We start from the raw sequence: 143,803 nt of genomic DNA on the forward strand, positions 1-143,803 counted from the left end.
GCTAAGGTCTTAGACTCGTACTATGGCCTACAGGTTAAGGTCTTAACTCTTACTCTGGCCTACTGGTTAAGGTCTTAACTCTTACTCTGGCCTAATAGCTAAGGTCTTAACTCTTACTCTGGCCTAGTAGCTAAGGTCTTAGACTCATAGTATGGCCTACAGGTTTAGGTCTTAACTCCTACTCTGGCCTACAGGTTAAGGTCTTAACTCTTACTCTGGCCTACTGGTTAAGGTCTTAACTCGTACTCTGGCCTAATGGTTAAGGTCTTAACTCTTACTCTGGCCTAATAGCTAAGGTCTTAACTCTTACTCTGGCCTAATAGCTAAGGTCTTAAACTCGTACTATGGCCTACAGGTTAAGTTCTTAACTCTTACTCTGGCCTACTGGTTAATGTCTTAACTCTTACTCTGGCCTAATAGCTAAGGTCTTAGACTCGTACTCTGGCCTAATGGTTGAGGTCTTAACTCTTACTCTGGCCTAATAGCTAAGGTCTTAACTCTTACTCTGGCCTACTGGTTAAGGTCTTAACTCTTACTCTGGCCTAATAGCTAAGGTCTTAGACTCATACTCTGGCCTAATAGCTAAGGTCTTAACTCTTACTCTGGCCTAATAGCTAAGGTCTTAACTCTTACTCTGGCCTAATAGCTAAGGTCTTAGACTCGTACTCTGGCCTAATAGCTAAGGTCTTAGACTCGTACTCTGGCCTAATAGCTAAGGTCTTAACTCTTACTCTGGCCTAATAGCTAAGGTCTTAGACTCGTACTCTGGCCTAATAGCTAAGGTCTTAACTCTTACTCTGGCCTAATAGCCTAGGTCTTAACTCTTACTCTGGCCTAATAGCTAAGGTCTTAGACTCGTACTATGGCCTAATAGCTAAGGTCTTAGACTCGTACTCTGGCCTAATGGTTAAGGTCTTAACTCTTACACTGGCCTACTGGTTAAGGTCTTAACTCTTACTCTGGCCTAATAGCTAAGGTCTTAGACTCGTACTCTGGCCTAATAGCTAAGGTCTTAACTCTTACTCTGGCCTAATAGCTAAGGTCTTAGACTCGTACTCTGGCCTAATAGCTAAGGTCTTAGACTCGTACTCTGGCCTAATGGTTAAGGTCTTAACTCTTACACTGGCCTACTGGTTAAGGTCTTAACTCTTACTCTGGCCTAATAGCTAAGGTCTTAGACTCGTACTCTGGCCTAATGGTTAAGGTCTTAACTCTTACACTGGCCTACTGGTTAAGGTCTTAACTTTTACTCTGGCCTAATAGCTAAGGTCTTAGACTCGTACTCTGGCCTAATGGTTAAGGTCTTAACTCTTACTCTGGCCTACTGGTTAAGGTCTTAACTTTTACTCTGGCCTAATAGCTAAGGTCTTAACTCTTACTCTGGCCTAATAGCTAAGGTCTTAGACTCGTACTTTGGCCTAATGGTTAAGGTCTTAACTCTTACTCTGGCCTAATAGCTAAGGTCTTAACTCTTACTCTGGCCTAATAGCTAAGGTCTTAAACTCGTACTATGGCCTACAGGTTAAGTTCTTAACTCTTACTCTGGCCTACTGGTTAATGTCTTAACTCTTACTCTGGCCTAATAGCTAAGGTCTTAGACTCGTTCTGTGGCCTAATGGTTAAGGTCTTAACTCTTACTCTGGCCTAATAGCTAAGGTCTTAACTCTTACTCTGGCCTAATAGCTAAGGTCTTAGACTCATACTATGGCCTACAGGTTAAGTTCTTAACTCTTACTCTGGCCTACTGGTTAAGTTCTTAACTCTTACTCTGGCCTACTGGTTAAGGTCTTAACTTTTACTCTGGCCTAATAGCTAAGGTCTTAGACTCGTACTATGGCCTACAGGTTAAGGTCTTAACTCTTACTCTGGCCTACTGCTTAAGGTCTTAACTCTTACTCTGGCCTAATAGCTAAGGTCTTAACTCTTACTCTGGCCTAATAGCTAAGGTCTTAACTCTTACTCTGGCCTACTGGATAAGGTCTTAACTCTTACCCTGGCCTAATAGCTAAGGTCTTAGACTCGTACTCTGGCCTACAGGTTAAGGTCTTAACTCTTACTCTGGCCTACAGGTTAAGGTCTTAACTCTTACTCTGGCCTAATAGCTAAGGTCTTAGACTCGTACTATGGCCTACAGGTTAAGGTCTTAACTCTTACTCTGGCCTACTGGTTAAGGTCTTAACTCTTACTCTGGCCTAACAGCTAAGGTCTTAGACTCGTACTCTGGCCTACAGGTAAAGGTCTTAACTCTTACTCTGGCCTAATAGCTAAGGTCTTAGACTCATACTCTGGCCTTATGGTTAAGGTCTTAACTCTTACTCTGACCTAATGGTTAAGGTATTAACTCTTACTCTGGCCTACTGGTTAAGGTCTTAACTCTTACTCTGGCCTAATAGCCAAGGTCTTAACTCTTACTCTGGCCTAATAGCTAAGGTCTTAGACTCATACTATGGCCTACAGGTTAAGGTCTTAACTCTCACTCTCGCCTACTGGTTAAGGTCTTAACTCTTACTCTGGCCTAATAGCTAAGGTCTTAACTCTTACTCTGGCCTAATAGCTTAGGTCTTAGACTCATACTCTGGCCTAATGGTTAAGGTCTTAACTCTTACTCTGGCCTACTGGTTAAGGTCTTAACTCTTACTCTGGCCTAATAGCTAAGGTCTTAGACTCGTACTATGGCCTACAGGTTAAGGTCTTAACTCTTACTCTGGCCTACTGGTTAAGGTCTTAGCTCTTACTCTGGCCTAATAGCTAAGGTCTTAACTCTTACTCTGGCCTAGTAGCTAAGGTCTTAGACTCATAGTATGGCCTACAGGTTTAGGTCTTAACTCCTACTCTGGCCTACAGGTTAAGGTCTTAACTCTTACTCTGGCCCACTGGTTAAGGTCTTAACTCGTACTCTGGCCTAATAGCTAAGGTCTTAACTCTTACTCAGGCCTAATAGCTAAGGTCTTCATTCTTACTCTGGCCTAATAGCTAAGGTCTTAAACTCGTACTCTGGCCTAATGGTTAAGGTCTTAACTCTTACTCTGGCCTAATAGCTAAGGTCTTAGACTCGTACTCTGGCCTAATGGTTAAGGTCTTCACTCTTACTCTGGCCCAATAGCTAAGGTCTTAACTCTTTCTCTGGCCTAATAGCTAAGGTCTTAGACTCGTACTCTGGACTAATGGTTAAGGTCTTAACTCTTACTCTGGCCTACTGGTTAAGGTCTTAACTCTTACTCTAGCCTAATAGCTAAGGTCTTAGACTCATACTCTGGCCTAATGGTTAAGGTCTTAACTCTTACTCTGGCCTAATAGCTAAGGTCTTAACTTTTACTCTGGCCTAATAGCTAAGGTCTTAACTCTTACTCTGGCCTAATAGCTAAGGTCTTAGACTCGTACTTTGGCCTAATGGTTAAGGTCTTAACTCTTACTCTGGCCTAATAGCTAAGGTCTTAACTCTTACTCTGGCCTAATAGCTAAGGTCTTAAACTCGTACTATGGCATACAGGTTAAGTTCTTAACTCTTACTCTGGCCTACTGGTTAATGTCTTAACTCTTACTCTGGCCTAATAGCTAAGGTCTTAGACTCGTACTGTGGCCCAATGGTTAACGTCTTAACTCTTACTCTGGCCTAATAGCTAAGGTCTTAACTCTTACTCTGGCCTAAAAGCTAAGGTCTTAGACTCGTACTATGGCCTACAGGTTAAGTTCTTAACTCTTACTCTGGCCTACTGGTTAAGGTCTTAACTCTTACTCTGGCCTAATAGCTAAGGTCTTAGACTCGTACTCTGGCCTAATGGTTAAGGTCTTAACTCTTACTCTGGCCTAATAGCTAAGGTCTTAACTCTTACTCTGGCCTAATAGCTAAGGTCTTAGACTCGTACTCTGGCCTAATTGTGAAGGTCTTAACTCTTACTCTGGCCTATTGGTTAAGGTCTTAACTCTTACTCTGGCTTAGTAGCTAAGGTCTTAACTCTTACTCTGGCCTAATAGCTAAGGTCTTAGACTCGTACTCTTGCCTAATGGTTAAGGTCTTAACTCTTACTCTGGCCTAATGGTTAAGGTCTTAACTCTTACTTTGGCCTAATAGCTAAGGTCTTAGACTCGTATTCTGGCCTAATGGTTAAGGTCTTAACTCTTACTCTGGCCTAATAGCTATAGTGTAAGACTCGTACTATGGCCTGATAGCTAAGGTCTTAGACTCGTACTCTGGCCTAATAGCTAAGGTCTTAACTCTTACTCTGGCCTAATAGCTAAGGTCTTAGACTCGTACTATGGCCTAATAGCTAAGGTCTTATACTCGTACTCTGGCCTAATAGCTAAGGTCTTAACTCTTACTATGGCCTAATAGCTAAGGTCTTAACTCTTACTCTGGCCTAATAGCTAAGGTCTAAGACTCGTACTCTGGCCTAATAGCTAAGGTCTTAACTCTTACTCTGGCCTACTGGATAAGGTCTTAACTCTTACCCTGGCCTAATAGCTAAGGTCTTAGACTCGTATTCTGGCCTACAGGTTAAGGTCTTAACTCTTACTCTGGCCTACAGGTTAAGGTCTTAACTCTTACTCTGGCCTACTGGTTAAGGTCTTAACTCTTACTCTGGCCTAATAGCTAAGGTCTTAGACTCGTACTATGGCCTACAGGTTAAGGTCTTAACTCTTACTCTGGACTACTGGTTAAGGTCTTAACTCTTACTCTGGCGTAACAGCTAAGGTCTTAGACTCGTACTCTGGCCTACAGGTTAAGGTCTTAACTCTTACTCTGGCCTAATAGCTAAGGTCTTAGACTCATACTCTGGCCTTATGGTTATGGTCTTGACTCTTACTCTGGCCTAATGGTTAAGGTATTAACTCTTACTCTGGCCTACTGGTTAAGGTCTTAACTCTTACTCTGGCCTAATAGCCAAGGTCTTAACTCTTACTCTGGCCTAATAGCTAAGGTCTTAGACTCATACTATGGCCTACAGGTTAAGGTCTTAACTCTCACTCTCGCCTACTGGTTAAGGTCTTAACTCTTACTCTGGCCTAATAGCTAAGGTCTTAACTCTTACTCTGGCCTAATAGCTTAGGTCTTAGACTCGTACTCTGGCCTAATGGTTAAGGTCTTAACTCTTACTCTGGCCTAATAGCTAAGGTCTTAACTCTTACTCTGGCCTAATAGCTAAGGTCTTAACTCTTACTCTGGCCTAATAGCTAAGGTCTTATTCTCGTACTCTGGCCTACAGGTTAAGGTTTTAACTCTTACTCAGGCCTACTGGTTTAGGTCTTAACTCTTACTCTGGCCTAATAGCTAAGGTCTTAGACTCGTACTATGGCCTACAGGTTAAGGTCTTAACTCTTACTCTGGCCTACTGGTTAAGGTCTTAACTCTTACTCTGGCCTAATAGCTAAGGTCTTAACTCTTACTCTGGCCTAATAGCTAAGGTCTTAATTCTTACTCTGGCCTAATAGCTAAGGTCTTAGACTCGTACTCTGGCCTAATGGTTAAGGTCTTCACTCTTACTCTGGCCTAATAGCTAAGGTCTTAGACTCGTACTCTGGCCTAATGGTTAAGGTCTTCACTCTTACTCTGGCCCAATAGCTAAGGTCTTAACTCTTTCTCTGGCCTAATAGCTAAGGTCTTTGACTTGTACTCTGGACTAATGGTTAAGGTCTTAACTCTTACTCTGGCCTACTGATTAAGGTCTTAACTCTTACTCTGGCCTAATAGCTAAGGTCTTAGACTCATACTCTGGCCTAATGGTTAAGGTCTTAACTCTTACTCTGGCCTAATAGCTAAGGTCTTAGACTCGTACTCTGGCCTACTGGTTAAGGTCTTAACTCTTACTCTGGCCTACTGGTTAAGGTCTTAACTCTTACTCGGGTCTAATAGCTAAGGTCCTAGACTCGTACTCTGGTCTAATGGTTAAGGTCTTAACTCTTTCTCTGGCCTACTGGTTAAGGTCTTAACTCTTACTCTGGCCTAATAGCTAAGGTGTTAGACTCGTACTCTGGCCTACTGGTTAAGGTCTTAACTCTTACTCTGGCCGACTGGTTAAGGTCTTAACTCTTACTCTGGCCTAATAGCTAAGGTCTTAGACTCGTACTATGGCCTACAGGTTAAGGTCTTAACTCTAACTCTGGCCTACTGGTTAAGGTCTTAACTCTTACTCTGGCCAAATAGCTAAGGTCTTAGACTCGTACTCTGGCCTAATGGTTAAGGTCTTAACTCTTACTCTGGCCTACTGGTTAAGGTCTTAACTCTTACTCTGGCCTACTGATTAAGGTCTTAACTCTCAGTCTGGCATAATAGCTCAGGTCTTAACACTTGCTCTGGCCTAATAGCTAAGGTCTTAGACTCGTACTCTGGCGTAATGGTTAAGGTCTTAACTCTTACTCTGGCCTAATAGCTAAGGTCTTAACTCTTACTCTGGCTAAATAGCTAAGGTCTTAGACTCGTGCTCTGGCTTAATGGTTACGGTGTTAACTCTTACTCTGGCTTAATGGTTACGGTCTTAACTCATACTCTGGCCTAATAGCTATGGTCTTAGACTCGTACTCTGGCCTAATAGCTAAGGTCTTAGACTCGTACTCTGGCCTAATGGTTAAGGTCTTAACTCTTACTCTGGCCTACTGGTTAAGGTCTTAACTCTTACTCTGGCCTAATAGCTAAGGTCTAAGACTCCTACTATGGCCTACAGGTTAAGGTCTTAACTCTTACTCTGGCCTACAGGTTAAGGTCTTAACTCTTACACTGGCGTACTGGTTAAGGTCTTAACTCTTACTCTGGCCTAATAGCTAAGGTGTAAGACTCGTACTATGGCCTGCTAGCTAAGGTCTTAGACTCGTACTCTGGCCTAATAGCTAAGGTCTTAACTCTTACTCTGGCCTGATAGCTAAGGTCTTAACTCTTATTCTGGCCTAATAGCTAAGGTCTTAGACTCGTACTCTGGCCTAATAGCTAAGGTCTTAGACTCGTACTCTGGCCTAATAGCTAAGGTCTTAACTCTTACTCTGGCCTAATAGTTAAGGTCTTAACTCTTAGTCTGGCCTAATAGCTAAGGTCTTAGACTCGTACTCTGGCCTAATAGCTAAGGTCTTAGACTCGTACTCTGGCCTAATAGCTAAGGTCTTAACTCTTACTCTGGCCTAGTAGCTAAGGTCTTAGACTCATAGTATGGCCTACAGGTTTAGGTATTAACTCCTACTCTGGCCTACAGATTAAGGTCTTAACTCTTACTCTGGCCTACTGGTTAAGGTCTTAACTCGTACTCTGGCCTAATAGCTAAGGTCTTAACTCTTACTCAGGCCTAATAGCTAAGGTCTTAATTCTTACTCTGGCCTAATAGCTAAGGTCTTAGACTCGTACTCTGGCCTAATGGTTAAGGTCTTCACTCTTACTCTGGCCTAATAGCTAAGGTCTTAGACTCGTACTCTGGCCTAATGGTTAAGGTCTTCACTCTTACTCTGGCCCAATAGCTAAGGTCTTAACTCTTTCTCTGGCCTAATAGCTAAGGTCTTTGACTTGTACTCTGGACTAATGGTTAAGGTCTTAACTCTTACTCTGGCCTACTGATTAAGGTCTTAACTCTTACTCTGGCCTAATAGCTAAGGTCTTAGACTCATACTCTGGCCTAATGGTTAAGGTCTTAACTCTTACTCTGGCCTAATAGCTAAGGTCTTAGACTCGTACTCTGGCCTACTGGTTAAGGTCTTAACTCTTACTCTGGCCTACTGGTTAAGGTCTTAACTCTTACTCGGGTCTAATAGCTAAGGTCCTAGACTCGTACTCTGGTCTAATGGTTAAGGTCTTAACTCTTTCTCTGGCCTACTGGTTAAGGTCTTAACTCTTACTCTGGCCTAATAGCTAAGGTGTTAGACTCGTACTCTGGCCTACTGGTTAAGGTCTTAACTCTTACTCTGGCCGACTGGTTAAGGTCTTAACTCTTACTCTGGCCTAATAGCTAAGGTCTTAGACTCGTACTATGGCCTACAGGTTAAGGTCTTAACTCTAACTCTGGCCTACTGGTTAAGGTCTTAACTCTTACTCTGGCCAAATAGCTAAGGTCTTAGACTCGTACTCTGGCCTAATGGTTAAGGTCTTAACTCTTACTCTGGCCTACTGGTTAAGGTCTTAACTCTTACTCTGGCCTACTGATTAAGGTCTTAACTCTCAGTCTGGCATAATAGCTCAGGTCTTAACACTTACTCTGGCCTAATAGCTAAGGTCTTAGACTCGTACTCTGGCGTAATGGTTAAGGTCTTAACTCTTACTCTGGCCTAATAGCTAAGGTCTTAACTCTTACTCTGGCTAAATAGCTAAGGTCTTAGACTCGTGCTCTGGCTTAATGGTTACGGTGTTAACTCTTACTCTGGCTTAATGGTTACGGTCTTAACTCATACTCTGGCCTAATAGCTATGGTCTTAGACTCGTACTCTGGCCTAATAGCTAAGGTCTTAGACTCGTACTCTGGCCTAATGGTTAAGGTCTTAACTCTTACTCTGGCCTACTGGTTAAGGTCTTAACTCTTACTCTGGCCTAATAGCTAAGGTCTAAGACTCCTACTATGGCCTACAGGTTAAGGTCTTAACTCTTACTCTGGCCTACAGGTTAAGGTCTTAACTCTTACACTGGCGTACTGGTTAAGGTCTTAACTCTTACTCTGGCCTAATAGCTAAGGTGTAAGACTCGTACTATGGCCTGCTAGCTAAGGTCTTAGACTCGTACTCTGGCCTAATAGCTAAGGTCTTAACTCTTACTCTGGCCTGATAGCTAAGGTCTTAACTCTTATTCTGGCCTAATAGCTAAGGTCTTAGACTCGTACTCTGGCCTAATAGCTAAGGTCTTAGACTCGTACTCTGGCCTAATAGCTAAGGTCTTAACTCTTACTCTGGCCTAATAGTTAAGGTCTTAACTCTTAGTCTGGCCTAATAGCTAAGGTCTTAGACTCGTACTCTGGCCTAATAGCTAAGGTCTTAGACTCGTACTCTGGCCTAATGGTTAAGGTCTTAACTCTTACACTGGCCTACTGGTTAAGGTCTTAACTCTTACTCTGGCCTAATAGCTAAGGTCTTAGACTCATACTCTGGCCTAATAGCTAAGGTCTTAACTCTTACTCTGGCCTAATAGCTAAGGTCTTAACTCTTACTCTGGCCTAATAGCTAAGGTCTTAGACTCGTACTCTGGCCTAATAGCTAAGGTCTTAGACTCGTACTCTGGCCTAATAGCTAAGGTCTTAACTCTTACTCTGGCCTAATAGCTAAGGTCTTAGACTCGTACTCTGGCCTAATAGCTAAGGTCTTAACTCTTATTCTGGCCTAATAGCCTAGGTCTTAACTCTTACTCTGGCCTAATAGCTAAGGTCTTAGACTCGTACTATGGCCTAATAGCTAAGGTCTTAGACTCGTACTCTGGCCTAATGGTTAAGGTCTTAACTCTTACACTGGCCTACTGGTTAAGGTCTTAACTCTTACTCTGGCCTAATAGCTAAGGTCTTAGACTCGTACTCTGGCCTAATAGCTAAGGTCTTAACTCTTACTCTGGCCTAATAGCTAAGGTCTTAACTCTTACTCTGGCCTAATAGCTAAGCTCTTAGACTTGTACTCTGGCCTAATAGCTAAGGTCTTAGACTCGTACTCTGGCCTAATGGTTAAGGTCTTAACACTTACACTGGCCTACTGGTTAAGGTCTTAACTCTTACTCTGGCCTAATAGCTAAGGTCTTAGACTCGTACTCTGGCCTAATGCTTAAGGTCTTAACTCTTACACTGGCCTACTGGTTAAGGTCTTAACTTTTACTCTGGCCTAATAGCTAAGGTCTTAGACTCGTACTCTGGCCTAATGGTTAAGGTCTTAACTCTTACTCTGGCCTACTGGTTAAGGTCTTAACTTTTACTCTGGCCTAATAGCTAAGGTCTTAACTCTTACTCTGGCCTAATAGCTAAGGTCTTAGACTCGTACTTTGGCCTAATGGTTAAGGTCTTAACTCTTACTCTGGCCTAATAGCTAAGGTCTTAACTCTTACTCTGGCCTAATAGCTAAGGTCTTAAACTCGTACTATGGCCTACAGGTTAAGTTCTTAACTCTTACTCTGGCCTACTGGTTAATGTCTTAACTCTTACTCTGGCCTAATAGCTAAGGTCTTAGACTCGTTCTGTGGCCTAATGGTTAAGGTCTTAACTCTTACTCTGGCCTAATAGCTAAGGTCTTAACTCTTACTCTGGCCTAATAGCTAAGTTCTTAGACTCATACTATGGCCTACAGGTTAAGTTCTTAACTCTTACTCTGGCCTACTGGTTAAGTTCTTAACTCTTACTCTGGCCTACTGGTTAAGGTCTTAACTTTTACTCTGGCCTAATAGCTAAGGTCTTAGACTCGTACTATGGCCTACAGGTTAAGGTCTTAACTCTTACTCTGGCCTACTGCTTAAGGTCTTAACTCTTACCCTGGCCTAATAGCTAAGGTCTTAGACTCGTACTCTGGCCTACAGGTTAAGGTCTTAACTCTTACTCTGGCCTACAGGTTAAGGTCTTAACTCTTACTCTGGCCTAATAGCTAAGGTCTTAGACTCGTACTATGGCCTACAGGTTAAGGTCTTAACTCTTACTCTGGCCTACTGGTTAAGGTCTTAACTCTTACTCTGGCCTAACATATAAGGTCTTAGACTCATACTCTGGCCTACAGGTAAAGGTCTTAACTCTTACTCTGGCCTAATAGCTAAGGTCTTAGACTCATACTCTGGCCTTATGATTAAGGTCTTAACTCTTACTCTGGCCTAATGGTTAAGGTATTAACTCTTACTCTGGCCTACTGGTTAAGGTCTTAACTCTTACTCTGGTCTAATAGCCAAGGTCTTAACTCTTACTCTGGCCTAATAGCTAAGGTCTTAGACTCATACTATGGCCTACAGGTTAAGGTCTTAACTCTCACTCTCGCCTACTGGTTAAGGTCTTAACTCTTACTCTGGCCTAATAGCTAAGGTCTTAACTCTTACTCTGGCCTAATAGCTTAGGTCTTAACTCTTACTCTGGCCTAATAGCTTAGGTCTTAGACTCGTACTCTGGCCTAATGGTTAAGGTCTTAACTCTTACTCTGGCCTAATAGCTAAGGTCTTAACTCTTACTCTGGCCTAATAGCTAAGGTCTTAGACTCGTACTCTGGCCTACAGGTTAAGGTTTTAACTCTTACTCTGGCCTAATAGCTAAGGTCTTAGACTCGTACTCTGGCCTAATAGCTAAGGTCTTAACTCTTATTCTGGCCTAATAGCCTAGGTCTTAACTCTTACTCTGGCCTAATAGCTAAGGTCTTAGACTCGTACTATGGCCTAATAGCTAAGTTCTTAGACTCGTACTCTGGCCTAATGGTTAAGGTCTTAACTCTTACACTGGCCTACTGGTTAAGGTCTTAACTCTTACTCTGGCCTAATAGCTAAGGTCTTAGACTCGTACTCTGGCCTAATAGCTAAGGTCTTAACTCTTACTCTGGCCTAATAGCTAAGGTCTTAACTCTTACTCTGGCCTAATAGCTAAGGTCTTAGACTCGTACTCTGGCCTAATAGCTAAGGTCTTAGACTCGTACTCTGGCCTAATGGTTAAGGTCTTAACACTTACACTGGCCTACTGGTTAAGGTCTTAACTCTTACTCTGGCCTAATAGCTAAGGTCTTAGACTCGTACTCTGGCCTAATGGTTAAGGTCTTAACTCTTACACTGGCCTACTGGTTAAGGTCTTAACTTTTACTCTGGCCTAATAGCTAAGGTCTTAGACTCGTATTCTGGCCTAATGGTTAAGGTCTTAACTCTTACTCTGGCCTACTGGTTAAGGTCTTAACTTTTACTCTGGCCTAATAGCTAAGGTCTTAACTCTTACTCTGGCCTAATAGCTAAGGTCTTAGACTCGTACTTTGGCCTAATGGTTAAGGTCTTAACTCTTACTCTGGCCTAATAGCTAAGGTCTTAACTATTACTCTGGCCTAATAGCTAAGGTCTTAAACTCGTACTATGGCCTACAGGTTAAGTTCTTAACTCTTACTCTGGCCTACTGGTTAATGTCTTAACTCTTACTCTGGCCTAATAGCTAAGGTCTTAGACTCGTTCTGTGGCCTAATGGTTAAGGTCTTAACTCTTACTCTGGCCTAATAGCTAAGGTCTTAACTCTTACTCTGGCCTAATAGCTAAGGTCTTAGACTCATACTATGGCCTACAGGTTAAGTTCTTAACTCTTACTCTGGCCTACTGGTTAAGTTCTTAACTCTTACTCTGGCCTACTGGTTAAGGTCTTAACTTTTACTCTGGCCTAATAGCTAAGGTCTTAGACTCGTACTATGGCCTACAGGTTAAGGTCTTAACTCTTACTCTGGCCTACTGCTTAAGGTCTTAACTCTTACCCTGGCCTAATAGCTAAGGTCTTAGACTCGTACTCTGGCCTACAGGTTAAGGTCTTAACTCTTACTCTGGCCTACAGGTTAAGGTCTTAACTCTTACTCTGGCCTAATAGCTAAGGTCTTAGACTCGTACTATGGCCTACAGGTTAAGGTCTTAACTCTTACTCTGGCCTACTGGTTAAGGTCTTAACTCTTACTCTGGCCTAACATATAAGGTCTTAGACTCATACTCTGGCCTACAGGTAAAGGTCTTAACTCTTACTCTGGCCTAATAGCTAAGGTCTTAGACTCATACTCTGGCCTTATGGTTAAGGTCTTAACTCTTACTCTGGCCTAATGGTTAAGGTATTAACTCTTACTCTGGCCTACTGGTTAAGGTCTTAACTCTTACTCTGGTCTAATAGCCAAGGTCTTAACTCTTACTCTGGCCTAATAGCTAAGGTCTTAGACTCATACTATGGCCTACAGGTTAAGGTCTTAACTCTCACTCTCGCCTACTGGTTAAGGTCTTAACTCTTACTCTGGCCTAATAGCTAAGGTCTTAACTCTTACTCTGGCCTAATAGCTTAGGTCTTAACTCTTACTCTGGCCTAATAGCTTAGGTCTTAGACTCGTACTCTGGCCTAATGGTTAAGGTCTTAACTCTTACTCTGGCCTAATAGCTAAGGTCTTAACTCTTACTCTGGCCTAATAGCTAAGGTCTTAGACTCGTACTCTGGCCTACAGGTTAAGGTTTTAACTCTTACTCTGGCCTACTGGTTAAGGTCTTAACTCTTACTCTGGCCTAATAGCTAAGGTCTTAGACTCGTACTATGGCCTACAGGTTAAGGTCTTAACTCTTACTCTGGCCTACTGGTTAAGGTCTTAACTCTTACTCTGGCCTAATAGCTAAGGTCTTAACTCTTACTCTGGCCTATTAGCTAAGGTCTTAGACTCATAGTATGGCCTACAGGTTTAGGTCTTAACTCCTACTCTGGCCTACAGGTTAAGGTCTTAACTCTTACTCTGGCCTACTGGTTAAGGTCTTAACTCGTACTCTGGCCTAATGGTGAAGGTCTTAACTCTTACTCTGGCCTACTGGTTAAGGTCTTAACTCTTACTCTGGCCTAATAGCCTAGGTCTTAACTCTTACTCTGGCCTAATAGCTAAGGTCTTAGACTCGTACTATGGCCTAATAGCTAAGGTCTTAGACTCGTACTCTGGCCTAATGGTTAAGGTCTTAACTCTTACACTGGCCTACTGGTTAAGGTCTTAACTCTTACTCTGGCCTAATAGCTAAGGTCTTAGACTCGTACTCTGGCCTAATAGCTAAGGTCTTAACTCTTACTCTGGCCTAATAGCTAAGGTCTTAGACTCGTACTCTGGCCTAATAGCTAAGGTCTTAGACTCGTACTCTGGCCTAATGGTTAAGGTCTTAACTCTTACACTGGCCTACTGGTTAAGGTCTTAACTCTTACTCTGGCCTAATAGCTAAGGTCTTAGACTCGTACTCTGGCCTAATGGTTAAGGTCTTAACTCTTACACTGGCCTACTGGTTAAGGTCTTAACTTTTACTCTGGCCTAATAGCTAAGGTCTTAGACTCGTACTCTGGCCTAATGGTTAAGGTCTTAACTCTTACTCTGGCCTACTGGTTAAGGTCTTAACTTTTACTCTGGCCTAATAGCTAAGGTCTTAACTCTTACTCTGGCCTAATAGATAAGGTCTTAGACTCGTACTTTGGCCTAATGGTTAAGGTCTTAACTCTTACTCTGGCCTAATAGCTAAGGTCTTAACTCTTACTCTGGCCTAATAGCTAAGGTCTTAAACTCGTACTATGGCCTACAGGTTAAGTTCTTAACTCTTACTCTGGCCTACTGGTTAATGTCTTAACTCTTACTCTGGCCTAATAGCTAAGGTCTTAGACTCGTTCTGTGGCCTAATGGTTAAGGTCTTAACTCTTACTCTGGCCTAATAGCTAAGGTCTTAACTCTTACTCTGGCCTAATAGCTAAGGTCTTAGACTCATACTATGGCCTACAGGTTAAGTTCTTAACTCTTACTCTGGCCTACTGGTTAAGTTCTTAACTCTTACTCTGGCCTACTGGTTAAGGTCTTAACTTTTACTCTGGCCTAATAGCTAAGGTCTTAGACTCGTACTATGGCCTACAGGTTAAGGTCTTAACTCTTACTCTGGCCTACTGCTTAAGGTCTTAACTCTTACTCTGGCCTAATAGCTAAGGTCTTAACTCTTACTCTGGCCTAATAGCTAAGGTCTTAACTCTTACTCTGGCCTACTGGATAAGGTCTTAACTCTTACCCTGGCCTAATAGCTAAGGTCTTAGACTCGTACTCTGGCCTACAGGTTAAGGTCTTAACTCTTACTCTGGCCTACAGGTTAAGGTCTTAACTCTTACTCTGGCCTAATAGCTAAGGTCTTAGACTCGTACTATGGCCTACAGGTTAAGGTCTTAACTCTTACTCTGGCCTACTGGTTAAGGTCTTAACTCTTACTCTGGCCTAACAGCTAAGGTCTTAGACTCGTACTCTGGCCTACAGGTAAAGGTCTTAACTCTTACTCTGGCCTAATAGCTAAGGTCTTAGACTCATACTCTGGCCTTATGGTTAAGGTCTTAACTCTTACTCTGGCCTAATGGTTAAGGTATTAACTCTTACTCTGGCCTACTGGTTAAGGTCTTAACTCTTACTCTGGCCTAATAGCCAAGGTCTTAACTCTTACTCTGGCCTAATAGCTAAGGTCTTAGACTCATACTATGGCCTACAGGTTAAGGTCTTAACTCTCACTCTCGCCTACTGGTTAAGGTCTTAACTCTTACTCTGGCCTAATAGCTAAGGTCTTAACTCTTACTCTGGCCTAATAGCTTAGGTCTTAGACTCATACTCTGGCCTAATGGTTAAGGTCTTAACTCTTACTCTGGCCTACTGGTTAAGGTCTTAACTCTTACTCTGGCCTAATAGCTAAGGTCTTAGACTCGTACTATGGCCTACAGGTTAAGGTCTTAACTCTTACTCTGGCCTACTGGTTAAGGTCTTAGCTCTTACTCTGGCCTAATAGCTAAGGTCTTAACTCTTACTCTGGCCTAGTAGCTAAGGTCTTGAACTCATAGTATGGCCTACAGGTTTAGGTCTTAACTCCTACTCTGGCCTACAGGTTAAGGTCTTAACTCTTACTCTGGCCCACTGGTTAAGGTCTTAACTCGTACTCTGGCCTAATAGCTAAGGTCTTAACTCTTACTCAGGCCTAATAGCTAAGGTCTTCATTCTTACTCTGGCCTAATAGCTAAGGTCTTAAACTCGTACTCTGGCCTAATGGTTAAGGTCTTAACTCTTACTCTGGCCTAATAGCTAAGGTCTTAGACTCGTACTCTGGCCTAATGGTTAAGGTCTTCACTCTTACTCTGGCCCAATAGCTAAGGTCTTAACTCTTTCTCTGGCCTAATAGCTAAGGTCTTAGACTCGTACTCTGGACTAATGGTTAAGGTCTTAACTCTTACTCTGGCCTACTGGTTAAGGTCTTAACTCTTACTCTAGCCTAATAGCTAAGGTCTTAGACTCATACTCTGGCCTAATGGTTAAGGTCTTAACTCTTACTCTGGCCTAATAGCTAAGGTCTTAACTTTTACTCTGGCCTAATAGCTAAGGTCTTAACTCTTACTCTGGCCTAATAGCTAAGGTCTTAGACTCGTACTTTGGCCTAATGGTTAAGGTCTTAACTCTTACTCTGGCCTAATAGCTAAGGTCTTAACTCTTACTCTGGCCTAATAGCTAAGGTCTTAAACTCGTACTATGGCATACAGGTTAAGTTCTTAACTCTTACTCTGGCCTACTGGTTAATGTCTTAACTCTTACTCTGGCCTAATAGCTAAGGTCTTAGACTTGTACTGTGGCCTAATGGTTAACGTCTTAACTCTTACTCTGGCCTAATAGCTAAGGTCTTAACTCTTACTCTGGCCTAAAAGCTAAGGTCTTAGACTCGTACTATGGCCTACAGGTTAAGTTCTTAACTCTTACTCTGGCCTACTGGTTAAGGTCTTAACTCTTACTCTGGCCTAATAGCTAAGGTCTTAGACTCGTACTCTGGCCTAATGGTTAAGGTCTTAACTCTTACTCTGGCCTAATAGCTAAGGTCTTAACTCTTACTCTGGCCTAATAGCTAAGGTCTTAGACTCGTACTCTGGCCTAATTGTGAAGGTCTTAACTCTTACTCTGGCCTATTGGTTAAGGTCTTAACTCTTACTCTGGCTTAGTAGCTAAGGTCTTAACTCTTACTCTGGCCTAATAGCTAAGGTCTTAGACTCGTACTCTTGCCTAATGGTTAATGTCTTAACTCTTACTCTGGCCTAATGGTTAAGGTCTTAACTCTTACTTTGGCCTAATAGCTAAGGTCTTAGACTCGTATTCTGGCCTAATGGTTAAGGTCTTAACTCTTACTCTGGCCTAATAGCTATAGTGTAAGACTCGTACTATGGCCTGATAGCTAAGGTCTTAGACTCGTACTCTGGCCTAATAGCTAAGGTCTTAACTCTTACTCTGGCCTAATAGCTAAGGTCTTAGACTCGTACTATGGCCTAATAGCTAAGGTCTTATACTCGTACTCTGGCCTAATAGCTATGGTCTTAACTCTTACTATGGCCTAATAGCTAAGGTCTTAACTTTTACTCTGGCCTAATAGCTAAGGTCTTAGACTCGTACTCTGGCCTAATAGCTAAGGTCTTAACTCTTACTCTGGCCTACTGGATAAGGTCTTAACTCTTACCCTGGCCTAATAGCTAAGGTCTTAGACTCGTACTCTGGCCTACAGGTTAAGGTCTTAACTCTTTCTCTGGCCTACAGGTTAAGGTCTTAACTCTTACTCTGGCCTACTGGTTAAGGTCTTAACTCTTACTCTGGCCTAATAGCTAAGGTCTTAGACTCGTACTATGGCCTACAGGTTAAGGTCTTAACTCTTACTCTGGACTACTGGTTAAGGTCTTAACTCTTACTCTGGCCTAACAGCTAAGGTCTTAGACTCGTACTCTGGCCTACAGGTTAAGGTCTTAACTCTTACTCTGGCCTAATAGCTAAGGTCTTAGACTCATACTCTGGCCTTATGGTTAAGGTCTTTACTCTTACTCTGGCCTAATGGTTAAGGTATTAACTCTTACTCTGGCCTACTGGTTAAGGTCTTAACTCTTACTCTGGCCTAATAGCCAAGGTCTTAACTCTTACTCTGGCCTAATAGCTAAGGTCTTAGACTCATACTATGGCCTACAGGTTAAGGTCTTAACTCTCACTCTCGCCTACTGGTTAAGGTCTTAACTCTTACTCTGGCCTAATAGCTAAGGTCTTAACTCTTACTCTGGCCTAATAGCTTAGGTCTTAGACTCGTACTCTGGCCTAATGGTTAAGGTCTTAACTCTTACTCTGGCCTAATAGCTAAGGTCTTAACTCTTACTCTGGCCTAATAGCTAAGGACTTATTCTCGTACTCTGGCCTACAGGTTAAGGTTTTAACTCTTACTCAGGCCTACTGGTTTAGGTCTTAACTCTTACTCTGGCCTAATAGCTAAGGTCTTAGACTCGTACTATGGCCTACAGGTTAAGGTCTTAACTCTTACTCTGGCCTACTGGTTAAGGTCTTAACTCTTACTCTGGCCTAATAGCTAAGGTCTTAACTCTTACTCTGGCCTAGTAGCTAAGGTCTTAGACTCATAGTATGGCCTACAGGTTTAGGTCTTAACTCCTACTCTGGCCTACAGATTAAGGTCTTAACTCTTACTCTGGCCTACTGGTTAAGGTCTTAACTCGTACTCTGGCCTAATAGCTAAGGTCTTAACTCTTACTCAGGCCTAATAGCTAAGGTCTTAATTCTTACTCTGGCCTAATAGCTAAGGTCTTAGACTCGTACTCTGGCCTAATGGTTAAGGTCTTCACTCTTACTCTGGCCTAATAGCTAAGGTCTTAGACTCGTACTCTGGCCTAATGGTTAAGGTCTTCACTCTTACTCTGGCCCAATAGCTAAGGTCTTAACTCTTTCTCTGGCCTAATAGCTAAGGTCTTAGACTTGTACTCTGGACTAATGGTTAAGGTCTTAACTCTTACTCTGGCCTACTGATTAAGGTCTTAACTCTTACTCTGGCCTAATAGCTAAGGTCTTAGACTCATACTGTGGCCTAATGGTTAAGGTCTTAACTCTTACTCTGGCCTAATAGCTAAGGTCTTAGACTCGTACTCTGGCCTACTGGTTAAGGTCTTAACTCTTACTCTGGCCTACTGGTTAAGGTCTTAACTCTTACTCGGGTCTAATAGCTAAGGTCCTAGACTCGTACTCTGGTCTAATGGTTAAGGTCTTAACTCTTTCTCTGGCCTACTGGTTAAAGTCTTAACTCTTACTCTGGCCTAATAGCTAAGGTGTTAGACTCGTACTCTGGCCTACTGGTTAAGGTCTTAACTCTTACTCTGGCCGACTGGTTAAGGTCTTAACTCTTACTCTGGCCTAATAGCTAAGGTCTTAGACTCGTACTATGGCCTACAGGTTAAGGTCTTAACTCTAACTCTGGCCTACTGGTTAAGGTCTTAACTCTTACTCTGGCCAAATAGCTAAGGTCTTAGACTCGTACTCTGGCCTAATGGTTAAGGTCTTAACTCTTACTCTGGCCTACTGGTTAAGGTCTTAACTCTTACTCTGGCCTACTGATTAAGGTCTTAACTCTCAGTCTGGCATAATAGCTCAGGTCTTAACACTTACTCTGGCCTAATAGCTAAGGTCTTAGACTCGTACTCTGGCGTAATGGTTAAGGTCTTAACTCTTACTCTGGCCTAATAGCTAAGGTCTTAACTCTTACTCTGGCTAAATAGCTAAGGTCTTAGACTCGTGCTCTGGCTTAATGGTTACGGTGTTAACTCTTACTCTGGCTTAATGGTTACGGTCTTAACTCATACTCTGGCCTAATAGCTATGGTCTTAGACTCGTACTCTGGCCTAATAGCTAAGGTCTTAGACTCGTACTCTGGCCTAATGGTTAAGGTCTTAACTCTTACTCTGGCCTACTGGTTAAGGTCTTAACTCTTACTCTGGCCTAATAGCTAAGGTCTAAGACTCCTACTATGGCCTACAGGTTAAGGTCTTAACTCTTACTCTGGCCTACAGGTTAAGGTCTTAACTCTTACACTGGCGTACTGGTTAAGGTCTTAACTCTTACTCTGGCCTAATAGCTAAGGTGTAAGACTCGTACTATGGCCTGCTAGCTAAGGTCTTAGACTCGTACTCTGGCCTAATAGCTAAGGTCTTAACTCTTACTCTGGCCTGATAGCTAAGGTCTTAACTCTTATTCTGGCCTAATAGCTAAGGTCTTAGACTCGTACTCTGGCCTAATAGCTAAGGTCTTAGACTCGTACTCTGGCCTAATAGCTAAGGTCTTAACTCTTACTCTGGCCTAATAGTTAAGGTCTTAACTCTTAGTCTGGCCTAATAGCTAAGGTCTTAGACTCGTACTCTGGCCTAATAGCTAAGGTCTTAGACTCGTACTCTGGCCTAATGGTTAAGGTCTTAACTCTTACACTGGCCTACTGGTTAAGGTCTTAACTCTTACTCTGGCCTAATAGCTAAGGTCTTAGACTCATACTCTGGCCTAATAGCTAAGGTCTTAACTCTTACTCTGGCCTAATAGCTAAGGTCTTAACTCTTACTCTGGCCTAATAGCTAAGGTCTTAGACTCGTACTCTGGCCTAATAGCTAAGGTCTTAGACTCGTACTCTGGCCTAATAGCTAAGGTCTTAACTCTTACTCTGGCCTAATAGCTAAGGTCTTAGACTCGTACTCTGGCCTAATAGCTAAGGTCTTAACTCTTATTCTGGCCTAATAGCCTAGGTCTTAACTCTTACTCTGGCCTAATAGCTAAGGTCTTAGACTCGTACTATGGCCTAATAGCTAAGGTCTTAGACTCGTACTCTGGCCTAATGGTTAAGGTCTTAACTCTTACACTGGCCTACTGGTTAAGGTCTTAACTCTTACTCTGGCCTAATAGCTAAGGTCTTAGACTCGTACTCTGGCCTAATAGCTAAGGTCTTAACTCTTACTCTGGCCTAATAGCTAAGGTCTTAACTCTTACTCTGGCCTAATAGCTAAGGTCTTAGACTCGTACTCTGGCCTAATAGCTAAGGTCTTAGACTCGTACTCTGGCCTAATGGTTAAGGTCTTAACACTTACACTGGCCTACTGGTTAAGGTCTTAACTCTTACTCTGGCCTAATAGCTAAGGTCTTAGACTCGTACTCTGGCCTAATGGTTAAGGTCTTAACTCTTACACTGGCCTACTGGTTAAGGTCTTAACTTTTACTCTGGCCTAATAGCTAAGGTCTTAGACTCGTACTCTGGCCTAATGGTTAAGGTCTTAACTCTTACTCTGGCCTACTGGTTAAGGTCTTAACTTTTACTCTGGCCTAATAGCTAAGGTCTTAACTCTTACTCTGGCCTAATAGCTAAGATCTTAGACTCGTACTTTGGCCTAATGGTTAAGGTCTTAACTCTTACTCTGGCCTAATAGCTAAGGTCTTAACTCTTACTCTGGCCTAATAGCTAAGGTCTTAAACTCGTACTATGGCCTACAGGTTAAGTTCTTAACTCTTACTCTGGCCTACTGGTTAATGTCTTAACTCTTACTCTGGCCTAATAGCTAAGGTCTTAGACTCGTTCTGTGGCCTAATGGTTAAGGTCTTAACTCTTACTCTGGCCTAATAGCTAAGGTCTTAACTCTTACTCTGGCCTAATAGCTAAGGTCTTAGACTCATACTATGGCCTACAGGTTAAGTTCTTAACTCTTACTCTGGCCTACTGGTTAAGTTCTTAACTCTTACTCTGGCCTACTGGTTAAGGTCTTAACTTTTACTCTGGCCTAATAGCTAAGGTCTTAGACTCGTACTATGGCCTACAGGTTAAGGTCTTAACTCTTACTCTGGCCTACTGCTTAAGGTCTTAACTCTTACCCTGGCCTAATAGCTAAGGTCTTAGACTCGTACTCTGGCCTACAGGTTAAGGTCTTAACTCTTACTCTGGCCTACAGGTTAAGGTCTTAACTCTTACTCTGGCCTAATAGCTAAGGTCTTAGACTCGTACTATGGCCTACAGGTTAAGGTCTTAACTCTTACTCTGGCCTACTGGTTAAGGTCTTAACTCTTACTCTGGCCTAACATATAAGGTCTTAGACTCATACTCTGGCCTACAGGTAAAGGTCTTAACTCTTACTCTGGCCTAATAGCTAAGGTCTTAGACTCATACTCTGGCCTTATGGTTAAGGTCTTAACTCTTACTCTGGCCTAATGGTTAAGGTATTAACTCTTACTCTGGCCTACTGGTTAAGGTCTTAACTCTTACTCTAGTCTAATAGCCAAGGTCTTAACTCTTACTCTGGCCTAATAGCTAAGGTCTTAGACTCATACTATGGCCTACAGGTTAAGGTCTTAACTTTCACTCTCGCCTACTGGTTAAGGTCTTAACTCTTACTCTGGCCTAATAGCTAAGGTCTTAACTCTTACTCTGGCCTAATAGCTTAGGTCTTAACTCTTACTCTGGCCTAATAGCTTAGGTCTTAGACTCGTACTCTGGCCTAATGGTTAAGGTCTTAACTCTTACTCTGGCCTAATAGCTAAGGTCTTAACTCTTACTCTGGCCTAATAGCTAAGGTCTTAGACTCGTACTCTGGCCTACAGGTTAGGGTTTTAACTCTTACTCTGGCCTACTGGTTAAGGTCTTAACTCTTACTCTGGCCTAATAGCTAAGGTCTTAGACTCGTACTATGGCCTACAGGTTAAGGTCTTAACTCTTACTCTGGCCTACTGGTTAAGGTCTTAACTCTTACTCTGGCCTAATAGCTAAGGTCTTAACTCTTACTCTGGCCTATTAGCTAAGGTCTTAGACTCATAGTATGGCCTACAGGTTTAGGTCTTAACTCCTACTCTGGCCTACAGGTTAAGGTCTTAACTCTTACTCTGGCCTACTGGTTAAGGTCTTAACTCGTACTCTGGCCTAATGGTTAAGGTCTTAACTCTTACTCTGGCCTAATAGCTAAGGTCTTAACTCTTACTCTGGCCTAATAGCTAAGGTCTTAAACTCGTACTATGGCCTACAGGTTAAGTTCTTAACTCTTACTCTGGCCTACTGGTTAATGTCTTAACTCTTACTCTGGCCTAATAGCTAAGGTCTTAGACTCGTACTCTGGCCTAATGGTTGAGGTCTTAACTCTTACTCTGGCCTAATAGCTAAGGTCTTAACTCTTACTCTGGCCTACTGGTTAAGGTCTTAACTCTTACTCTGGCCTAATAGCTAAGGTCTTAGACTCATACTCTGGCCTAATAGCTAAGGTCTTAACTCTTACTCTGGCCTAATAGCTAAGGTCATAACTCTTACTCTGGCCTAATAGCTAAGGTCTTAGACTCGTACTCTGGCCTAATAGCTAAGGTCTTAGACTCGTACTCTGGCCTAATAGCTAAGGTCTTAACTCTTACTCTGGCCTAATAGCTAAGGTCTTAGACTCGTACTCTGGCCTAATAGCTAAGGTCTTAACTCTTACTCTGGCCTAATAGCCTAGGTCTTAACTCTTACTCTGGCCTAATAGCTAAGGTCTTAGACTCGTACTATGGCCTAATAGCTAAGGTCTTAGACTCGTACTCTGGCCTACAGGTTAAGGTCTTAACTCTTACTCTGGTCTACTGCTTAAGGTCTTAACTCTTACTCTGGCCTACTGGTTAAGGTCTTAACTTTTACTCTGGCCTAATAGCTAAGGTCTTAGACTCGTACTATGGCCTACAGGATAAGGTCTTAACTCTTACTCTGGCCTACTGCTTAAGGTCTTAACTCTTACTCTGGCCTAATAGCTAAGGTCTTAACTCTTACTCTGGCCTAATAGCTAAGGTCTTAACTCTTACTCTGGCCTACTGGATAAGGTCTTAACTCTTACCCTGGCCTAATAGCTAAGGTCTTAGACTCGTACTCTGGCCTACAGGTTAAGGTCTTAACTCTTACTCTGGCCTACAGGTTAAGGTCTTAACTCTTACTCTGGCCTAATAGCTAAGGTCTTAGACTCGTACTATGGCCTACAGGTTAAGGTCTTAACTCTTACTCTGGCCTACTGGTTAAGGTCTTAACTCTTACTCTGGCCTAATAGCTAAGGTCTTAGACTCGTACTCTGGCCTAATAGCTAAGGTCTTAGACTCGTACTCTGGCCTAATGGTTAAGGTCTTAACTCTTACACTGGCCTACTGGTTAAGGTCTTAACTCTTACTCTGGCCTAATAGCTAAGGTCTTAGACTCATACTCTGGCCTAATAGCTAAGGTCTTAACTCTTACTCTGGCCTAATAGCTAAGGTCTTAACTCTTACTCTGGCCTAATAGCTAAGGTCTTAGACTCGTACTCTGGCCTAATAGCTAAGGTCTTAGACTCGTACTCTGGCCTAATAGCTAAGGTCTTAACTCTTACTCTGGCCTAATAGCTAAGGTCTTAGACTCGTACTCTGGCCTAATAGCTAAGGTCTTAACTCTTATTCTGGCCTAAAAGCCTAGGTCTTAACTCTTACTCTGGCCTAATAGCTAAGGTCTTAGACTCGTACTATGGCCTAATAGCTAAGGTCTTAGACTCGTACTCTGGCCTAATGGTTAAGGTCTTAACTCTTACACTGGCCTACTGGTTAAGGTCTTAACTCTTACTCTGGCCTAATAGCTAAGGTCTTAGACTCGTACTCTGGCCTAATAGCTAAGGTCTTAACTCTTACTCTGGCCTAATAGCTAAGGTCTTAACTCTTACTCTGGCCTAATAGCTAAGGTCTTAGACTCGTACTCTGGCCTAATAGCTAAGGTCTTAGACTCGTACTCTGGCCTAATGGTTAAGGTCTTAACTCTTACACTGGCCTACTGGTTAAGGTCTTAACTCTTACTCTGGCCTAATAGCTAAGGTCTTAGACTCGTACTCTGGCCGAATGGTTAAGGTCTTAACTCTTACACTGGCCTACTGGTTAAGGTCTTAACTTTTACTCTGGCCTAATAGCTAAGGTCTTAGACTCATACTCTGGCCTAATGGTTAAGGTCTTAACTCTTACTCTGGCCTACTGGTTAAGGTCTTAACTTTTACTCTGGCCTAATAGCTAAGGTCTTAACTCTTACTCTGGCCTAATAGCTAAGGTCTTAGACTCGTACTTTGGCCTAATGGTTAAGGTCTTAACTCTTACTCTGGCCTAATAGCTAAGGTCTTAACTCTTACTCTGGCCTAATAGCTAAGGTCTTAAACTCGTACTATGGCCTACAGGTTAAGTTCTTAACTCTTACTCTGGCCTACTGGTTAATGTCTTAACTCTTACTCTGGCCTAATAGCTAAGGTCTTAGACTCGTTCTGTGGCCTAATGGTTAAGGTCTTAACTCTTACTCTGGCCTAATAGCTAAGGTCTTAACTCTTACTCTGGCCTAATAGCTAAGGTCTTAGACTCATACTATGGCCTACAGGTTAAGTTCTTAACTCTTACTCTGGCCTACTGGTTAAGTTCTTAACTCTTACTCTGGCCTACTGGTTAAGGTCTTAACTTTTACTCTGGCCTAATAGCTAAGGTCTTAGACTCGTACTATGGCCTACAGGTTAAGGTCTTAACTCTTACTCTGGCCTACTGCTTAAGGTCTTAACTCTTACTCTGGCCTAATAGCTAAGGTCTTAACTCTTACTCTGGCCTAATAGCTAAGGTCTTAACTCTTACTCTGGCCTACTGGATAAGGTCTTAACTCTTACCCTGGCCTAATAGCTAAGGTCTTAGACTCGTACTCTGGCCTACAGGTTAAGGTCTTAACTCTTACTCTGGCCTACAGGTTAAGGTCTTAACTCTTAATCTGGCCTAATAGCTAAGGTATTAGACTCGTACTATGGCCTACAGGTTAAGGTCTTAACTCTTACTCTGGCCTACTGGTTAAGGTCTTAACTCTTACTCTGGCCTAACAGCTAAGGTCTTAGACTCATACTCTGGCCTACAGGTAAAGGTCTTAACTCTTACTCTGGCCTAATACCTAAGGTCTTAGACTCATACTCTGGCCTTATGGTTAAGGTCTTAACTCTTACTCTGGCCTAATGGTTAAGGTATTAACTCTTACTCTGGCCTACTGGTTAAGGTCTTAACTCTTACTCTGGCCTAATAGCCAAGGTCTTAACTCTTACTCTGGCCTAATAGCTAAGGTCTTAGACTCATACTATGGCCTACAGGTTAAGGTCTTAACTCTCACTCTCGCCTACTGGTTAAGGTCTTAACTCTTACTCTGGCCTAATAGCTAAGGTCTTAACTCCTACTCTGGCCTAATAGCTTAGGTCTTAACTCTTACTCTGGCCTAATAGCTTAGGTCTTAGACTCGTACTCTGGCCTAATGGTTAAGGTCTTAACTCTTACTCTGGCCTAATAGCTAAGGTCTTAACTCTTACTCTGGCCTAATAGCTAAGGTCTTAGACTCGTACTCTGGCCTACAGGTTAAGGTTTTAACTCTTACTCTGGCCTACTGGTTAAGGTCTTAACTCTTACTCCGGCCTAATAGCTAAGGTCTTAGACTCGTACTATGGCCTACAGGTTAAGGTCTTAACTCTTACTCTGGCCTACTGGTTAAGGTCTTAACTCTTACTCTGGCCTAATAGCTAAGGTCTTAACTCTTACTCTGGCCTAGTAGCTAAGGTCTTAGACTCATAGTATGGCCTACAGGTTTAGGTCTTAACTCCTACTCTGGCCTACAGGTTAAGGTCTTAACTCTTACTCTGGCCTACTGGTTAAGGTCTTAACTCGTACTCTGGCCTAATGGTTAAGGTCTTAACTCTTACTCTGGCCTAATAGCTAAGGTCTTAGACTCATACTCTGGCCTAATAGCTAAGGTCTTAACTCTTATTCTGGCCTAATAGCTAAGGTCTTAACTCTTACTCTGGCCTAATAGCTAAGGTCTTAGACTCGTACTCTGGCCTAATAGCTAAGGTCTTAGACTCGTACTCTGGCCTAATAGCTAAGGTCTTAACTCTTACTCTGGCCTAATAGCTAAGGTCTTAGACTCATACTCTGGCCTAATAGCTAAGGTCTTAACTCTTATTCTGGCCTAATAGCCTAGGTCTTAACTCTTACTCTGGCCTAATAGCTAAGGTCTTAGACTCGTACTATGGCCTAATAGCTAAGGTCTTAGACTCGTACTCTGGCCTAATGGTTAAGGTCTTAACTCTTACACTGGCCTACTGGTTAAGGTCTTAACTCTTACTCTGGCCTAATAGCTAAGGTCTTAGACTCGTACTCTGGCCTAATAGCTAAGGTCTTAACTCTTACTCTGGCCTAATAGCTAAGGTCTTAACTCTTACTCTGGCCTAATAGCTAAGGTCTTAGACTCGTACTCTGGCCTAATAGCTAAGGTCTTAGACTCGTACTCTGGCCTAATGGTTAAGGTCTTAACACTTACACTGGCCTACTGGTTAAGGTCTTAACTCTTACTCTGGCCTAATAGCTAAGGTCTTAGACTCGTACTCTGGCCTAATGGTTAAGGTCTTAACTCTTACACTGGCCTACTGGTTAAGGTCTTAACTTTTACTCTGGCCTAATAGCTAAGGTCTTAGACTCGTACTCTGGCCTAATGGTTAAGGTCTTAACTCTTACTCTGGCCTACTGGTTAAGGTCTTAACTTTTACTCTGGCCTAATAGCTAAGGTCTTAACTCTTACTCTGGCCTAATAGCTAAGGTCTTAGACTCGTACTTTGGCCTACAGGTTAAGGTCTTAACTCTAACTCTGGCCTACTGGTTAAGGTCTTAACTCTTACTCTGGCCTAATAGCTAAGGTCTTAGACTCGTACTATGGCCTACAGGTTAAGGTCTTAACTCTAACTCTGGCCTACTGGTTAAGGTCTTAACTCTTACTCTGGCCAAATAGCTAAGGTCTTAGACTCGTACTCTGGCCTAATGGTTAAGGTCTTAACTCTTACTCTGGCCTACTGGTTAAGGTCTTAACTCTTACTCTGGCCTACTGATTAAGGTCTTAACTCTCAGTCTGGCATAATAGCTCAGGTCTTAACACTTACTCTGGCCTAATAGCTAAGGTCTTAGACTCGTACTCTGGCGTAATGGTTAAGGTCTTAACTCTTACTCTGGCCTAATAGCTAAGGTCTTAACTCTTACTCTGGCTAAATAGCTAAGGTCTTAGACTCGTGCTCTGGCTTAATGGTTACGGTGTTAACTCTTACTCTGGCTTAATGGTTACGGTCTTAACTCATACTCTGGCCTAATAGCTATGGTCTTAGACTCGTACTCTGGCCTAATAGCTAAGGTCTTAGACTCGTACTCTGGCCTAATGGTTAAGGTCTTAACTCTTACTCTGGCCTACTGGTTAAGGTCTTAACTCTTACTCTGGCCTAATAGCTAAGGTCTAAGACTCCTACTATGGCCTACAGGTTAAGGTCTTAACTCTTACTCTGGCCTACAGGTTAAGGTCTTAACTCTTACACTGGCGTACTGGTTAAGGTCTTAACTCTTACTCTGGCCTAATAGCTAAGGTGTAAGACTCGTACTATGGCCTGCTAGCTAAGGTCTTAGACTCGTACTCGGGCCTAATAGCTAAGGTCTTAACTCTTACTCTGGCCTGATAGCTAAGGTCTTAACTCTTATTCTGGCCTAATAGCTAAGGTCTTAGACTCGTACTCTGGCCTAATAGCTAAGGTCTTAGACTCGTACTCTGGCCTAATAGCTAAGGTCTTAACTCTTACTCTGGCCTAATAGTTAAGGTCTTAACTCTTAGTCTGGCCTAATAGCTAAGGTCTTAGACTCGTACTCTGGCCTAATAGCTAAGGTCTTAGACTCGTACTCTGGCCTAATGGTTAAGGTCTTAACTCTTACACTGGCCTACTGGTTAAGGTCTTAACTCTTACTCTGGCCTAATAGCTAAGGTCTTAGACTCATACTCTGGCCTAATAGCTAAGGTCTTAACTCTTACTCTGGCCTAATAGCTAAGGTCTTAACTCTTACTCTGGCCTAATAGCTAAGGTCTTAGACTCGTACTCTGGCCTAATAGCTAAGGTCTTAGACTCGTACTCTGGCCTAATAGCTAAGGTCTTAACTCTTACTCTGGCCTAATAGCTAAGGTCTTAGACTCGTACTCTGGCCTAATAGCTAAGGTCTTAACTCTTATTCTGGCCTAATAGCCTAGGTCTTAACTCTTACTCTGGCCTAATAGCTAAGGTCTTAGACTCGTACTATGGCCTAATAGCTAAGGTCTTAGACTCGTACTCTGGCCTAATGGTTAAGGTCTTAACTCTTACACTGGCCTACTGGTTAAGGTCTTAACTCTTACTCTGGCCTAATAGCTAAGGTCTTAGACTCGTACTCTGGCCTAATAGCTAAGGTCTTAACTCTTACTCTGGCCTAATAGCTAAGGTCTTAACTCTTACTCTGGCCTAATAGCTAAGGTCTTAGACTCGTACTCTGGCCTAATAGCTAAGGTCTTAGACTCGTACTCTGGCCTAATGGTTAAGGTCTTAACACTTACACTGGCCTACTGGTTAAGGTCTTAACTCTTACTCTGGCCTAATAGCTAAGGTCTTAGACTCGTACTCTGGCCTAATGGTTAAGGTCTTAACTCTTACACTGGCCTACTGGTTAAGGTCTTAACTTTTACTCTGGCCTAATAGCTAAGGTCTTAGACTCGTACTCTGGCCTAATGGTTAAGGTCTTAACTCTTACTCTGGCCTACTGGTTAAGGTCTTAACTTTTACTCTGGCCTAATAGCTAAGGTCTTAACTCTTACTCTGGCCTAATAGCTAAGGTCTTAGACTCGTACTTTGGCCTAATGGTTAAGGTCTTAACTCTTACTCTGGCCTAATAGCTAAGGTCTTAACTCTTACTCTGGCCTAATAGCTAAGGTCTTAAACTCGTACTATGGCCTACAGGTTAAGTTCTTAACTCTTACTCTGGCCTACTGGTTAATGTCTTAACTCTTACTCTGGCCTAATAGCTAAGGTCTTAGACTCGTTCTGTGGCCTAATGGTTAAGGTCTTAACTCTTACTCTGGCCTAATAGCTAAGGTCTTAACTCTTACTCTGGCCTAATAGCTAAGGTCTTAGACTCATACTATGGCCTACAGGTTAAGTTCTTAACTCTTACTCTGGCCTACTGGTTAAGTTCTTAACTCTTACTCTGGCCTACTGGTTAAGGTCTTAACTTTTACTCTGGCCTAATAGCTAAGGTCTTAGACTCGTACTATGGCCTACAGGTTAAGGTCTTAACTCTTACTCTGGCCTACTGCTTAAGGTCTTAACTCTTACCCTGGCCTAATAGCTAAGGTCTTAGACTCGTACTCTGGCCTACAGGTTAAGGTCTTAACTCTTACTCTGGCCTACAGGTTAAGGTCTTAACTCTTACTCTGGCCTAATAGCTAAGGTCTTAGACTCGTACTATGGCCTACAGGTTAAGGTCTTAACTCTTACTCTGGCCTACTGGTTAAGGTCTTAACTCTTACTCTGGCCTAACATATAAGGTCTTAGACTCATACTCTGGCCTACAGGTAAAGGTCTTAACTCTTACTCTGGCCTAATAGCTAAGGTCTTAGACTCATACTCTGGCCTTATGGTTAAGGTCTTAACTCTTACTCTGGCCTAATGGTTAAGGTATTAACTCTTACTCTGGCCTACTGGTTAAGGTCTTAACTCTTACTCTGGTCTAATAGCCAAGGTCTTAACTCTTACTCTGGCCTAATAGCTAAGGTCTTAGACTCATACTATGGCCTACAGGTTAAGGTCTTAACTCTCACTCTCGCCTACTGGTTAAGGTCTTAACTCTTACTCTGGCCTAATAGCTAAGGTCTTAACTCTTACTCTGGCCTAATAGCTTAGGTCTTAACTCTTACTCTGGCCTAATAGCTTAGGTCTTAGACTCGTACTCTGGCCTAATGGTTAAGGTCTTAACTCTTACTCTGGCCTAATAGCTAAGGTCTTAACTCTTACTCTGGCCTAATAGCTAAGGTCTTAGACTCGTACTCTGGCCTACAGGTTAAGGTTTTAACTCTTACTCTGGCCTACTGGTTAAGGTCTTAACTCTTACTCTGGCCTAATAGCTAAGGTCTTAGACTCGTACTATGGCCTACAGGTTAAGGTCTTAACTCTTACTCTGGCCTACTGGTTAAGGTCTTAACTCTTACTCTGGCCTAATAGCTAAGGTCTTAACTCTTACTCTGGCCTATTAGCTAAGGTCTTAGACTCATAGTATGGCCTACAGGTTTAGGTCTTAACTCCTACTCTGGCCTACAGGTTAAGGTCTTAACTCTTACTCTGGCCTACTGGTTAAGGTCTTAACTCGTACTCTGGCCTAATGGTTAAGGTCTTAACTCTTACTCTGGCCTAATAGCTAAGGTCTTAACTCTTACTCTGGCCTAATAGCTAAGGTCTTAAACTCGTACTATGGCCTACAGGTTAAGTTCTTAACTCTTACTCTGGCCTACTGGTTAATGTCTTAACTCTTACTCTGGCCTAATAGCTAAGGTCTTAGACTCGTACTCTGGCCTAATGGTTGAGGTCTTAACTCTTACTCTGGCCTAATAGCTAAGGTCTTAACTCTTACTCTGGCCTACTGGTTAAGGTCTTAACTCTTACTCTGGCCTAATAGCTAAGGTCTTAGACTCATACTCTGGCCTAATAGATAAGGTCTTAACTCTTACTCTGGCCTAATAGCTAAGGTCATAACTCTTACTCTGGCCTAATAGCTAAGGTCTTAGACTCGTACTCTGGCCTAATAGCTAAGGTCTTAGACTCGTACTCTGGCCTAATAGCTAAGGTCTTAACTCTTACTCTGGCCTAATAGCTAAGGTCTTAGACTCGTACTCTGGCCTAATAGCTAAGGTCTTAACTCTTACTCTGGCCTAATAGCCTAGGTCTTAACTCTTACTCTGGCCTAATAGCTAAGGTCTTAGACTCGTACTATGGCCTAATAGCTAAGGTCTTAGACTCGTACTCTGGCCTACAGGTTAAGGTCTTAACTCTTACTCTGGCCTACTGCTTAAGGTCTTAACTCTTACTCTGGCCTACTGGTTAAGGTCTTAACTTTTACTCTGGCCTAATAGCTAAGGTCTTAGACTCGTACTATGGCCTACAGGTTAAGGTCTTAACTCTTACTCTGGCCTACTGCTTAAGGTCTTAACTCTTACTCTGGCCTAATAGCTAAGGTCTTAACTCTTACTCTGGCCTAATAGCTAAGGTCTTAACTCTTACTCTGGCCTACTGGATAAGGTCTTAACTCTTACCCTGGCCTAATAGCTAAGGTCTTAGACTCGTACTCTGGCCTACAGGTTAAGGTCTTAACTCTTACTCTGGCCTACAGGTTAAGGTCTTAACTCTTACTCTGGCCTAATAGCTAAGGTCTTAGACTCGTACTATGGCCTACAGGTTAAGGTCTTAACTCTTACTCTGGCCTACTGGTTAAGGTCTTAACTCTTACTCTGGCCTAATAGCTAAGGTCTTAGACTCGTACTCTGGCCTAATAGCTAAGGTCTTAGACTCGTACTCTGGCCTAATGGTTAAGGTCTTAACTCTTACACTGGCCTACTGGTTAAGGTCTTAACTCTTACTCTGGCCTAATAGCTAAGGTCTTAGACTCATACTCTGGCCTAATAGCTAAGGTCTTAACTCTTACTCTGGCCTAATAGCTAAGGTCTTAACTCTTACTCTGGCCTAATAGCTAAGGTCTTAGACTCGTACTCTGGCCTAATAGCTAAGGTCTTAGACTCGTACTCTGGCCTAATAGCTAAGGTCTTAACTCTTACTCTGGCCTAATAGCTAAGGTCTTAGACTCGTACTCTGGCCTAATAGCTAAGGTCTTAACTCTTATTCTGGCCTAAAAGCCTAGGTCTTAACTCTTACTCTGGCCTAATAGCTAAGGTCTTAGACTCGTACTATGGCCTAATAGCTAAGGTCTTAGACTCGTACTCTGGCCTAATGGTTAAGGTCTTAACTCTTACACTGGCCTACTGGTTAAGGTCTTAACTCTTACTCTGGCCTAATAGCTAAGGTCTTAGACTCGTACTCTGGCCTAATAGCTAAGGTCTTAACTCTTACTCTGGCCTAATAGCTAAGGTCTTAACTCTTACTCTGGCCTAATAGCTAAGGTCTTAGACTCGTACTCTGGCCTAATAGCTAAGGTCTTAGACTCGTACTCTGGCCTAATGGTTAAGGTCTTAACTCTTACACTGGCCTACTGGTTAAGGTCTTAACTCTTACTCTGGCCTAATAGCTAAGGTCTTAGACTCGTACTCTGGCCGAATGGTTAAGGTCTTAACTCTTACACTGGCCTACTGGTTAAGGTCTTAACTTTTACTCTGGCCTAATAGCTAAGGTCTTAGACTCGTACTCTGGCCTAATGGTTAAGGTCTTAACTCTTACTCTGGCCTACTGGTTAAGGTCTTAACTTTTACTCTGGCCTAATAGCTAAGGTCTTAACTCTTACTCTGGCCTAATAGCTAAGGTCTTAAACTCGTACTATGGCCTACAGGTTAAGTTCTTAACTCTTACTCTGGCCTACTGGTTAATGTCTTAACTCTTACTCTGGCCTAATAGCTAAGGTCTTAGACTCGTTCTGTGGCCTAATGGTTAAGGTCTTAACTCTTACTCTGGCCTAATAGCTAAGGTCTTAACTCTTACTCTGGCCTAATAGCTAAGGTCTTAGACTCATACTATGGCCTACAGGTTAAGTTCTTAACTCTTACTCTGGCCTACTGGTTAAGTTCTTAACTCTTACTCTGGCCTACTGGTTAAGGTCTTAACTTTTACTCTGGCCTAATAGCTAAGGTCTTAGACTCGTACTATGGCCTACAGGTTAAGGTCTTACTCTTACTCTGGCCTACTGCTTAAGGTCTTAACTCTTACTCTGGCCTAATAGCTAAGGTCTTAACTCTTACTCTGGCCTAATAGCTAAGGTCTTAACTCTTACTCTGGCCTACTGGATAAGGTCTTAACTCTTACCCTGGCCTAATAGCTAAGGTCTTAGACTCGTACTCTGGCCTACAGGTTAAGGTCTTAACTCTTACTCTGGCCTACAGGTTAAGGTCTTAACTCTTAATCTGGCCTAATAGCTAAGGTATTAGACTCGTACTATGGCCTACAGGTTAAGGTCTTAACTCTTACTCTGGCCTACTGGTTAAGGTCTTAACTCTTACTCTGGCCTAACAGCTAAGGTCTTAGACTCATACTCTGGCCTACAGGTAAAGGTCTTAACTCTTACTCTGGCCTAATAGCTAAGGTCTTAGACTCATACTCTGGCCTTATGGTTAAGGTCTTAACTCTTACTCTGGCCTAATGGTTAAGGTATTAACTCTTACTCTGGCCTACTGGTTAAGGTCTTAACTCTTACTCTGGCCTAATAGCCAAGGTCTTAACTCTTACTCTGGCCTAATATCTAAGGTCTTAGACTCATACTATGGCCTACAGGTTAAGGTCTTAACTCTCACTCTCGCCTACTGGTTAAGGTCTTAACTCTTACTCTGGCCTAATAGCTAAGGTCTTAACTCCTACTCTGGCCTAATAGCTTAGGTCTTAACTCTTACTCTGGCCTAATAGCTTAGGTCTTAGACTCGTACTCTGGCCTAATGGTTAAGGTCTTAACTCTTACTCTGGCCTAATAGCTAAGGTCTTAACTCTTACTCTGGCCTAATAGCTAAGGTCTTAGACTCGTACTCTGGCCTACAGGTTAAGGTTTTAACTCTTACTCTGGCCTACTGGTTAAGGTCTTAACTCTTACTCCGGCCTAATAGCTAAGGTCTTAGACTCGTACTATGGCCTACAGGTTAAGGTCTTAACTCTTACTCTGGCCTACTGGTTAAGGTCTTAACTCTTACTCTGGCCTAATAGCTAAGGTCTTAACTCTTACTCTGGCCTAGTAGCTAAGGTCTTAGACTCATAGTATGGCCTACAGGTTTAGGTCTTAACTCCTACTCTGGCCTACAGGTTAAGGTCTTAACTCTTACTCTGGCCTACTGGTTAAGGTCTTAACTCGTACTCTGGCCTAATGGTTAAGGTCTTAACTCTTACTCTGGCCTAATAGCTAAGGTCTTAGACTCATACTCTGGCCTAATAGCTAAGGTCTTAACTCTTATTCTGGCCTAATAGCTAAGGTCTTAACTCTTACTCTGGCCTAATAGCTAAGGTCTTAGACTCGTACTCTGGCCTAATAGCTAAGGTCTTAGACTCGTACTCTGGCCTAATAGCTAAGGTCTTAACTCTTACTCTGGCCTAATAGCTAAGGTCTTAGACTCATACTCTGGCCTAATAGCTAAGGTCTTAACTCTTATTCTGGCCTAATAGCCTAGGTCTTAACTCTTACTCTGGCCTAATAGCTAAGGTCTTAGACTCGTACTATGGCCTAATAGCTAAGGTCTTAGACTCGTACTCTGGCCTAATGGTTAAGGTCTTAACTCTTACACTGGCCTACTGGTTAAGGTCTTAACTCTTACACTGGCCTAATAGCTAAGGTCTTAGACTCGTACTCTGGCCTAATAGCTAAGGTCTTAACTCTTACTCTGGCCTAATAGCTAAGGTCTTAACTCTTACTCTGGCCTAATAGCTAAGGTCTTAGACTCGTACTCTGGCCTAATAGCTAAGGTCTTAGACTCGTACTCTGGCCTAATGGTTAAGGTCTTAACACTTACACTGGCCTACTGGTTAAGGTCTTAACTCTTACTCTGGCCTAATAGCTAAGGTCTTAGACTCGTACTCTGGCCTAATGGTTAAGGTCTTAACTCTTACACTGGCCTACTGGTTAAGGTCTTAACTTTTACTCTGGCCTAATAGCTAAGGTCTTAGACTCGTACTCTGGCCTAATGGTTAAGGTCTTAACTCTTACTCTGGCCTACTGGTTAAGGTCTTAACTTTTACTCTGGCCTAATAGCTAAGGTCTTAACTCTTACTCTGGCCTAATAGCTAAGGTCTTAGACTCGTACTTTGGCCTAATGGTTAAGGTCTTAACTCTTACTCTGGCCTAATAGCTAAGGTCTTAACTCTTACTCTGGCCTAATAGCTAAGGTCTTAAACTCGTACTATGGCCTACAGGTTAAGTTCTTAACTCTTACTCTGGCCTACTGGTTAATGTCTTAACTCTTACTCTGGCCTAATAGCTAAGGTCTTAGACTCGTTCTGTGGCCTAATGGTTAAGGTCTTAACTCTTACTCTGGCCTAATAGCTAAGGTCTTAACTCTTACTCTGGCCTAATAGCTAAGGTCTTAGACTCATACTATGGCCTACAGGTTAAGTTCTTAACTCTTACTCTGGCCTACTGGTTAAGTTCTTAACTCTTACTCTGGCCTACTGGTTAAGGTCTTAACTTTTACTCTGGCCTAATAGCTAAGGTCTTAGACTCGTACTATGGCCTACAGGTTAAGGTCTTAACTCTTACTCTGGCCTACTGCTTAAGGTCTTAACTCTTACCCTGGCCTAATAGCTAAGGTCTTAGACTCGTACTCTGGCCTACAGGTTAAGGTCTTAACTCTTACTCTGGCCTACAGGTTAAGGTCTTAACTCTTACTCTGGCCTAATAGCTAAGGTCTTAGACTCGTACTATGGCCTACAGGTTAAGGTCTTAACTCTTACTCTGGCCTACTGGTTAAGGTCTTAACTCTTACTCTGGCCTAACATATAAGGTCTTAGACTCATACTCTGGCCTACAGGTAAAGGTCTTAACTCTTACTCTGGCCTAATAGCTAAGGTCTTAGACTCATACTCTGGCCTTATGGTTAAGGTCTTAACTCTTACTCTGGCCTAATGGTTAAGGTATTAACTCTTACTCTGGCCTACTGGTTAAGGTCTTAACTCTTACTCTGGTCTAATAGCCAAGGTCTTAACTCTTACTCTGGCCTAATAGCTAAGGTCTTAGACTCATACTATGGCCTACAGGTTAAGGTCTTAACTCTCACTCTCGCCTACTGGTTAAGGTCTTAACTCTTACTCTGGCCTAATAGCTAAGGTCTTAACTCTTACTCTGGCCTAATAGCTTAGGTCTTAACTCTTACTCTGGCCTAATAGCTAAGGTCTTAGACTCGTACTCTGGCCTAATGGTTAAGGTCTTAACTCTTACTCTGGCCTAATAGCTAAGGTCTTAACTCTTACTCTGGCCTAATAGCTAAGGTCTTAGACTCGTACTCTGGCCTACAGGTTAAGGTTTTAACTCTTACTCTGGCCTACTGGTTAAGGTCTTAACTCTTACTCTGGCCTAATAGCTAAGGTCTTAGACTCGTACTATGGCCTACAGGTTAAGGTCTTAACTCTTACTCTGGCCTACTGGTTAAGGTCTTAACTCTTACTCTGGTCTAATAGCTAAGGTCTTAACTCTTACTCTGGCCGATTAGCTAAGGTCTTAGACTCATAGTATGGCCTACAGGTTTAGGTCTTAACTCCTACTTTGGCCTACAGGTTAAGGTCTTAACTCTTACTCTGGCCTACTGGTTAAGGTCTTAACTCGTACTCTGGCCTAATGGTTAAGGTCTTAACTCTTACTCTGGCCTAATAGCTAAGGTCTTAACTCTTACTCTGGCCTAATAGCTAAGGTCTTAAACTCGTACTATGGCCTACAGGTTAAGTTCTTAACTCTTACTCTGGCCTACTGGTTAATGTCTTAACTCTTACTCTGGCCTAATAGCTAAGGTCTTAGACTCGTACTCTGGCCTAATGGTTGAGGTCTTAACTCTTACTCTGGCCTAATAGCTAAGGTCTTAACTCTTACTCTGGCCTACTGGTTAAGGTCTTAACTCTTACTCTGGCCTAATAGCTAAGGTCTTAGACTCATACTCTGGCCTAATAGCTAAGGTCTTAACTCTTACTCTGGCCTAATAGCTAAGGTCTTAACTCTTACTCTGGCCTAATAGCTAAGGTCTTAGACTCGTACTCTGGCCTAATAGCTAAGGTCTTAGACTCGTACTCTGGCCTAATAGCTAAGGTCTTAACTCTTACTCTGGCCTAATAGCTAAGGTCTTAGACTCGTACTCTGGCCTAATAGCTAAGGTCTTAACTCTTACTCTGGCCTAATAGCCTAGGTCTTAACTCTTACTCTGGCCTAATAGCTAAGGTCTTAGACTCGTACTATGGCCTAATAGCTAAGGTCTTAGACTCGTACTCTGGCCTACAGGTTAAGGTCTTAACTCTTACTCTGGCCTACTGCTTAAGGTCTTAACTCTTACTCTGGCCTACTGGTTAAGGTCTTAACTTTTACTCTGGCCTAATAGCTAAGGTCTTAGACTCGTACTATGGCCTACAGGTTAAGGTCTTAACTCTTACTCTGGCCTACTGCTTAAGGTCTTAACTCTTACTCTGGCCTAATAGCTAAGGTCTTAACTCTTACTCTGGCCTAATAGCTAAGGTCTTAACTCTTACTCTGGCCTACTGGATAAGGTCTTAACTCTTACCCTGGCCTAATAGCTAAGGTCTTAGACTGGTACTCTGGCCTACAGGTTAAGGTCTTAACTCTTACTCTGGCCTACAGGTTAAGGTCTTAACTCTTACTCTGGCCTAATAGCTAAGGTCTTAGACTCGTACTATGGCCTACAGGTTAAGGTCTTAACTCTTACTCTGGCCTACTGGTTAAGGTCTTAACTCTTACTCTGGCCTAATAGCTAAGGTCTTAGACTCGTACTCTGGCCTAATAGCTAAGGTCTTAGACTCGTACTCTGGCCTAATAGTTAAGGTCTTAACTCTTACACTGGCCTACTGGTTAAGGTCTTAACTCTTACTCTGGCCTAATAGCTAAGGTCTTAGACTCATACTCTGGCCTAATAGCTAAGGTCTTAACTCTTACTCTGGCCTAATAGCTAAGGTCTTAACTCTTACTCTGGCCTAATAGCTAAGGTCTTAGACTCGTACTCTGGCCTAATAGCTAAGGTCTTAGACTCGTACTCTGGCCTAATAGCTAAGGTCTTAACTCTTACTCTGGCCTAATAGCTAAGGTCTTAGACTCGTACTCTGGCCTAATAGCTAAGGTCTTAACTCTTATTCTGGCCTAAAAGCCTAGGTCTTAACTCTTACTCTGGCCTAATAGCTAAGGTCTTAGACTCGTACTATGGCCTAATAGCTAAGGTCTTAGACTCGTACTCTGGCCTAATGGTTAAGGTCTTAACTCTTACACTGGCCTACTGGTTAAGGTCTTAACTCTTACTCTGGCCTAATAGCTAAGGTCTTAGACTCGTACTCTGGCCTAATAGCTAAGGTCTTAACTCTTACTCTGGCCTAATAGCTAAGGTCTTAACTCTTACTCTGGCCTAATAGCTAAGGTCTTAGACTCGTACTCTGGCCTAATAGCTAAGGTCTTAGACTCGTACTCTGGCCTAATGGTTAAGGTCTTAACTCTTACACTGGCCTACTGGTTAAGGTCTTAACTCTTACTCTGGCCTAATAGCTAAGGTCTTAGACTCGTACTCTGGCCTAATGGTTTAGGTCTTAACTCTTACACTGGCCTACTGGTTAAGGTCTTAACTTTTACTCTGGCCTAATAGCTAAGGTCTTAGACTCGTACTCTGGCCTAATGGTTAAGGTCTTAACTCTTACTCTGGCCTACTGGTTAAGGTCTTAACTTTTACTCTGGCCTAATAGCTAAGGTCTTAACTCTTACTCTGGCCTAATAGCTAAGGTCTTAGACTCGTACTTTGGCCTAATGGTTAAGGTCTTAACTCTTACTCTGGCCTAATAGCTAAGGTCTTAACTCTTACTCTGGCCTAATAGCTAAGGTCTTAAACTCGTACTATGGCCTACAGGTTAAGTTCTTAACTCTTACTCTGGCCTACTGGTTAATGTCTTAACTCTTACTCTGGCCTAATAGCTAAGGTCTTAGACTCGTTCTGTGGCCTAATGGTTAAGGTCTTAACTCTTACTCTGGCCTAATAGCTAAGGTCTTAACTCTTACTCTGGCCTAATAGCTAAGGTCTTAGACTCATACTATGGCCTACAGGTTAAGTTCTTAACTCTTACTCTGGCCTACTGGTTAAGTTCTTAACTCTTACTCTGGCCTACTGGTTAAGGTCTTAACTTTTACTCTGGCCTAATAGCTAAGGTCTTAGACTCGTACTATGGCCTACAGGTTAAGGTCTTAACTCTTACTCTGGCCTACTGCTTAAGGTCTTAACTCTTACTCTGGCCTAATAGCTAAGGTCTTAACTCTTACTCTGGCCTAATAGCTAAGGTCTTAACTCTTACTCTGGCCTACTGGATAAGGTCTTAACTCTTACCCTGGCCTAATAGCTAAGGTCTTAGACTCGTACTCTGGCCTACAGGTTAAGGTCTTAACTCTTACTCTGGCCTACAGGTTAAGGTCTTAACTCTTACTCTGGCCTAATAGCTAAGGTATTAGACTCGTACTATGGCCTACAGGTTAAGGTCTTAACTCTTACTCTGGCCTACTGGTTAAGGTCTTAACTCTTACTCTGGCCTAACAGCTAAGGTCTTAGACTCATACTCTGGCCTACAGGTAAAGGTCTTAACTCTTACTCTGGCCTAATAGCTAAGGTCTTAGACTCATACTCTGGCCTTATGGTTAAGGTCTTAACTCTTACTCTGGCCTAATGGTTAAGGTATTAACTCTTACTCTGGCCTACTGGTTAAGGTCTTAACTCTTACTCTGGCCTAATAGCCAAGGCCTTAACTCTTACTCTGGCCTCATAGCTAAGGTCTTAGACTCATACTATGGCCTACAGGTTAAGGTCTTAACTCTCACTCTCGCCTACTGGTTAAGGTCTTAACTCTTACTCTGGCCTAATAGCTAAGGTCTTAACTCTTACTCTGGCCTAATAGCTTAGGTCTTAACTCTTACTCTGGCCTAATAGCTTAGGTCTTAGACTCGTACTCTGGCCTAATGGTTAAGGTCTTAACTCTTACTCTGGCCTAATAGCTAAGGTCTTAACTCTTACTCTGGCCTAATAGCTAAGGTCTTAGACTCGTACTCTGGCCTACAGGTTAAGGTTTTAACTCTTACTCTGGCCTACTGGTTAAGGTCTTAACTCTTACTCTGGCCTAATAGCTAAGGTCTTAGACTCGTACTATGGCCTACAGGTTAAGGTCTTAACTCTTACTCTGGCCTACTGGTTAAGGTCTTAACTCTTACTCTGGCCTAATAGCTAAGGTCTTAACTCTTACTCTGGCCTAGTAGCTAAGGTCTTAGACTCATAGTATGGCCTACAGGTTTAGGTCTTAACTCCTACTCTGGCCTACAGGTTAAGGTCTTAACTCTTACTCTGGCCTACTGGTTAAGGTCTTAACTCGTACTCTGGCCTAATGGTTAAGGTCTTAACTCTTACTCTGGCCTAATAGCTAAGGTCTTAACTCTTACTCTGGCCTAATAGCTAAGGTCTTAAACTCGTACTATGGCCTACAGGTTAAGTTCTTAACTCTTACTCTGGCCTACTGGTTAATGTCTTAACTCTTACTCTGGCCTAATAGCTAAGGTCTTAGACTCGTACTCTGGCCTAATGGTTGAGGTCTTAACTCTTACTCTGGCCTAATAGCTAAGGTCTTAACTCTTACTCTGGCCTACTGGTTAAGGTCTTAACTCTTACTCTGGCCTAATAGCTAAGGTCTTAGACTCATACTCTGGCCTAATAGCTAAGGTCTTAACTCTTACTCTGGCCTAATAGCTAAGGTCTTAACTCTTACTCTGGCCTAATAGCTAAGGTCTTAGACTCGTACTCTGGCCTAATAGCTAAGGTCTTAGACTCGTACTCTGGCCTAATAGCTAAGGTCTTAACTCTTACTCTGGCCTAATAGCTAAGGTCTTAGACTCGTACTCTGGCCTAATAGCTAAGGTCTTAACTCTTACTCTGGCCTAATAGCCTAGGTCTTAACTCTTACTCTGGCCTAATAGCTAAGGTCTTAGACTCGTACTATGGCCTAATAGCTAAGGTCTTAGACTCGTACTCTGGCCTAATGGTTAAGGTCTTAACTCTTACACTGGCCTACTGGTTAAGGTCTTAACTCTTACTCTGGCCTAATAGCTAAGGTCTTAGACTCGTACTCTGGCCTACAGGTTAAGTTCTTAACTCTTACTCTGGCCTACTGGTTAATGTCTTAACTCTTACTCTGGCCTAATAGCTAAGGTCTTAGACTCGTTCTGTGGCCTAATGGTTAAGGTCTTAACTCTTACTCTGGCCTAATAGCTAAGGTCTTAACTCTTACTCTGGCCTAATAGCTAAGGTCTTAGACTCATACTATGGCCTACAGGTTAAGTTCTTAACTCTTACTCTGGCCTACTGGTTAAGTTCTTAACTCTTACTCTGGCCTACTGGTTAAGGTCTTAACTTTTACTCTGGCCTAATAGCTAAGGTCTTAGACTCATACTATGGCCTACAGGTTAAGTTCTTAACTCTTACTCTGGCCTACTGGTTAAGTTCTTAACTCTTACTCTGGCCTACTGGTTAAGGTCTTAACTTTTACTCTGGCCTAATAGCTAAGGTCTTAGACTCGTACTATGGCCTACAGGTTAAGGTCTTAACTCTTACTCTGGCCTACTGCTTAAGGTCTTAACTCTTACTCTGGCCTAATAGCTAAGGTCTTAACTCTTACTCTGGCCTAATAGCTAAGGTCTTAACTCTTACTCTGGCCTACTGGATAAGGTCTTAACTCTTACCCTGGCCTAATAGCTAAGGTCTTAGATTCGTACTCTGGCCTACAGGTTAAGGTCTTAACTCTTACTCTGGCCTACAGGTTAAGGTCTTAACTCTTACTCTGGCCTAATAGCTAAGGTCTTAGACTCGTACTATGGCCTACAGGTTAAGGTCTTAACTCTTACTCTGGCCTACTGGTTAAGGTCTTAACTCTTACTCTGGCCTAACAGCTAAGGTCTTAGACTCGTACTCTGGCCTACAGGTAAAGGTCTTAACTCTTACTCTGGCCTAATAGCTAAGGTCTTAGACTCATACTCTGGCCTTATGGTTAAGGTCTTAACTCTTACTCTGGCCTAATGGTTAAGGTATTAACTCTTACTCTGGCCTACTGGTTAAGGTCTTAACTCTTACTCTGGCCTAATAGCCAAGGTCTTAACTCTTACTCTGGCCTAATAGCTAAGGTCTTAGACTCATACTATGGCCTACAGGTTAAGGTCTTAACTCTCACTCTCGCCTACTGGTTAAGGTCTTAACTCTTACTCTGGCCTAATAGCTAAGATCTTAACTCTTACTCTGGCCTAATAGCTTAGGTCTTAGACTCATACTCTGGCCTAATGGTTAAGGTCTTAATTCTTACTCTGGCCTACTGGTTAAGGTCTTAACTCTTACTCTGGCCTAATAGCTAAGGTCTTAGACTCGTACTATGGCCTACAGGTTAAGGTCTTAACTCTTACTCTGGCCTACTGGTTAAGGTCTTAGCTCTTACTCTGGCCTAATAGCTAAGGTCTTAACTCTTACTCTGGCCTAGTAGCTAAGGTCTTAGACTCATAGTATGGCCTACAGGTTTAGGTCTTAACTCCTACTCTGGCCTACAGGTTAAGGTCTTAACTCTTACTCTGGCCCACTGGTTAAGGTCTTAACTCGTACTCTGGCCTAATAGCTAAGGTCTTAACTCTTACTCAGGCCTAATAGCTAAGGTCTTCATTCTTACTCTGGCCTAATAGCTAAGGTCTTAAACTCGTACTCTGGCCTAATGGTTAAGGTCTTAACTCTTACTCTGGCCTAATAGCTAAGGTCTTAGACTCGTACTCTGGCCTAATGGTTAAGGTCTTCACTCTTACTCTGGCCCAATAGCTAAGGTCTTAACTCTTTCTCTGGCCTAATAGCTAAGGTCTTAGACTCGTACTCTGGACTAATGGTTAAGGTCTTAACTCTTACTCTGGCCTACTGGTTAATGTCTTAACTCTTACTCTGGCCTAATAGCTAAGGTCTTAGACTCGTACTGTGGCCTAATGGTTAACGTCTTAACTCTTACTCTGGCCTAATAGCTAAGGTCTTAACTCTTACTCTGGCCTAATAGCTAAGGTCTTAGACTCGTACTATGGCCTACAGGTTAAGTTCTTAACTCTTACTCTGGCCTACTGGTTAAGGTCTTAACTCTTACTCTGGCCTAATAGCTAAGGTCTTAGACTCGTACTCTGGCCTAATGGTTAAGGTCTTAACTCTTACTCTGGCCTAATAGCTAAGGTCTTAACTCTTACTCTGGCCTAATAGCTAAGGTCTTAGACTCGTACTCTGGCCTAATTGTGAAGGTCTTAACTCTTACTCTGGCCTATTGGTTAAGGTCTTAACTCTTACTCTGGCTTAGTAGCTAAGGTCTTAACTCTTACTCTGGCCTAATAGCTAAGGTCTTAGACTCGTACTCTTGCCTAATGGTTAAGGTCTTAACTCTTACTCTGGCCTAATGGTTAAGGTCTTAACTCTTACTTTGGCCTAATAGCTAAGGTCTTAGACTCGTATTCTGGCCTAATGGTTAAGGTCTTAACTCTTACTCTGGCCTAATAGCTATAGTGTAAGACTCGTACTATGGCCTGATAGCTAAGGTCTTAGACTCGTACTCTGGCCTAATAGCTAAGGTCTTAACTCTTACTCTGGCCTAATAGCTAAGGTCTTAGACTCGTACTATGGCCTAATAGCTAAGGTCTTATACTCGTACTCTGGCTTAATAGCTAAGGTCTTAACTCTTACTATGGCCTAATAGCTAAGGTCTTAACTCTTACTCTGGCCTTATAGCTAAGGTCTTAGACTCGTACTCTGGCCTAATAGCTAAGGTCTTAACTCTTACTCTGGCCTACTGGATAAGGTCTTAACTCTTACCCTGGCCTAATAGCTAAGGTCTTAGACTCGTACTCTGGCCTACACGTTAAGGTCTTAACTCTTACTCTGGCCTACAGGTTAAGGTCTTAACTCTTACTCTGGCCTAATGGTTAAGGTCTTAACTCTTACTCTGGCCTAATAGCTAAGGTCTTAGACTCGTACTATGGCCTACAGGTTAAGGTCTTAACTCTTACTCTGGACTACTGGTTAAGGTCTTAACTCTTACTCTGGCCTAACAGCTAAGGTCTTAGACTCGTACTCTGGCCTACAGGTTAAGGTCTTAACTCTTACTCTGGCCTAATAGCTAAGGTCTTAGACTCATACTCTGGCCTTATGGTTAAGGTCTTGACTCTTACTCTGGCCTAATGGTTAAGGTATTAACTCTTACTCTGGCCTACTGGTTAAGGTCTTAACTCTTACTCTGGCCTAATAGCCAAGGTCTTAACTCTTACTCTGGCCTAATAGCTAAGGTCTTAGACTCATACTATGGCCTACAGGTTAAGGTCTTAACTCTCACTCTCGCCTACTGGTTAAGGTCTTAACTCTTACTCTGTCCTAATAGCTAAGGTCTTAACTCTTACTCTGGCCTAATAGCTTAGGTCTTAGACTCGTACTCTGGCCTAATGGTTAAGGTCTTAACTCTTACTCTGGCCTAATAGCTAAGGTCTTAACTCTTACTCTGGCCTAATAGCTAAGGTCTTATTCTCGTACTATGGCCTACAGGTTAAGGTCTTAACTCTTACTCTGGCCTACTGGTTAAGGTCTTAACTCTTACTCTGGCCTAATAGCTAAGGTCTTAACTCTTACTCTGGCCTAGTAGCTAAGGTCTTAGACTCATAGTATGGCCTACAGGTTTAGGTCTTAACTCCTACTCTGGCCTACAGATTAAGGTCTTAACTCTTACTCTGGCCTACTGGTTAAGGTCTTAACTCGTACTCTGGCCTAATAGCTAAGGTCTTAACTCTTACTCAGGCCTAATAGCTAAGGTCTTAATTCTTACTCTGGCCTAATAGCTAAGGTCTTAGACTCGTACTCTGGCCTAATAGCTAAGGTCTTAGACTCGTACTCTGGCCTAATGGTTAAGGTCTTCACTCTTACTCTGGCCCAATAGCTAAGGTCTTAACTCTTTCTCTGGCCTAATAGCTAAGGTCTTAGACTTGTACTCTGGACTAATGGTTAAGGTCTTAACTCTTACTCTGGCCTACTGGTTAAGGTCTTAACTCTTACTCTGGCCTAATAGCTAAGGTCTTAGACTCATACTCTGGCCTAATGGTTAAGGTCTTAACTCTTACTCTGGCCTAATAGCTAAGGTCTTAGACTCGTACTCTGGCCTACTGGTTAAGGTCTTAACTCTTACTCTGGCCTACTGGTTAAGGTCTTAACTCTTACTCTGGCCTAATAGCTAAGGTCCTAGACTCGTACTCTGGTCTAATGGTTAAGGTCTTAACTCTTTCTCTGGCCTACTGGTTAAGGTCTTAACTCTTACTCTGGCCTAATAGCTAAGGTCTTAACTCTTACTCTGGCCTAGTAGCTAAGGTCTTAGACTCATAGTATGGCCTACAGGTTTAGGTGTTAACTCCTACTCTGGCCTACAGGTTAAGGTCTTAACTCTTACTCTGGCCTACTGGTTAAGGTCTTAACTCGTACTCTGGCCTAATAGCTAAGGTCTTAACTCTTACTCAGGCCTAATAGCTAAGGTCTTAATTCTTACTCTGGCCTAATAGCTAAGGTCTTAGACTCGTACTCTGGCCTAATGGTTAAGGTCTTCACTCTTACTCTGGCCTAATAGCTAAGGTCTTAGACTCGTACTCTGGCCTAATGGTTAAGGTCTTCACTCTTACTCTGGCCCAATAGCTAAGGTCTTAACTCTTTCTCTGGCCTAATAGCTAAGGTCTTAGACTTGTACTCTGGACTAATGGTTAAGGTCTTAACTCTTACTCTGGCCTACTGATTAAGGTCTTAACTCTTACTCTGGCCTAATAGCTAAGGTCTTAGACTCATACTCTGGCCTAATGGTTAAGGTCTTAACTCTTACTCTGGCCTAATAGCTAAGGTCTTAGACTCGTACTCTGGCCTACTGGTTAAGGTCTTAACTCTTACTCTGGCCTACTGGTTAAGGTCTTAACTCTTACTCGGGCCTAATAGCTAAGGTCCTAGACTCGTACTCTGGTCTAATGGTTAAGGTCTTAACTCTTTCTCTGGCCTACTGGTTAAGGTCTTAACTCTTACTCTGGCCTAATAGCTAAGGTGTTAGACTCGTACTCTGGCCTACTGGTTAAGGTCTTAACTCTTACTCTGGCCGACTGGTTAAGGTCCTAACTCTTACTCTGGCCTAATAGCTAATGTCTTAGACTCGTACTATGGCCTACAGGTTAAGGTCTTAACTCTAACTCTGGCCTACTGGTTAAGGTCTTAACTCTTACTCTGGCCAAATAGCTAAGGTCTTAGACTCGTACTCTGGCCTAATGGTTAAGGTCTTAACTCTTACTCTGGCCTACTGGTTAAGGTCTTAACTCTTACTCTGGCCTACTGATTAAGGTCTTAACTCTCAGTCTGGCATAATAGCTCAGGTCTTAACACTTACTCTGGCCTAATAGCTAAGGTCTTAGACTCGTACTCTGGCGTAATGGTTAAGGTCTTAACTCTTACTCTGGCCTAATAGCTAAGGTCTTAACTCTTACTCTGGCTAAATAGCTAAGGTCTTAGACTCGTGCTCTGGCTTAATGGTTACGGTGTTAACTCTTACTCTGGCTTAATGGTTACGGTCTTAACTCTTACTCTGGCCTAATAGCTATGGTCTTAGACTCGTACTCTGGCCTAATAGCTAAGGTCTTAGACTTGTACTCTGGCCTAATGGTTAAGGTCTTAACTCTTACTCTGGCCTACTGGTTAAGGTCTTAACTCTTACTCTGGCCTAATAGCTAAGGTCTAAGACTCCTACTATGGCCTACAGGTTAAGGTCTTAACTCTTACTCTGGCCTACAGGTTAAGGTCTTAACTCTTACACTGGCGTACTGGTTAAGGTCTTAACTCTTACTCTGGCCTAATAGCTAAGGTGTAAGACTCGTACTATGGCCTGCTAGCTAAGGTCTTAGACTCGTACTCTGGCCTAATAGCTAAGGTCTTAACTCTTACTCTGGCCTGATAGCTAAGGTCTTAACTCTTATTCTGGCCTAATAGCTAAGGTCTTAAACTCGTACTCTGGCCTAATAGCTAAGGTCTTAGACTCGTACTCTGGCCTAATAGCTAAGGTCTTAACTCTTACTCTGGCCTGATAGTTAAGGTCTTAACTCTTAGTCTGGCCTAATAGCTAAGGTCTTAGACTCGTACTCTGGCCTAATAGCTAAGGTCTTAGACTCGTACTCTGGCCTAATGGTTAAGGTCTTAACTCTTACACTGGCCTACTGGTTAAGGTCTTAACTCTTACTCTGGCCTAATAGCTAAGGTCTTAGACTCATACTCTGGCCTAATAGCTAAGGTCTTAACTCTTACTCTGGCCTAATAGCTAAGGTCTTAACTCTTACTCTGGCCTAATAGCTAAGGTCTTAGACTCGTACTCTGGCCTAATAGCTAAGGTCTTAGACTCGTACTCTGGCCTAATAGCTAAGGTCTTAACTCTTACTCTGGCCTAATAGCTAAGGTCTTAGACTCGTACTCTGGCCTAATAGCTAAGGTCTTAACTCTTATTCTGGCCTAATAGCCTAGGTCTTAACTCTTACTCTGGCCTAATAGCTAAGGTCTTAGACTCGTACTATGGCCTAATAGCTAAGGTCTTAGACTCGTACTCTGGCCTAATGGTTAAGGTCTTAACTCTTACACTGGCCTACTGGTTAAGGTCTTAACTCTTACTCTGGCCTAATAGCTAAGGTCTTAGACTCGTACTCTGGCCTAATAGCTAAGGTCTTAACTCTTACTCTGGCCTAATAGCTAAGGTCTTAACTCTTACTCTGGCCTAATAGCTAAGGTCTTAGACTCGTACTCTGGCCTAATAGCTAAGGTCTTAGACTCGTACTCTGGCCTAATGGTTAAGGTCTTAACACTTACACTGGCCTACTGGTTAAGGTCTTAACTCTTACTCTGGCCTAATAGCTAAGGTCTTAGACTCATACTCTGGCCTAATGGTTAAGGTCTTAACTCTTACACTGGCCTACTGGTTAAGGTCTTAACTTTTACTCTGGCCTTATAGCTAAGGTCTTAACTCTTACTCTGGCCTAATAGCTAAGGTCTTAGACTCGTACTTTGGCCTAATGGTTAAGGTCTTAACTCTTACTCTGGCCTAATAGCTAAGGTCTTAACTCTTACTCTGGCCTAATAGCTAAGGTCTTAAACTCGTACTATGGCCTACAGGTTAAGTTCTTAACTCTTACTCTGGCCTACTGGTTAATGTCTTAACTCTTACTCTGGCCTAATAGCTAAGGTCTTAGACTCGTTCTGTGGCCTAATGGTTAAGGTCTTAACTCTTACTCTGGCCTAATAGCTAAGGTCTTAACTCTTACTCTGGCCTAATAGCTAAGGTCTTAGACTCATACTATGGCCTACAGGTTAAGTTCTTAACTCTTACTCTGGCCTACTGGTTAAGTTCTTAACTCTTACTCTGGCCTACTGGTTAAGGTCTTAACTTTTACTCTGGCCTAATAGCTAAGGTCTTAGACTCGTACTATGGCCTACAGGTTAAGGTCTTAACTCTTACTCTGGCCTACTGCTTAAGGTCTTAACTCTTACCCTGGCCTAATAGCTAAGGTCTTAGACTCGTACTCTGGCCTACAGGTTAAGGTCTTAACTCTTACTCTGGCCTACAGGTTAAGGTCTTAAGTCTTACTCTGGCCTAATAGCTAAGGTCTTAGACTCGTACTATGGCCTACAGGTTAAGGTCTTAACTCTTACTCTGGCCTACTGGTTAAGGTCTTAACTCTTACTCTGGCCTAACAGCTAAGGTCTTAGACTCATACTCTGGCCTACAGGTAAAGGTCTTAACTCTTACTCTGGCCTAATAGCTAAGGTCTTAGACTCATACTCTGGCCTTATGGTTAAGGTCTTAACTCTTACTCTGGCCTAATGGTTAAGGTATTAACTCTTACTCTGGCCTACTGGTTAAGGTCTTAACTCTTTCTCTGGTCTAATAGCCAAGGTCTTAACTCTTACTCTGGCCTAATAGCTAAGGTCTTAGACTCATACTATGGCCTACAGGTTAAGGTCTTAACTCTCACTCTCGCCTACTGGTTAAGGTCTTAACTCTTACTCTGGCCAAATAGCTAAGGTCTTAACTCTTACTCTGGCCTAATAGCTTAGGTCTTAACTCTTACTCTGGCCTAATAGCTTAGGTCTTAGACTCGTACTCTGGCCTAATGGTTAAGGTCTTAACTCTTACTCTGGCCTAATAGCTAAGGTCTTAACTCTTACTCTGGCCTAATAGCTAAGGTCTTAGACTCGTACTCTGGCCTACAGGTTAAGGTTTTAACTCTTACTCTGGCCTACTGGTTAAGGTCTTAACTCTTACTCTGGCCTAATAGCTAAGGTCTTAGACTCGTACTATGGCCTACAGGTTAAGGTCTTAACTCTTACTCTGGCCTACTGGTTAAGGTCTTAACTCTTACTCTGGCCTAATAGCTAAGGTCTTAACTCTTAACTCTTACTCTGGCCTATTAGCTAAGGTCTTAGACTCATAGTATGGCCTACAGGTTTAGGTCTTAACTCCTACTCTGGCCTACAGGTTAAGGTCTTAACTCTTACTCTGGCCTACTGGTTAAGGTCTTAACTCGTACTCTGGCCTAATGGTTAAGGTCTTAACTCTTACTCTGGCCTAATAGCTAAGGTCTTAACTCTTACTCTGGCCTAATAGCTAACATCTTAAACTCGTACTATGGCCTACAGGTTAAGTTCTTAACTCTTACTCTGGCCTACTGGTTAATGTCTTAACTCTTACTCTGGCCTAATAGCTAAGGTCTTAGACTCGTACTCTGGCCTAATGGTTGAGGTCTTAACTCTTACTCTGGCCTAATAGCTAAGGTCTTAACTCTTACTCTGGCCTACTGGTTAAGGTCTTAACTCTTACTCTGGCCTAATAGCTAAGGTCTTAGACTCATACTCTGGCCTAATAGCTAAGGTCTTAACTCTTACTCTGGCCTAATAGCTAAGGTCTTAACTCTTACTCTGGCCTAATAGCTAAGGTCTTAGACTCGTACTCTGGCCTAATAGCTAAGGTCTTAACTCTTACTCTGGCCTAATAGCTAAGGTCTTAGACTCGTACTCTGGCCTAATAGCTAAGGTCTTAACTCTTACTCTGGCCTAATAGCCTAGGTCTTAACTCTTACTCTGGCCTAATAGCTAAGGTCTTAGACTCGTACTATGGCCTAATAGCTAAGGTCTTAGACTCGTACTCTGGCCTACAGGTTAAGGTCTTAACTCTTACTCTGGCCTACTGCTTAAGGTCTTAACTCTTACTCTGGCCTACTGGTTAAGGTCTTAACTTTTACTCTGGCCTAATAGCTAAGGTCTTAGACTCGTACTATGGCCTACAGGTTAAGGTCTTAACTCTTACTCTGGCCTACTGCTTAAGGTCTTAACTCTTACTCTGGCCTAATAGCTAAGGTCTTAACTCTTACTCTGGCCTAATAGCTAAGGTCTTAACTCTTACTCTGGCCTACTGGATAAGGTCTTAACTCTTACCCTGGCCTAATAGCTAAGGTCTTAGACTCGTACTCTGGCCTACAGGTTAAGGTCTTAACTCTTACTCTGGCCTACAGGTTAAGGTCTTAACTCTTACTCTGGCCTAATAGCTAAGGTCTTAGACTCGTACTATGGCCTACAGGTTAAGGTCTTAACTCTTACTCTGGCCTACTGGTTAAGGTCTTAACTCTTACTCTGGCCTAACAGCTAAGGTCTTAGACTCATACTCTGGCCTACAGGTAAAGGTCTTAACTCTTACTCTGGCCTAATAGCTAAGGTCTTAGACTCATACTCTGGCCTTATGGTTAAGGTCTTAACTCTTACTCTGGCCTAATGGTTAAGGTATTAACTCTTACTCTGGCCTACTGGTTAAGGTCTTAACTCTTACTCAGGCCTAATAGCCAAGGTCTTAGACTCATACTCTGGCCTTATGGTTAAGGTCTTAACTCTTACTCTGGCCTAATGGTTAAGGTATTAACTCTTACTCTGGCCTACTGGTTAAGGTCTTAACTCTTACTCTGGCCTAATAGCTAAGGTCTTAGACTCATACTATGGCCTACAGGTTAAGGTCTTAACTCTCACTCTCGCCTACTGGTTAAGGTCTTAAGTCTTACTCTGGCCTAATAGCTAAGGTCTTAACTCTTACTCTGGCCTAATAGCTTAGGTCTTAACTCTTACTCTGGCCTAATAGCTTAGGTCTTAGACTCGTACTCTGGCCTAATGGTTAAGGTCTTAACTCTTACTCTGGCCTAATAGCTAAGGTCTTAGACTCGTGCTCTGGCCTACAGGTTAAGGTTTTAACTCTTACTCTGGCCTACTGGTTAAGGTCTTACCTCTTACTCTGGCCTAATAGCTAAGGTCTTAGACTCGTACTATGGCCTACAGGTTAAGGTCTTAACTCTTACTCTGGCCTACTGGTTAAGGTCTTAACTCTTACTCTGGCCTAATAGCTAAGGTCTTAACTCTTACTCTGGCCTAGTAGCTAAGGTCTTAGACTCATAGTATGGCCTACAGGTTTAGGTCTTAACTCCTACTCTGGCCTACAGGTTAAGGTCTTAACTCTTACTCTGGCCTACTGGTTAAGGTCTTAACTCGTACTCTGGCCTAATGGTTAAGGTCTTAACTCTTACTCTGGCCTAATAGCTAAGGTCTTAACTCTTACTCTGGCCTAATAGCTAAGGTCTTAAACTCGTACTATGGCCTACAGGTTAAGTTCTTAACTCTTACTCTGGCCTACTGGTTAATGTCTTAACTCTTCCTCTGGCCTAATAGCTAAGGTCTTAGACTCGTACTCTGGCCTAATGGTTGAGGTCTTAACTCTTACTCTGGCCTAATAGCTAAGGTCTTAACTCTTACTCTGGCCTACTGGTTAAGGTCTTAACTCTTACTCTGGCCTAATAGCTAAGGTCTTAGACTCATACTCTGGCCTAATAGCTAAGGTCTTAACTCTTACTCTGGCCTAATAGCTAAGGTCTTAGACTCGTACTCTGGCCTAATAGCTAAGGTCTTAACTCTTACTCTGGCCTAATAGCTTAGGTCTTAACTCTTACTCTGGCCTAATAGCTAAGGTCTTAGACTCGTACTATGGCCTAATAGCTAAGGTCTTAGACTCGTACTCTGGCCTAATGGTTAAGGTCTTAACTCTTACACTGGCCTACTGGTTAAGGTCTTAACTCTTACTCTGGCCTAATAGCTAAGGTCTTAGACTCGTACTCTGGCCTAATGGTTAAGGTCTTAACTCTTACACTGGCCTACAGGTTAAGGTCTTAACTTTTACTCTGGCCTATTAGCTAAGGTCTTAGACTCGTACTCTGGCCTAATGGTTAAGGTCTTAACTCTTACTCTGGCCTACTGGTTAAGGTCTTAACTTTTACTCTGGCCTAATAGCTAAGGTCTTAACTCTTACTCTGGCCTAATAGCTAAGGTCTTAGACTCGTACTTTGGCCTAATGGTTAAGGTCTTAACTCTTACTCTGGCCTAATAGCTAAGGTCTTAACTCTTACTCTGGCCTAATAGCTAAGGTCTTAAACTAGTACTATGGCCTACAGGTTAAGTTCTTAACTCTTACTCTGGCCTACTGGTTAATGTCTTAACTCTTACTCTGGCCTAATAGCTAAGGTCTTAGACTCGTTCTGTGGCCTAATGGTTAAGGTCTTAACTCTTACTCTGGCCTAATAGCTAAGGTCTTAACTCTTACTCTGGCCTAATAGCTAAGGTCTTAGACTCATACTATGGCCTACAGGTTAAGTTCTTAACTCTTACTCTGGCCTACTGGTTAAGTTCTTAACTCTTACTCTGGCCTACTGGTTAAGGTCTTAACTTTTACTCTGGCCTAATAGCTAAGGTCTTAGACTCGTACTATGGCCTACAGGTTAAGGTCTTAACTCTTACTCTGGCCTACTGCTTAAGGTCTTAACTCTTACCCTGGCCTAATAGCTAAGGTCTTAGACTCGTACTCTGGCCTACAGGTTAAGGTCTTAACTCTTACTCTGGCCTACAGGTTAAGGTCTTAACTCTTACTCTGGCCTAATAGCTAAGGTCTTAGACTCGTACTATGGCCTACAGGTTAAGGTCTTAACTCTTACTCTGGCCTACTGGTTAAGGTCTTAACTCTTACTCTGGCCTAACAGCTAAGGTCTTAGACTCATACTCTGGCCTACAGGTAAAGGTCTTAACACTTACTCTGGCCTAATAGCTAAGGTCTTAGACTCATACTCTGGCCTTATGGTTAAGGTCTTAACTCTTACTCTGGCCTAATGGTTAAGGTATTAACTCTTACTCTGGCCTACTGGTTAAGGTCTTAACTCTTACTCTGGTCTAATAGCCAAGGTCTTAACTCTTACTCTGGCCTAATAGCTAAGGTCTTAGACTCATACTATGGCCTACAGGTTAAGGTCTTAACTCTCACTCTCGCCTACTGGTTAAGGTCTTAACTCTTACTCTGGCCAAATAGCTAAGGTCTTAACTCTTACTCTGGCCTAATAGCTTAGGTCTTAACTCTTACTCTGGCCTAATAGCTTAGGTCTTAGACTCGTACTCTGGCCTAATGGTTAAGGTCTTAACTCTTACTCTGGCCTAATAGCTAAGGTCTTAACTCTTACTCTGGCCTAATAGCTAAGGTCTTAGACTCGTACTCTGGCCTACAGGTTAAGGTTTTAACTCTTACTCTGGCCTACTGGTTAAGGTCTTAACTCTTACTCTGGCCTAATAGCTAAGGTCTTAGACTCGTACTATGGCCTACAGGTTAAGGTCTTAACTCTTACTCTGGCCTACTGGTTAAGGTTTTAACTCTTACTCTGGCCTAATAGCTAAGGTCTTAACTCTTACTCTGGCCTATTAGCTAAGGTCTTAGACTCATAGTATGGCCTACAGGTTTAGGTCTTAACTCCTACTCTGGTCTACAGGTTAAGGTCTTAACTCTTACTCTGGCCTACTGGTTAAGGTCTTAACTCGTACTCTGGCCTAATGGTTAAGGTCTTAACTCTTACTCTGGCCTAATAGCTAAGGTCTTAACTCTTACTCTGGCCTAATAGCTAAGGTCTTAAACTCGTACTATGGCCTACAGGTTAAGTTCTTAACTCTTACTCTGGCCTACTGGTTAATGTCTTAACTCTTACTCTGGCCTAATAGCTAAGGTCTTAGACTCGTACTCTGGCCTAATGGTTGAGGTCTTAACTCTTACTCTGGCCTAATAGCTAAGGTCTTAACTCTTACTCTGGCCTACTGGTTAAGGTCTTAACTCTTACTCTGGCCTAATAGCTAAGGTCTTAGACTCATACTCTGGCCTAATAGCTAAGGTCTTAACTCTTACTCTGGCCTAATAGCTAAGGTCTTAACTCTTACTCTGGCCTAATAGCTAAGGTCTTAGACTCGTACTCTGGCCTAATAGCTAAGGTCTTAGACTCGTACTCTGGCCTAATAGCTAAGGTCTTAACTCTTACTCTGGCCTAATAGCTAAGGTCTTAGACTCGTACTCTGGCCTAATAGCTAAGGTCTTAACTCTTACTCTGGCCTAATAGCCTAGGTCTTAACACTTACTCTGGCCTAATAGCTAAGGTCTTAGACTCGTACTATGGCCTAATAGCTAAGGTCTTAGACTCGTACTCTGGCCTACAGGTTAAGGTCTTAACTCTTACTCTGGCCTACTGCTTAAGGTCTTAACTCTTACTCTGGCCTACTGGTTAAGGTCTTAACTTTTACTCTGGCCTAATAGCTAAGGTCTTAGACTTGTACTATGGCCTACAGGTTAAGGTCTTAACTCTTACTCTGGCCTACTGCTTAAGGTCTTAACTCTTACTCTGGCCTAATAGCTAAGGTCTTAACTCTTACTCTGGCCTAATAGCTAAGGTCTTAACTCTTACTCTGGCCTACTGGATAAGGTCTTAACTCTTACCCTGGCCTAATAGCTAAGGTCTTAGACTCGTACTCTGGCCTACAGGTTAAGGTCTTAACTCTAACTCTGGCCTACAGGTTAAGGTCTTAACTCTTACTCTGGCCTAATAGCTAAGGTCTTAGACTCGTACTATGGCCTACAGGTTAAGGTCTTAACTCTTACTCTGGCCTACTGGTTAAGGTCTTAACTCTTACTCTGGCCTAACAGCTAAGGTCTTAGACTCATACTCTGGCCTACAGGTAAAGGTCTTAACTCTTACTCTGGCCTAATAGCTAAGGTCTTAGACTCATACTCTGGCCTTATGGTTAAGGTCTTAACTCTTACTCTGGCCTAATGGTTAAGGTATTAACTCTTACTCTGGCCTACTGGTTAAGGTCTTAACTCTTACTCAGGCCTAATAGCCAAGGTCTTAACTCTTACTCTGGCCTAATAGCTAAGGTCTTAGACTCATACTATGGCCTACAGGTTAAGGTCTTAACTCTCACTCTCGCCTACTGGTTAAGGTCTTAACTCTTACTCTGGCCTAATAGCTAAGGTCTTAACTCTTACTCTGGCCTAATAGCTTAGGTCTTAACTCTTACTCTGGCCTAATAGCTTAGGTCTTAGACTCGTACTCTGGCCTAATGGTTAAGGTCTTAACTCTTACTCTGGCCTAATAGCTAAGGTCTTAACTCTTACTCTGGCCTAATAGCTAAGGTCTTAGACTCGTACTCTGGCCTACAGGTTAAGGTTTTAACTCTTACTCTGGCCTACTGGTTAAGGTCTTACTCTTACTCTGGCCTAATAGCTAAGGTCTTAGACTCGTACTATGGCCTACAGGTTAAGGTCTTAACTCTTACTCTGGCCTACTGGTTAAGGTCTTAACTCTTACTCTGGCCTAATAGCTAAGGTCTTAACTCTTACTCTGGCCTAGTAGCTAAGGTCTTAGACTCATAGTATGGCCTACAGGTTTAGGTCTTAACTCCTACTCTGGCCTACAGGTTAAGGTCTTAACTCTTACTCTGGCCTACTGGTTAAGGTCTTAACTCGTACTCTGGCCTAATGGTTAAGGTCTTAACTCTTACTCTGGCCTAATAGCTAAGGTCTTAACTCTTACTCTGGCCTAATAGCTAAGGTCTTAAACTCGTACTATGGCCTACAGGTTAAGTTCTTAACTCTTACTCTGGCCTACTGGTTAATGTCTTAACTCTTCCTCTGGCCTAATAGCTAAGGTCTTAGACTCGTACTCTGGCCTAATGGTTGAGGTCTTAACTCTTACTCTGGCCTAATAGCTAAGGTCTTAACTCTTACTCTGGCCTACTGGTTAAGGTCTTAACTCTTACTCTGGCCTAATAGCTAAGGTCTTAACTCTTACTCTGGCCTAATAGCTAAGGTCTTAACTCTTACTCTGGCCTAATAGCTAAGGTCTTAGACTCGTACTCTGGCCTAATAGCTAAGGTCTTAGACTCGTACTCTGGCCTAATAGCTAAGGTCTTAACTCTTACTCTGGCCTAATAGCTAAGGTCTTAGACTCGTACTCTGGCCTAATAGCTAAGGTCTTAACTCTTACTCTGGCCTAATAGCTTAGGTCTTAACTCTTACTCTGGCCTAATAGCTAAGGTCTTAGACTCGTACTATGGCCTAATAGCTAAGGTCTTAGACTCGTACTCTGGCCTAATGGGTAAGGTCTTAACTCTTACACTGGCCTACTGGTTAAGGTCTTAACTCTTACTCTGGCCTAATAGCTAAGGTCTTAGACTCGTATTCTGGCCTAATAGCTAAGGTCTTAACTCTTACTCTGGCCTAATAGCTAAGGTCTTAGACTCGTACTCTGGCCTAATAGCTAAGGTCTTAGACTCGTACTCTGGCCTAATGGTTAAGGTCTTAACTCTTACACTGGCCTACTGGTTAAGGTCTTAACTCTTACTCTGGCCTAATAGCTAAGGTCTTAGACTCGTACTCTGGCCTAATGGTTAAGGTCTTAACTCTTACACTGGCCTACAGGTTAAGGTCTTAACTTTTACTCTGGCCTAATAGCTAAGGTCTTAGACTCGTACTCTGGCCTAATGGTTAAGGTCTTAACTCTTACTCTGGCCTACTGGTTAAGGTCTTAACTTTTACTCTGGCCTAATAGCTAAGGTCTTAACTCTTCCTCTGGCCTAATAGCTAAGGTCTTAGACTCGTACTCTGGCCTAATGGTTGAGGTCTTAACTCTTACTCTGGCCTAATAGCTAAGGTCTTAACTCTTACTCTGGCCTACTGGTTAAGGTCTTAACTCTTACTCTGGCCTAATAGCTAAGGTCTTAGACTCATACTCTGGCCTAATAGCTAAGGTCTTAACTCTTACTCTGGCCTAATAGCTAAGGTCTTAACTCTTACTCTGGCCTAATAGCTAAGGTCTTAGACTCGTACTCTGGCCTAATAGCTAAGGTCTTAGACTCGTACTCTGGCCTAATAGCTAAGGTCTTAACTCTTACTCTGGCCTAATAGCTAAGGTCTTAGACTCGTACTCTGGCCTAATAGCTAAGGTCTTAACTCTTACTCTGGCCTAATAGCTTAGGTCTTAACTCTTACTCTGGCCTAATAGCTAAGGTCTTAGACTCGTACTATGGCCTAATAGCTAAGGTCTTAGACTCGTACTCTGGCCTAATGGGTAAGGTCTTAACTCTTACACTGGCCTACTGGTTAAGGTCTTAACTCTTACTCTGGCCTAATAGCTAAGGTCTTAGACTCGTATTCTGGCCTAATAGCTAAGGTCTTAACTCTTACTCTGGCCTAATAGCTAAGGTCTTAACTCTTACTCTGGCCTAATAGCTAAGGTCTTAGACTCGTACTCTGGCCTAATAGCTAAGGTCTTAGACTCGTACTCTGGCCTAATGGTTAAGGTCTTAACTCTTACACTGGCCTACTGGTTAAGGTCTTAACTCTTACTCTGGCCTAATAGCTAAGGTCTTAGACTCGTACTCTGGCCTAATGGTTAAGGTCTTAACTCTTACACTGGCCTACAGGTAAAGGTCTTAACTTTTACTCTGGCCTAATAGCTAAGGTCTTAGACTCGTACTCTGGCCTAATGGTTAAGGTCTTAACTCTTACTCTGGCCTACTGGTTAAGGTCTTAACTTTTACTCTGGCCTAATAGCTAAGGTCTTAACTCTTACTCTGGCCTAATAGCTAAGGTCTTAGACTCGTACTTTGGCCTAATGGTTAAGGTCTTAACTCTTACTCTGGCCTAATAGCTAAGGTCTTAACTCTTACTCTGGCCTAATAGCTAAGGTCTTAAACTAGTACTATGGCCTACAGGTTAAGTTCTTAACTCTTACTCTGGCCTACTGGTTAATGTCTTAACTCTTACTCTGGCCTAATAGCTAAGGTCTTAGACTCGTTCTGTGGCCTAATGGTTAAGGTCTTAACTCTTACTCTGGCCTAATAGCTAAGGTCTTAACTCTTACTCTGGCCTAATAGCTAAGGTCTTAGACTCATACTATGGCCTACAGGTTAAGTTCTTAACTCTTACTCTGGCCTACTGGTTAAGTTCTTAACTCTTACTCTGGCCTACTGGTTAAGGTCTTAACTTTTACTCTGGCCTAATAGCTAAGGTCTTAGACTCGTACTATGGCCTACAGGTTAAGGTCTTAACTCTTACTCTGGCCTACTGCTTAAGGTCTTAACTCTTACTCTGGCCTAATAGCTAAGGTCTTAACTCTTACTCTGGCCTAATAGCTAAGGTCTTAACTCTTACTCTGGCCTACTGGATAAGGTCTTAACTCTTACCCTGGCCTAATAGCTAAGGTCTTAGACTCGTACTATGGCCTACAGGTTAAGGTCTTAACTCTTACTCTGGCCTACTGGTTAAGGTTTTAACTCTTACTCTGGCCTAATAGCTAAGGTCTTAACTCTTACTCTGGCCTATTAGCTAAGGTCTTAGACTCATAGTATGGCCTACAGGTTTAGGTCTTAACTCCTACTCTGGTCTACAGGTTAAGGTCTTAACTCTTACTCTGGCCTACTGGTTAAGGTCTTAACTCGTACTCTGGCCTAATGGTTAAGGTCTTAACTCTTACTCTGGCCTAATAGCTAAGGTCTTAACTCTTACTCTGGCCTAATAGCTAAGGTCTTAAACTCGTACTATGGCCTACAGGTTAAGTTCTTAACTCTTACTCTGGCCTACTGGTTAATGTCTTAACTCTTACTCTGGCCTAATAGCTAAGGTCTTAGACTCGTACTCTGGCCTAATGGTTGAGGTCTTAACTCTTACTCTGGCCTAATAGCTAAGGTCTTAATTCTTACTCTGGCCTACTGGTTAAGGTCTTAACTCTTACTCTGGCCTAATAGCTAAGGTCTTAGACTCATACTCTGGCCTAATAGCTAAGGTCTTAACTCTTACTCTGGCCTAATAGCTAAGGTCTTAACTCTTACTCTGGCCTAATAGCTAAGGTCTTAGACTCGTACTCTGGCCTAATAGCTAAGGTCTTAGACTCGTACTCTGGCCTAATAGCTAAGGTCTTAACTCTTACTCTGGCCTAATAGCTAAGGTCTTAGACTCGTACTCTGGCCTAATAGCTAAGGTCTTAACTCTTACTCTGGCCTAATAGCCTAGGTCTTAACACTTACTCTGGCCTAATAGCTAAGGTCTTAGACTCGTACTATGGCCTAATAGCTAAGGTCTTAGACTCGTACTCTGGCCTACAGGTTAAGGTCTTAACTCTTACTCTGGCCTACTGCTTAAGGTCTTAACTCTTACTCTGGCCTACTGGTTAAGGTCTTAACTTTTACTCTGGCCTAATAGCTAAGGTCTTAGACTTGTACTATGGCCTACAGGTTAAGGTCTTAACTCTTACTCTGGCCTACTGCTTAAGGTCTTAACTCTTACTCTGGCCTAATAGCTAAGGTCTTAACTCTTACTCTGGCCTAATAGCTAAGGTCTTAACTCTTACTCTGGCCTACTGGATAAGGTCTTAACTCTTACCCTGGCCTAATAGCTAAGGTCTTAGACTCGTACTCTGGCCTACAGGTTAAGGTCTTAACTCTAACTCTGGCCTACAGGTTAAGGTCTTAACTCTTACTCTGGCCTAATAGCTAAGGTCTTAGACTCGTACTATGGCCTACAGGTTAAGGTCTTAACTCTTACTCTGGCCTACTGGTTAAGGTCTTAACTCTTACTCTGGCCTAACAGCTAAGGTCTTAGACTCATACTCTGGCCTACAGGTAAAGGTCTTAACTCTTACTCTGGCCTAATAGCTAAGGTCTTAGACTCATACTCTGGCCTTATGGTTAAGGTCTTAACTCTTACTCTGGCCTAATGGTTAAGGTATTAACTCTTACTCTGGCCTACTGGTTAAGGTCTTAACTCTTACTCAGGCCTAATAGCCAAGGTCTTAACTCTTACTCTGGCCTAATAGCTAAGGTCTTAGACTCATACTATGGCCTACAGGTTAAGGTCTTAACTCTCACTCTCGCCTACTGGTTAAGGTCTTAACTCTTACTCTGGCCTAATAGCTAAGGTCTTAACTCTTACTCTGGCCTAATAGCTTAGGTCTTAACTCTTACTCTGGCCTAATAGCTTAGGTCTTAGACTCGTACTCTGGCCTAATGGTTAAGGTCTTAACTCTTACTCTGGCCTAATAGCTAAGGTCTTAACTCTTACTCTGGCCTAATAGCTAAGGTCTTAGACTCGTACTCTGGCCTACAGGTTAAGGTTTTAACTCTTACTCTGGCCTACTGGTTAAGGTCTTACTCTTACTCTGGCCTAATAGCTAAGGTCTTAGACTCGTACTATGGCCTACAGGTTAAGGTCTTAACTCTTACTCTGGCCTACTGGTTAAGGTCTTAACTCTTACTCTGGCCTAATAGCTAAGGTCTTAACTCTTACTCTGGCCTAGTAGCTAAGGTCTTAGACTCATAGTATGGCCTACAGGTTTAGGTCTTAACTCCTACTCTGGCCTACAGGTTAAGGTCTTAACTCTTACTCTGGCCTACTGGTTAAGGGCTTAACTCGTACTCTGGCCTAATGGTTAAGGTCTTAACTCTTACTCTGGCCTAATAGCTAAGGTCTTAACTCTTACTCTGGCCTAATAGCTAAGGTCTTAAACTCGTACTATGGCCTACAGGTTAAGTTCTTAACTCTTACTCTGGCCTACTGGTTAATGTCTTAACTCTTCCTCTGGCCTAATAGCTAAGGTCTTAGACTCGTACTCTGGCCTAATGGTTGAGGTCTTAACTCTTACTCTGGCCTAATAGCTAAGGTCTTAACTCTTACTCTGGCCTACTGGTTAAGGTCTTAACTCTTACTCTGGCCTAATAGCTAAGGTCTTAACTCTTACTCTGGCCTAATAGCTAAGGTCTTAACTCTTACTCTGGCCTAATAGCTAAGGTCTTAGACTCGTACTCTGGCCTAATAGCTAAGGTCTTAGACTCGTACTCTGGCCTAATAGCTAAGGTCTTAACTCTTACTCTGGCCTAATAGCTAAGGTCCTAGACTCGTACTCTGGCCTAATAGCTAAGGTCTTAACTCTTACTCTGGCCTAATAGCTTAGGTCTTAACTCTTACTCTGGCCTAATAGCTAAGGTCTTAGACTCGTACTATGGCCTAATAGCTAAGGTCTTAGACTCGTACTCTGGCCTAATGGGTAAGGTCTTAACTCTTACACTGGCCTACTGGTTAAGGTCTTAACTCTTACTCTGGCCTAATAGCTAAGGTCTTAGACTCGTATTCTGGCCTAATAGCTAAGGTCTTAACTCTTACTCTGGCCTAATAGCTAAGGTCTTAGACTCGTACTCTGGCCTAATAGCTAAGGTCTTAGACTCGTACTCTGGCCTAATGGTTAAGGTCTTAACTCTTACACTGGCCTACTGGTTAAGGTCTTAACTCTTACTCTGGCCTAATAGCTAAGGTCTTAGACTCGTACTCTGGCCTAATGGTTAAGGTCTTAACTCTTACACTGGCCTACAGGTTAAGGTCTTAACTTTTACTCTGGCCTAATAGCTAAGGTCTTAGACTCATACTCTGGCCTAATGGTTAAGGTCTTAACTCTTACTCTGGCCTACTGGTTAAGGTCTTAACTTTTACTCTGGCCTAATAGCTAAGGTCTTAACTCTTCCTCTGGCCTAATAGCTAAGGTCTTAGACTCGTACTCTGGCCTAATGGTTGAGGTCTTAACTCTTACTCTGGCCTAATAGCTAAGGTCTTAACTCTTACTCTGGCCTACTGGTTAAGGTCTTAACTCTTACTCTGGCCTAATAGCTAAGGTCTTAACTCTTACTCTGGCCTAATAGCTAAGGTCTTAGACTCGTACTCTGGCCTAATAGCTAAGGTCTTAGACTCGTACTCTGGCCTAATAGCTAAGGTCTTAACTCTTACTCTGGCCTAATAGCTAAGGTCTTAGACTCGTACTCTGGCCTAATAGCTAAGGTCTTAACTCTTACTCTGGCCTAATAGCTTAGGTCTTAACTCTTACTCTGGCCTAATAGCTAAGGTCTTAGACTCGTACTATGGCCTAATAGCTAAGGTCTTAGACTCGTACTCTGGCCTAATGGGTAAGGTCTTAACTCTTACACTGGCCTACTGGTTAAGGTCTTAACTCTTACTCTGGCCTAATAGCTAAGGTCTTAGACTCGTATTCTGGCCTAATAGCTAAGGTCTTAACTCTTACTCTGGCCTAATAGCTAAGGTCTTAACTCTTACTCTGGCCTAATAGCTAAGGTCTTAGACTCGTACTCTGGCCTAATAGCTAAGGTCTTAGACTCGTACTCTGGCCTAATGGTTAAGGTCTTAACTCTTACACTGGCCTACTGGTTAAGGTCTTAACTCTTACTCTGGCCTAATAGCTAAGGTCTTAGACTCGTACTCTGGCCTAATGGTTAAGGTCTTAACTCTTACACTGGCCTACAGGTAAAGGTCTTAACTTTTACTCTGGCCTAATAGCTAAGGTCTTAGACTCGTACTCTGGCCTAATGGTTAAGGTCTTAACTCTTACTCTGGCCTACTGGTTAAGGTCTTAACTTTTACTCTGGCCTAATAGCTAAGGTCTTAACTCTTACTCTGGCCTAATAGCTAAGGTCTTAGACTCGTACTTTGGCCTAATGGTTAAGGTCTTAACTCTTACTCTGGCCTAATAGCTAAGGTCTTAACTCTTACTCTGGCCTAATAGCTAAGGTCTTAAACTAGTACTATGGCCTACAGGTTAAGTTCTTAACTCTTACTCTGGCCTACTGGTTAATGTCTTAACTCTTACTCTGGCCTAATAGCTAAGGTCTTAGACTCGTTCTGTGGCCTAATGGTTAAGGTCTTAACTCTTACTCTGGCCTAATAGCTAAGGTCTTAACTCTTACTCTGGCCTAATAGCTAAGGTCTTAGACTCATACTATGGCCTACAGGTTAAGTTCTTAACTCTTACTCTGGCCTACTGGTTAAGATCTTAACTCTTACTCTGGCCTACTGGTTAAGGTCTTAACTTTTACTCTGGCCTAATAGCTAAGGTCTTAGACTCGTACTATGGCCTACAGGTTAAGGTCTTAACTCTTACTCTGGCCTACTGCTTAAGGTCTTAACTCTTACTCTGGCCTAATAGCTAAGGTCTTAACTCTTACTCTGGCCTAATAGCTAAGGTCTTAACTCTTACTCTGGCCTACTGGATAAGGTCTTAACTCTTACCCTGGCCTAATAGCTAAGGTCTTAGACTCGTACTCTGGCCTACAGGTTAAGGTCTTAACTCTTACTCTGGCCTACAGGTTAAGGTCTTAACTCTTACTCTGGCCTAATAGCTAAGGTCTTAGACTCGTACCATGGCCTACAGGTTAAGGTCTTAACTCTTACTCTGGCCTACTGGTTAAGGTCTTAACTCTTACTCTGGCCTAACAGCTAAGGTCTTAGACTCGTACTCTGGCCTAATGGTTAACGTCTTAACTCTTACTCTGGCCTAATAGCTAAGGTCTTAACTCTTACTCTGGCCTAATAGCTAAGGTCTTAGACTCGTACTATGGCCTACAGGTTAAGTTCTTAACTCTTACTCTGGCCTACTGGTTAAGGTCTTAACTCTTACTCTGGCCTAATAGCTAAGGTCTTAGACTCGTACTCTGGCCTAATGGTTAAGGTCTTAACTCTTACTCTGGCCTAATAGCTAAGGTCTTAACTCTTACTCTGGCCTAATAGCTAAGGTCTTAGACTCGTACTCTGGCCTAATTGTGAAGGTCTTAACTCTTACTCTGGCCTATTGGTTAAGGTCTTAACTCTTACTCTGGCTTAGTAGCTAAGGTCTTAACTCTTACTCTGGCCTAATAGCTAAGGTCTTAGACTCGTACTCTTGCCTAATGGTTAAGGTCTTAACTCTTACTCTGGCCTAATGGTTAAGGTCTTAACTCTTACTTTGGCCTAATAGCTAAGGTCTTAGACTCGTATTCTGGCCTAATGGTTAAGGTCTTAACTCTTACTCTGGCCTAATAGCTATAGTGTAAGACTCGTACTATGGCCTGATAGCTAAGGTCTTAGACTCGTACTCTGGCCTAATAGCTAAGGTCTTAACTCTTACTCTGGCCTAATAGCTAAGGTCTTAGACTCGTACTATGGCCTAATAGCTAAGGTCTCATACTCGTACTCTGGCCTAATAGCTAAGGTCTTAACTCTTACTATGGCCTAATAGCTAAGGTCTTAACTCTTACTCTGGCCTAATAGCTAAGGTCTTAGACTCGTACTCTGGCCTAATAGCTAAGGTCTTAACTCTTACTCTGGCCTACTGGATAAGGTCTTAACTCTTACCCTGGCCTAATAGCTAAGGTCTTAGACTCGTACTCTGGCCTACAGGTTAAGGTATTAACTCTTACTCTGGCCTACAGGTTAAGGTCTTAACTCTTACTCTGGCCTACTGGTTAAGGTCTTAACTCTTACTCTGGCCTAATAGCTAAGGTCTTAGACTCGTACTATGGCCTACAGGTTAAGGTCTTAACTCTTACTCTGGACTACTGGTTAAGGTCTTAACTCTTACTCTGGCCTAACAGCTAAGGTCTTAGACTCGTACTCTGGCCTACAGGTTAAGGTCTTAACTCTTACTCTGGCCTAATAGCTAAGGTCTTAGACTCATACTCTGGCCTTATGGTTAAGGTCTTGACTCTTACTCTGGCCTAATGGTTAAGGTATTAACTCTTACTCTGGCCTACTGGTTAAGGTCTTAACTCTTACTCTGGCCTAATAGCCAAGGTCTTAACTCTTACTCTGGCCTAATAGCTAAGGTCTTAGACTCATACTATGGCCTACAGGTTAAGGTCTTAACTCTCACTCTCGCCTACTGGTTAAGGTCTTAACTCTTACTCTGGCCTAATAGCTAAGGTCTTAACTCTTACTCTGGCCTAATAGCTTAGGTCTTAGACTCGTACTCTGGCCTAATGGTTAAGGTCTTAACTCTTACTCTGGCCTAATAGCTAAGGTCTTAACTCTTACTCTGGCCTAATAGCTAAGGTCTTATTCTCGTACTCTGGCCTACAGGTTAAGGTTTTAACTCTTACTCTGGCCTACTGGTTAAGGTCTTAACTCTTACTCTGGCCTAATAGCTAAGGTCTTAGACTCGTACTATGGCCTACAGGTTAAGGTCTTAACTCTTACTCTGGCCTACTGGTTAAGGTCTTAACTCTTACTCTGGCCTAATAGCTAAGGTCTTAACTCTTACTCTGGCCTAGTAGCTAAGGTCTTAGACTCATAGTATGGCCTACAGGTTTAGGTCTTAACTCCTACTCTGGCCTACAGATTAAGGTCTTAACTCTTACTCTGGCCTACTGGTTAAGGTCTTAACTCGTACTCTGGCCTAATAGCTAAGGTCTTAACTCTTACTCAGGCCTAATAGCTAAGGTCTTAATTCTTACTCTGGCCTAATAGCTAAGGTCTTAGACTCGTACTCTGGCCTAATGGTTAAGGTCTTCACTCTTACTCTGGCCTAATAGCTAAGGTCTTAGACTCGTACTCTGGCCTAATGGTTAAGGTCTTCACTCTTACTCTGGCCCAAAAGCTAAGGTCTTAACTCTTTCTCTGGCCTAATAGCTAAGGTCTTAGACTTGTACTCTGGACTAATGGTTAAGGTCTTAACTCTTACTCTGGCCTACTGGTTAAGGTCTTAACTCTTACTCTGGCCTAATAGCTAAGGTCTTAGACTCATACTCTGGCCTAATGGTTAAGGTCTTAACTCTTACTCTGGCCTAATAGCTAAGGTCTTAGACTCGTACTCTGGCCTACTGGTTAAGGTCTTAACTCTTACTCTGGCCTACTGGTTAAGGTCTTAACTCTTACTCTGGCCTAATAGCTAAGGTCCTAGACTCGTGCTCTGGTCTAATGGTTAAGGTCTTAACTCTTTCTCTGGCCTACTGGTTAAGGTCTTAACTCTTACTCTGGCCTAATAGCTAAGGTCTTAACTCTTACTCTGGCCTAGTAGCTAAGGTCTTAGACTCATAGTATGGCCTACAGGTTTAGGTCTTAACTCCTACTCTGGCCTACAGGTTAAGGTCTTAACTCTTACTCTGGCCTACTGGTTAAGGTCTTAACTCGTACTCTGGCCTAATAGCTAAGGTCTTAACTCTTACTCAGGCCTAATAGCTAAGGTCTTAATTCTTACTCTGGCCTAATAGCTAAGGTCTTAGACTCGTACTCTGGCCTAATGGTTAAGGTCTTCACTCTTACTCTGGCCTAATAGCTAAGGTCTTAGACTCGTACTCTGGCCTAATGGTTAAGGTCTTCACTCTTACTCTGGCCCAATAGCTAAGGTCTTAACTCTTTCTCTGGCCTAATAGCTAAGGTCTTAGACTTGTACTCTGGACTAATGGTTAAGGTCTTAACTCTTACTCTGGCCTACTGATTAAGGTCTTAACTCTTACTCTGGCCCAATAGCTAAGGTCTTAGACTCATACTCTGGCCTAATGGTTAAGGTCTTAACTCTTACTCTGGCCTAATAGCTAAGGTCTTAGACTCGTACTCTGGCCTACAGGTTAAGGTCTTAACTCTTACTCTGGCCTACTGGTTAAGGTCTTAACTCTTACTCTGGCCTAATAGCTAAGGTCCTAGACTCGTACTCTGGTCTAATGGTTAAGGTCTTAACTCTTTCTCTGGCCTACTGGTTAAGGTCTTAACTCTTACTCTGGCCTAATAGCTAAGGTGTTAGACTCGTACTCTGGCCTACTGGTTAAGGTCTTAACTCTTACTCTGGCCGACTGGTTAAGGTCTTAACTCTTACTCTGGCCTAATAGCTAAGGTCTTAGACTCGTACTATGGCCTACAGGTTAAGGTCTTAACTCTAACTCTGGCCTACTGGTTAAGGTCTTAACTCTTACTCTGGCCAAATAGCTAAGGTCTTAGACTTGTACTCTGGCCTAATGGTTAAGGTCTTAACTCTTACTCTGGCCTACTGGTTAAGGTCTTAACTCTTACTCTGGCCTACTGATTAAGGTCTTAACTCTCAGTCTGGCATAATAGCTCAGGTCTTAACACTTACTCTGGCCTAATAGCTAAGGTCTTAGACTCGTACTCTGGCGTAATGGTTAAGGACTTAAATCTTACTCTGGCCTAATAGCTAAGGTCTTAACTCTTACTCTGGCTAAATAGCTAAGGTCTTAGACTCGTGCTCTGGCTTAATGGTTACGGTGTTAACTCTTACTCTGGCTTAATGGTTACGGTCTTAACTCTTACTCTGGCCTAATAGCTATGGTCTTAGACTCGTACTCTGGCCTAATAGCTAAGGTCTTAGACTTGTACTCTGGCCTAATGGTTAAGGTCTTAACTCTTACTCTGGCCTACTGGTTAAGGTCTTAACTCTTACTCTGGCCTAATAGCTAAGGTCTAAGACTCCTACTATGGCCTACAGGTTAAGGTCTTAACTCTTACTCTGGCCTACAGGTTAAGGTCTTAACTCTTACACTGGCGTACTGGTTAAGGTCTTAACTCTTACTCTGGCCTAATAGCTAAGGTGTAAGACTCGTACTATGGCCTGCTAGCTAAGGTCTTAGACTCGTACTCTGGCCTAATAGCTAAGGTCTTAACTCTTACTCTGGCCTGATAGCTAAGGTCTTAACTCTTATTCTGGCCTAATAGCTAAGGTCTTAGACTCGTACTCTGGCCTAATAGCTAAGGTCTTAGACTCGTACTCTGGCCTAATAGCTAAGGTCTTAACTCTTACTCTGGCCTAATAGTTAAGGTCTTAACTCTTAGTCTGGCCTAATAGCTAAGGTCTTAGACTCGTACTCTGGCCTAATAGCTAAGGTCTTAGACTCGTACTCTGGCCTAATGGTTAAGGTCTTAACTCTTACACTGGCCTACTGGTTAAGGTCTTAACTCTTACTCTGGCCTAATAGCTAAGGTCTTAGACTCATACTCTGGCCTAATAGCTAAGGTCTTAACTCTTACTCTGGCCTAATAGCTAAGGTCTTAACTCTTACTCTGGCCTAATAGCTAAGGTCTTAGACTCGTACTCTGGCCTAATAGCTAAGGTCTTAGACTCGTACTCTGGCCTAATAGCTAAGGTCTTAACTCTTACTCTGGCCTAATAGCTAAGGTCTTAGACTCGTACTCTGGCCTAATAGCTAAGGTCTTAACTCTTATTCTGGCCTAATAGCCTAGGTCTTAACTCTTACTCTGGCCTAATAGCTAAGGTCTTAGACTCGTACTATGGCCTAATAGCTAAGGTCTTAGACTCGTACTCTGGCCTAATGGTTAAGGTCTTAACTCTTACACTGGCCTACTGGTTAAGGTCTTAACTCTTACTCTGGCCTAATAGCTAAGGTCTTAGACTCGTACTCTGGCCTAATAGCTAAGGTCTTAACTCTTACTCTGGCCTAATAGCTAAGGTCTTAGACTCGTACTCTGGCCTAATAGCTAAGGTCTTAGACTCGTACTCTGGCCTAATGGTTAAGGTCTTAACACTTACACTGGCCTACTGGTTAAGGTCTTAACTCTTACTCTGGCCTAATAGCTAAGGTCTTAGACTCGTACTCTGGCCTAATGGTTAAGGTCTTAACTCTTACACTGGCCTACTGGTTAAGGTCTTAACTTTTACTCTGGCCTAATAGCTAAGGTCTTAGACTCGTACTCTGGCCTAATGGTTAAGGTCTTAACTCTTACTCTGGCCTACTGGTTAAGGTCTTAACTTTTACTCTGGCCTAATAGCTAAGGTCTTAACTCTTACTCTGGCCTAATAGCTAAGGTCTTAGACTCGTACTTTGGCCTAATGGTTAAGGTCTTAACTCTTACTCTGGCCTAATAGCTAAGGTCTTAACTCTTACTCTGGCCTAATAGCTAAGGTCTTAAACTCGTACTATGGCCTACAGGTTAAGTTCTTAACTCTTACTCTGGCCTACTGGTTAATGTCTTAACTCTTACTCTGGCCTAATAGCTAAGGTCTTAGACTCGTTCTGTGGCCTAATGGTTAAGGTCTTAACTCTTACTCTGGCTTAACAGCTAACGTCTTAACTCTTACTCTGGCCTAATAGCTAAGGTCTTAGACTCATACTATGGCCTACAGGTTAAGTTCTTAACTCTTACTCTGGCCTACTGGTTAAGTTCTTAACTCTTACTCTGGCCTACTGGTTAAGGTCTTAACTTTTACTCTGGCCTAATAGCTAAGGTCTTAGACTCGTACTATGGCCTACAGGTTAAGGTCTTAACTCTTACTCTGGCCTACTGCTTAAGGTCTTAACTCTTACCCTGGCCTAATAGCTAAGGTCTTAGACTCGTACTCTGGCCTACAGGTTAAGGTCTTAACTCTTACTCTGGCCTACAGGTTAAGGTCTTAACTCTTACTCTGGCCTAATAGCTAAGGTCTTAGACTCGTACTATGGCCTACAGGTTAAGGTCTTAACTCTTACTCTGGCCTACTGGTTAAGGTCTTAGCTCTTACTCTGGCCTAACAGCTAAGGTCTTAGACTCATACTCTGGCCTACAGGTAAAGGTCTTAACTCTTACTCTGGCCTAATAGCTAAGGTCTTAGACTCATACTCTGGCCTTATGGTTAAGGTCTTAACTCTTACTCTGGCCTAATGGTTAAGGTATTAACTCTTACTCTGGCCTACTGGTTAAGGTCTTAACTCTTACTCTGGTCTAATAGCCAAGGTCTTAACTCTTACTCTGGCCTAATAGCTAAGGTCTTAGACTCATACTATGGCCTACAGGTTAAGGTCTTAACTCTCACTCTCGCCTACTGGTTAAGGTCTTAACTCTTACTCTGGCCAAATAGCTAAGGTCTTAACTCTTACTCTGGCCTAATAGCTTAGGTCTTAACTCTTACTCTGGCCTAATAGCTTAGGTCTTAGACTCGTACTCTGGCCTAATGGTTAAGGTCTTAACTCTTACTCTGGCCTAATAGCTAAGGTCTTAACTCTTACTCTGGCCTAATAGCTAAGGTCTTAGACTCGTACTCTGGCCTACAGGTTAAGGTTTTAACTCTTACTCTGGCCTACTGGTTAAGGTCTTAACTCTTACTCTGGCCTAATAACTAAGGTCTTAGACTCGTACTATGGCCTACAGGTTAAGGTCTTAACTCTTACTCTGGCCTACTGGTTAAGGTCTTAACTCTTACTCTGGCCTAATAGCTAAGGTCTTAACTCTTACTCTGGCCTATTAGCTAAGGTCTTAGACTCATAGTATGGCCTACAGGTTTAGGTCTTAACTCCTACTCTGGCCTACAGGCTAAGGTCTTAACTCTTACTCTGGCCTACTGGTTAAGGTCTTAACTCGTACTCTGGCCTAATGGTTAAGGTCTTAACTCTTACTCTGGCCTAATAGCTAAGGTCTTAACTCTTACTCTGGCCTAATAGCTAAGGTCTTAAACTCGTACTATGGCCTACAGGTTAAGTTCTTAACTCTTACTCTGGCCTACTGGTTAATGTCTTAACTCTTACTCTGGCCTAATAGCTAAGGTCTTAGACTCGTACTCTGGCCTAATGGTTGAGGTCTTAACTCTTACTCTGGCCTAATAGCTAAGGTCATAACTCTTACTCTGGCCTACTGGTTAAGGTCTTAACTCTTACTCTGGCCTAATAGCTAAGGTCTTAGACTCATACTCTGGCCTAATAGCTAAGGTCTTAACTCTTACTCTGGCCTAATAGCTAAGGTCTTAACTCTTACTCTGGCCTAATAGCTAAGGTCTTAGACTCGTACTCTGGCCTAATAGCTAAGGTCTTAGACTCGTACTCTGGCCTAATAGCTAAGGTCTTAACTCTTACTCTGGCCTAATAGCTAAGGTCTTAGACTCGTACTCTGGCCTAATAGCTAAGGTCTTAACTCTTACTCTGGCCTAATAGCCTAGGTCTTAACTCTTACTCTGGCCTAATAGCTAAGGTCTTAGACTCGTACTATGGCCTAATAGCTAAGGTCTTAGACTCGTACTCTGGCCTACAGGTTAAGGTCTTAACTCTTACTCTGGCCTACTGCTTAAGGTCTTAACTCTTACTCTGGCCTACTGGTTAAGGTCTTAACTTTTACTCTGGCCTAATAGCTAAGGTCTTAGACTCGTACTATGGCCTACAGGTTAAGGTCTTAACTCTTACTCTGGCCTACTGCTTAAGGTCTTAACTCTTACTCTGGCCTAATAGCTAAGGTCTTAACTCTTTCTCTGGCCTACTGGATAAGGTCTTAACTCTTACCCTGGCCTAATAGCTAAGGTCTTAGACTCGTACTCTGGCCTACAGGTTAAGGTCTTAACTCTTACTCTGGCCTACAGGTTAAGGTCTTAACTCTTACTCTGGCCTAATAGCTAAGGTCTTAGACTCGTACTATGGCCTACAGGTTAAGGTCTTAACTCTTACTCTGGCCTACAGGTAAAGGTCTTAACTCTTACTCTGCCCTAATAGCTAAGGTCTTAGACTCATACTCTGGCCTTATGGTTAAGGTCTTAACTCTTACTCTGGCCTAATGGTTAAGGTATTAACTCTTACTCTGGCCTACTGGTTAAGGTCTTAACTCTTACTCAGGCCTAATAGCCAAGGTCTTAACTCTTACTCTGGCCTAATAGCTAAGGTCTTAGACTCATACTATGGCCTACAGGTTAAGGTCTTAACTCTTACTCTGGCCTAATAGCTAAGGTCTTAACTCTTACTCTGGCCTAATAGCTTAGGTCTTAACTCTTACTCTGGCCTAATAGCTTAGGTCTTAGACTCGTACTCTGGCCTAATGGTTAAGGTCTTAACTCTTACTCTGGCCTAATAGCTAAGGTCTTAACTCTTACTCTGGCCTAATAGTTAAGGTCTTAGACTCGTACTCTGGCCTACAGGTTAAGGTTTTAACTCTTACTCTGGCCTACTGGTTAAGGTCTTACCTCTTACTCTGGCCTAATAGCTAAGGTCTTAGACTCGTACTATGGCCTACAGGTTAAGGTCTTAACTCTTACTCTGGCCTACTGGTTAAGGTCTTAACTCTTACTCTGGCCTAATAGCTAAGGTCTTAACTCTTACTCTGGCCTAGTAGCTAAGGTCTTAGACTCATATTATGGCCTACAGGTTTAGGTCTTAACTCCTACTCTGGCCTACAGGTTAAGGTCTTAACTCTTACTCTGGCCTACTGGTTAAGGTCTTAACTCGTACTCTGGCCTAATGGTTAAGGTCTTAACTCTTACTCTGGCCTAATAGCTAAGGTCTTAACTCTTACTCTGGCCTAATAGCTAAGGTCTTAAACTCGTACTATGGCCTACAGGTTAAGTTTTTAACTCTTACTCTGGCCTACTGGTTAATGTCTTAACTCTTCCTCTGGCCTAATAGCTAAGGTCTTAGACTCGTACTCTGGCCTAATGGTTGAGGTCTTAACTCTTACTCTGGCCTAATAGCTAAGGTCTTAACTCTTACTCTGGCCTACTGGTTAAGGTCTTAACTCTTACTCTGGCCTAATAGCTAAGGTCTTAGACTCATACTCTGGCCTAATAGCTAAGGTCTTAACTCTTACTCTGGCCTAATAGCTAAGGTCTTAACTCTTACTCTGGCCTAATAGCTAAGGTCTTAGACTCGTACTCTGGCCTAATAGCTAAGGTCTTAGACTCGTACTCTGGCCTAATAGCTAAGGTCTTAACTCTTACTCTGGCCTAATAGCTAAGGTCTTAGACTCGTACTCTGGCCTAATAGCTAAGGTCTTAACTCTTACTCTGGCCTAATAGCTTAGGTCTTAACTCTTACTCTGGCCTAATAGCTAAGGTCTTAGACTCGTACTATGGCCTAATAGCTAAGGTCTTAGACTCGTACTCTGGCCTAATGGGTAAGGTCTTAACTCTTACACTGGCCTACTGGTTAAGGTCTTAACTCTTACTCTGGCCTAATAGCTAAGGTCTTAGACTCGTATTCTGGCCTAATAGCTAAGGTCTTAACTCTTACTCTGGCCTAATAGCTAAGGTCTTAACTCTTACTCTGGCCTAATAGCTAAGGTCTTAGACTCGTACTCTGGCCTAATAGCTAAGGTCTTAGACTCGTACTCTGGCCTAATGGTTAAGGTCTTAACTCTTACACTGGCCTACTGGTTAAGGTCTTAACTCTTACTCTGGCCTAATAGCTAAGGTCTTAGACTCGTACTCTGGCCTAATGGTTAAGGTCTTAACTCTTACACTGGCCTACAGGTTAAGGTCTTAACTTTTACTCTGGCCTAATAGCTAAGGTCTTAGACTCGTACTCTGGCCTAATGGTTAAGGTCTTAACTCTTACTCTGGCCTACTGGTTAAGGTCTTAACTTTTACTCTGGCCTAATAGCTAAGGTCTTAACTCTTCCTCTGGCCTAATAGCTAAGGTCTTAGACTCGTACTCTGGCCTAATGGTTGAGGTCTTAACTCTTACTCTGGCCTAATAGCTAAGGTCTTAACTCTTACTCTGGCCTACTGGTTAAGGTCTTAACTCTTACTCTGGCCTAATAGCTAAGGTCTTAGACTCATACTCTGGCCTAATAGCTAAGGTCTTAACTCTTACTCTGGCCTAATAGCTAAGGTCTTAACTCTTACTCTGGCCTAATAGCTAAGGTCTTAGACTCGTACTCTGGCCTAATAGCTAAGGTCTTAGACTCGTACTCTGGCCTAATAGCTAAGGTCTTAACTCTTACTCTGGCCTAATAGCTAAGGTCTTAGACTCGTACTCTGGCCTAATAGCTAAGGTCTTAACTCTTACTCTGGCCTAATAGCTTAGGTCTTAACTCTTACTCTGGCCTAATAGCTAAGGTCTTAGACTCGTACTCTGGCCTAATGGGTAAGGTCTTAACTCTTACACTGGCCTACTGGTTAAGGTCTTAACTCTTACTCTGGCCTAATAGCTAAGGTCTTAACTCTTACTCTGGCCTAATAGCTAAGGTCTTAGACTCATACTCTGGCCTAATAGCTAAGGTCTTAGACTCGTACTCTGGCCTAATGGTTAAGGTCTTAACTCTTACACTGGCCTACTGGTTAAGGTCTTAACTCTTACTCTGGCCTAATAGCTAAGGTCTTAGACACGTACTCTGGCCTAATGGTTAAGGTCTTAACTCTTACACTGGCCTACAGGTTAAGGTCTTAACTTTTACTCTGGCCTAATAGCTAAGGTCTTAGACTCGTACTCTGGCCTAATGGTTAAGGTCTTAACTCTTACTCTGGCCTACTGGTTAAGGTCTTAACTTTTACTCTGGCCTAATAGCTAAGGTCTTAACTCTTACTCTGGCCTAATAGCTAAGGTATTAGACTCGTACTTTGGCCTAATGGTTAAGGTCTTAACTCTTACTCTGGCCTAATAGCTAAGGTCTTAACTCTTACTCTGGCCTAATAGCTAAGGTCTTAAACTAGTACTATGGCCTACAGGATAAGTTCTTAACTCTTACTCTGGCCTACTGGTTAATGTCTTAACTCTTACTCTGGCCTAATAGCTAAGGTCTTAGACTCGTTCTGTGGCCTAATGGTTAAGGTCTTAACTCTTACTCTGGCCTAATAGCTAAGGTCTTAACTCTTACTCTGGCCTAATAGCTAAGGTCTTAGACTCATACTATGGCCTACAGGTTAAGTTCTTAACTCTTACTCTGGCCTACTGGTTAAGTTCTTAACTCTTACTCTGGCCTACTGGTTAAGGTCTTAACTTTTACTCTGGCCTAATAGCTAAGGTCTTAGACTCGTACTATGGCCTACAGGTTAAGGTCTTAACTCTTACTCTGGCCTACTGCTTAAGGTCTTAACTCTTACCCTGGCCTAATAGCTAAGGTCTTAGACTCGTACTCTGGCCTACAGGTTAAGGTCTTAACTCTTACTCTGGCCTACAGGTTAAGGTCTTAACTCTTACTCTGGCCTAATAGCTAAGGTCTTAGACTCGTACTATGGCCTACAGGTTAAGGTCTTAACTCTTACTCTGGCCTACTGGTTAAGGTCTTAACTCTTACTCTGGCCTAACAGCTAAGGTCTTAGACTCATACTCTGGCCTACAGGTAAAGGTCTTAACTCTTACTCTGGCCTAATAGCTAAGGTCTTAGACTCATACTCTGGCCTTATGGTTAAGGTCTTAACTCTTACTCTGGCCTAATGGTTAAGGTATTAACTCTTACTCTGGCCTACTGGTTAAGGTCTTAACTCTTACTCTGGTCTAATAGCCAAGGTCTTAACTCTTACTCTGGCCTAATAGCTAAGGTCTTAGACTCATACTATGGCCTACAGGTTAAGGTCTTAACTCTCACTCTCGCCTACTGGTTAAGGTCTTAACTCTTACTCTGGCCAAATAGCTTTTTCTCCCGTTTCTTCAGGAAGTTCCTGGATGCCATGATGCAGAGAATTCACCACTACATCAGCTTTCCAAACACACAGGCTGAACTGCAGAAAACTAAAACTGACTTTTATCACATGGCACAGTTCCCCCATGTCTTTGGCTGTATAGATGGCACACACATCCCAATCTGCCCACCAGCTGCCACTGAGCACATCTACAGAAACAGAAAGTCCACCCACTCCATCAATGTGCAGGTAATCTTCGATGCAGGGAACATCATCACTGATATCGTTGCCAAATTCCCTGGGAGCACCCATGACTCCTACATCTTCCAGAACAGTGGGATCTACACACGACTGCTTGCGGGAGAATTTGGAGAAGGATATCTGTTAGGTAAGTAACAGTGACGCTACATAGTACTCAGTGCAAATCATAGTGTATTGAGGCATGTGACTGATGTCTCCCTTTTACTCACCTAGGGGACAGTGCATAAGCCGTGTGGTCATTCATCCTCACTCCCTACCTACACCCATCAACCCAGAGTGAGAGACGATATAATGTGGCACACAAATCTACTCGCAATGTGGTGGAGCGCACGTTTGGACTACTGAAGAGCAGGTTTCGCTGCCTCCATAAGAGTGGAGGTGCACGCCAGTACACACCCATCCTCTGCTGCAAGATTATTGCCACTTGTGCAATGCTGCACAACCTTGCCACAAAGAGAGGCACAGAGGTCGAAATTACATATACTGAGGACACTGATGATGAGTCTGCACATGCAGAGGCCAACGCAGCAGGAGTACAAACAGCAACAGTTGGAAGAGTGAGACGGGCAGAGATCACATGCAACTATTTCTGAATGAGTAAGGGGACACAGCCTGTAGTTGGATGCCATAACGTAGTTTAATCAGGCAGCACTACGCCACAACACAAAGGAAATTGTATTCCAACAACAATAAAAAAGTAAAATTTTTTGAGTTAAGGGTTACTTCACCCAAATGTGTCATTGTTTCTCATGACGCATTAATGTTTGCGCCCACGCGCAGCAGTGCGGGATGGAATTGAGGGGGCGTCCTCACTGGCTGGGGTACCAGTGGCACCACGTTGACGCCTGTTGCTCCGACGAGTGTCTGGGACAGGGGGGGTTATGCTGCTCCTGCTGGTCGTGTCTTCTGTGTCGCCAGCATCCAAAGCGCCAGCTGCTGCAGACTGGCTGGTGAGCAGCACTTCTAGTGCACTTGTGACCCTAACCATCCCCCTGGACACATCTGTGCTGCACTGTGCAAGGCCCTCCTGCATCGCCACAGAGCGCCTGCAGATCAGCGATGTGGCAGTCGCCAGCCGGTTCACTGCCCTCGAGGTCTGATCCTTCCTCTGATGTCCCCTGCGCCGTGTGGCCCTGTCCTCATCGAACTTCGAGCACAGCTGCATGATGGATTGGGACATGTCCCGCATGCCCGCTGCCATATCAGCAATGCCCCCTGCCATGGTGGTGATGCCATTTTCAATGTTACCAAAGGTGTTGTTGAGGCCACGCATCTGTCGCTGTACGGACACCATTGCCCTTGCCTGGACGCGTTGTATCTTCACCATGGTGCCCTCAAGACCTGAGAACACTCCATGGCCCTGCCCAAGGGGAGGTGGACTCTGCGGCCGAGCCCTGCGGCGCCGTCTGCCAACTGTGTGTTCTCCCTCAGACTCGGAAGGCACACTGGCATGGGTTACATTCTGGGGTACAGTGGACGTTTCCGGGCCCCTCGACTCCTCGGATGATGAGTCGGTCACATCCAACCTGGCTGCAGGACGCCTCCTCAACCTGTGTAATGCAGGAGGTGAAGATGGTGGTGAAACCTGCAGGACTGGGGATGCTGGCAGGAGCGGCGATGCTGGCTGGGGTGGTGTAACTGCCTGTGGTGCCGTTCCCTGGGCGGAACTGGTGGTGGCCTTCTCTGTGCTGGGTGTGTGGTGTGCCCTCTCTCCCTTCTCATGGCCAGTTCTGTGCGCAGTAGTGCCTGTGGACAGAAAAGCGACAGCAGCTAAATGTACCTGAAGCTTTTTCTAGAATGACATGACAATACAATTTCTAGACAGTATCTCAATGTCCTCGTCTCATGTTTGGCCTTTCAGGGACTACATCTCCCATGATGCATTGCAGGCATGCACTAATACCTGTACTGGAGTGGGATTCTCATGGCACATTTTGGGAGTTGGGATAGGGGTAGGGGGGGCACATTGCTGTGCAAGCGTCTTACCTTGTTTGGAGGTGCCTCTGGCGGAGCTGTCAGCGTCCCCAATCCCCACGATGCTTTCTGGCTCAATCGTTGTCTCCACTAGCTCCTCCAGTTCTGTCAGGGCTGGTGCTCTGTTGCGTCCACCTCCTGTCTGGCTGGCCTCTTTTTTTAAATCTGCCACCTTCCTCTTTGTGATGATGCGGATGTCATACCACCGCTTCTTCAGGACATCGATGTCCCGGGGGGTCACTCCCACGGCATTCACCTGTGCCTGGATTCCAAGCCAGATCTTTCTTTTTTCTGACTCAGGCACTTGCTGTGACAGTTTTCCAAATAAATTCTGGTGCTGCTTCACGACCTCCTCCACCAGAACTTGCAGCTCCTTTGGGCTGAATTTGAGCTTTCGCTTCCTCTCCCCTCCTTCCCTCTCTGTGTCCTGGCTGGCCATTCTTGCAGTCTCCAGGTCTGAATCTGGCAGTTGCTCTCTTCCTCTCCTCAGCACTCCCAGCCTCTCCAGAGTCTGTTAATTGTGTGCACCTGCCTGGGTGTGGCCACTCCCTGGTTGGGTGGGTTTGAGGTTGCACAGGATTGGCTGCTTGCAGTCATGTTTTTTTGAACTGCCGATTTGGTATTTACCGAATCGGAATATACCACGTCGGTATTTACCGAATCGGAGAATACCGCTTTGGTATTTACCGAATCGGTAAATTCCGATTCATGTTTACCGAATTTTACCGATTCGGTAATGTTTACCGATTGTTGACCTACATATAACTTACCGATTCTTAAATACCGATTCGGTAAAATTCGGTATTTAAGAATCGGTAAAAATAATTTACCTACATTTGGCCCATAGACTCTTAATCTGGCCTAATGGTAAAGGTCTTAACTCTTACTCTGGCCAGACTCTTACTCTGGCCTAATGGTTAAGGTCTTAACTCTTACTCTGGTGTAATGGTTAAGGTCTTAGACTCTTATCCTGGCCTAATGGTTAAGGTCTTAGCTCTTACTCCGGCCTAATGGTTAAGGTCTTAGACTCTTTCTCTGGCCTAATGTTTAAGGTCTTTATTCTTACTCTGGCTTAATGGTTAAAGTCTTAACTCTTACTCTGGCCTAATAGCTAAGGTCTTAACTCTTACTCTGGCCTAATAGCTAAGGTCTTAGACTCGTACTCTGGCCTAATGGTTAAGGTCTTAGCTCTTACTCTGGCCTAATAGCTAAGCTCTTAGACTCATACTCTGGCCTAATAGCTATGGTCTTAACTCTTAGTCTGGCCTAATAGCTAAGGTCTTAGACTCATACTCTGGCCTTATGGTTAAGGTCTTAACTCTTACTCTGGCCTAATGGTTAAGGTATTAACTCTTACTCTGGCCTACTGGTTAAGGTCTTAACTCTTACTCTGGCCTAATAGCCAAGGTCTTAACTCTTACTCTGGCCTAATAGCTAAGGTCTTAGACTCATACTATGGCCTACAGGTTAAGGTCTTAACTCTCACTCTCGCCTACTGGTTAAGGTCGTAACTCTTACTCTGGCCTAATAGCTAAGGTCTTAACTCTTACTCTGGCCTAATAGCTTAGGTCTTAGACTCGTACTCTGGCCTAATGGTTAAGGTCTTAACTCTTACTCTGGCCTAATAGCTAAGGTCTTAACTCTTAATCTGGCCTAATAGCTAAGGTCTTAGACTCGCACTCTGGCCTACAGGTTAAGGTTTTAACTCTTACTCTGGCCTACTGGTTAAGGTCTTAACTCTTACTCTGGCCTAATAGCTAAGGTCTTAGACTCGTACTATGGCCTACAGGTTAAGGTCTTAACTCTTACTCTGGCCTACTGGTTAAGGTCTTAACTCTTACTCTGGCCTAATAGCTAAGGTCTTAACTCTTACTCTGCCCTAGTAGCTAAGGTCTTAGACTCATAGTATGGCCTACAGGTTTAGGTCTTAACTCCTACTCTGGCCTACAGGTTAAGGTCTTAACTCTTACTCTGGCCTACTGGTTAAGGTCTTAACTCGTACTCTGGCCTAATAGCTAAGGTCTTAACTCTTACTCAGGCCTAATAGCTAAGGTCTTAATTCTTACTCTGGCCTAATAGCTAAGGTCTTAACTCTTACGCTGGCCTAATAGCTAAGGTCTTAGACACGTACTTTGGCCTAATGGTTAAGGTCTTAACTCTTACTCTGGCCTAATAGCTAAGGTCTTAACTCTTACTCTGGCCTAATAGCTAAGGTCTTAGACTCGTACTATGGCCTACAGGTTAAGTTCTTAACTCTTACTCTGGCCTACTGGTTAAGGTCTTAACTCTTACTCTGGCCTAATAGCTAAGGTCTTAGACTCGTTCTCTGGCCTAATGGTTAAGGTCTTAACTCTTACTCTGGCCTAATAGCTAAGGTCTTAACTCTTACTCTGGCCTAATAGCTAAGGTCTTAGACTGGTACTCTGGCCAAATGGTTAAGGTCTTAACTCTTACTGTGGCCTACTGGTTAAGGTCTTAACTCTTACTCTGGCCTAATAGCTAAGGTCTTAGACTCGTACTCTGGCCTAATGGTGAAGGTCTTAACTCTTTCTCTGGCCTACTGGTTAAGGTCTTAACTCTTACTCTGGCCTAATAGCTAAGGTCTTAACTCTTACTCTGGCCTAATAGCTAAGGTCTTAGACTCGTACTCTTGCCTAATGGTTAAGGTCTTAACTCTTACTCTGGCCTAAGGGTTAAGGTCTTAACTCTTACTCTGGCCTAATAGCTAAGGTCTTAGACTCGTACTATGGCCTAATAGCTAAGGTCTTAGACTCGTACTCTGGCCTAATGGTTAAGGTCTTAACTCTTACACTGGCCTACTGGTTAAGGTCTTAACTCTTACTCTGGCCTAATAGCTAAGGTCTTAGACTCATATTCTGGCCTAATGGTTAAGGTCTTAACTCTTACTCTGGCCTAATAGCTAAGGTCTTAACTCTTACTCTGGCCTGATAGCTAAGGTCTTAGACTCGTACTCTGGCCTAATAGCTAAGGTCTTAACTCTTACTCTGGCCTAATAGCTAAGGTCTTAACTCTTACTCTGGCCTAATAGCTAAGGTTTCAGACTCGTACTCTGGCCTAATAGCTAAGGTCTTAGACTCGTACTCTGGCCTAATGGTTAAGGTCTTAACTCTTACACTGGCCTACTGGTTAAGGTCTTAACTCTTACTCTGGCCTAATAGCTAAGGTCTTAGACTCGTACTCTGGCCTAATGGTTAAGGTCTTAACTCTTACTCTGGCCTAATAGCTAAGGTCTTAACTCTTACTCTGGCTAAATAGCTAAGGTCTTAGACTCGTACTCTGGCTTAATGGTTACGGTGTTAACTCTTACTCTGGCTTAATGGTTACGGTCTTAACTCTTACTCTGGCCTAATAGCTAAGGTCTTAGACTCGTACTCTGGCCTAATAGCTAAGGTCTTAGACTCGTACTCTGGCCTAATGGTTAAGGTCTTAACTCTTACTCTGGCCTACTGATTAAGGTCTTAACTCTTACTCTGGCCTAATAGCTAAGGTCTAAGACTCCTACTATGGCCTACAGGTTAAGGTCTTAACTCTTACTCTGGCCTACAGGTTAAGGTCTTAACTCTTACACTGGCGTACTGGTTAAGGTCTTAACTCTTATTCTGGCCTAATAGCTAAGGTCTTAGACTCGTACTCTGGCCTAATAGCTAAGGTCTTAGACTCGTACTCTGGCCTAATAGCTAAGGTCTTAACTCTTACTCTGGCCTAATAGTTAAGGTCTTAACTCTTACTCTGGCCTAATAGCTAAGGTCTTAGACTCGTACTCTGGCCTAATAGCTAAGGTCTTAGACTCGTAATCTGGCCTAATGGTTAAGGTCTTAACTCTTACACTGGCCTACTGGTTAAGGTCTTAACTCTTACTCTGGCCTAATAGCTAAGGTCTTAGACTCATACTCTGGCCTAATAGCTAAGGTCTTAACTCTTACTCTGGCCTAATAGCTAAGGTCTTAACTCTTACTCTGGCCTAATAGCTAAGGTCTTAGACTCGTACTCTGGCCTAATAGCTAAGGTCTTAGACTCGTACTCTGGCCTAATAGCTAAGGTCTTAACTCTTACTCTGGCCTAATAGCTAAGGTCTTAGACTCGTACTCTGGCCTAATAGCTAAGGTCTTAACTCTTACTCTGGCCTAATAGCCTAGGTCTTAACTCTTACTCTGGCCTAATAGCTAAGGTCTTAGACTCGTACTATGGCCTAATAGCTAAGGTCTTAGACTCGTACTCTGGCCTAATGGTTAAGGTCTTAACTCTTACACTGGCCTACTGGTTAAGGTCTTAACTCTTACTCTGGCCTAATAGCTAAGGTCTTAGACTCGTACTCTGGCCTAATAGCTAAGGTCTTAACTCTTACTCTGGCCTAATAGCTAAGGTCTTAGACTCGTACTCTGGCCTAATAGCTAAGGTCTTAGACTCGTACTCTGGCCTAATGGTTAAGGTCTTAACTCTTACACTGGCCTACTGGTTAAGGTCTTAACTCTTACTCTGGCCTAATAGCTAAGGTCTTAGACTTGTACTCTGGCCAAATGGTTAAGGTCTTACCTCTTACACTGGCCTACTGGTTAAGGTCTTAACTTTTACTCTGGCCTAATTGCTAAGGTCTTAGACTCGTACTCTGGCCTAATGGTTAAGCTCTTAACTCTTACTCTGGCCTACTGGTTAAGGTCTTAACTTTTACTCTGTCCTAATAGCTAAGGTCTTAACTCTTACTCTGGCCTAATAGCTAAGGTCTTAGACTCGTACTTTGGCCTAATGGTTAAGGTCTTAACTCTTACTCTGGCCTAATAGCTAAGGTCTTAACTCTTACTCTGGCCTAATAGAGAAGGTCTTAAACTCGTACTATGGCCTACAGGTTAAGTTCTTAACTCTTACTCTGGCCTACTGGTTAATGTCTTAACTCTTACTCTGGCCTAATAGCTAAGGTCTTAGACTCGTTCTGTGGCCTAATGGTTAAGGTCTTAACTCTTACTCTGGCCTAATAGCTAAGGTCTTAACTCTTACTCTGGCCTAATAGCCAAGGTCTTAGACTCATACTATGGCCTACAGGTTAAGTTCTTAACTCTTACTCTGGCCTACTGGTTAAGTTCTTAACTCTTACTCTGGCCTACTGGTTAAGGTCTTAACTCTTACTCTGGCCTACTGCTTAAGGTCTTAACTCTTACTCTGGCCTAATAGCTAAGGTCTTAACTCTTACTCTGGCCTACTGGATAAGGTCTTAACTCTTACCCTGGCCTAATAGCTAAGGTCTTAGACTCATACTCTGGCCTACAGGTTAAGGTCTTAACTCTTACTCTGGCCTACAGGTTAAGGTCTTAACTCTTACTCTGGCCTACTGGTCAAGGTCTTAACTCTTACTCTGGCCTAATAGCTAAGGTCTTAGACTCGTACTATGGCCTACAGGTTAAGGTCTTAACTCTTACTCTGGCCTACTGGTTAAGGTCTTAACTCTTACTCTGGCCTAACAGCTAAGGTCTTAGACTCGTACTCTGGCCTACAGGTTAAGGTCTTAACTCTTACTCTGGCCTAATAGCTAAGGTCTTAGACTCATACTCTGGCCTTATGGTTAAGGTCTTAACTCTTACTCTGGCCTAATGGTTAAGGTATTAACTCTTACTCTGGCCTACTGGTTAAGGTCTTAACTCTTACTCTGGCCTAATAGCCAAGGTCCTAACTCTTACTCTGGCCTAATAGCTAAGGTCTTAGACTCATACTATGGCCTACAGGTTAAGGTCTTAACTCTCACTCTCGCCTACTGGTTAAGGTCTTAACTCTTACTCTGGCCTAATAGCTAAGGTCTTAACTCTTACTCTGGCCTAATAGCTTAGTTCTTAGACTCGTACTCTGGCCTAATGGTTAAGGTCTTAACTCTTACTCTGGCCTACTGGTTAAGGTCTTAACTCTTACTCTGGCCTAATAGCTAAGGTCTTAGACTCGTACGATGGCCTACAGGTTAAGGTCTTAACTCTTACTCTGGCCTACTGGTTAAGGTCTTAGCTCTTACTCTGGCCTAATAGCTAAGGTCTTAACTCTTACTCTGGCCTAGTAGCTAAGGTCTTAGACTCATAGTATGGCCTACAGGTTTAGGTCTTAACTCTTACTCTGGCCTACGGGTTAAGGTCTTAACTCGTACTCTGGCCTAATAGCTAAGGTCTTAACTCTTACTCAGGCCTAATAGCTAAGGTCTTAATTCTTACTCTGGCCTAATAGCTAAGGTCTTAAACTTGTACTCTGGCCTAATGGTTAAGGTCTTAACTCTTACTCTGGCCTAATAGCTAAGGTCTTAGACTCGTACTCTGGCCTAATGGTTAAGGTCTTCACTCTTACTCTGGCCCAATAGCTAAGGTCTTAACTCTTTCTCTGGCCTAATAGCTAAGGTCTTAGACTCGTACTCTGGACTAATGGTTAAGGTCTTAACTCTTACTCTGGCCTACTGGTTAAGGTCTTAACTCTTACTCTGGCCTAATAGCTAAGGTCTTAGACTCATACTCTGGCCTAATGGTTAAGGTCTTAACTCTTACTCTGGCCTAATAGCTAAGGTCTTAACTTTTACTCTGGCCTAATAGCTAAGGTCTTAACTCTTACTCTGGCCTAATAGCTAAGGTCTTAGACTCGTACTTTGGCCTAATGGTTAAGGTCTTAACTCTTACTCTGGCCTAATAGCTAAGGTCTTAACTCTTACTCTGGCCTAATAGCTAAGGTCTTAAACTCGTACTATGGCATACAGGTTAAGTTCTTAACTCTTACTCTGGCCTACTGGTTAATGTCTTAACTCTTACTCTGGCCTAATAGCTAAGGTCTTAGACTCGTACTGTGGCCTAATGGTTAACGTCTTAACTCTTACTCTGGCCTAATAGCTAAGGTCTTAACTCTTACTCTGGCCTAATAGCTAAGGTCTTAGACTCGTACTATGGCCTACAGGTTAAGTTCTTAACTCTTACTCTGGCCTACTGGTTAAGGTCTTAACTCTTACTCTGGCCTAATAGCTAAGGTCTTAGACTCGTACTCTGGTCTAATGGTTAAGGTCTTAACTCTTACTCTGGCCTAATAGCTAAGGTCTTAACTCTTACTCTGGCCTAATAGCTAAGGTCTTAGACTCGTACTCTGGCCTAATGGTGAAGGTCTTAACTCTTACTCTGGCCTATTGGTTAAGGTCTTAACTCTTACTCTGGCCTAAAAGCTAAGGTCTTAACTCTTACTCTGGCCTAATAGCTAAGGTCTTAGACTCGTACTCTTGCCTAATGGTTAAGGTCTTAACTCTTACTCTGGCCTACTGGTTAAGGTCTTAACTCTTACTCTGGCCTAATAGCTAAGGTCTTAACTCTTACTCTGCCCTAGTAGCTAAGGTCTTAGACTCATAGTATGGCCTACAGGTTTAGGTCTTAACTCCTACTCTGGCCTACAGGTTAAGGTCTTAACTCTTACTCTGGCCTACTGGTTAAGGTCTTAACTCGTACTCTGGCCTAATAGCTAAGGTCTTAACTCTTACTCAGGCCTAATAGCTAAGGTCTTAATTCTTACTCTGGCCTAATAGCTAAGGTCTTAACTCTTACGCTGGCCTAATAGCTAAGGTCTTAGACACGTACTTTGGCCTAATGGTTAAGGTCTTAACTCTTACTCTGGCCTAATAGCTAAGGTCTTAACTCTTACTCTGGCCTAATAGCTAAGGTCTTAGACTCGTACTATGGCCTACAGGTTAAGTTCTTAACTCTTACTCTGGCCTACTGGTTAAGGTCTTAACTCTTACTCTGGCCTAATAGCTAAGGTCTTAGACTCGTACTCTGGCCTAATGGTTAAGGTCTTAACTCTTACTCTGGCCTAATAGCTAAGGTCTTAACTCTTACTCTGGCCTAATAGCTAAGGTCTTAGACTGGTACTCTGGCCAAATGGTTAAGGTCTTAACTCTTACTGTGGCCTACTGGTTAAGGTCTTAACTCTTACTCTGGCCTAATAGCTAAGGTCTTAGACTCGTACTCTGGCCTAATGGTGAAGGTCTTAACTCTTTCTCTGGCCTACTGGTTAAGGTCTTAACTCTTACTCTGGCCTAATAGCTAAGGTCTTAACTCTTACTCTGGCCTAATAGCTAAGGTCTTAGACTCGTACTCTTGCCTAATGGTTAAGGTCTTAACTCTTACTCTGGCCTAAGGGTTAAGGTCTTAAGTCTTACTCTGGCCTAATAGCTAAGGTCTTAGACTCATATTCTGGCCTAATGGTTAAGGTCTTAACTCTTACTCTGGCCTAATAGCTAAGGTCTTAACTCTTACTCTGGCCTAATAGCTAAGGTCTTAGACTCGTACTCTGGCCTAATAGCTAAGGTCTTAACTCTTACTCTGGCCTAATAGCTAAGGTCTTAACTCTTACTCTGGCCTAATAGCTAAGGTTTCAGACTCGTACTCTGGCCTAATAGCTAAGGTCTTAGACTCGTACTCTGGCCTAATGGTTAAGGTCTTAACTCTTACACTGGCCTACTGGTTAAGGTCTTAACTCTTACTCTGGCCTAATAGCTAAGGTCTTAGACTCGTACTCTGGCCTAATGGTTAAGGTCTTAACTCTTACTCGGGCCTAATAGCTAAGGTCTTAACTCTTACTCTGGCTAAATAGCTAAGGTCTTAGACTCGTACTCTGGCTTAATGGTTACGGTGTTAACTCTTACTCTGGCTTAATGGTTACGGTCTTAACTCTTACTCTGGCCTAATAGCTAAGGTCTTAGACTCGTACTCTGGCCTAATAGCTAAGGTCTTAGACTCGTACTCTGGCCTAATGGTTAAGGTCTTAACTCTTACTCTGGCCTACTGGTTAAGGTCTTAACTCTTACTCTGGCCTAATAGCTAAGGTCTAAGACTCCTACTATGGCCTACAGGTTAAGGTCTTAACTCTTACTCTGGCCTACAGGTTAAGGTCTTAACTCTTACACTGGCGTACTGGTTAAGGTCTTAACTCTTATTCTGGCCTAATAGCTAAGGTCTTAGACTCGTACTCTGGCCTAATAGCTAAGGTCTTAGACTCGTACTCTGGCCTAATAGCTAAGGTCTTAACTCTTACTCTGGCCTAATAGTTAAGGTCTTAACTCTTACTCTGGCCTAATAGCTAAGGTCTTAGACTCGTACTCTGGCCTAATAGCTAAGGTCTTAGACTCGTACTCTGGCCTAATGGTTAAGGTCTTAACTCTTACACTGGCCTACTGGTTAAGGTCTTAACTCTTACTCTGGCCTAATAGCTTAGGTCTTAGACTCATACTCTGGCCTAATAGCTAAGGTCTTAACTCTTACTCTGGCCTAATAGCTAAGATCTTAGACTCGTACTCTGGCCTAATAGCTAAGGTCTTAACTCTTACTCTGGCCTAATAGCTAAGGTCTTAGACTCGTACTCTGGCCTAATAGCTAAGGTCTTAACTCTTACTCTGGCCTAATAGCCTAGGTCTTAACTCTTACTCTGGCCTAATAGCTAAGGTCTTAGACTCGTACTATGGCCTAATAGCTAAGGTCTTAGACTCGTACTCTGGCCTAATGGTTAAGGTCTTAACTCTTACACTGGCCTACTGGTTAAGGTCTTAACTCTTACTCTGGCCTAATAGCTAAGGTCTTAGACTCGTACTCTGGCCTAATAGCTAAGGTCTTAACTCTTACTCTGGCCTAATAGCTAAGGTCTTAACTCTTACTCTGGCCTGATAGCTAAGGTCTTAGACTCGTACTCTGGCCTAATAGCTAAGGTCTTAGACTCGTACTCTGGCCTAATGGTTAAGGTCTTAACTCTTACACTGGCCTACTGGTTAAGGTCTTAACTCTTACTCTGGCCTAATAGCTAAGGTCTTAGACTTGTACTTTGGCCTAATGGTTAAGGTCTTAACTCTTACACTGGCCTACTGGTTAAGGTCTTAACTTTTACTCTGGCCTAATAGCTAAGGTCTTAGACTCGTACTCTGGCCTAATGGTTAAGGTCTTAACTCTTACTCTGGCCTACTGGTTAAGGTCTTAACTTTTACTCTGGCCTAATAGCTAAGGTCTTAACTCTTACTCTGGCCTAATAGCTAAGGTCTTAGACTCGTACTTTGGCCTAATGGTTAAGGTCTTAACTCTTACTCTGGCCTAATAGCTAAGGTCTTAACTCTTACTCTGGCCTAATAGAGAAGGTCTTAAACTCGTACTATGGCCTACAGGTTAAGTTCTTAACTCTTACTCTGGCCTACTGGTTAATGTCTTAACTCTTACTCTGGCCTAATAGCTAAGGTCTTAGACTCGTTCTGTGGCCTAATGGTTAAGGTCTTAACTCTTACTCTGGCCTAATAGCTAAGGTCTTAACTCTTACTCTGGCCTAATAGCTAAGGTCTTAGACTCATACTATGGCCTACAGGTTAAGTTCTTAACTCTTACTCTGGCCTAATGGTTAAGGTCCTAACTCTTACACTGGCCTACTGGTTAAGGTCTTAACTTTTACTCTGGCCTAATAGCTAAGGTCTTAGACTCGTACTCTGGCCTAATGGTTAAGGTCGTAACTCTTACTCTGGCCTACTGGTTAAGGTCTTAACTTTTACTCTGGCCTAATAGCTAAGGTCTTAACTCTTACTCTGGCCTAATAGCTAAGGTCTTAGACTCGTACTTTGGCCTAATGGTTAAGGTCTTAACTCTTACTCTGGCCTAATAGCTAAGGTCTTAACTCTTACTCTGGCCTAATAGAGAAGGTCTTAAACTCGTACTATGGCCTACAGGTTAAGTTCTTAACTCTTACTCTGGCCTACTGGTTAATGTCTTAACTCTTACTCTGGCCTAATAGCTAAGGTCTTAGACTCGTTCTGTGGCCTAATGGTTAAGGTCTTAACTCTTACTCTGGCCTAATAGCTAAGGTCTTAACTCTTACTCTGGCCTAATAGCTAAGGTCTTAGACTCATACTATGGCCTACAGGTTAAGTTCTTAACTCTTTCTCTGGCCTACTGGTTAAGTTCTTAACTCTTACTCTGGCCTACTGGTTAAGGTCTTAACTTTTACTCTGGCCTAATAGCTAAGGTCTTAGACTCGTACTATGGCCTACAGGTTAAGGTCTTAACTCTTACTCTGGCCTACTGCTTAAGGTCTTAACTCTTACTCTGGCCTAATAGCTAAGGTCTTAACTCTTACTCTGGCCTAATAGCTAAAATCTTAACTCTTACTCTGGCCTACTGGATAAGGTCTTAACTCTTACCCTGGCCTAATAGCTAAGGTCTTAGACTCGTACTCTGGCCTACAGGTTAAGGTCTTAACTCTTACTCTGGCCTACCGGTAAAGGTCTTAACTCTTACTCTGGCCTACTGGTTAAGGTCTTAACTCTTACTCTGGCCTACAGGTTAAGGTCTTAACTCTTACACTGGCGTACTGGTTAAGGTCTTAACTCTTATTCTGGCCTAATAGCTAAGGTCTTAGACTCGTACTCTGGCCTAATAGCTAAGGTCTTAGACTCGTACTCTGGCCTAATAGCTAAGGTCTTAACTCTTACTCTGGCCTAATAGTTAAGGTCTTAACTCTTACTCTGGCCTAATAGCTAAGGTCTTAGACTCGTACTCTGGCCTAATAGCTAAGGTCTTAGACTCGTACTCTGGCCTAATGGTTAAGGTCTTAACTCTTACACTGGCCTACTGGTTAAGGTCTTAACTCTTACTCTGGCCTAATAGCTTAGGTCTTAGACTCATACTCTGGCCTAATAGCTAAGGTCTTAACTCTTACTCTGGCCTAATAGCTAAGATCTTAGACTCGTACTCTGGCCTAATAGCTAAGGTCTTAACTCTTACTCTGGCCTAATAGCTAAGGTCTTAGACTCGTACTCTGGCCTAATAGCTAAGGTCTTAACTCTTACTCTGGCCTAATAGCCTAGGTCTTAACTCTTACTCTGGCCTAATAGCTAAGGTCTTAGACTCGTACTATGGCCTAATAGCTAAGGTCTTAGACTCGTACTCTGGCCTAATGGTTAAGGTCTTAACTCTTACACTGGCCTACTGGTTAAGGTCTTAACTCTTACTCTGGCCTAATAGCTAAGGTCTTAGACTCGTACTCTGGCCTAATAGCTAAGGTCTTAACTCTTACTCTGGCCTAATAGCTAAGGTCTTAACTCTTACTCTGGCCTGATAGCTAAGGTCTTAGACTCGTACTCTGGCCTAATAGCTAAGGTCTTAGACTCGTACTCTGGCCTAATGGTTAAGGTCTTAACTCTTACACTGGCCTACTGGTTAAGGTCTTAACTCTTACTCTGGCCTAATAGCTAAGGTCTTAGACTTGTACTTTGGCCTAATGGTTAAGGTCTTAACTCTTACACTGGCCTACTGGTTAAGGTCTTAACTTTTACTCTGGCCTAATAGCTAAGGTCTTAGACTCGTACTCTGGCCTAATGGTTAAGGTCTTAACTCTTACTCTGGCCTACTGGTTAAGGTCTTAACTTTTACTCTGGCCTAATAGCTAAGGTCTTAACTCTTACTCTGGCCTAATAGCTAAGGTCTTAGACTCGTACTTTGGCCTAATGGTTAAGGTCTTAACTCTTACTCTGGCCTAATAGCTAAGGTCTTAACTCTTACTCTGGCCTAATAGAGAAGGTCTTAAACTCGTACTATGGCCTACAGGTTAAGTTCTTAACTCTTACTCTGGCCTACTGGTTAATGTCTTAACTCTTACTCTGGCCTAATAGCTAAGGTCTTAGACTCGTTCTGTGGCCTAATGGTTAAGGTCTTAACTCTTACTCTGGCCTAATAGCTAAGGTCTTAACTCTTACTCTGGCCTAATAGCTAAGGTCTTAGACTCATACTATGGCCTACAGGTTAAGTTCTTAACTCTTACTCTGGCCTAATGGTTAAGGTCCTAACTCTTACACTGGCCTACTGGTTAAGGTCTTAACTTTTACTCTGGCCTAATAGCTAAGGTCTTAGACTCGTACTCTGGCCTAATGGTTAAGGTCGTAACTCTTACTCTGGCCTACTGGTTAAGGTCTTAACTTTTACTCTGGCCTAATAGCTAAGGTCTTAACTCTTACTCTGGCCTAATAGCTAAGGTCTTAGACTCGTACTTTGGCCTAATGGTTAAGGTCTTAACTCTTACTCTGGCCTAATAGCTAAGGTCTTAACTCTTACTCTGGCCTAATAGAGAAGGTCTTAAACTCGTACTATGGCCTACAGGTTAAGTTCTTAACTCTTACTCTGGCCTACTGGTTAATGTCTTAACTCTTACTCTGGCCTAATAGCTAAGGTCTTAGACTCGTTCTGTGGCCTAATGGTTAAGGTCTTAACTCTTACTCTGGCCTAATAGCTAAGGTCTTAACTCTTACTCTGGCCTAATAGCTAAGGTCTTAGACTCATACTATGGCCTACAGTTTAAGTTCTTAACTCTTTCTCTGGCCTACTGGTTAAGTTCTTAACTCTTACTCTGGCCTACTGGTTAAGGTCTTAACTTTTACTCTGGCCTAATAGCTAAGGTCTTAGACTCGTACTATGGCCTACAGGTTAAGGTCTTAACTCTTACTCTGGCCTACTGCTTAAGGTCTTAACTCTTACTCTGGCCTAATAGCTAAGGTCTTAACTCTTACTCTGGCCTAATAGCTAAGGTCTTAACTCTTACTCTGGCCTACTGGATAAGGTCTTAACTCTTACCCTGGCCTAATAGCTAAGGTCTTAGACTCGTACTCTGGCCAACAGGTTAAGGTCTTAACTCTTACTCTGGCCTACAGGTTAAGGTCTTAACTCTTACTCTGGCCTACTGGTCAAGGTCTTAACTCTTACTCTGGCCTAATAGCTAAGGTCTTAGACTCGTACTATGGCCTACAGGTTAAGGTCTTAACTCTTACTCTGGCCTACTGGTTAAGGTCTTAACTCTTACTCTGGCCTAACAGCTAAGGTCTTAGACTCGTACTCTGGCCTACAGGTTAAGGTCTTAACTCTTACTCTGGCCTAATAGCTAAGGTCTTAGACTCATACTCTGGCCTTATGGTTAAGGTCTTAACTCTTACTCTGGCCTAATGGTTAAGGTATTAACTCTTACTCTGGCCTACTGGTTAAGGTCCTAACTCTTACTCTGGCCTAATAGCCAAGGTCTTAACTCTTACTCTGGCCTAATAGCTAAGGTCTTAGACTCATACTATGGCCTACAGGTTAAGGTCTTAACTCTCACTCTCGCCTACTGGTTAAGGTCTTAACTCTTACTCTGGCCTAATAGCTAAGGTCTTAACTCTTACTCTGGCCTAATAGCTTAGGTCTTAGACTCGTACTCTGGCCTAATGGTTAAGGTCTTAACTCTTACTCTGGCCAACTGGTTAAGGTCTTAACTCTTACTCTGGCCTAATAGCTAAGGTCTTAGACTCGTACAATGGCCTACAGGTTAAGGTCTTAACTCTTACTCTGGCCTACTGGTTAAGGTCTTAGCTCTTACTCTGGCCTAATAGCTAAGGTCTTAACTCTTACTCTGGCCTAGTAGCTAAGGTCTTAGACTCATAGTATGGCCTACAGGTTTAGGTCTTAACTCTTACTCTGGCCTACTGGTTAAGGTCTTAACTCGTACTCTGGCCTAATAGCTAAGGTCTTAACTCTTACTCAGGCCTAATAGCTAAGGTCTTAATTCTTACTCTGGCCTAATAGCTAAGGTCTTAAACTTGTACTCTGGCCTAATGGTTAAGGTCTTAACTCTTACTCTGGCCTAATAGCTAAGGTCTTAGACTCGTACTCTGGCCTAATGGTTAAGGTCTTCACTCTTACTCTGGCCCAATAGCTAAGGTCTTAACTCTTTCTCTGGCCTAATAGCTAAGGTCTTAGACGAGTACTCTGGACTAATGGTTAAGGTCTTAACTCTTACTCTGGCCTACTGGTTAAGGTCTTAACTCTTACTCTGGCCTAATAGCTAAGGTCTTAGACTCATACTCTGGCCTAATGGTTAAGGTCTTAACTCTTACTCTGGCCTAATAGCTAAGGTCTTAAACTCGTACTATGGCATACAGGTTAAGTTCTTAACTCTTACTCTGGCCTACTGGTTAATGTCTTAACTCTTACTCTGGCCTAATAGCTAAGGTCTTAGACTCGTACTGTGGCCTAATGGTTAACGTCTTAACTCTTACTCTGGCCTAATAGCTAAGGTCTTAACTCTTACTCTGGCCTAATAGCTAAGGTCTTAGACTCGTACTATGGCCTACAGGTTAAGTTCTTAACTCTTACTCTGGCCTACTGGTTAAGGTCTTAACTCTTACTCTGGCCTAATAGCTAAGGTCTTAGACTCATACTCTGGCCTAATGGTTAAGGTCTTAACTCTTACTCTGGCCTAATAGCTAAGGTCTTAACTCTTACTCTGGCCTAATAGCTAAGGTCTTAGACTCGTACTCTGGCCTAATGGTTAAGGTCTTAACTCTTACACTGGCCTACTGGTTAAGGTCTTAACTTTTACTCTGGCCTAATAGCTAAGGTCTTAGACTCGTACTCTGGCCTAATGGTTAAGGTCTTAACTCTTACTCAGGACTAATAGCTAAGGTCTTAACTCTTACTCTGGCCTAATAGCTAAGGTCCTAACTCTTACTCTGGCCTAATAGCTAAGGTCTTAACTCTTACTCTGGCCTAATAGCTAAGGTCTTAGACTCGTACTCTGGCCTAATAGCTAAGGTCTTAGACTCGTATTCTGGCCTAATGGTTAAGGTCTTAACTCTTACACTGGCCTACTGGTTAAGGTCTTAACTTTTACTCTGGCCTAATAGCTAAGGTCTTAGACTCGTACTCTGGCCTAATGGTTAAGGTCTTAACTCTTACTCTGGCCTACTGGTTAAGGTCTTAACTTTTACTCTGGCCTAATAGCTAAGGTCTTAACTCTTACTCTGGCCTAATAGAGAAGGTCTTAAACTCGTACTATGGCCTACAGGTTAAGTTCTTAACTCTTACTCTGGCCTACTGGTTAATGTCTTAACTCTTACTCTGGCCTAATAGCTAAGGTCTTAGACTCGTTCTGTGGCCTAATGGTTAAGGTCTCAACTCTTACTCTGGCCTAATAGCTAAGGTCTTAACTCTTACTCTGGCCTAATAGCTAAGGTCTTAACTCTTACTCTGGCCTAATAGCTAAGGTCTTAGACTCGTACTCTGGCCTAATGGTTAAGGTCTTAACTCTTACTCTGGCCTACTGGTTAAGGTCTTAACTTTTACTCTGGCCTAATAGCTAAGGTCTTAACTCTTACTCTGGCCTAATAGCTAAGGTCTTAGACTCGTACTTTGGCCTAATGGTTAAGGTCTTAACTCTTACTCTGGCCTAATAGCTAAGGTCTTAACTCTTACTCTGGCCTAATAGAGAAGGTCTTAAACTCGTACTATGGCCTACAGGTTAAGTTCTTAACTCTTACTCTGGCCTACTGGTTAATGTCTTAACTCTTACTCTGGCCTAATAGCTAAGGTCTTAGACTCGTTCTGTGGCCTAATGGTTAAGGTCTTAACTCTTACTCTGGCCTAATAGCTAAGGTCTTAACTCTTACTCTGGCCTAATAGCTAAGGTCTTAGACTCATACTATGGCCTACTGGTTAAGTTCTTAACTCTTACTCTGGCCTACTGGTTAAGTTCTTAACTCTTACTCTGGCCTACTGGTTAAGGTCTTAACTTTTACTCTGGCCTAATAGCTAAGGTCTTAGACTCGTACTATGGCCTACAGGTTAAGGTCTTAACTCTTACTCTGGCCTACTGCTTAAGGTCTTAACTCTTACTCTGGCCTAATAGCTAAGGTCTTAACTCTTACTCTGGCCTAATAGCTAAGGTCTTAACTCTTACTCTGGCCTACTGGATAAGGTCTTAACTCTTACCCTGGCCTAATAGCTAAGGTCTTAGACTCGTACTCTGGCCTACAGGTTAAGGTCTTAACTCTCACTCTGGCCTACAGGTTAAGGTCTTAACTCTTACTCTGGCCTACTGGTCAAGGTCTTAACTCTTACTCTGGCCTAATAGCTAAGGTCTTAGACTCGTACTATGGCCTACAGGTTAAGGTCTTAACTCTTACTCTGGCCTACTGGTTAAGGTCTTAACTCTTACTCTGGCCTAACAGCTAAGGTCTTAGACTCGTACTCTGGCCTACAGGTTAAGGTCTTAACTCTTACTCTGGCCTAATAGCTAAGGTCTTAGACTCATACTCTGGCCTTATGGTTAAGGTCTTAACTCTTACTCTGGCCTAATGGTTAAGGTCTTAACTCTTACTCTGGCCTAATAGCCAAGGTCTTAACTCTTACTCTGGCCTAATAGCTAAGGTCTTAGACTCATACGATGGCCTACAGGTTAAGGTCTTAACTCTCACTCTCGCCTACTGGTTAAGGTCTTAACTCTTACTCTGGCCTAATAGCTAAGGTCTTAACTCTTACTCTGGCCTAATAGCTTAGGTCTTAGACTCATACTCTGGCCTAATGGTTAAGGTCTTAACTCTTACTCTGGCCTACTGGTTAAGGTCTTAACTTTTACTCTGGCCTAATAGCTAAGGTCTTAGACTCGTACTATGGCCTACAGGTTAAGGTCTTAACTCTTACTCTGGCCTACTGGTTAAGGTCTTAGCTCCTACTCTGGCCTAATAGCTAAGGTCTTAACTCTTACTCTGGCCTAGTAGCTAAGGTCTTAGACTCATAGTATGGCCTACAGGTTTGAGTCTTAACTCCTACTCTGGCCTACAGGTTAAGGTCTTAACTCTTACTCTGGCCTACTGGTTAAGGTCTTAACTCGTACTCTGGCCTAATAGCTAAGGTCTTAACTCTTACTCAGGCCTAATAGCTAAGGTCTTAATTCTTACTCTGGCCTAAGAGCTAAGGTCTTAAAATCGTACTCTGGCCTAATGGTTAAGGTCTTAACTCTTACTCTGGCCTAATAGCTAAGGTCTTAGACTCGTACTCTGGCCTAATGGTTAAGGTCTTCACTCTTACTCTGGCCCAATAGCTAAGGTCTTAACTCTTTCTCTGGCCTAATAGCTAATGTCTTATACTCGTACTCTGGACTAATGGTTAAGGTCTTAACTCTTACTCTGGCCTACTGGTTAAGGTCTTAACTCTTACTCTGGCCTAATAGCTAAGGTCTTAGACTCATACTCTGGCCTAATGGTTAAGGTCTTAACTCTTACTCTGGCCTAATAGCTAAGGTCTTAACTTTTACTCTGGCCTAATAGCTAAGGTCTTAACTCTTACTCTGGCCTAATAGCTAAGGTCTTAGACTCGTACTTTGGCCTAATGGTTAAGGTCTTAACTCTTACTCTGGCCTAATAGCTAAGGTCTTAACTCTTACTCTGGCCTAATAGCTAAGGTCTTAAACTCGTACTATGGCATACAGGTTAAGTTCTTAACTCTTACTCTGGCCTACTGGTTAATGTCTTAACTCTTACTCTGGCCTAATAGCTAAGGTCTTAGACACGTACTGTGGCCTAATGGTTAACGTCTTAACTCTTACTCTGGCCTAATAGCTAAGGTCTTAACTCTTACTCTGGCCTAATAGCTAAGGTCTTAGACTCGTACTATGGCCTACAGGTTAAGTTCCTAACTCTTACTCTGGCCTACTGGTTAAGGTCTTAACTCTTACTCTGGCCTAATAGCTAAGGTCTTAGACTCGTACTATGGCCTAATGGTTAAGGTCTTAACTCTTACTCTGGCCTACTGGTTAAGGTCTTAACTCTTACTCTGGCCTAATAGCTAAGGTCTTAACTCTTACTCTGCCCTAGTAGCTAAGGTCTTAGACTCATAGTATGGCCTACAGGTTTAGGTCTTAACTCCTACTCTGGCCTACAGGTTAAGGTCTTAACTCTTACTCTGGCCTACTGGTTAAGGTCTTAACTCGTACTCTGGCCTAATAGCTAAGGTCTTAACTCTTACTCAGGCCTAATAGCTAAGGTCTTAATTCTTACTCTGGCCTAATAGCTAAGGTCTTAACTCTTACGCTGGCCTAATAGCTAAGGTCTTAGACACGTACTTTGGCCTAATGGTTAAGGTCTTAACTCTTACTCTGGCCTAATAGCTAAGGTCTTAACTCTTACTCTGGCCTAATAGCTAAGGTCTTAACTCTTACTCTGGCCTAATAGCTAAGGTCTTAGACTCGTACTGTGGCCTAATGGTGAAGGTCTTAACTCTTACTCTGGCCTATTGGTTAAGGTCTTAACTCTTACTCTGGCCTAATAGCTAAGGTCTTAACTCTTACTCTGGCCTAATAGCTAAGGTCTTAGACTCGTACTCTTGCCTAATGGTTAAGGTCTTAACTCTTACTCTGGCCTAATGGTTAAGGTCTTAACTCTTACTTTGGCCTAATAGCTAAGGTCTTAGACTCTTATTCTGGCCTAATGGTTAAGGTCTTAACTCTTACTCTGGCCTAATAGCTATAGTGTAAGACTCGTACTATGGCCTGATAGCTAAGGTCTTAGACTCGTAGTCTGGCCTAATAGCTAAGGTCTTAACTCTTACTCTGGCCTAATAGCTAAGGTCTTCGACTCGTACTATGGCCTAATAGCTAAGGTCTTAGACTCGTACTCTGGCCTAATAGCTAAGGTCTTAACTCTTACTCTGGCCTAATAGCTAAGGTCTTAACTCTTACTCTGGCCTAATAGCTAAGGTCGTAGACTCGTACTCTGGCCTAATAGCTAAGGTCTTAGACTCGTATTCTGGCCTAATGGTTAAGGTCTTAACTCTTACACTGGGCTAATAGCTAAGGTCTTAACTCTTACTCTGGCCTAATAGCTTAGGTCTTAGACTCATACTCTGGCCTAATGGTTAAGGTCTTAACTCTTACTCTGGCCTACTGGTTAAGGTCTTAACTCTTACTCTGGCCTAATAGCTAAGGTCTTAGACTCGTACTATGGCCTACAGGTTAAGGTCTTAACTCTTACTCTGGCCTACTGGTTAAGGTCTTAGCTCCTACTCTGGCCTAATAGCTAAGGTCTTAACTCTTACTCTGGCCTAGTAGCTAAGGTCTTAGACTCATAGTATGGCCTACAGGTTTGAGTCTTAACTCCTACTCTGGCCTACAGGTTAAGGTCTTAACTCTTACTCTGGCCTACTGGTTAAGGTCTTAACTCGTACTCTGGCCTAATAGCTAAGGTCTTAACTCTTACTCAGGCCTAATAGCTAAGGTCTTAATTCTTACTCTGGCCTAATAGCTAAGGTCTTAAAATCGTACTCTGGCCTAATGGTTAAGGTCTTAACTCTTACTCTGGCCTAATAGCTAAGGTCTTAGACTCGTACTCTGGCCTAATGGTTAAGGTCTTCACTCTTACTCTGGCCCAATAGCTAAGGTCTTAACTCTTTCTCTGGCCTAATAGCTAATGTCTTATACTCGTACTCTGGACTAATGGTTAAGGTCTTAACTCTTACTCTGGCCTACTGGTTAAGGTCTTAACTCTTACTCTGGCCTAATAGCTAAGGTCTTAGACTCATACTCTGGCCTAATGGTTAAGGTCTTAACTCTTACTCTGGCCTAATAGCTAAGGTCTTAACTTTTACTCTGGCCTAATAGCTAAGGTCTTAACTCTTACTCTGGCCTAATAGCTAAGGTCTTAGACTCGTACTTTGGCCTAATGGTTAAGGTCTTAACTCTTACTCTGGCCTAATAGCTAAGGTCTTAACTCTTACTCTGGCCTAATAGCTAAGGTCTTAAACTCGTACTATGGCATACAGGTTAAGTTCTTAACTCTTACTCTGGCCTACTGGTTAATGTCTTAACTCTTACTCTGGCCTAATAGCTAAGGTCTTAGACTCGTACTGTGGCCTAATGGTTAACGTCTTAACTCTTACTCTGGCCTAATAGCTAAGGTCTTAACTCTTACTCTGGCCTAATAGCTAAGGTCTTAGACTCGTACTATGGCCTACAGGTTAAGTTCCTAACTCTTACTCTGGCCTACTGGTTAAGGTCTTAACTCTTACTCTGGCCTAATAGCTAAGGTCTTAGACTCGTACTCTGGCCTAATGGTTAAGGTCTTAACTCTTACTCTGGCCTAATAGCTAAGGTCTAAGACTCCTACTATGGCCTACAGGTTAAGGTCTTAACTCTTACTCTGGCCTACAGGTTAAGGTCTTAACTCTTACACTGGCGTACTGGTTAAGGTCTTAACTCTTATTCTGGCCTAATAGCTAAGGTCTTAGACTCGTACTCTGGCCTAATAGCTAAGGTCTTAGACTCGTACTCTGGCCTAATAGCTAAGGTCTTAACTCTTACTCTGGCCTAATAGTTAAGGTCTTAACTCTTACTCTGGCCTAATAGCTAAGGTCTTAGACTCGTACTCTGGCCTAATAGCTAAGGTCTTAGACTCGTACTCTGGCCTAATGGTTAAGGTCTTAACTCTTACACTGGCCTACTGGTTAAGGTCTTAACTCTTACTCTGGCCTAATAGCTTAGGTCTTAGACTCATACTCTGGCCTAATAGCTAAGGTCTTAACTCTTACTCTGGCCTAATAGCTAAGATCTTAGACTCGTACTCTGGCCTAATAGCTAAGGTCTTAACTCTTACTCTGGCCTAATAGCTAAGGTCTTAGACTCGTACTCTGGCCTAATAGCTAAGGTCTTAACTCTTACTCTGGCCTAATAGCCTAGGTCTTAACTCTTACTCTGGCCTAATAGCTAAGGTCTTAGACTCGTACTATGGCCTAATAGCTAAGGTCTTAGACTCGTACTCTGGCCTAATGGTTAAGGTCTTAACTCTTACACTGGCCTACTGGTTAAGGTCTTAACTCTTACTCTGGCCTAATAGCTAAGGTCTTAGACTCGTACTCTGGCCTAATAGCTAAGGTCTTAACTCTTACTCTGGCCTAATAGCTAAGGTCTTAACTCTTACTCTGGCCTGATAGCTAAGGTCTTAGACTCGTACTCTGGCCTAATAGCTAAGGTCTTAGACTCGTACTCTGGCCTAATGGTTAAGGTCTTAACTCTTACACTGGCCTACTGGTTAAGGTCTTAACTCTTACTCTGGCCTAATAGCTAAGGTCTTAGACTTGTACTTTGGCCTAATGGTTAAGGTCTTAACTCTTACACTGGCCTACTGGTTAAGGTCTTAACTTTTACTCTGGCCTAATAGCTAAGGTCTTAGACTCGTACTCTGGCCTAATGGTTAAGGTCTTAACTCTTACTCTGGCCTACTGGTTAAGGTCTTAACTTTTACTCTGGCCTAATAGCTAAGGTCTTAACTCTTACTCTGGCCTAATAGCTTAGGTCTTAGACTCGTACTTTGGCCTAATGGTTAAGGTCTTAACTCTTACTCTGGCCTAATAGCTAAGGTCTTAACTCTTACTCTGGCCTAATAGAGAAGGTCTTAAACTCGTACTATGGCCTACAGGTTAAGTTCTTAACTCTTACTCTGGCCTACTGGTTAATGTCTTAACTCTTACTCTGGCCTAATAGCTAAGGTCTTAGACTCGTTCTGTGGCCTAATGGTTAAGGTCTTAACTCTTACTCTGGCCTAATAGCTAAGGTCTTAACTCTTACTCTGGCCTAATAGCTAAGGTCTTAGACTCATACTATGGCCTACAGGTTAAGTTCTTAACTCTTACTCTGGCCTAATGGTTAAGGTCCTAACTCTTACACTGGCCTACTGGTTAAGGTCTTAACTTTTACTCTGGCCTAATAGCTAAGGTCTTAGACTCGTACTCTGGCCTAATGGTTAAGGTCGTAACTCTTACTCTGGCCTACTGGTTAAGGTCTTAACTTTTACTCTGGCCTAATAGCTAAGGTCTTAACTCTTACTCTGGCCTAATAGCTAAGGTCTTAGACTCGTACTTTGGCCTAATGGTTAAGGTCTTAACTCTTACTCTGGCCTAATAGCTAAGGTCTTAACTCTTACTCTGGCCTAATAGAGAAGGTCTTAAACTCGTACTATGGCCTACAGGTTAAGTTCTTAACTCTTACTCTGGCCTACTGGTTAATGTCTTAACTCTTACTCTGGCCTAATAGCTAAGGTCTTAGACTCGTTCTGTGGCCTAATGGTTAAGGTCTTAACTCTTACTCTGGCCTAATAGCTAAGGTCTTAACTCTTACTCTGGCCTAATAGCTAAGGTCTTAGACTCATACTATGGCCTACAGGTTAAGTTCTTAACTCTTTCTCTGGCCTACTGGTTAAGTTCTTAACTCTTACTCTGGCCTACTGGTTAAGGTCTTAACTTTTACTCTGGCCTAATAGCTAAGGTCTTAGACTCGTACTATGGCCTACAGGTTAAGGTCTTAACTCTTACTCTGGCCTACTGCTTAAGGTCTTAACTCTTGCTCTGGCCTAATAGCTAAGGTCTTAACTCTTACTCTGGCCTAATAGCTAAGGTCTTAACTCTTACTCTGGCCTACTGGATAAGGTCTTAACTCTTACCCTGGCCTAATAGCTAAGGTCTTAGACTCGTACTCTGGCCTACAGGTTAAGGTCTTAACTCTTACTCTGGCCTACAGGTTAAGGTCTTAACTCTTACTCTGGCCTACTGGTCAAGGTCTTAACTCTTACTCTGGCCTAATAGCTAAGGTCTTAGACTCGTACTATGGCCTACAGGTTAAGGTCTTAACTCTTACTCTGGCCTACTGGTTAAGGTCTTAACTCTTACTCTGGCCTAACAGCTAAGGTCTTAGACTCGTACTCTGGCCTACAGGTTAAGGTCTTAACTCTTACTCTGGCCTAATAGCTAAGGTCTTAGACTCATACTCTGGCCTTATGGTTAAGGTCTTAACTCTTACTCTGGCCTAATGGTTAAGGTATTAACTCTTACTCTGGCCTACTGGTTAAGGTCCTAACTCTTACTCTGGCCTAATAGCCAAGGTCTTAACTCTTACTCTGGCCTAATAGCTAAGGTCTTAGACTCATACTATGGCCTACAGGTTAAGGTCTTAACTCTCACTCTCGCCTACTGGTTAAGGTCTTAACTCTTACTCTGGCCTAATAGCTAAGGTCTTAACTCTTACTCTGGCCTAATAGCTTAGGTCTTAGACTCGTACTCTGGCCTAATGGTTAAGGTCTTAACTCTTACTCTGGCCTACTGGTTAAGGTCTTAACTCTTACTCTGGCCTAATAGCTAAGGTCTTAGACTCGTACGATGGCCTACAGGTTAAGGTCTTAACTCTTACTCTGGCCTACTGGTTAAGGTCTTAGCTCTTACTCTGGCCTAATAGCTAAGGTCTTAACTCTTACTCTGGCCTAGTAGCTAAGGTCTTAGACTCATAGTATGGCCTACAGGTTTAGGTCTTAACTCTTACTCTGGCCTACTGGTTAAGGTCTTAACTCGTACTCTGGCCTAATAGCTAAGGTCTTAACTCTTACTCAGGCCTAATAGCTAAGGTCTTAATTCTTACTCTGGCCTAATAGCTAAGGTCTTAAACTTGTACTCTGGCCTAATGGTTAAGGTCTTAACTCTTACTCTGGCCTAATAGCTAAGGTCTTAGACTCGTACTCTGGCCTAATGGTTAAGGTCTTCACTCTTACTCTGGCCCAATAGCTAAGGTCTTAACTCTTTCTCTGGCCTAATAGCTAAGGTCTTAGACGAGTACTCTGGACTAATGGTTAAGGTCTTAACTCTTACTCTGGCCTACTGGTTAAGGTCTTAACTCTTACTCTGGCCTAATAGCTAAGGTCTTAGACTCATACTCTGGCCTAATGGTTAAGGTCTTAACTCTTACTCTGGCCTAATAGCTAAGGTCTTAACTTTTACTCTGGCCTAATAGCTAAGGTCTTAACTCTTACTCTGGCCTAATAGCTAAGGTCTTAGACTCGTACTTTGGCCTAATGGTTAAGGTCTTAACTCTTACTCTGGCCTAATAGCTAAGGTCTTAACTCTTACTCTGGCCTAATAGCTAAGGTCTTAAACTCGTACTATGGCATACAGGTTAAGTTCTTAACTCTTACTCTGGCCTACTGGTTAATGTCTTAACTCTTACTCTGGCCTAATAGCTAAGGTCTTAGACTCGTACTGTGGCCTAATGGTTAACGTCTTAACTCTTACTCTGGCCTAATAGCTAAGGTCTTAACTCTTACTCTGGCCTAATAGCTAAGGTCTTAGACTCGTACTATGGCCTACAGGTTAAGTTCTTAACTCTTACTCTGGCCTACTGGTTAAGGTCTTAACTCTTACTCTGGCCTAATAGCTAAGGTCTTAGACTCGTACTCTGGCCTAATGGTTAAGGTCTTAACTCTTACTCTGGCCTAATAGCTAAGGTCTTAACTCTTACTCTGGCCTAATAGCTAAGGTCTTAGACTCGTACTCTGGCCTAATGGTTAAGGTCTTAACTCTTACACTGGCCTACTGGTTAAGGTCTTAACTTTTACTCTGGCCTAATAGCTAAGGTCTTAGACTCGTACTCTGGCCTAATGGTTAAGGTCTTAACTCTTACTCAGGACTAATAGCTAAGGTCTTAACTCTTACTCTGGCCTAATAGCTAAGGTCCTAACTCTTACTCTGGCCTAATAGCTAAGGTCTTAACTCTTACTCTGGCCTAATAGCTAAGGTCTTAGACTCGTACTCTGGCCTAATAGCTAAGGTCTTAGACTCGTATTCTGGCCTAATGGTTAAGGTCTTAACTCTTACACTGGCCTACTGGTTAAGGTCTTAACTTTTACTCTGGCCTAATAGCTAAGGTCTTAGACTCGTACTCTGGCCTAATGGTTAAGGTCTTAACTCTTACTCTGGCCTACTGGTTAAGGTCTTAACTTTTACTCTGGCCTAATAGCTAAGGTCTTAACTCTTACTCTGGCCTAATAGAGAAGGTCTTAAACTCGTACTATGGCCTACAGGTTAAGTTCTTAACTCTTACTCTGGCCTACTGGTTAATGTCTTAACTCTTACTCTGGCCTAATAGCTAAGGTCTTAGACTCGTTCTGTGGCCTAATGGTTAAGGTCTCAACTCTTACTCTGGCCTAATAGCTAAGGTCTTAACTCTTACTCTGGCCTAATAGCTAAGGTCTTAACTCTTACTCTGGCCTAATAGCTAAGGTCTTAGACTCGTACTCTGGCCTAATGGTTAAGGTCTTAACTCTTACTCTGGCCTACTGGTTAAGGTCTTAACTTTTACTCTGGCCTAATAGCTAAGGTCTTAACTCTTACTCTGGCCTAATAGCTAAGGTCTTAGACTCGTACTTTGGCCTAATGGTTAAGGTCTTAACTCTTACTCTGGCCTAATAGCTAAGGTCTTAACTCTTACTCTGGCCTAATAGAGAAGGTCTTAAACTCGTACTATGGCCTACAGGTTAAGTTCTTAACTCTTACTCTGGCCTACTGGTTAATGTCTTAACTCTTACTCTGGCCTAATAGCTAAGGTCTTAGACTCGTTCTGTGGCCTAATGGTTAAGGTCTTAACTCTTACTCTGGCCTAATAGCTAAGGTCTTAACTCTTACTCTGGCCTAATAGCTAAGGTCTTAGACTCATACTATGGCCTACTGGTTAAGTTCTTAACTCTTACTCTGGCCTACTGGTTAAGTTCTTAACTCTTACTCTGGCCTACTGGTTAAGGTCTTAACTTTTACTCTGGCCTAATAGCTAAGGTCTTAGACTCGTACTATGGCCTACAGGTTAAGGTCTTAACTCTTACTCTGGCCTACTGCTTAAGGTCTTAACTCTTACTCTGGCCTAATAGCTAAGGTCTTAACTCTTACTCTGGCCTAATAGCTAAGGTCTTAACTCTTACTCTGGCCTACTGGATAAGGTCTTAACTCTTACCCTGGCCTAATAGCTAAGGTCTTAGACTCGTACTCTGGCCTACAGGTTAAGGTCTTAACTCTCACTCTGGCCTACAGGTTAAGGTCTTAACTCTTACTCTGGCCTACTGGTCAAGGTCTTAACTCTTACTCTGGCCTAATAGCTAAGGTCTTAGACTCGTACTATGGCCTACAGGTTAAGGTCTTAACTCTTACTCTGGCCTACTGGTTAAGGTCTTAACTCTTACTCTGGCCTAACAGCTAAGGTCTTAGACTCGTACTCTGGCCTACAGGTTAAGGTCTTAACTCTTACTCTGGCCTAATAGCTAAGGTCTTAGACTCATACTCTGGCCTTATGGTTAAGGTCTTAACTCTTACTCTGGCCTAATGGTTAAGGTCTTAACTCTTACTCTGGCCTAATAGCCAAGGTCTTAACTCTTACTCTGGCCTAATAGCTAAGGTCTTAGACTCATACGATGGCCTACAGGTTAAGGTCTTAACTCTCACTCTCGCCTACTGGTTAAGGTCTTAACTCTTACTCTGGCCTAATAGCTAAGGTCTTAACTCTTACTCTGGCCTAATAGCTTAGGTCTTAGACTCATACTCTGGCCTAATGGTTAAGGTCTTAACTCTTACTCTGGCCTACTGGTTAAGGTCTTAACTCTTACTCTGGCCTAATAGCTAAGGTCTTAGACTCGTACTATGGCCTACAGGTTAAGGTCTTAACTCTTACTCTGGCCTACTGGTTAAGGTCTTAGCTCCTACTCTGGCCTAATAGCTAAGGTCTTAACTCTTACTCTGGCCTAGTAGCTAAGGTCTTAGACTCATAGTATGGCCTACAGGTTTGAGTCTTAACTCCTACTCTGGCCTACAGGTTAAGGTCTTAACTCTTACTCTGGCCTACTGGTTAAGGTCTTAACTCGTACTCTGGCCTAATAGCTAAGGTCTTAACTCTTACTCAGGCCTAATAGCTAAGGTCTTAATTCTTACTCTGGCCTAATAGCTAAGGTCTTAAAATCGTACTCTGGCCTAATGGTTAAGGTCTTAACTCTTACTCTGGCCTAATAGCTAAGGTCTTAGACTCGTACTCTGGCCTAATGGTTAAGGTCTTCACTCTTACTCTGGCCCAATAGCTAAGGTCTTAACTCTTTCTCTGGCCTAATAGCTAATGTCTTATACTCGTACTCTGGACTAATGGTTAAGGTCTTAACTCTTACTCTGGCCTACTGGTTAAGGTCTTAACTCTTACTCTGGCCTAATAGCTAAGGTCTTAGACTCATACTCTGGCCTAATGGTTAAGGTCTTAACTCTTACTCTGGCCTAATAGCTAAGGTCTTAACTTTTACTCTGGCCTAATAGCTAAGGTCTTAACTCTTACTCTGGCCTAATAGCTAAGGTCTTAGACTCGTACTTTGGCCTAATGGTTAAGGTCTTAACTCTTACTCTGGCCTAATAGCTAAGGTCTTAACTCTTACTCTGGCCTAATAGCTAAGGTCTTAAACTCGTACTATGGCATACAGGTTAAGTTCTTAACTCTTACTCTGGCCTACTGGTTAATGTCTTAACTCTTACTCTGGCCTAATAGCTAAGGTCTTAGACTCGTACTGTGGCCTAATGGTTAACGTCTTAACTCTTACTCTGGCCTAATAGCTAAGGTCTTAACTCTTACTCTGGCCTAATAGCTAAGGTCTTAGACTCGTACTATGGCCTACAGGTTAAGTTCCTAACTCTTACTCTGGCCTACTGGTTAAGGTCTTAACTCTTACTCTGGCCTAATAGCTAAGGTCTTAGACTCGTACTCTGGCCTAATGGTTAAGGTCTTAACTCTTACTCTGGCCTAATAGCTAAGGTCTTAACTCTTACTCTGGCCTAATAGCTAAGGTCTTAGACTCGTACTGTGGCCTAATGGTGAAGGTCTTAACTCTTACTCTGGCCTATTGGTTAAGGTCTTAACTCTTACTCTGGCCTAATAGCTAAGGTCTTAACTCTTACTCTGGCCTAATAGCTAAGGTCTTAGACTCGTACTCTTGCCTAATGGTTAAGGTCTTAACTCTTACTCTGGCCTAATGGTTAAGGTCTTAACTCTTACTTTGGCCTAATAGCTAAGGTCTTAGACTCTTATTCTGGCCTAATGGTTAAGGTCTTAACTCTTACTCTGGCCTAATAGCTATAGTGTAAGACTCGTACTATGGCCTGATAGCTAAGGTCTTAGACTCGTAGTCTGGCCTAATAGCTAAGGTCTTAACTCTTACTCTGGCCTAATAGCTAAGGTCTTCGACTCGTACTATGGCCTAATAGCTAAGGTCTTAGACTCGTACTCTGGCCTAATAGCTAAGGTCTTAACTCTTACTCTGGCCTAATAGCTAAGGTCTTAACTCTTACTCTGGCCTAATAGCTAAGGTCGTAGACTCGTACTCTGGCCTAATAGCTAAGGTCTTAGACTCGTATTCTGGCCTAATGGTTAAGGTCTTAACTCTTACACTGGGCTAATAGCTAAGGTCTTAACTCTTACTCTGGCCTAATAGCTTAGGTCTTAGACTCATACTCTGGCCTAATGGTTAAGGTCTTAACTCTTACTCTGGCCTACTGGTTAAGGTCTTAACTCTTACTCTGGCCTAATAGCTAAGGTCTTAGACTCGTACTATGGCCTACAGGTTAAGGTCTTAACTCTTACTCTGGCCTACTGGTTAAGGTCTTAGCTCCTACTCTGGCCTAATAGCTAAGGTCTTAACTCTTACTCTGGCCTAGTAGCTAAGGTCTTAGACTCATAGTATGGCCTACAGGTTTGAGTCTTAACTCCTACTCTGGCCTACAGGTTAAGGTCTTAACTCTTACTCTGGCCTACTGGTTAAGGTCTTAACTCGTACTCTGGCCTAATAGCTAAGGTCTTAACTCTTACTCAGGCCTAATAGCTAAGGTCTTAATTCTTACTCTGGCCTAATAGCTAAGGTCTTAAAATCGTACTCTGGCCTAATGGTTAAGGTCTTAACTCTTACTCTGGCCTAATAGCTAAGGTCTTAGACTCGTACTCTGGCCTAATGGTTAAGGTCTTCACTCTTACTCTGGCCCAATAGCTAAGGTCTTAACTCTTTCTCTGGCCTAATAGCTAATGTCTTATACTCGTACTCTGGACTAATGGTTAAGGTCTTAACTCTTACTCTGGCCTACTGGTTAAGGTCTTAACTCTTACTCTGGCCTAATAGCTAAGGTCTTAGACTCATACTCTGGCCTAATGGTTAAGGTCTTAACTCTTACTCTGGCCTAATAGCTAAGGTCTTAACTTTTACTCTGGCCTAATAGCTAAGGTCTTAACTCTTACTCTGGCCTAATAGCTAAGGTCTTAGACTCGTACTTTGGCCTAATGGTTAAGGTCTTAACTCTTACTCTGGCCTAATAGCTAAGGTCTTAACTCTTACTCTGGCCTAATAGCTAAGGTCTTAAACTCGTACTATGGCATACAGGTTAAGTTCTTAACTCTTACTCTGGCCTACTGGTTAATGTCTTAACTCTTACTCTGGCCTAATAGCTAAGGTCTTAGACTCGTACTGTGGCCTAATGGTTAACGTCTTAACTCTTACTCTGGCCTAATAGCTAAGGTCTTAACTCTTACTCTGGCCTAATAGCTAAGGTCTTAGACTCGTACTATGGCCTACAGGTTAAGTTCCTAACTCTTACTCTGGCCTACTGGTTAAGGTCTTAACTCTTACTCTGGCCTAATAGCTAAGGTCTTAGACTCGTACTCTGGCCTAATGGTTAAGGTCTTAACTCTTACTCTGGCCTAATAGCTAAGGTCTTAACTCTTACTCTGGCCTAATAGCTAAGGTCTTAGACTCGTACTGTGGCCTAATGGTGAAGGTCTTAACTCTTACTCTGGCCTATTGGTTAAGGTCTTAACTCTTACTCTGGCCTAATAGCTAAGGTCTTAACTCTTACTCTGGCCTAATAGCTAAGGTCTTAGACTCGTACTCTTGCCTAATGGTTAAGGTCTTAACTCTTACTCTGGCCTAATGGTTAAGGTCTTAACTCTTACTTTGGCCTAATAGCTAAGGTCTTAGACTCTTATTCTGGCCTAATGGTTAAGGTCTTAACTCTTACTCTGGCCTAATAGCTATAGTGTAAGACTCGTACTATGGCCTGATAGCTAAGGTCTTAGACTCGTAGTCTGGCCTAATAGCTAAGGTCTTAACTCTTACTCTGGCCTAATAGCTAAGGTCTTCGACTCGTACTATGGCCTAATAGCTAAGGTCTTAGACTCGTACTCTGGCCTAATAGCTAAGGTCTTAACTCTTACTCTGGCCTAATAGCTAAGGTCTTAACTCTTACTCTGGCCTAATAGCTAAGGTCGTAGACTCGTACTCTGGCCTAATAGCTAAGGTCTTAGACTCGTATTCTGGCCTAATGGTTAAGGTCTTAACTCTTACACTGGGCTACTGGTTAAGGTCTTAACTCTTACTCTGGCCTAATAGCTAAGGTTTTAGACTCGTACTCTGGCCTAATGGTTAAGGTCTTAACTCTCACTCTGGCCTACTGGTTAAGGTCTTAACTTTTACTCTGGCCTAATAGCTAAGGTCTTAACACTTACTCTGGCCTAATAGCTAAGGTCTTAGACTCGTACTTTGGCCTAATGGTTAAGGTCTTAACTCTTACTCTGGCCTAATAGCTAAGGTCTTGACTCTTACTCTGGCCTAATAGCTAAGGTCTTAACTCTTACTCTGGCCTACTGGATAAGGTCTTAACTCTTACCCTGGCCTTATAGCTAAGGTCTTAGACTCGTACTCTGGCCTACAGGTTAAGGTCTTAACTCTCACTCTGGCCTACAGGTTAAGGTCTTAACTCTTACTCTGGCCTACTGGTCAAGGTCTTAACTCTTACTCTGGCCTAATAGCTAAGGTCTTAGACTCGTACTATGGCCTACAGGTTAAGGTCTTAACTCTTACTCTGGCCTACTGGTTAAGGTCTTAACTCTTACTCTGGCCTAACAGCTAAGGTCTTAGACTCGTACTCTGGCCTACAGGTTAAGGTCTTAACTCTTACTCTGGCCTAATAGCTAAGGTCTTAGACTCATACTCTGGCCTTATGGTTAAGGTCTTAACTCTTACTCTGGCCTAATGGTTAAGGTCTTAACTCTTACTCTGGCCTAATAGCCAAGGTCTTAACTCTTACTCTGGCCTAATAGCTAAGGTCTTAGACTCATACGATGGCCTACAGGTTAAGGTCTTAACTCTCACTCTCGCCTACTGGTTAAGGTCTTAACTCTTACTCTGGCCTAATAGCTAAGGTCTTAACTCTTACTCTGGCCTAATAGCTTAGGTCTTAGACTCGTACTCTGGCCTAATGGTTAAGGTCTTAACTCTTACTCTGGCCTACTGGTTAAGGTCTTAACTCTTACTCTGGCCTAATAGCTAAGGTCTTAGACTCGTACTATGGCCTACAGGTTAAGGTCTTAACTCTTACTCTGGCCTACTGGTTAAGGTCTTAGCTCTTACTCTGGCCTAATAGCTAAGGTCTTAACTCTTACTCTGGCCTAGTAGCTAAGGTCTTAGACTCATAGTATGGCCTACATGTTTAGGTCTTAACTCCTACTCTGGCCTACAGGTTAAGGTCTTAACTCTTACTCTGGCCTACTGGTTAAGGTCTTAACTCTTACTCAGGCCTAATAGCTAAGGTCTTAATTCTTACTCTGGCCTAATAGCTAAGGTCTTAAAATCGTACTCTGGCCTAATGGTTAAGGTCTTAACTCTTACTCTGGCCTAATAGCTAAGGTCTTAGACTCGTACTCTGGCCTAATGGTTAAGGTCTTCACTCTTACTCTGGCCCAATAGCTAAGGTCTTAACTCTTTCTCTGGCCTAATAGCTAAGGTCTTAGACTCGTACTCTGGCCTAATGGTTAAGGTCTTAACTCTTACTCTGGCCTAATAGCTAAGGTCTTAACTCTTTCTCTGGCCTAATAGCTAAGGTCTTATCCTCTTACTCTGGCCTACTGGTTAAGGTCTTAACTCTTACTCTGGCCTAATAGCTAAGGTCTTAGACTCGTACTCTGGCCTAATGGTTAAGGTCTTCACTCTTACTCTGGCCCAATAGCTAAGGTCTTAACTCTTTCTCTGGCCTAATAGCTAAGGTCTTATACTCGTACTCTGGACTAATGGTTAAGGTCTTAACTCTTACTCTGGCCTACTGGTTAAGGTCTTAACTCTTACTCTGGCCTAATAGCTAAGGTCTTAGACTCATACTCTGGCCTAATGGTTAAGGTCTTAACTCTTACTCTGGCCTAATAGCTAAGGTCTTAACTTTTACTCTGGCCTAATAGCTAAGGTCTTAACTCTTACTCTGGCCTAATAGCTAAGGTCTTAGACTCGTACTTTGGCCTAATGGTTAAGGTCTTAACTCTTACTCTGGCCTAATAGCTAAGGTCTTAACTCTTACTCTGGCCTAATAGCTAAGGTCTTAAACTCGTACTATGGCATACAGGTTAAGTTCTTAACTCTTACTCTGGCCTACTGGTTAATGTCTTAACTCTTACTCTGGCCTAATAGCTAAGGTCTTAGACTCGTACGTGGCCTAATGGTTAACGTCTTAACTCTTGCTCTGGCCTAATAGCTAAGTTCTTAACTCTTACTCTGGCCTAATAGCTAAGGTCTTAGACTCGTACTATGGCCTACAGGTTAAGTTCTTAACTCTTACTCTGGCCTACTGGTTAAGGTCTTAACTCTTACTCTGGCCTAATAGCTAAGGTCTTAGACTCGTACTCTGGCCTAATGGTTAAGGTCTTAACTCTTACTCTGGCCTAATATCTAAGGTCTTAACTCTTACTCTGGCCTAATAGCTAAGGTCTTAGACTCGTACTGTGGCCTAATGGTGAAGGTTTTAACTCTTACTCTGGCCTATTGGTTAAGGTCTTAACTCTTACTCTGGCCTAATAGCTAAGGTCTTAACTCTTACTCTGGCCTAATAGCTAAGGTCTTAGACTCGTACTCTTGCCTAATGGTTAAGGTCTTAACTCTTACTCTGGCCTAATAGCTAAGGTCTTAACTCTTACTCTGGCCTAATAGCTAAGGTCTTAACTCTTACTCTGGCCTACTGGATAAGGTCTTAACTCTTACCCTGGCCTAATAGCTAAGGTCTTAGACTTGTACTCTGGCCTACAGGTTAAGGTCTTAACTCTCACTCTGGCCTACAGGTTAAGGTCTTAACTCTTACTCTGGCCTAATAGCTAAGGTCTTAACTCTTACTCTGGCCTAATAGCTAAGGTCTTAGACTGGTACTCTGGCCTAATGGTTAAGGTCTTAACTCTTACTCTGGCCTACTGGTTAAGGTCTTAACTCTTACTCTGGCCTAATAGCTAAGGTCTTAGACTCGTACTCTGGCCTAATGGTTAAGGTCTTAACTCTTACTCTGGCCTATTGGTTAAGGTCTTAACTCTTACTCTGGCCTAATAGCTAAGGTCTTAGACTCGTACTATGGCCTACAGGTTAAGGTCTTAACTCTTACTCTGGCCTACTGGTTAAGGTCTTAGCTCTTACTCTGGCCTAATAGCTAAGGTCTTAACTCTTACTCTGGCCTAGTAGCTAAGGTCTTAGACTCATAGTATGGCCTACAGGTTTAGGTCTTAACTCCTACTCTAGCCTACAGGTTAAGGTCTTAACTCTTACTCTGGCCTACTGGTTAAGGTCTTAACTCGTACTCTGGCCTAATAGCTAAGGTCTTAACTCTTACTCAGGCCTAATAGCTAAGGTCTTAATTCTTACTCTGGCCTAATAGCTAAGGTCTTAAAATCGTACTCTGGCCTAATGGTTAAGGTCTTAACTCTTACTCTGGCCTAATAGCTAAGGTCTTAGACTCGTACTCTGGCCTAATGGTTAAGGTCTTCACTCTTACTCTGGCCCAATAGCTAAGGTCTTAACTCTTTCTCTGGCCTAATAGCTAAGGTCTTATACTCGTACTCTGGACTAATGGTTAAGGTCTTAACTCTTACTCTGGCCTACTGGTTAAGGTCTTAACTCTTACTCTGGCCTAATAGCTAAGGTCTTAGACTCATACTCTGGCCTAATGGTTAAGGTCTTAACTCTTACTCTGGCCTAATAGCTAAGGTCTTAACTTTTACTCTGGCCTAATAGCTAAGGTCTTAACTCTTACTCTGGCCTAATAGCTAAGGTCTTAGACTCGTACTTTGGCCTAATGGTTAAGGTCTTAACTCTTACTCTGGCCTAATAGCTAAGGTCTTAACTCTTACTCTGGCCTAATAGCTAAGGTCTTAAACTTGTACTATGGCATACAGGTTAAGTTCTTAACTCTTACTCTGGCCTACTTGTTAATGTCTTAACTCTTACTCTGGCCTAATAGCTAAGGTCTTAGACTCGTACTGTGGCCTAATGGTTAACGTCTTAACTCTTACTCTGGCCTAATAGCTAAGGTCTTAACTCTTACTCTGGCCTAATAGCTAAGGTCTTAGACTCGTACTATGGCCTACAGGTTAAGTTCTTAACTCTTACTCTGGCCTACTGGTTAAGGTCTTAACTCCTACTCTGGCCTAATAGCTAAGGTCTTAGACTCGTACTCTGGCCTAATGGTTAAGGTCTTAACTCTTACTCTGGCCTAATATCTAAGGTCTTAACTCTTACTCTGGCCTAATAGCTAAGGTCTTAGACTCGTACTGTGGCCTAATGGTGAAGGTCTTAACTCTTACTCTGGCCTATTGGTTAAGGTCTTAACTCTTACTCTGGCCTAATAGCTAAGGTCTTAACTCTTACTCTGGCCTAATAGCTAAGGTCTTAGACTCGTACTCTTGCCTAATGGTTAAGGTCTTAACTCTTACTCTGGCCTAATAGCTAAGGTCTTAACTCTTACTCTGGCCTAATAGCTAAGGTCTTAACTCTTACTCTGGCCTACTGGATAAGGTCTTAACTCTTACCCTGGCCTAATAGCTAAGGTCTTAGACTCGTACTCTGGCCTACAGGTTAAGGTCTTAACTCTCACTCTGGCCTACAGGTTAAGGTCTTAACTCTTACTCTGGCCTAATAGCTAAGGTCTTAACTCTTACTCTGGCCTAATAGCTAAGGTCTTAGACTGGTACTCTGGCCTAATGGTTAAGGTCTTAACTCTTACTCTGGCCTACTGGTTAAGGTCTTAACTCTTACTCTGGCCTAATAGCTAAGGTCTTAGACTCGTACTCTGGCCTAATGGTGAAGGTCTTAACTCTTACTCTGGCCTATTGGTTAAGGTCTTAACTCTTACTCTGGCCTAATAGCTAAGGTCTTAACTCTTACTCTGGCCTAATAGCTAAGGTCTTAGACTTGTACTCTTGCCTAATGGTTACGGTCTTAACTCTTACTCTGGCCTAATGGTTAAGGTCTTAACTCTTACTCTGGCCTAATAGCTATAGTGTAAGACTCGTACTATGGCCTGATAGCTAAGGTCTTAGACTCGTACTCTGGCCTAATAGCTAAGGTCTTAACTCTTACTCTGGCCTAATAGCTAAGGTCTTCGACTCGTACTATGGCCTAATAGCTAAGGTCTTAGACTCGTACTCTGGCCTAATAGCTAAGGTCTTAACTCTTACTCTGGCCTAATAGCTAAGGTCTTAACTCTTACTCTGGCCTAATAGCTAAGGTCGTAGACTCGTACTCTGGCCTAATAGCTAAGGTCTTAGACTCGTATTCTGGCCTAATGGTTAAGGTCTTAACTCTTACACTGGGCTACTGGTTAAGGTCTTAACTCTTACTCTGGCCTAATAGCTAAGGTTTTAGACTCGTACTCTGGCCTAATGGTTAAGGTCTTAACTCTCACTCTGGCCTACTGGTTAAGGTCTTAACTTTTACTCTGGCCTAATAGCTAAGGTCTTAGACTCGTACTATGGCCTACAGATTAAGTTCTTAACTCTTACTCTGGCCTACTGGTTAAGGTCTTAACTCTTACTCTGGCCTAATAGCTAAGGTCTTAGACTCGTACTCTGGCCTACTGGTTAAGGACTTAACTCTTACTCTGGCCTAATAGCTAAGGTCTTAACTCTTACTCTGGCCTAATAGCTAAGGTCTTAGACTGGTACTCTGGCCTAATGGTTAAGGTCTTAACACTTACTCTGGCCTAATAGCTAAGGTCTAAGACTCGTACTCTGGCCTAATAGCTAAGGTCTTAGACTCGTACTCTGGCCTAATGGTTAAGGTCTTAACTCTTACACTGGCCTACTGGTTAAGGTCTTAACTCTTACTCTGGCCTAATAGCTAAGGTCTTAGACTCGTACTCTGGCCTAATAGCTAAGGTCTTAACTCTTACTCTGGCCTAATAGCTAAGGTCTTAACTCTTACTCTAGCCTAATAGCTAAGGTCTTAGACTCGTACTCTGGCCTAATAGCTAAGGTCTTAGACTCGTACTCTGGCCTAATAGCTAAGGTCTTAACTCTTACTCTGGCCTAATAGCTAAGGTCTTAACTCTTACTCTGGCCTAATAGCTAAGGTCTTAGACTCGTACTCTGGCCTAATAGCTAAGGTCTTAGACTCGTACTCTGGCCTAATGGTTAAGGTCTCTACTCTTACACTGGCCTACTGGTTAAGGTCTTAACTCTTACTCTGGCCTAATAGCTAAGGTCTTAGACTCGTACTCTGGCCTAATAGCTAAGGTCTTAGACTCGTACTCTGGCCTAATGGTTAAGGTCTTAACTCTTACACTGGCCTACTGGTTAAGGTCTTAACTCTTACTCTGGCCTAATAGCTAAGGTCTTAGACTCGTACTCTGGCCTAATAGCTAAGGTCTTAACTCTTACTCTGGCCTAATAGCTAAGGTCCTAACTCTTACGCTAGCCTAATAGCTAAGGTCTTAGACTCGTACTCTGGCCTAATAGCTAAGGTCTTAGACTCGTACTCTGGCCTAATAGCTAAGGTCTTAACTCTTACTCTGGCCTAATAGCTAAGGTCTTAGACTCGTACTCTGGCCTAATAGCTAAGGTCTTAGACTCGTACTCTGGCCTAATGGTTAAGGTCTTAACACTTACACTGGCCTACTGGTTAAGGTCTTAACTCTTACTCTGGCCTAATAGCTAAGGTCTTAGACTCGTACTCTGGCCTAATAGCTAAGGTCTTAACTCTTACTCTGGCCTAATAGCTAAGGTCTTAACTCTTACTCTGGCCTAATAGCTAAGGTCTTAACTCTTACTCTGGCCTAATAGCTAAGGTCTTAGACTCGTACTCTGGCCTAATAGCTAAGGTCTTAGACTCGTACTCTGGCCTTATGGTTAAGGTCTTACCTCTTACACTGGCCTACTGGTTAAGGTCTTAACTCTTACTCTGGCCTAATAGGTAAGGTCTTAGACTCGTAATCTGGCCTAATGGTTAAGGTCTTAACTCTTACACTGGCCTACTGGTTAAGGTCTTAACTCTTACTCTGGCCTAATAGCTAAGGTCTTAGACTCGTACTCTGGCCTAATGGTTAAGGTCTTAACTCTTACTCTGGCCTACTGGTTAAGGTCTTAACTTTTACTATGGCCTAATAGCTAAGGTCTTAACTCTTACGCTGGCCTAATAGCTAAGGTCTTAGACTCGTACTTTGGCCTAATGGTTAAGGTCTTAACTCTTACTCTGGCCTAATAGCTAAGGTCTTAACTCTCACTCTGGCCTAATAGCTAAGGTCTTAGACTCGTACTATAGCCTACAGGTTAAGTTCTTAACTCTTACTCTGGCCTACTGGTTAAGGTCTTAACTCTTACTCTGGCCTAATAGCTAAGGTCTTAGACTCGTACTCTGGCCTAATGGTGAAGGTCTTAACTCTTTCTCTGGCCTACTGGTTAAGGTCTTAACTCTTACTCTGGCCTAATAGCTAAGGTCTTAACTCTTACTCTGGCCTAATAGCTAAGGTCTTAGACTCGTACTCTTGCCTAATGGTTAAGGTCTTAACTCTTACTCTGGCCTAATGGTTAAGGTCTTAACTCTTACTCTGGCCTAATAGCTAAGGTCTTAGACTCATATTCTGGCCTAATGGTTAAGGTCTTAACTCTTACTCTGGCCTAATAGCTAAGGTCTTAACTCTTACTCTGGCCTGATAGCTAAGGTCTTAGACTCGTACTCTGGCCTGATAGCTAAGGTCTTAGACTCGTACTCTGGCCTAATAGCTAAGGTCTTAACTCTTACTCTGGCCTAATAGCTAAGGTCTTAACTCTTACTCTGGCCTAATAGCTAAGGTTTCAGACTCGTACTCTGGCCTAATAGCTAAGGTCTTAGACTCGTACTCTGGCCTAATGGTTAAGGTCTTAACTCTTACTCTGGCCTAATAGCTAAGGTCTTAGACTCGTACTCTGGCCTAATGGTTAAGGTCTTAACTCTTACTCTGGCCTACTGGTTAAAGTCTTAACTTTTACTCTGGCCTAATAGCTAAGGTCCTAACTCTTAATCTGGCCTAATAGCTAAGGTCTTAGACTCGTACTTTGGCCTAATGGTTAAGGTCTTAACTCTTACTCTGGTCTAATTGCTAAGGTCTTAACTCTTACTCTGGCCTAATAGCTAAGGTCTTAGACTCGTACTATGGCCTAAAGGTTAAGTTCTTAACTCTTACTCTGGCCTACTGGTTAAGGTCTTAACTCTTACTCTGGCCTAATAGCTAAGGTCTTAGACTCGTACTATGGCCTACTGGTTAAGGTCTTAACTCTTACTCTGCCCTAATAACTAAGGTCTTAACTCTTACTCTGGCCTAATAGCTAAGGTCTTAGACTCGTACTCTGGCCTAATGGTTAAGGTCTTAACTCTTACTCTGGCCTAATGGTTAAGGTCTTAACTCTTACTCTGGCCTAATAGCTAAGGTCTTAGACTTGTACTCTGGCCTAATGGTTAAGGTCTTAACTCTTACTCAGGCCTAATAGCTAAGGTCTTAACTCTTACTCTGGCCTAATAGCTAAGGTCTTAGACTCGTACTATGGCCTACAGGTTAAGGTCTTAACTCTTACTCTGGCTTACTGGTTAAGGTCTTAACTCTTACTCTGGCCTAATAGCTAAGGTCTTAGACTCATACTCTGGCCTAATGGTTAAGGTCTTAACTCTTACTCTGGCCTAATAGCTAAGGTAATAGACTCGTACTCTGGCCTAATGGTTAAGGTCTTAATTCTTACTCTGGCCTAATAGCTAAGGTCTTAGACTCGTACTCTGGCCTGATGGTTAAGGTCTTAACTCTTAGTCTGGCCTAATAGCTAAGGTCTTAGACTCTTACTCTGACATAATGGTTAAGGTCTTAGACTCTTACTCTGGCCTAATGGTTAAGGTCTTAACTCTTACTCTGGCCTAATGGTTAAGGTCTTAGGGCCTCATGTAGGTAGCCAAATACCGGTAGGTAACGGCCGAAATTCGGTAGAAAACCCGTTACCGACCGGTATTTAGATAGTTGAGATGTAGGAGGCCAAAAACCCATATTCGGTAAATATGAATCGGTAAATACCGATTCAAATTTACCGACTGCAAAAATACCGCTTCAAATTTACCGAATACATATTTTCCGAATCGGTAAATATGAAGTGGTAAATATGAAGTGGTAATACGGAAAAATGATATGTATGTAAATTCGGTAATTAAGAAATCCTTCAAAATCGGTAAATAAGAGTCGGTAATTAACACTGATAGAAAGCAGGTGGTAATTTTCAACAGTGCATTTAAGCAATCCCAAAATGCAACAGCATGGACAACATGGCCGCTCTGTATGTCATTGCAAGGCGGCTACGTCTACAGGCTGCAGGACTGAGGATATGGAGACGGGAGGAACGCATCTACAGACAGCGCATCACACTCTTCCAACTGACTGACACAGAGATACATGAAAGGTACAGGCTACACCCCCAAACCATCATGGACCTGATAAGGGACCTGCACCCACTCCTGGACCAGCCAACAAGAAGGGCGCATGCCATACCCCACCACATGTGCAGGTGCTCTGCAGCCTACACCTACTTGCATCTGGCAGTTACCAGGGGGTGATAGCTGTGGTGGGCGGTGTATCCCAGAGTTGCCTGTCCCGTTTCTTCAGGAAGTTCCTGGATGCCATGATGCAGAGAATGCACCACTACATCAGCTTTCCAAACACACAGGCTGAACTGCAGAAAACTAAAACTGACTTTTATCACATGGCACAGTTCCCCCATGTCATTGGCTGTATAGATGGCCCACACATCCCAATCTGCCCACCAGCTGCCACTGAGCACATCTACAGAAACAGAAAGTCCACCCACTCCATCAATGTGCAGGTAATCTGCGATGCAGGGAACATCATCACTGATATCGTTGCCAAATTCCCTGGGAGCACCCATGACTCCTACATCTTCCAGAACAGTGGGATCTACACACGACTACTTGTGGGAGAATTTGGAGAAGGATATCTGTTAGGTAAGTAACAGTGACGCTACATAGTACTCAGTGCAAATCATAGTGTATTGAGGCATGTGACTGATGTCTCCCTTTTACTCACCTAGGGGACAGTGCATATGCCGTGCGGTCATTCATCCTCACTCCCTACCTACACCCATCAACCCAGAGTGAGAGACGATATAATGTGGCACACAAATCTACTCGCAATGTGGTGGAGCGCACGTTTGGACTACTGAAGAGCAGGTTTCGCTGCCTCCATAAGAGTGGAGGTGCACGCCAGTACACACCCATCCTCTGCTGCAAGATTATTGCCACTTGTGCAATGCTGCACAACCTTGCCACAAAGAGAGGCACAGAGGTCGAAATTACATATACTGAGGACACTGATGATGAGTCTGCACATGCAGAGGCCAACGCAGCAGGAGTACAAACAGCAACAGATGGAAGAGTGAGACGGGCAGAGATCACATGCAACTATTTCTGAATGAGTAAGGGGACAAAGCCTGTAGTTGGATGCCATAACGTAGTTTAATCAGGCAGCACTACGCCACAACACAAAGGAAATTGTATTCCAACAACAATGAAAAAGTAAAATTTTTTGAGTTAAGGGTTACTTCACCCAAATGTGTCATTGTTTCTCATGACGCATTAATGTTTGCGCCCACGCGCAGCAGTGCGGGATGGAATTGAGGGGGCGTCCTCACTGGCTGGGGTACCAGTGGCACCACGTTGATGCCTTTTGCTCCGACGAGTGTCTGGGACAGGGGGGGTTATGCTGCTCCTGCTGGTCGTGTCTTCTGTGTCGCCAGCATCCAAAGCGCCAGCTGCTGCAGACTGGCTGGTGAGCAGCACTTCTAGTGCACTTGTGACCCTAACCATCCCCCTGGACACATCTGTGCTGCACTGTGCAAGGCCCTCCTGCATCGCCACAGAGCGCCTGCAGATCAGCGATGTGGCAGTCGCCAGCCGGTTCACTGCCCTCGAGGTCTGATCCTTCCTCTGATGTCCCCTGCGCCGTGTGGCCCTGTCCTCATCGAACTTCGAGCACAGCTGCATGATGGATTGGGACATGTCCCGCATGCCCGCTGCCATATCAGCAATGCCCCCTGCCATGGTGGTGATGCCCTTTTCAATGTTACCAAAGGTGTTGTTGAGGCCACGCATCTGTCGCTGTACGGACACCATTGCCCTTGCCTGGACGCGTTGTATCTTCACCATGGTGCCCTCAAGACCTGAGAACACTCCATGGCCCTGCCCAAGGGGAGGTGGACTCTGCGGCCGAGCCCTGCGGCGCCGTCTGCCAACTGTGTGTTCTCCCTCAGACTCGGAAGGCACACTGGCATGGGTTACATTCTGGGGTACAGTGGACGTTTCCGGGCCCCTCGACTCCTCGGATGATGAGTCGGTCACATCCAACCTGGCTGCAGGACGCCTCCTCAACCTGTGTAATGCAGGAGGTGAAGATGGTGGTGAAACCTGCAGGACTGGGGATGCTGGCAGGAGCAGCGATGCTGGCTGGGGTGGTGTAACTGCCTGTGGTGCCGTTCCCTGGGCGGAACTGGTGGTGGCCTTCTCTGTGCTGGGTGTGTGGTGTGCCCTCTCTCCCTTCTCATGGCCAGTTCTGTGCGCAGTAGTGCCTGTGGACAGAAAAGCGACAGCAGCTAAATGTACCTGAAGCTTTTTCTAGAATGACATGACAATACAATTTCTAGACAGTATCTCAATGTCCTCGTCTCATGTTTGGCCTTTCAGGGACTACATCTCCCATGATGCATTGCAGGCATGCACTAATACCTGTACTGGAGTGGGATTCTCATGGCACATTTTGGGAGTTGGGGTAGGGGGGGCACATTGCTGTGCAAGCGTCTTACCTTGTTTGGAGGTGCCTCTGGCGGAGCTGTCAGCGTCCCCAATCCCCACGATGCTTTCTGGCTCAATCGTTGTCTCCACTAGCTCCTCCAGTTCTGTCAGGGCTGGTGCTCTGTTGCGTCCACCTCCTGTCTGGCTGGCCTCTTTTTTTAAATCTGCCACCTTCCTCTTTGTGATGATGCGGATGTCATACCACCGCGTCTTCAGGACATCGATGTCCCGGGGGGTCACTCCCACGGCATTCACCTGTGCCTGGATTCCAAGCCAGATCTTTCTTTTTTCTGACTCAGGCACTTGCTGTGACAGTTTTCCAAATAGTTTCTGGTGCTGCTTCACGACCTCCTCCACCAGAACTTGCAGCTCCTTTGGGCTGAATTTGAGCTTTCGCTTCCTCTCCCCTCCTTCCCTCTCTGTGTCCTGGCTGGCCATTCTTGCAGTCTCCAGGTCTGAATCTGGCAGTTGCTCTCTTCCTCTCCTCAGCACTCCCAGCCTCTCCAGAGTCTGCTAATTGTGTGCACCTGCCTGGGTGTGGCCACTCCCTGGTTGGGTGGGGTTGAGGTTGCACAGGATTGGCTGCTTGCAGTCATGTGTTTTTGAACTGCCCATTCGGTATTTACCGAATCGGTATTTACCGAATCGGAATATACCACGTTGGTATTTACCGAATCGGAAAATACCACTTCGGTATTTACCGAATCGGTAAATTCCGATTCATGTTTACCGAATTTTACCGATTCGGTAATGTTTACCGATTGTTGACCTACATATAACTTACCGATTCTTAAATACCGATTCGGTAAAATTCGGTATTTAAGAATCGGTAAAAATAATTTACCTACATATGGCCCATAGACTCTTAATCTGGCCTAATGGTAAAGGTCTTAACTCTTACTCTGGCCAGACTCTTACTCTGGCCTGATGGTTAAGGTCTTAACTCTTACTCTGGCCTAATGGTTAAGGTCTTAGACTCTTACTCTGGCCTAATGGTTAACGTCTTAGCTCTTACTCCGGCCTAATGGTTAAGGTCTTAGACTCTTTCTCTGGCCTAATGTTTAAGGTCTTTATTCTTACTCTGGCTTAATGGTTAAAGTCTTAACTCTTACTCTGGCCTAATAGCTAAGGTCTTAACTCTTACTCTGGCCTAACAGCTAAGGTCTTAGACTCGTACTCTGGCCTAATGGTTAAGGTCTTAGCTCTTACTCTGGCCTAATAGCTAAGCTCTTAGACTCATACTCTGGCCTAATAGCTATGATCTTAACTCTTACTCTGGCCTAATAGCTAAGGTCTTAGACTTGTACTCTGGCCTACTGGTTAAGGTCTTAACTCTTACTCTGGCCTACTGGTTAAGGTCTTAACTCTTACTCTGGCCTAATAGCTAAGGTCTTAGACTCGTACTCTGGCCTAATGGTTAAGGTCTTAACTCTTACTCTGGCCTAATAGCTAAGGTCTTAGACTCGTACCCTGGCCTAATAGCTAAGGTCTTAACTCTTACCCTGGCCTAATAGCTAAGGTCTTAACTCTTACTCTGGCCTAATAGCTAAGGTCTTAGACTCGTACTCTGGCCTAATAGCTAAGGTCTTAGACTCGTACTCTGGCCTAATGGTTAAGGTCTTAACTCATACTCTGGCCTATTGGTTAAGGTCTTAACTCTTACTCTGGCCTAATAGCTAAGGTCTTAGAATCGTACTATGGCCTACAGGTTAAGGTCTTAACTCTTACTCTGGCCTACTGGTTAAGGTCTTAATTCTTACTCTGGCCTAATAGCTAAGGTCTTAACTCTTACTCTGGCCTAATAGCTAAGGTCTAAGACTCGTACTATGGCCTACAGGTTAAGGTCTTAACTCTTACTCTAGCCTACAGGTTAAGGTCTTAACTCTTACTCTGGCCTACTGGTTAAGGTCTTAATTCTTACTCTGGCCTAATAGCTAAGGTCTTAACTCTTACTCTGGCCTAATAGCTAAGGTCATACAGGTTAGGTCTTAACTCTTACTCTGGCCTACTGTTTAAGGTCTTAACTCTTACTCTGGCCTAATAGCTAAGGTCTTAGACTCGTACTCTGGCCTAATAGCTAAGGTCTTAACTCTTAGTCTGGCCTAATAGCTAAGGTCTTAGACTCGTACTCTGGCCTAATGTTTAAGGTCTTAACTCTTACTCTGGCCTAATAGCTAAGGTGTTAGACTCGTACTCTGGCCTAATGGTTAAGGTCTTAACTCTTACTCTGGCCTAATAGCTAAGGTCTTAACTCTTACTCTGGCCTAATAGCTAAGGTCTTAGACTGGTACTCTGGCCTAATGGTTAAGGTCTTAACACTTACTCTGGCCTAATAGCTAAGGTCTTAGACTCGTACTCTGGCCTAATAGCTAAGGTCTTAGACTCGTACTCTGGCCTAATGGTTAAGGTCTTAACTCTTACACTGGCCTACGGGTTAAGGTCTTAACTCTTACTCTGGCCTAATAGCTAAGGTCTTAGACTCGTACTCTGGCCTAATAGCTAAGGTCTTAACTCTTACTCTTGCCTAATAGCTAAGGTCTTAACTCTTACTCTAGCCTAATAGCTAAGGTCTTAGACTCGTACTCTGGCCTAATAGCTAAGGTCTTAGACTCGTACTCTGGCCTAATAGCTAAGGTCTTAACTCTTACTCTGGCCTAATAGCTAAGGTCTTAACTCTTACTCTGGCCTAATAGCTAAGGTCTTAGACTCGTACTCTGGCCTAATAGCTAAGGTCTTAGACTCGTACTCTGGCCTAATGGTTAAGGTCTTAACTCTTACACTGGCCTACTGGTTAAGGTCTTAACTCTTACTCTGGCCTAATAGCTAAGGTCTTAGACTCGTACTCTGGCCTAATAGCTAAGGTCTTAGACTCGTACTCTGGCCTAATGGTTAAGGTCTTAACTCTTACACTGGCCTACTGGTTAAGGTCTTAACTCTTACTCTGGCCTAATAGCTAAGGTCTTAGACTCGTACTCTGGCCTAATAGCTAAGGTCTTAACTCTTACTCTGGCCTAATAGCTAAGGTCTTAACTCTTACTCTGGCCTAATAGCTAAGGTCTTAGACTCGTACTCTGGCCTAATAGCTAAGGTCTTAGACTCGTACTCTGGCCTAATGGTTAAGGTCTTAACACTTACACTGGCCTACTGGTTAAGGTCTTAACTCTTACTCTGGCCTAATAGCTAAGGTCTTAGACTTACTCTGGCCTAATAGCTAAGGTCTTAACTCTTACTCTGGCCTAATAGCTAAGGTCTTAGACTCGTACTCTGGCCTAATAGCTAAGGTCTTAGACTCGTACTCTGGCCTTATGGTTAAGGTCTTACCTCTTACACTGGCCTACTGGTTAAGGTCTTAACTCTTACTCTGGCCTAATAGCTAAGGTCTTAGACTCGTACTCTGGCCTAATGGTTAAGGTCTTAACTCTTACACTGGCCTACTGGTTAAGGTCTTAACTCTTACTCTGGCCTAATAGCTAAGGTCTTAGACTCGTACTCTGGCCTAATGGTTAAGGTCTTAACTCTTAATCTGGCCTACTGGTTAAGGTCTTAACTTTTACTATGGCCTAATAGCTAAGGTCTTAACTCTTACGCTGGCCTAATAGCTAAGGTATTAGACTCGTACTTTGGCCTAATGGTTAAGGTCTTAACTCTTACTCTGGCCTAATAGCTAAGGTCTTAACTCTTACTCTGGCCTAATAGCTAAGGTCTTAGACTCGTACTATGGCCTACAGGTTAAGTTCTTAACTCTTACTCTGGCCTACTGGTTAAGGTCTTAACTCTTACTCTGGCCTAATAGCTAAGGTCTTAGACTCGTACTCTGGCCTAATGGTTAAGGTCTTAACTCTTACTCTGGCCTAATAGCTAAGGTCTTAGACTCATATTCTGGCCTAATGGTTAAGGTCTTAACTCTTACTCTGGCCTAATAGCTAAGGTCTTAACTCTTACTCTGGCCTAATAGCTAAGGTCTTAGACTCGTACTCTGGCCTGATAGCTAAGGTCTTAGACTCGTACTCTGGCCTAATAGCTAAGGTCTTAACTCTTACTCTGGCCTAATAGCTAAGGTCTTAACTCTTTCTCTGGCCTAATAGCTAAGGTTTCAGACTCGTACTCTGGCCTAATGGTTAAGGTCTTAACTCTTATACTGGCCTACTGGTTAAGGTCTTAACTCTTACTCTGGCCTAATAGCTAAGGTCTTAGACTCGTACTCTGGCCTAATGGTTAAGGTCTTAACTTTTACTCTGGCCTAATAGCTAAGGTCCTAACTCTTACTCTGGCCTAATAGCTAAGGTCTTAGACTCGTACTTTGGCCTAATGGTTAAGGTCTTAACTCTTACTCTGGCCTAATAGCTAAGGTCTTAACTCTTACTCTGGCCTAATAGCTAAGGTCTTAGACTCGTACTATGGCCTAAAGGTTAAGTTCTTAACTCTTACTCTGGCCTACTGGTTAAGGTCTTAACTCTTACTCTGGCCTAATAGCTAATGTCTTAGACTCGTACTATGGCCTACTGGTTAAGGTCTTAACTCTTACTCTGGCCTAATAGCTAAGGTCTTAACTCTTACTCTGGCCTAATAGCTAAGGTCTTAGACTCGTACTCTGGCCTAATGGTTAAGGTCTTAACTCTTACTCTGGCCTAATGGTTAAGGTCTTAACTCTTACTCTGGCCTAATAGCTAAGGTCTTAGACTCGTACTCTGGCCTAATGGTTAAGGTCTTAACTCTTACTCAGGCCTAATAGCTAAGGTCTTAACTCTTACTCTGGCCTAATAGCTAAGGTCTTAGACTCGTACTATGGCCTACAGGTTAAGGTCTTAACTCTTACTCTGGCCTACTGGTTAAGGTCTTAACTCTTACTCTGGCCTAATAGCTAAGGTCTTAGACTCATACTCTGGCCTAATGGTTAAGGTCTTAACTCTTACTCTGGCCTAATAGCTAAGGTGTTAGACTCGTACTCTGGCCTAATGGTTAAGGTCTTAACTCTTACTCTGGCCTAATAGCTAAGGTCTTAGACTCGTACTCTGGCCTGATGGTTAAGGTCTTAACTCTTAGTCTGGCCTAATAGCTAAGGTCTTAGACTCTTACTCTGACATAATGGTTAAGGTCTTAGACTCTTACTCTGGCCTAATGGTTAAGGTCTTAACTCTTACTCTGGCCTAATGGTTAAGGTCTTAACTCTTACTCTGGCCTAATAGCTAAGGTCTTAGACTCGTACTCTGGCCTGATGGTTAAGGTCTTAACTCTTAGTCTGGTCTAATAGCTAAGGTCTTAGACTCTTACTCTGACATAATGGTTAAGGTCTTAGACTCTTACTCTGGCCTAATGGTTAAGGTCTTAACTCTTACTCTGGCCTAATGGTTAAGGTCTTAGGGCCTCATGTAGGTAGCCAAATACCGGTCGGTAACGGCCGAAATTCGGTAAAAAACCCGTTACCGACCGGTATTTAGATAGTTGAGATGTAGGAGGCCAAAAACCCATATTCGGTAAATATGAATCGGTAAATACCGATTCAAATTTACCGACTGCAAAAATACCGCTTCAAATTTACCGAATACATATTTTCCGAATCGGTAAATATGAAGTGGTAAATATGAAGTGGTAATATGGAAAAATGATATGTATGTAAATTCGGTAATTAAGAAATCCTTCAAAATCGGTAAATAAGAGTCGGTAATTAACACTGATAGAAAGCAGGTGGTCATTTTCAACAGTGCATTTAAGCAATCCCAATATGCAACAGCATGGACAACATGGCCGCTCTGTATGTCATTGCAAGGCAGCTACGTCTACAGGCTGCAGGACTGAGGATATGGAGACAGGAGGAACGCATCTACAGACAGCGCATCACACTCTTCCAACTGACTGACGCAGAGATACCTGAAAGGTACAGGCTACACCCCCAAACCATCATGGACCTGATAAGGGACCTGCACCCACTCCTGGACCAGCCAACAAGAAGGGCGCATGCCATACCACCATATGTGCAGGTGCTCTGCAGCCTACACCTACTTGCATCTGGCAGTTACCAGGGGGTGATAGCTGCGGTGGGCGGTGTATCCCAGAGTTGCCTGTCCCGTTTCTTCAGGAAGTTCCTGGATGCCATGATGCAGAGAATGCACCACTACATCAGCTTTCCAAACACACAGGCTGAACTGCAGAAAACTAAAACTGACTTTTATCACATGGCACAGTTCCCCCATGTCATTGGCTGTATAGATGGCACACACATCCCAATCTGCCCACCAGCTGCCACTGAGCACATCTACAGAAACAGAAAGTCCACCCACTCCATCAATGTGCAGGTAATCTGCGATGCAGGGAACATCATCACTGATATCGTTGCCAAATTCCCTGGGAGCACCCATGACTCCTACATCTTCCAGAACAGTGGGATCTACACACGACTGCTTGCGGGAGAATTTGGAGAAGGATATCTGTTAGGTAAGTAACAGTGACGCTACATAGTACTCAGTGCAAATCATAGTGTATTGAGGCATGTGACTGATGTCTCCCTTTTACTCACCTAGGGGACAGTGCATATGCCGTGCGGTCATTCATCCTCACTCCCTACCTACACCCATCAACCCAGAGTGAGAGACGATATAATGTGGCACACAAATCTACTCGCAATGTGGTGGAGCGCACGTTTGGACTACTGAAGAGCAGGTTTCGCTGCCTCCATAAGAGTGGAGGTGCACGCCAATACACACCCATCCTCTGCTGCAAGATTATTGCCACTTGTGCAATGCTGCACAACCTTGCCACAAAGAGAGGCACAGATTTCGAAATTACATATACTGAGGACACTGATGATGAGTCTGCACATGCAGAGGCCAACGCAGCAGGAGTACAAACAGCAACAGATGGAAGAGTGAGACGGGCAGAGATCACATGCAACTATTTCTGAATGAGTAAGGGGACACAGCCTGTAGTTGGATGCCATAAAGTAGTTTAATCAGGCAGCACTACGCCACAACACAAAGGAAATTGTATTCCAACAACAATGAAAAAGTAACATTTTTTGAGTTAAGGGTTACTTCACCCAAATGTGTCATTGTTTCTCATGACGCATTAATGTTTGCGCCCACGCGCAGCAGTGCGGGATGGAATTGAGGGGGCGTCCTCACTGGCTGGGGTACCAGTGGCACCACGGGAAAAGTGGGTAGTAGTGTCCCTGAGAACAGGGAAAGACGGCACACCAAAATGCAAAGTAATATAATCAATGAGTTTCAGGCGTCAACAATATGTAGATACAAGTAAAAGGCTGTAGGGTGCTTAAAGCTTCAATTGATGTCCACTACCTACGGACACCATCCAAAGCGCCAGCTGCTGCAGACTGGCTGGTGAGCAGCACTTCTAGTGCACTTGTGACCCTAACCATCCCCCTGGACACATCTGTGCTGCACTGTGCAAGGCCCTCCTGCATCGCCACAGAGCGCCTGCAGATCAGCGATGTGGCAGTCGCCAGCCGGTTCACTGCCCTCGAGGTCTGATCCTTCCTCTGATGTCCCCTGCGCCGTGTGGCCCTGTCCTCATCGAACTTCGAGCACAGCAGCATGATGGATTGGGACATGTCCCGCATGCCCGCTGCCATATCAGCAATGCCCCCTGCCATGGTGGTGATGCCCTTTTCAATGTTACCAAAGGTGTTGTTGAGGCCACGCATCTGTTGCTGTACGGACACCATTGCCCTTGCCTGGACGCGTTGTATCTTCACCATGGTGCCCTCAAGACCTGAGAACACTCCATGGCCCTGCCCAAGGGGAGGTGGACTCTGCGGCCGAGCCCTGCGGCGCCGTCTGCCAACTGTGTGTTCTCCCTCAGACTCGGAAGGCACACTGGCATGGGTTACATTCTGGGGTACAGTGGACGTTTCCGGGCCCCTCGACTCCTCGGATGATGAGTCGGTCACACCCAACCTGGCTGCAGGACGCCTCCTCAACCTGTGTAATGCAGGAGGTGAAGATGGTGGTGAAACCTGCAGGACTGGGGATGCTGGCAGGAGCGGCGATGCTGGCTGGGGTGGTGTAACTGCCTGTGGTGCCGTTCCCTGGTCGGAACTGGTGGTGGCCTTCTCTGTGCTGGGTGTGTGGTGTGCCCTCTCTCCCTTCTCATGGCCAGTTCTGGGCGCAGTAGTGCCTGTGGACAGAAAAGCGACAGCAGCTAAATGTACCTGAAGCTTTTTCTAGAATGACATGACAATACAATTTCTAGACAGTATCTCAATGTCCTCGTCTCATGTTTGGCCTTTCAGGGACTACATCTCCCATGATGCATTGCAGGCATGCACTAATACCTGTACTGGAGTGGGATTCTCATGGCACATTTTGGGAGTTGGGATAGGGGTAGGGGGGGGCACATTGCTGTGCAAGCGTCTTACCTTGTTTGGAGGTGCCTCTGGCGGAGCTGTCAGCGTCCCCAATCCCCACGATGCTTTCTGGCTCAATCGTTGTCTCCACTAGCTCCTCCAGTTCTGTCAGGGCTGGTGCTCTGTTGCGTCCACCTCCTGTCTGGCTGGCCTCTTTTTTTAAATCTGCCACCTTCCTCTTTGTGATGATGCGGATGTCATACCACCGCTTCTTCAGGACATCGATGTCCCGGGGGGTCACTCCCACGGCATTCACCTGTGCCTGGATTCCAAGCCAGATCTTTCTTTTTTCTGACTCAGGCACTTGCTGTGACAGTTTTCCAAATAGTTTCTGGTGCTGCTACACGACCTCCTCCACCAGAACTTGCAGCTCCTTTGGGCTGAATTTGAGCTTTCGCTTCCTCTCCCCTCCTTCCCTCTCTGTGTCCTGGCTGGCCATTCTTGCAGTCTCCAGGTCTGAATCTGGCAGTTGCTCTCTTCCTCTCCTCAGCACTCCCAGCCTCTCCAGAGTCTGCTAATTGTGTGCACCTGCCTGGGTGTGGCCACTCCCTGGTTGGGTGGGGTTGAGGTTGCACAGGATTGGCTGCTTGCAGTCATGTGTTTTTGAACTGCCGATTCGGTATTTACCGAATCGGTATTTACCGAATCGGAATATACCACGTCGGTATTTACCGAATCGGAAAATACCGCTTCGGTATTTACCGATTCGGAAAATACCGCTTCGGTATTTACCGAATCGGTAAATTCCGATTCATGTTTACCGAATTTTACCGATTCTGTAATGTTTACCGATTGTTGACCTACATATAACTTACCGATTCTTAAATACCGATTCGGTAAAATTCGGTATTTAAGAATCGGTAAAAATAATTTACCTACGTATGGCCCATAGACTCTTAATCTGGCCTAATGGTAAAGGTCTTAACTCTTACTCTGGCCAGACTCTTACTCTGGCCTAATGGCTAAGGTCTTAACTCTTACTCTGGCCTAATGGTTAAGGTCTAAGACTCTTACTCTGGCCTAATGGTTAAGGTCTTAGCTCTTACTCCGGCCTAATGGTTAAGGTCTTAGACTCTTTCTCTGGCCTAATGTTTAAGGTCTTTATTCTTACTCTGGCTTAATGGTTAAAGTCTTAACTCTTACTCTGGCCTAATAGCTAAGGTCTTAACTCTTACTCTGGCCTAATAGCTAAGGTCTTAGACTCGTACTCTGGCCTAATGGTTAAGGTCTTAGCTCTTACTCTGGCCTAATAGCTAAGCTCTTAGACTCATACTCTGGCCTAATAGCTATGGTCTTAACTCTTAGTCTGGCCTAATAGCTAAGGTCTTAGACACGTACTCTGGTCTAATGGTTAGGATCTTAACTCTTACTCTGGCCTAATAGCTAAGGTCTTAGACTTGTACTCTGGCCTACTGGTTGAGGTCTTAACTCTTACTCTGGCCTACTGGTTAATGTCTTAACTCTTACTCTGGCCTAATAGCTAAGGTCTTAGACTCGTACTCTGGCCTAATGGTTAAGGTCTTAACTCTTACTCTGGCCTAATAGCTAAGGTCTTAGACTCGTACTCTGGCCTAATGGTTAAGGTCTTAACTCTTACTCTGGCCTAATAGCTAAGGTCTTAGACTTGTACTCTGGCCTACTGGTTAAGGTCTTAACTCTTACTCTGGCCTACTGGTTAAGGTCTTAACTCTTACTCTGGCCTAATAGCTAAGGTCTTAGACTCGTACTCTGGCCTAATGGTTAACGTCTTAACTCTTACTCTGGCCTAATAGCTAAGGTCTTAGACTCGTACTCTGGCCTAATGGTTAAGGTCTTAACTCTTACTCAGGCCTAATAGCTAAGGTCTTAACTCTTACTCTGGCCTAATAGCTAAGATCTTAGACTCGTACTATGGCCTACAGGTTAAGGTCTTAACTCTTACTCTGGCCTACTGGTTAAGGTCTTAACTCTTACTCTGGCCTAATAGCTAAGGTCTTAGATTCATACTCTGGCCTAATGGTTAAGGTCTTAACTCCTACTCTGGCCTAATAGCTAAGGTGTTAGACTCGTACTCTGGCCTAATGGTTAAGGTCTTAACTCTTACTCTGGCCTAATAGCTAAGGTCTTAGACTCGTACTCTGGCCTGATGGTTAAGGTCTTAACTCTTAGTCTGGCCTAATAGCTAAGGTCTTAGACTCTTACTCTGACATAATGGTTAAGGTCTTAGACTCTTACTCTGGCCTAATGGTTAAGGTCTTAACTCTTACTCTGGCCTAATGGTTAAGGTCTTAGACTCTTAATCTGGCCTAATGGTAAAGGTCTTAACTCTTACTCTGGCCAGACTCTTACTCTGGCCTAATGGTTAAGGTCTTAACTCTTACTCTGGCCTAATGGTTAAGGTCTTAGACTCTTACTCTGGCCTAATGGTTAAGGTCTTAGCTCTTACTTCGGCCTAATGGTTAAGGTCTTAGACTCTTTCTCTGGCCTAATGTTTAAGGTCTTTATTCTTACTCTGGCTTAATGGTTAAAGTCTTAACTCTTACTCTGGCCTAATAGCTAAGGTCTTAACTCTTACTCTGGCCTAATAGCAAAGGTCTTAGACTCCTACTCTGGCCTAATGGTTAAGGTCTTAGCTCTTACTCTGGCCTAATAGCTAAGTTCTTAGACTCATACTCTGGCCTAATAGCTATGATCTTAACTCTTACTCTGGCCTAATAGCTAAGGTCTTAGACTTGTACTCTGGCCTACTGGTTAAGGTCTTAACTCTTACTCTGGCCTACTGGTTAAGGTCTTAACTCTTACTCTGGCCTAATAGCTAAGGTCTTAGACTCGTACTCTGGCCTAATGGTTAAGGTCTTAACTCTTACTCTGGCCTAATAGCTAAGGTCTTAGACTCGTACTCTGGCCTAATAGCTAAGGTCTTAACTCTTACTCTGGCCTAATAGCTATGGTCTTAACTCTTACTCTGGCCTAATAGCTAAGGTCTTAGACTCGTACTCTGGCCTAATAGCTAAGGTCTTAGACTCGTACTCTGGCCTAATGGTTAAGGTCTTAACTCATACTCTGGCCTATTGGTTAAGGTCTTAACTCTTACTCTGGCCTAATAGCTAAGGTCTTAGACTCGTACTATGGCCTACAGGTTAAGGTCTTAACTCTTACTCTGGCCTACTGGTTAAGGTCTTAATTCTTACTCTGGCCTAATAGCTAAGGTCTTAACTCTTACTCTGGCCTAATAGCTAGGGTCTAAGACTCGTACTATGGCCTACAGGTTAAGGTCTTAACTCTTACTCTAGCCTACAGGTTAAGGTCTTAACTCTTACTCTGGCCTAATAGCTAAGGTCTTAGACTCGTACTCTGGCCTAATGGTTAAGGTCTTAACTCTTACTCTGGCCTAATAGCTAAGGTCTTAGACTCGTACTCTGGCCTAATAGCTAAGGTCTTAACTCTTACTCTGGCCTAATAGCTATGGTCTTAACTCTTACTCTGGCCTAATAGCTAAGGTCTTAGACTCGTACTCTGGCCTAATAGCTAAGGTCTTAGACTCGTACTCTGGCCTAATGGTTAAGGTCTTAACTCATACTCTGGCCTATTGGTTAAGGTCTTAACTCTTACTCTGGCCTAATAGCTAAGGTCTTAGACTCGTACTATGGCCTACAGGTTAAGGTCTTAACTCTTACTCTGGCCTACTGGTTAAGGTCTTAATTCTTACTCTGGCCTAATAGCTAAGGTCTTAACTCTTACTCTGGCCTAATAGCTAGGGTCTAAGACTCGTACTATGGCCTACAGGTTAAGGTCTTAACTCTTACTCTAGCCTACAGGTTAAGGTCTTAACTCTTACTCTGGCCTAATAGCTAAGGTCTTAGACTCGTATTCTGGCCTAATGGTTAAGTTCTTAACTCTTACTCTGGCCTAATAGCTATGGTGTAAGACTCGTACTATGGCCTGATAGCTAAGGTCTTTGACTCATACTCTGGCCTAATAGCTAAGGTCTTAACTCTTACTCTGGCCTAATAGCTAAGGTCTTAACTCTTACTCTGGCCTAATAGCTAAGGTCTTAGACTCGTACTCTGGCCTAATGGTTAAGGTCTTAACTCATACTCTGGCCTATTGGTTAAGGTCTTAACTCTTACTCTGGCCTAATAGCTAAGGTCTTAGACTCGTACAATGGCATACAGGTTAGGTCTTAACTCTTACTCTGGCCTACTGGTTAAGGTCTTAACTCTTACTCTGGCCTAAAAGCTAAGGTCTTAGACTCGTACTCTGGCCTAATAGCTAAGGTCTTAACTCTTAGTCTGGCCTAATAGCTAAGGTCTTAGACTCGTACTCTGGCCTAATGGTTAAGGTCTTAACTCTTACTCTGGCCTAATAGCTAAGGTCTTAGACTCGTACTATGGCCTACAGGTTAAGGTCCTAACTCTTACTCTGGCCTACTGGTTAAGGTCTTAACTCTTACTCTGGCCTAATAGCTAAGGTCTTAGACTCGTACTCTGGCCTACTGGTTAAGGTCTTAACTCTTACTCTGGCCTAATAGCTAAAGTCTTAGACTCGTACTCTGGCCTAATGGTTAAGGTCTTAACTCTTACTCTGGCCTAATAGCTAAGGTCTTAGACTCGTATTCTGGCCTAATATCTAAGGTCTTAGACTCGTACTATGGCCTTCAGGTTAAGGTCTTAACTCTTACTCTGGCCTACTGGTTAAGGTCTTAACTCTTACTCTGGCCTAATAGCTAAGGTCTTAACTCTTACTCTGGCCTAATGGTTAAGGTCTTAACTCTTACTCTGGCCTGGTAGCTAAGTTCTTAACTCTTACTCTGGCCTAATAGCTAAGGTCTTATACTCGTACTATGGCCTACAGGTTAAGGTCTTAACTCTTACTCTGGCCTAATAGCTAAGGTCTTAGACTCGTACTCTGGCCTAATGGTTAAGGTCTTAACTCTTACTCTGGCCCAATAGCTAAGGTCTTAACACTTACTCTGGCCTAATAGCTAAGGTCTTAGACTCGTACTCTGGACTAATGGTTAAGGTCTTAACTCTTACTCTGGCCTACTGGTTAAGGTCTTAACTCTTACTCTGGCGTAATAGCTAACGTCTTAGACTCGTACTCTGGCCTAATGGTTAAGGTCTTAACTCTTACTCTGGCCTAATAGCTAAGGTCTTAACTCTTACTCTGGCTAAATAGCTAAGGTCTTAGACGCGTACTCTGGCTTAATGGTTAAGGTCTTAACTCGTACTCTGGCCTAATAGCTAAGGTCTTAACTCTTACTCTGGCCTAATAGCTAAGGTCTTAGACTCGTACTATGGCTTACAGGTTAAGGTCTTAACTCTTACTCTGGCCTACAGGTTAAGTTCTTAACTCTTACTCTGGCCTACTGGTTAAGGTCTTAACTTTTACTCTGGCCTAATAGCTAAGGTCTTAGACTCGTACTATGGCCTACAGGTTAAGGTCTTAACTCTTACTCTGGCCTACTGCTTAAGGTCTTAGACTCGTACTCTGGCCTAATAGCTAAGGTCTTAACTCTTACTCTGGCCTAATAGCTAAGGTCTTAACTCTTACTCTGGCCTACTGGATAAGGTCTTAACTCTTACCCTGGCCTAATAGTTAAGGTCTTAGACTCGTACTCTGGCCTACAGGTTAAGGTCTTAACTCTTACTCTGGCCTACAGGTTAAGGTCTTAACTCTTACTCTGGCCTAATAGCTAAGGTCTTAGACTTGTACTATGGCCTACAGTTTAAGGTCTTAACTCTTACTCTGGCCTACTGGTTAAGGTCTTAACTCTTACTCTGGCCTAACAGCTAAGGTCTTAGACTCGTACTCTGGCCTATAGGTTAAGGTCTTAACTCTTACTCTGGCCTAATAGCTAAGGTCTTAGACTCATACTCTGGCCTTATGGTTAAGGTCTTAACTCTTACTCTGGCCTAATGGTTAAGGTATTAACTCTTACTCTGGCCTAATGGTTAAGGTCTTAACTCTTACTCTGGCCTAATAGCCAAGGTCTTAACTCTTACTCTGGCCTAATAGCTAAGGTCTTAGACTCATACTATGGCCTACAGGTTAATGTCTTAACTCTCACTCTCGCCTACTGGTTAAGGTCTTAACTCTTACTCTGGCCTAATAGCTAAGGTCTTAACTCTTACTCTGGCCTAATAGCTTCGGTCTTAGACTCGTACTCTGGCCTAATGGTTAAGGTCTTAACTCTTACTCTGGCCTAATAGCTAAGGTCTTAACTCTTAGTCTGGCCTAATAGCTAAGGTCTTAGACTCGTACTCTGGCCTACAGGTTAAGGTTTTAACTCTTACTCTGGCCTACTGGTTAAGGACTTAACTCTTACTCTGGCCTAATAGCTAAGGTTTTAGACTCGTACTATGGCCTACAGGTTAAGGTCTTAACTCTTACTCTGGCCTACTGGTTAAGGTCTTAGCTCTTACTCTGGCCTAATAGCTAAGGTCTTAACTCTTACTCTGGCCTAGTAGCTAAGGTCTTAGACTCATAGTATGGCCCACAGGTTTAGGTCTTAACTCCTACTCTGGCCTACAGGTTAAGGTCTTAACTCTTACTCTGGCCTACTGGTTAAGGTCTTAACTCATACTCTGGCCTAATAGCTAAGGTCTTAACTCTTACTCAGGCCTAATAGCTAAGGTCTTAATTCTTACTCTGGCCTAATAGCTAAGGTCTTAGACTCGTACTCTGGCCTAATGGTTAAGGTCTTAACTCTTACTCTGGCCTAATAGCTAAGGTCTTAGACTCATACTCTGGCCTAATGGTTAAGGTCTTCACTCTTACTCTGGCCCAATAGCTAAGGTCTTAACTCTTTCTCTTGCCTAATAGCTAAGGTCTTAGACTCGTACTCTGGACTAATGGTTAAGGTCTTAACTCTTACTCTGGCCTACTGGTTAAGGTCTTAACTCTTACCCTGGCCTAATAGCTAAGGTCTTAGACTCATACTCTGGCCTAATGGTTAAGGTCTTAACTCTTACTCTGGCCTACTGGTTAAGGTCTTAACTCTTACTCTGGCCTAATGGTTAAGGTATTAACTCTTACTCTGGCCTACTGGTTAAGGTCTTAACTCTTACTCTGGCCTAATAGCCAAGATCTTAACTCTTAATCTGGCCTAATAGCTAAGGTTTTAGACTCGTACTATGGCCTACAGGTTAAGGTCTTAACTCTTACTCTGGCCTACTGGTTAAGGTCTTAGCTCTTACTCTGGCCTAATAGCTAAGGTCTTAACTCTTACTCTGGCCTAGTAGCTAAGGTCTTAGACTCATAGTATGGCCTACAGGTTTAGGTCTTAACTCCTACTCTGGCCTACAGGTTAAGTTCTTCACTCTTACTCTGGCCTACTGGTTAAGGTCTTAACTCGTACTCTGGCCTAATAGTTAAGGTCTTAACTCTTACTCAGGCCTAATAGCTAAGGTCTTAATTCTTACTCTGGCCTAATAGCTAAGGTCTTAGACTCGTACTCTGGCCTAATGGTTAAGGTCTTAACTCTTACTCTGGCCTAATAGCTAAGGTCTTAGACTCGTACTCTGGCCTAATGGTTAATGTCTTCACTCTTACTCTGGCCCAATAGCTAAGGTCTTAACTCTTACTCTGGCCTAATGGTTAAGGTCTTAACTCTTACTCTGGCCTAATGGTTAAGGTCTTAGCTCTTACTCCGGCCTAATGGTTAAGGTCTTAGACTCTTTCTCTGGCCTAATGTTTTAGGTCTTTATTCTTACTCTGGCTTAATGGTTAACATCTTAACTCTTACTCATGGCCTAATAGCTAAGGTCTTAACTCTTACTCTGGCCTAATAGGTAAGGTCTTAGACTCGTACTCTGGACTAATGGTTAAGGTCTTAACTCTTACTCTGGCCTACTGGTTAAGGTCTTAACTCTTACTCTGGCCTAATAGCTAAGGTCTTAGACTCGTACTATGGCCTACAGGTTAAGGTCTTAACTCTTACTCTGGCCTACTGGTTAAGGTCTTAATTCTTACTCTGGCCTAATAGCTAAGGTCTTAACTCTTACTCTGGCCTAATAGCTAGGGTCTAAGACTCGTACTATGGCCTACAGGTTAAGGTCTTAACTCTTACTCTAGCCTACAGGTTAAGGTCTTAACTCTTACTCTGGCCTAATAGCTAAGGTCTTAGACTCGTATTCTGGCCTAATGGTTAAGTTCTTAACTCTTACTCTGGCCTAATAGCTATGGTGTAAGACTCGTACTATGGCCTGATAGCTAAGGTCTTAGACTCATACTCTGGCCTAATAGCTAAGGTCTTAACTCTTACTCTGGCCTAATAGCTAAGGTCTTATCTCTTACTCTGGCCTAATAGCTAAGGTCTTAGACTCGTACTCTGGCCTAATGGTTAAGGTCTTAACTCATACTCTGGCCTATTGGTTAAGGTCTTAACTCTTACTCTGGCCTAATAGCTAAGGTCTTAGACTCGTACAATGGCATACAGGTTAGGTCTTAACTCTTACTCTGGCCTACTGGTTAAGGTCTTAACTCTTACTCTGGCCTAATAGCTAAGGTCTTAGACTCGTACTCTGGCCTAATAGCTAAGGTCTTAACTCTTAGTCTGGCCTAATAGCTAAGGTCTTAGACTCGTACTCTGGCCTAATGGTTAAGGTCTTAACTCTTACTCTGGCCTAATAGCTAAGGTCTTAGACTCGTACTATGGCCTACAGGTTAAGGTCTTAACTCTTACTCTGGCCTACTGGTTAAGGTCTTAACTCTTACTCTGGCCTATTAGCTAAGGTCTTAGACTCGTACTCTGGCCTAATAGCTAAGGTCTTAACTCATACTCTGGCCTATTGGTTAAGGTCTTAACTCTTACTCTGGCCTAATAGCTAAGGTCTTAGACTCGTACTATGGCCTACAGGTTAAGGTCTTAACTCTTACTCTGGCCTACTGGTTAAGGTCTAAATTCTTACTCTGGCCTAATAGCTAAGGTCTTAACTCTTACTCTGGCCTAATAGCTAGGGTCTAAGACTCGTACTATGGCCTACAGGTTAAGGTCTTAACTCTTACTCTGGCCTAATAGCTAAGGTCTTAACTCTTAGTCTGGCCTAATAGCTAAGGTCTTAGACTCGTACTCTGGCCTACAGGTTAAGGTTTTAACTCTTACTCTGGCCTACTGGTTAAGGACTTAACTCTTACTCTGGCCTAATAGCTAAGGTTTTAGACTCGTACTATGGCCTACAGGTTAAGGTCTTAACTCTTACTCTGACCTACTGGTTAAGGTCTTAGCTCTTACTCTGGCCTAATAGCTAAGGTCTTAACTCTTACTCTGGCCTAGTAGCTAAGGTCTTAGACTCATAGTATGGCCTACAGGTTTAGGTCTTAACTCCTACTCTGGCCTACAGGTTAAGGTCTTAACTCTTACTCTGGCCTACTGGTTAAGGTCTTAACTCATACTCTGGCCTAATAGCTAAGGTCTTAACTCTTACTCAGGCCTAATAGCTAAGGTCTTAATTCTTACTCTGGCCTAATAGCTAAGGTCTTAGACTCGTACTCTGGCCTAATGGTTAAGGTCTTAACTCTTACTCTGGCCTAATAGCTAAGGTCTTAGACTCATACTCTGGCCTAATGGTTAAGGTCTTCACTCTTACTCTGGCCCAATAGCTAAGGTCTTAACTCTTTCTCTTGCCTAATAGCTTAGGTCTTAGACTCGTACTCTGGACTAATGGTTAAGGTCTTAACTCTTACTCTGGCCTACTGGTTAAGGTCTTAACTCTTACTCTGGCCTAATAGCTAAGGTCTTAGACTCATACTCTGGCCTAATGGTTAAGGTCTTAACTCTTACTCTGGCCTAATAGCTAAGGTCTTAACTCTTACTCTGGCCTAATGGTTAAGGTCTTAACTCTTACTCTGGCCTAATGGTAAAGGTCTTAGATCTTACTCCGGCCTAATGGTTAAGGTCTTAGACTCTTTCTCTGGCCTAATGTTTAAGGTCTTTATTCTTACTCTGGCTTAATGGTTAACGTCTTAACACTTACTCATGGCCTAATAGCTAAGGTCTTAACTCTTACTCTGGCCTAATAGCTAACATCTTAGACTCGTACTCTGGCCTACTGGTTAAGGTCTTAACTCTTACTCTGGCCTACTGGTTAAGGTCTTAACTCTTACTCTGGCCTAATAGCTAAGGTCTTAGACTCATACTCTGGCCTTATGGTTAAGGTCTTAACTCTTACTCTGGTCTAATGGTTAAGGTATTAACTCTTACTCTGGCCTACTGGTTAAGGTCTTAACTCTTACACTGGCCTACTGGTTAAGGTCTTAACTCTTACTCTGGCCTAATAGCTAAGGTCTTAGACTCGTACTATGGCCTACAGGTTAAGGTCCTAACTCTTACTCTGGCCTAATAGCTAAAGTCTTAGACTCGTACTCTGGCCTAATGGTTAAGGTCTTAACTCTTACTCTGGCCTAATAGCTAAGGTCTTAACTTTTACTCTGGCCTAATAGCTAAGGTCTTAACTCTTACTCTGGCCTAATAGCTAAGGTCTTAGACTCGTACTTTGGCCTAATGGTTAAGGTCTTAACTCTTACTCTGGCCTAATAGCTAAGGTCTTAACTCTTACTCTGGCCTAATAGCTAAGGTCTTAAACTCGTACTATGGCATACAGGTTAAGTTCTTAACTCTTACTCTGGCCTACTGGTTAATGTCTTAACTCTTACTCTGGCCTAATAGCTAAGGTCTTAGACTCGTACTGTGGCCTAATGGTTAACGTCTTAACTCTTACTCTGGCCTAATAGCTAAGGTCTTAACTCTTACTCTGGCCTAATAGCTAAGGTCTTAGACTCGTACTATGGCCTACAGGTTAAGTTCTTAACTCTTACTCTGGCCTACTGGTTAAGGTCTTAACTCTTACTCTGGCCTAATAGCTAAGGTCTTAGACTCGTACTCTGGCCTAATGGTTAAGGTCTTAACTCTTACTCTGGCCTAATAGCTAAGGTCTTAACTCTTTCTCTGGCCTAATAGCTAAGGTCTTATACTCTTACTCTGGCCTACTGGTTAAGGTCTTAACTCTTACTCTGGCCTAATAGCTAAGGTCTTAGACTCGTACTCTGGCCTAATGGTTAAGGTCTTCACTCTTACTCTGGCCCAATAGCTAAGGTCTTAACTCTTTCTCTGGCCTAATAGCTAAGGTCTTATACTCGTACTCTGGACTAATGGTTAAGGTCTTAACTCTTACTCTGGCCTACTGGTTAAGGTCTTAACTCTTACTCTGGCCTAATAGCTAAGGTCTTAGACTCATACTCTGGCCTAATGGTTAAGGTCTTAACTCTTACTCTGGCCTAATAGCTAAGGTCTTAACTTTTACTCTGGCCTAATAGCTAAGGTCTTAACTCTTACTCTGGCCTAATAGCTAAGGTCTTAGACTCGTACTTTGGCCTAATGGTTAAGGTCTTAACTCTTACTCTGGCCTAATAGCTAAGGTCTTAACTCTTACTCTGGCCTAATAGCTAAGGTCTTAAACTCGTACTATGGCATACAGGTTAAGTTCTTAACTCTTACTCTGGCCTACTGGTTAATGTCTTAACTCTTGCTCTGGCCTAATAGCTAAGGTCTTAGACTCGTACTGTGGCCTAATGGTTAACGTCTTAACTCTTACTCTGGCCTAATAGCTAAGGTCTTAACTCTTACTCTGGCCTAATAGCTAAGGTCTTAGACTCGTACTATGGCCTACAGGTTAAGTTCTTAACTCTTACTCTGGCCTACTGGTTAAGGTCTTAACTCTTACTCTGGCCTAATAGCTAAGGTCTTAGACTCGTACTCTGGCCTAATGGTTAAGGTCTTAACTCTTACTCTGGCCTAATATCTAAGGACTTAACTCTTACTCTGGCCTAATAGCTAAGGTCTTAGACTCGTACTGTGGCCTAATGGAGAAGGTTTTAACTCTTACTCTGGCCTATTGGTTAAGGTCTTAACTCTTACTCTGGCCTAATAGCTAAGGTCTTAACTCTTACTCTGGCCTAATAGCTAAGGTCTTAGACTCGTACTCTTGCCTAATGGTTAAGGTCTTAACTCTTACTCTGGCCTAATAGCTAAGGTCTTAACTCTTACTCTGGCCTAATAGCTAAGGTCTTAACTCTTACTCTGGCCTACTGGATAAGGTCTTAACTCTTTCCCTGGCCTAATAGCTAAGGTCTTAGACTCGTACTCTGGCCTACAGGTTAAGGTCTTAACTCTCACTCTGGCCTACAGGTTAAGGTCTTAACTCTTACTCTGGCCTAATAGCTAAGGTCTTAACTCTTACTCTGGCCTAATAGCTAAGGTCTTAGACTGGTACTCTGGCCTAATGGTTAAGGTCTTAACTCTTACTCTGGCCTACTGGTTAAGGTCTTAACTCTTACTCTGGCCTAATAGCTAAGGTCTTAGACTCGTACTCTGGCCTAATGGTTAAGGTCTTAACTCTTACTCTGGCCTATTGGTTAAGGTCTTAACTCTTACTCTGGCCTAATAGCTAAGGTCTTAGACTCGTACTATGGCCTACAGGTTAAGGTCTTAACTCTTACTCTGGCCTACTGGTTAAGGTCTTAGCTCTTACTCTGGCCTAATAGCTAAGGTCTTAACTCTTACTCTGGCCTAGTAGCTAAGGTCTTAGACTCATAGTATGGCCTACAGGTTTAGGTCTTAACTCCTACTCTGGCCTACAGGTTAAGGTCTTAACTCTTACTCTGGCCTACTGGTTAAGGTCTTAACTCGTACTCTGGCCTAATAGCTAAGGTCTTAACTCTTACTCAGGCCTAATAGCTAAGGTCTTAATTCTTACTCTGGCCTAATAGCTAAGGTCTTAGACTCGTACTCTGGCCTAATGGTTAAGGTCTTCACTCTTACTCTGGCCCAATAGCTAAGGTCTTAACTCTTTCTCTGGCCTAATAGCTAAGGTCTTATACTCGTACTCTGGACTAATGGTTAAGGTCTTAACTCTTACTCTGGCCTACTGGTTAAGGTCTTAACTCTTACTCTGGCCTAATAGCTAAGGTCTTAGACTCATACTCTGGCCTAATGGTTAAGGTCTTAACTCTTACTCTGGCCTAATAGCTAAGGTCTTAACTTTTACTCTGGCCTAATAGCTAAGGTCTTAACTCTTACTCTGGCCTAATAGCTAAGGTCTTAGACTCGTACTTTGGCCTAATGGTTAAGGTCTTAACTCTTACTCTGGCCTAATAGCTAAGGTCTTAACTCTTACTCTGGCCTAATAGCTAAGGTCTTAAACTTGTACTATGGCATACAGGTTAAGTTCTTAACTCTTACTCTGGCCTACTGGTTAATGTCTTAACTCTTACTCTGGCCTAATAGCTAAGGTCTTAGACTCGTACTGTGGCCTAATGGTTAACGTCTTAACTCTTACTCTGGCCTAATAGCTAAGGTCTTAACTCTTACTCTGGCCTAATAGCTAAGGTCTTAGACTCGTACTATGGCCTACAGGTTAAGTTCTTAACTCTTACTCTGGCCTACTGGTTAAGGTCTTAACTCTTACTCTGGCCTAATAGCTAAGGTCTTAGACTCGTACTCTGGCCTAATGGTTAAGGTCTTAACTCTTACTCTGGCCTAATATCTAAGGTCTTAACTCTTACTCTGGCCTAATAGCTAAGGTCTTAGACTCGTACTGTGGCCTAATGGTGAAGGTCTTAACTCTTACTCTGGCCTATTGGTTAAGGTCTTAACTCTTACTCTGGCCTAATAGCTAAGGTCTTAGACTCGTACTCTTGCCTAATGGTTAAGGTCTTAACTCTTACTCTGGCCTAATAGCTAAGGTCTTAACTCTTACTCTGGCCTAATAGCTAAGGTCTTAACTCTTACTCTGGCCTACTGGATAAGGTCTTAACTCTTACCCTGGCCTAATAGCTAAGGTCTTAGACTCGTACTCTGGCCTACAGGTTAAGGTCTTAACTCTCACTCTGGCCTACAGGTTAAGGTCTTAACTCTTACTCTGGCCTAATAGCTAAGGTCTTAACTCTTACTCTGGCCTAATAGCTAAGGTCTTAGACTGGTACTCTGGCCTAATGGTTAAGGTCTTAACTCTTACTCTGGCCTACTGGTTAAGGTCTTAACTCTTACTCTGGCCTAATAGCTAAGGTCTTAGACTCGTACTCTGGCCTAATGGTGAAGGTCTTAACTCTTACTCTGGCCTATTGGTTAAGGTCTTAACTCTTACTCTGGCCTAATAGCTAAGGTCTTAACTCTTACTCTGGCCTAATAGCTAAGGTCTTAGACTCGTACTCTTGCCTAATGGTTACGGTCTTAACTCTTACTCTGGCCTAATGGTTAAGGTCTTAACTCTTACTCTGGCCTAATAGCTATAGTGTAAGACTCGTACTATGGCCTGATAGCTAAGGTCTTAGACTCGTACTCTGGCCTAATAGCTAAGGTCTTAACTCTTACTCTGGCCTAATAGCTAAGGTCTTCGACTCGTACTATGGCCTAATAGCTAAGGTCTTAGACTCGTACTCTGGCCTAATAGCTAAGGTCTTAACTCTTACTCTGGCCTAATAGCTAAGGTCTTAACTCTTACTCTGGCCTAATAGCTAAGGTCGTAGACTCGTACTCTGGCCTAATAGCTAAGGTCTTAGACTCGTATTCTGGCCTAATGGTTAAGGTCTTAACTCTTACACTGGGCTACTGGTTAAGGTCTTAACTCTTACTCTGGCCTAATAGCTAAGGTTTTAGACTCGTACTCTGGCCTAATGGTTAAGGTCTTAACTCTCACTCTGGCCTACTGGTTAAGGTCTTAACT

This window comes from Triturus cristatus, chromosome 6 (genome assembly GCF_964204655.1).
Source record: "Triturus cristatus chromosome 6, aTriCri1.1, whole genome shotgun sequence".
In the NCBI taxonomy this organism is placed as follows: Eukaryota; Metazoa; Chordata; class Amphibia; order Caudata; family Salamandridae; genus Triturus; species Triturus cristatus.